The 128,002-nt window shown below is 36.3% G+C and overlaps 5 protein-coding genes and 1 long non-coding RNA gene across 6 annotated transcripts; 5 read left to right on the plus strand and 1 right to left on the minus strand.

The window, feature by feature from the left end:
- The first annotated feature begins 6,737 nt into the window (after positions 1–6,737).
- Positions 6,738–81,726, plus strand: LOC123559993 (intraflagellar transport protein 46 homolog). The gene is given in 13 exon segments (XM_053516682.1): positions 6,738–6,868; positions 20,768–20,870; positions 21,860–21,988; positions 38,931–38,954; positions 38,957–38,972; positions 39,575–39,649; positions 40,610–40,703; positions 41,479–41,613; positions 42,525–42,637; positions 43,599–43,665; positions 44,247–44,307; positions 48,747–48,850; positions 81,042–81,726. Coding segments are annotated over 13 exon segments (1,044 nt in total). The 5' UTR covers positions 6,738–6,838; the 3' UTR covers positions 81,135–81,726.
- A 2,774-nt stretch (positions 81,727–84,500) lies between these two features.
- LOC123559994 (uncharacterized) lies at positions 84,501–94,024 on the plus strand. Its single transcript, XM_045352187.2, has 3 exons — positions 84,501–84,911; positions 91,181–91,363; positions 93,217–94,024. The coding sequence occupies exons 1-3, from the start codon at positions 84,509–84,511 to the stop codon at positions 93,873–93,875; spliced, it is 1,245 nt and encodes a 414-aa protein (XP_045208122.2). The 5' UTR covers positions 84,501–84,508; the 3' UTR covers positions 93,876–94,024.
- Positions 94,025–97,193: 3,169 nt separating this feature from the next.
- On the plus strand, positions 97,194–98,760 carry LOC123560575 (uncharacterized). Its single transcript, XR_006688273.2, has 2 exons — positions 97,194–97,782; positions 98,182–98,760. It is a non-coding gene; the product is annotated as an uncharacterized LOC123560575 (long non-coding RNA).
- A 9,915-nt stretch (positions 98,761–108,675) lies between these two features.
- On the minus strand, positions 108,676–112,399 carry LOC123560576 (uncharacterized). Its single transcript, XM_045352742.2, has 3 exons — positions 111,748–112,399; positions 110,588–110,781; positions 108,676–109,154 (listed from the first exon to the last, which is right to left on the minus strand). The coding sequence occupies exons 1-3, from the start codon at positions 112,212–112,214 to the stop codon at positions 108,907–108,909; spliced, it is 909 nt and encodes a 302-aa protein (XP_045208677.2). The 5' UTR covers positions 112,215–112,399; the 3' UTR covers positions 108,676–108,906.
- Positions 112,400–115,924: 3,525 nt separating this feature from the next.
- On the plus strand, positions 115,925–118,737 carry LOC128546288 (uncharacterized). Its single transcript, XM_053516683.1, has 3 exons — positions 115,925–116,071; positions 117,559–117,949; positions 118,637–118,737. The coding sequence occupies exons 1-3, from the start codon at positions 115,925–115,927 to the stop codon at positions 118,735–118,737; spliced, it is 639 nt and encodes a 212-aa protein (XP_053372658.1).
- Positions 118,738–124,019: 5,282 nt separating this feature from the next.
- LOC123560577 (otolin-1-like) lies at positions 124,020–126,371 on the plus strand. Its single transcript, XM_053552234.1, has 4 exons — positions 124,020–124,177; positions 124,530–124,825; positions 125,769–125,851; positions 125,993–126,371. Exons 1-4 carry the CDS (start codon positions 124,020–124,022, stop codon positions 126,326–126,328), a joined length of 873 nt encoding a protein of 290 aa, XP_053408209.1. The 3' UTR covers positions 126,329–126,371.
- The last annotated feature ends 1,631 nt before the right edge of the window (positions 126,372–128,002 follow it).

The raw sequence follows: 128,002 nt of genomic DNA on the forward strand, positions 1-128,002 counted from the left end.
GGTAAGGTCTTATGGCCAAACACATTTTGTTCACGTTTGGTGAAGATCGGATGAGAAATTTCGACTTTTAGAGGGACAAGATAAACAGACGGATTTTTTGGTAATTCAAGGCCCGTAACTCTAAAATGCCTGGACCGATTAGGCCCATTTATCGAACTGGCCGAGGTCTCATGGTCAAACCCCTTTTGTTCAAGTTTGGTGAAGATCGGATGAGAAATTTCGACTTAGAGTGCGGACAAGAGTAAAATGGCCGATTTTTCGATAATTCAAGGGCCGTAACTCCAAAATGCCTGGACCGATTTGGCTAGTTATCGAACTTGGGGCCCAGTCTCATGGTCAACAATTTTGTTTAAGTTTGGTGAAGATTGAATGAGAAATATTCGAATTAGAGTGCGGACAAGAGTAAAAAGACCGATTTCTGGTAATTCAAGGGCCATAACTCCAAGACACCTGGACCGATTGGGTTAGTTATCGAAATTGGCCGAGATCTCATGGTCAAACACATTTTGTTTAAGTTTGGTGAAAATCGGGTGAGAAATGTTCGACTTAAGAGTGCGGACAAGCTTTGTGACACACACACACACACACACACACACACACACACACACACACACACACACACACACACACAGACTGGAGTAAATCAATATGTCTCCCACACCACTGTGTGGTGGGAGACATAACAACCTAGTGGTGGTTTTGCCGCTGACCGTTCCGAGGCGGTGCCCCACAGTGTTCCTTTATTTGTTCGTTTTGTCTTTGTGTGTTTGCTTTATATATGAGTGTGTATGATCGTCATGTGCACTTCCGCGTGCTGGATTAAGGTTTGGAGATACCAGGCAGTGCAAAAATAAATCATAAAAGATCCAGTTTTGATGATTTTAAAAGGAATAGTATGGAGAATGTCTTGCAGTTGTGGCTGACACTGAAAGTCGTATGTAATTTTCAGTCTGTCAAATATAAACGATAAATTCTATAAGAGGATCCTTGCACCCAAGTGAAATAATAGCAGACTTGGCTTGACTGAGTCTGTTCACGAAAGCATAAAAACATTTTAAAAATATATCAGGTTAAACGACAATATCTTTGAATTTTTATCTGGACCTAGTTACTTTCCTGAGCAGTGTTTTGACATCTTGATCTCAGTTGTTAACATGAATTTGGACAACAGGACCTGTTAGACGGTGTAATTTGTATGACTCTGTCTAGAGCATCGTCACAAATGAGTGATGAACAAGGACTTTTCCAGGTGAACAAATAGTGCAGAGTTCAAAATAGATAAAAGGCCACATATCCCGTGCTAATGGAAGGTGTGACCAACCTTAACTTGAAGGCGGCCGGTGGCTGCTTGAAAGGAAGAGTGCTTTCATACATTAGTTTTGCAGACTGGAAATAAAATCTGTAAAAAGATCCTTTGGAAACATAGAATGCAACCAAGCAAAATAATAGCAGACTCGATTGGGAATTACACGCTAGTGTATCATTGAATGTTCCATGTGCACTGCCGTATGAACACATTGCGGATGTCACTAAATTGTTTGTGTGGCATTGGTCTGCTGATGCGTCAAGTGTGGTGTGCTGTGTGTTGTATGCTTGTCACCTTCCGCTTTCAGCCTCCACCGCTGGCTAGCCTTCTGGTGAACAAGGAGCCGAGTGCGTAAGTCTTCTCTGCCAGTACATAGCCTCTCTGCAGACAAGCCCTTTTGCAGTGCCTCCCAGTTGGCACCACACGGTAACTGAGCATCTTGCGGCCTCAGGCAGAACTGTAGCGGACTCGGAGGAGGTCTGCCCCCAGACATGTGGCATGCCAGGCCCACCGGTGTGTGGACACGCCCTGATGCCTATGAACAGACCCCCAGCTATGGGACAAATAGCCCCTGTGTTCCCAGGTAGGGTATGAACTCGGAACTAAGGGTGAGGTAACCCCGACAGAAACCTAGAGAGTTGAAGACAGAGGTGCTGGGCCATTGGCACTCTCTTAACGAACCATAGCACCATGCAATATCGTTATGACTACACAGCTATCCGGTATTCAACAATGTGGTGCTGAATCTCTGAGGTCCCTCCAGGGGGATTCAGTGCCGGGCTCTGAGCCTCGACAGAGTCCACCCACAGCTACTGGGGTCCCTCCTTCAATCCACATCATGCAAAGAGAAGAAGGAGGAACATACCAAGGAGAAGAACCAATCCGCATCAGCCTTTCAGGTTGATGCATTGGAATGCGGAGGGTGTCATCAACAAGAAAGCTGAACTTGAGCATATCCTCCATGAGAAAGACATCAATGTCTGTTGCATTCAGGAAACTCACCTACAGCCAGAGAAATCCTTCAAAGTCAGAGGATACCAGTGTTTTCGCTTTGACAGAATTGGCAGACGAAAAGGAGGCATCATGACATTGGTCAGGAACAACATCAGCGCTGTCCAGACCAACACGCATATGGATGACTCCGAGTTCCAAGTTCTGAGCCTCAGAAAGAACGAGTTCAACTTGAAACTTGTGAATATATATTCTCCAAATGACAAAGCTCTGTCCCTTGACAAAGTTACAACTGATGAAACCAGGTTCATCATTGTAGGAGACTTTAACAGTCACTCACAAAGCTGGGGATATGACCACCTGGATAAACGTGGAGAGGAAGTGGAGACCTGGTAAGATGATAACAAGCTAAAACTCATCAACAAGCCAGATGATCCCCCATCTTTTTACTCCAGAAGCTGGCGAACAATATCAACCCCTGATCTTGCTTTATGTACTGGTGACACACATGGACATGTCAAGCGGGAAGTCGATGAACAGCTAGGATGTAGCGACCATCGCCCAGTCCATCTTACTATGAACCGTATAGCCTCTACTTCACCTAACATCTCCAGATGGAACTACAAGAAGTTCAAATGGACCTTTTACCAAAGTCTGAGTGATGAGCTCTGTAAAGACATCAGGGTGGAAGGTAGAGACATCAACCGGGTTGTCAAAGACTTCAACGCCAGTATACTAAAGGCTGCTTACAGCGCCATTACAAGGGGAGCAAGAAAGGACTATAAGCCCTACTGGAGTGATGAGTTGGAGAATCTTCCGGCAAAGTTATCAGAAGCCAGGGAGGAAGCAGAAAACTACCCCTCACAAGGAAGTAACCTCTCTCTACAGCGAGCCAAGGCCAAATTCCTCAGGCACAAACAGGAAGCACAGAAGAAGAGCTGGAGAAACAAAACAGCCTCGCTCAACCTAGAGCGAGATGGCCAAAAGCTGTGGAGATTGACGAGACAGCTGAACGATGAAGATACAGGAAGAGGCTCAGTAACTTTGGAAGAGAATGGTGAACTGTTGACGGGTAAACAAGCGGCAAACACTTTTGCCTCTTACTACAAAGATGTTTCCAACATCCCCATCAACAGGGAACGGCAAAGGGAAGCCCGAAGAGAAAAAGGGAAAGGCAGACAAGCCAAGACACCAGAATGCATGAAGCAGAGTCTTAAACTGCATGAGCTACAGACAGCTCTTAGGCAGTTCAAGACAAAGAAGTCTCCTTGACCAGATGGAGTCACAAATGAAATGCTGACCCATCTAGGCACTGCAGCAATTTGAAAACTCCTGGAAATTTACAACTACAGCTGGACACAAGGACTGCTTCCACAGATATGGAAAGAGGCAGTCATGATCCCCATCCACAAGAAAGGGAAGGATCCAAATAAGGCTGCAAGCTATCGCCCAATCAGCCTAACCAGCTCAGCTGTGTTGGAAAGACCATGGAGAGGATTGTGAATGCAGCCTGAAGTGGTACATGGAGACTAACAACCTATTTGCAACGCAACAAGCTGGCTTCAAACAATTCCGCTCCACTGAGGACCAGACCACTTATCTATCGCAAGAGATAGAGGACGCCTTCCAAGAGCAGAAAGTCGTGCTTACAGCATGGATTGATCTGCAGAGAGCGTTTAACAAAGTCTGGACTGATGGACTCCTCGTCAAACTGATGACGAGTGGAGTAGGAGGTCACATGCTGAGGTGGATTAAGTCATACCTCTACAACATGAGAGCAAGAGTCAGTTTAGAACATGCCAACAGTGGGAAGTTCCTGTTGTGTCATGGTGTCCCACATTGCGGAGTCTTATCCCCTACACTCTTCCTGCTTTTCAGTGACCTGGTGTCTGAACTACCGAAAGGAGTTAAGGCTGCACTCTACCCTAACGAACTGGTGTTATGGTGTAAGGAAGAACATGCCACTACAGCCACATACAGGATGCAAGAAGCCATCAACAAGCGTTCAGCTTGGGCTGAAGATTGGTGTGTATTGATCAATACAGAGAAATTTTCCACCACACTATTCTCCCTGTCGTCAAAGCAGAGGGCGGGTAAAATCAAGATGGAAACTACTTCGCTGACTGAAGCAGACTAGGCAAAATACCTTGGAGTGACCTTTGACAAACGGCAAACCTTGAAGCCCCACATCAGTCAAGCGGAAGGTAAGGCCCGTAGGAATCTTGCCATGATGCGCAAACTTGCTGGAACAACGTGGGGAGCAAATGAGCAAATACTGAAGACAGTATATCAGGGAACAGTGAGACCCCATTTAGAGTATAGCTCAACTGCCTGATCCACTACTGCCAAAACTAACCAACAGGCTCTTGACAAGGTTCAGAACCAAGCATTGCGGATCATGACAGGTGCTACAAAGTCTACACCATTCTCCTTCATGGAGAAGCTAACAGGCACACAGCCATTACAAGACAGGAGACATGCAAAGGTTTTGCTTCAAGCAGAGAAGTTCAGGTCTTTTCAAGACCATCCCATGAAAGCCAAGCTAGATGGCTACACCAAAAATCGCCTCAAACATAGCAGCTTCGTTCATGAGGCAAAGAAACTCAACCGGGAGTTCAAAACTGAGCTGAACATACCAACGACTCCCGTAGGTAGTGAAAACATTATAAACCCGCTAGCGAATGATCTGTCCTCAGTGACTGTGAGACTTGCTGTTCCTCGTCTTGACTGCCGGAAGCAAGAGGATGAAGGTATTCGGAAGAGCCTCACATTTGCTATGATCAATGAAGACTATCCTCCTGAATCATGGACTCATATCTACACAGACGGATCAGCTACATGCGCTGTCAAAGATGGAGGAGCAGGAGTTTTCATTCAATACCCATCTGGCAAGAGAGAAACACTAAATGCAGCCACAGGAAAACACTGTAGCAATTACAAGGCAGAGACTGAAGCACTCATAAAGGCCGTCTCAATGATTGAAGACTCTGCAGAAGAAAGCTCCTCAGTCGTCTTTCTCACAGATGCACTGTCTGTCATGGAAGCTCTGATCAACAATAAAGCTCCGCAGCTAGCCAGGAAATGCAGAGACTGAGTATAACCTAAAGCTAGGAGCTCAGTCAGAACAACCAACAAAACCTGTGAGTTACAAGGAGCATCATCGCCAACTTGACCATGTGGTGAGGAAGATCAGACTGCGGAGCATATACCTCAGAGATGTAAAAGGCATGACCAGGAGCGAGCTGCGACTTGGCCGATAGATACCTCAATCCACCAGAAACTGTATGGAGGATTTGCGGCAAACCACAAGTTTCAACCCGGGAAGAACACCTGTGAAAACATACCTGAATTGCTTATTTAGGGTGTTTGCTTTTCCAATAATTTTTGAGTTTAAGGTACCGTTTATCTGAAATTTTAGTTGGGAAATACCTTGGTTTTCTTATCTATCTAATATAGTTTTTACATTAAATTTAATCAGTGTTACGTGTATTGAACATGATGCTCTTTATGCTGATAGCATGCATTTACACTACCGTCCATGAATAGGTTCAATCAAACCGAGCCTGCAACATTTTCGTTTTTGTCCTGTTGAGCGACCTGTGGAGTTTCCACTTTTTATATTTTATACAGTGACTCGTAGTTTGTCTATAATTCATTTTAAAATTGAATATCTATATTTTTTATAATTCATTTTCTTTTTTATTGATGAATGGTGGTCAGCACGTGATGTCCTTAGATAACAAGTCGCAGTAACTGTCAGCTGATTATCACTGAAGTTATCAATGGAAATTTGTCTCACAAATTTGTGAGACACTGAAAGCCAACTTTCACCAGTCCCTATGTCCGGAGCCAGGGGCAATAAAAATGTCAATATAGAAACAACCTGCTGGGTTACTTCCACTGTTAATGAAGAAAACTTATTATGAGAAATATGACAGAACAAACATAGGGACGGGAGCCAGTCTATATTAATACCTACGACTAAGGTAAAGGTAAATTTAAAGGTAAATTTTATTTACCGTCGCTTTGTGAAATAATTAATATAAGCTCTGTAGAGCTTTTGAGCGACACTATTTTAAGAACAGTTAAAACCAATTATACCTTACCCCCAGCAATTTGCTGGTACCCATTCACAGCTGGGTCGACTGCGGCAATCGTGATAAACTGCCTTGCCCAAGCACACACCGCAATGGGAGTAGCCAGGATTCGAACCAGGGGCCTTCACCTCTGTAGGAAAGCGTCTTAGCCCTCCCGACCAATGCGTCCACTTAAAGGAATTAAAGATACTGCAGAACGTGTAAAACTTCCCAAATCTACCGTTTCAAAATACTTTGTATAATTATTATATAATATATTGTCTCAACATTTACTTTCATGTTATAATTATAATGAATAAAAGTATATGATAGAAATAATAACAACTACGAAATATATTTCTAAAAATAGACAGCGGTTTCCGTACTTTTCAGATAACCGGGGATGTACGGTACGGGGATTAGGAACAACCGTGTAGAACATCTTCCACTTCTGATTTGTCGCAAAATAACAATCAAACTTACCATTGGCATTCCAGGAATACAAATGGATGATTCCGACGAAGAAAGAACCAACGTAATTTTTGTTTTTATATGGTATCAAATATGTATAATATGGAAAGAAAATAAATTGATATAATGCATTCTAAACTGTTTTAAAGTTTTAGGCAATTTCATGACGGCTTTCAGTCAGCAATGGCGGAATAATGACCGTTACCAATGTCAACAAATTTGAGTTTTTTTTATGAGAAACGAATTTTAAGTAAATGAACATGTAAAAGTTAGTAAGATCATTTGGGACATTTATCATGTTTATAGGGAAGTTTATTACTCTTATGCGATTGATAAAAGGTGCAAGAATAATAGAAAAAAGGAAATGCCATGATAGTTGTGATGATTATTTTTCTTATTTGTACGACCACAGGAGCCTGAAATTCTATCCAAAAGCCATGAAAAGTCTGTATATGAAAAAGACCCCCTTCTATATAATAAAAAAACACCAGGAATGAAACGCATTCACACCCCACCCACCACGAAAAAACAAGAAAATTTCAAAGTAAGCAGTGCGAGTGTTCTCGAGTGGCGTAATTATCTAAAGGCAACTATAATATATGCGGGACTGTGCTTACTGGTCGCTTCACCGTATTAACTAACACGAAATCCACTATATAAAATACAGCTGAACATGTCGCGTTAGCGGCACCGAGAAGTGAATTTTCTCCATTGCCATAATAGAAAAATGGTCATATGTTATCTTTTTTAGTTTTTAAGATATCTTCATGAAATTTGGAATAGTTACAGATCTAACCCTGTAGCATTAAATGCTTTATTTAAAATCATAATATATGTGAATAAGATACAGAAACAACACAACAAATGTTGGCAATATACAATGGATTTTAATAAAATGGACGAGGTATCTGGTAATAAATACATCTTATTAAAACATGATAAAATGACACTCTATATTTGACCACAGATCATCTATGACTCATCTCAAACTGTTTAACAACAATTTCCTAGCAATATATACAAGACAAATGAAGAAAATATATAAGGCCTAAAAAAAAAATATGTTTGTTTTCTGTAACCCGATCGACCGTAAGTCTTTACCGCCGACCGCAATTTTTTTATGGGCTGAAATTCGAGATTCTGATCATATCTTTATTGATTATAGGGATAATTTAGTTGCACCCGACCTCGTCGCGCATAGTCACGAACGTTCCTGGTTCTGTCGACATGAAACAACATGGTGAAAAGCCTGTTTGTCGGTAGACTCGGGGTTCCGGGTTTTCACCTGCGAAAATCGAGAAGTTTTCTTTGATGCATATCGAGTTCAAAAGTTCTGCCCATAGTCAATCAAAATCTCGGTGAATTTCAATACTGTTCGCGGCCACAAGCGGAAGTATGGCAGTAGGCGGAGCGTCATATACTAATTAGCTACTGACAGATGTCAGTCACGCCACGCGCCGACTAACACGTGGTTATCTCGCGGTTTGTATTTAGTACTTCATTATGAAAGGTGTTTATTGATCAAGGTGTAAACGTTAATTGATAAACAATTCGTAGAAGAGCAGTCTATTATCATGTTTGTACCACTTGTTCAGGGGTCACGCTGTCGGTTGCACTTGAGCCATTTGCGACAAAAGATTAATTGTGGCCCCGAAAATCTCTAATTGGCAAAAACGGCCCGAAGCTATGTCTGTCTGCAAAACTATGAACTTTGCCTGTTACACAATGTTTACTGAACGAAAGGAATCACTGTAGAAAAAAAACTTGTATGAACAACATCTGTTATTTAAAGTTGGGAGCAAATTTTCAACAATTTTATTTGATTAGTAATTTAATTTATACAGGCCTCGATCTTAGCGGTGGACCGTTGGACCGACGCAACCAAAATCGGCAGGTCCACTATCAAAAGTTGGGTAGACCGACTGTCAACCAATTTTCAGTCACGGTCTGCAAATAAAATAAAACCCTTAAAAGTGGAAAATAGGGGTGATGGGGGGTGGGGGATCGTACCCATATCGGCGAATTCACAAAACGAAAGTTGATTTTGCCTTAGTACGGCATTCTACAGTTATAAGCATTGGCGAGTTTATGGGCTATATTCATAGACAAAACTCCAACACCACTCATTGAGTATACTCAAATAAATTGCCGAACGGTCACGTCTTCACTCAGGAAAGATTCCATTTGTATTCATAAAGGTGAGTGACAGTCGAGTCAACTCCCAAGAGTGAGTGACTGTTAAGGGAGGTCCTGGGGACCCTTGAGTGTTTCTCAAGGTCTCATAATGTAAGTTTAGATGATAAATTTACAATATTTAATTAATTTGAAGGTAAGATAACAGTGTCATTTAAAAGCGAAAGTTCATATTTGTGCAAGGTATTTTGGAAAAAATATATTTAGTTCTTTTTTAGCTCATCTGATTTTTTGAAAAAAAATGATGAGTTATTGTCATCACTTGAGCGGTTGTCGGCGTCTGCGTCGGCGTTGCCTGGTTAAGTTTTATGTTTAGGTCAGCTTTTCTCCTAAACTATCAAAGCTATTGCTTTGAAACTTGGAATACTTGTTCACCATCATAAGCTGACCCTGTATAGCAAGAAACATAACTCCATCTTGCTTTTTGCAAGATTTATGGCCCCTTTTGGACTTAGAAAATATCAGATTTCTTGGTTAAGTTTTATGTTTAGGTCAACTTTCCTCCTTAACTATCAAAGCTATTGCTTTGAAACTTGGAATACTTGTTCACCATCATAAGCAGACCCTGTACATCAAGAAACATAACTCCATCTTGCTTTTTGCAAGATTTATTGCCCCTTTTGGACTTAGAAAATCAGTTTTCTTGGTTAAGTTTTATGTTTAGGTCAGCTTTTATCCTAAACTATCAAAGCTATTGCTTTAAAACTTGCAACACTTGTTCACCATCATAAGTTGACCCTGTGCAGCAAGAAACATAACTCCATCCTGCTTTTTGCAAGATTTATGGCCCTTTTTGGACTTAGAAAATATCAGATTTCTTGGTTAAGTTTTATGTTTAGGTCAACTTTTTCTCTTAAACTATCAAAGCTATTGCTTTGAAACTTGCAACACTTGTTGACCATCATAAGCTGACCCTGTACAGCAAGCAACATAACTCCATCCTGCTTTTTGCAATAATTATTGCCCCTTTTGGACTTAGAAAATCATTTTCTTGGTTGAGTATTATGTTTAAGTCAACTTTTCTCATAAACTATCAAAGCTATTGCTTTAAAACTTGCAACAGTTTTTCACCATCATAAGTGGACACTGAACATCAAGAAACATAACTCTATCCTGCTTTTTGCAAGAATGATGGCCCTTTTTAGACTTAGAAAATCATGGGTAGGACAATATTTCTATTACACAAAAAAAATCAGATGAGCGTCAGCACCCGCAAGGCGGTGCTCTTGTTTAAATACATGTTGTTGAGGACGACGAAAACGTAAAATTACCCAACAAATTAAAAGACTGTTGAATTAATAAAAACGGTTAAAGATAGATACAGGAAATCAAATATACATCTACTAAACCTAATCTGACGGGGCTCATCAGTCACTCTCAGAAACACACATCTTATTAACTAATATTTACATTTCACAACCCTAGATATCAGTTATTTTTTCTTCCTCGATAATTCATACTGAAAAAATATAACAATTTAATGTCATGAAGAACCCATCATTACGGAAACATTTATTTTATAAAAGAAATGAGCCGTGCCATGAGAAAACCAACATAGTACGTTTGCTGTCTGGTCAGGATCTATGCTGAGAATAGAGAAACTATTAGCGAACCGCATGGATCATGACCTGACTGCGCCGATGCGCAGGCTGGTCTGGATCCATGCTGGTGGCAAATTCATCAGTCAATCCAAAAAAAACACACGTCCTAGTAACAAATATTTACAAGCCTAGATATCTGAAAATTCATACTGAAAAATATAAATATTTCCCTCCGACTTAATGTGTCATTAAAAAAAACAATATTCACCAAATCTCATTCGAAAACATTTATTTCACAAATAATATATATATGTAATGATTGGAATTTACGTGAAATGGCTTTCGGAAACACCAACAGTTAAAGGCACGAGTATTATTCAGTTGTAATAAAATCTCAATACAGCGGGAAAAAAACTCATGTATTTTTAAGTATAAATTTTATTCTACTAACATGACTAATAATACTAATATTAATACGTTATATAAAACAAATAGACGGACGGACGGACGAACATTCAGACAGGCAATAAAACGACAACTTCCGACTTGGCAAATAGATCTGCAAAAATAACGATTAACACTTTTGCATACCTTTGATGTTATTGTCATATATACCGTTATAATCCTATAAATATATTGTGTACAATGAAACCAATACTTGAGTTACCCTTCCGAAAGTTAAGATTGAGTGGGATTTATGAATATGACATTCGACTTCCACTCACACTCCCGCAAGGTCTACTCGAGGCCTACTTGAGTGATACTTACCCAACACTGATGCTGATTGTGTCCATATTTTGGGACACTTTTCAAAATAATTATTTTTCGGGATAACAGATTGCTACAGTCTTCCATTTTTGATTATTTAGAAATAAGTCCTGTTTCTTTGAGTCATATGAAGTTATGACGTCTACAGCATCACAATTTATGAGATAGAATTGGAGGTCCACTAAAGTCTGAGCAGGTCTACTAGATTTTAGCAGTTGGTGAACCTGCTGGCAACTGCTGAAGAAAGTTAAGGTTGAGGCCTGGCAGTTAATTGGCGATGATAAGGTTACTAAACACTGAAATGTTCTGACACCTACTAAAAAAAGAATTAAAAAAAAAAAAATTCTCTACCTACCGACCCCCATTTTTTTCAGCATGTTACAGGAAACAAACATATTTTTTTTATGCCTAAAACCTATAACAAATTTTCACAATTAAATTATTTTTAATTTTTGACCGTCGAGTTGATTTTAATAAATCTACACATTCAAATAAATGTTTATACACTATCAAACATTAACAGACACTACACTGATAAGCATGTCAATTTGTGGCTCAAACAGATTCATTTTATGTACTCAAGTACAGTATTCAGAAAAAAACACTGGAATATTTCTTAAAGACACTGTCAATGGAGTTAAACAATGCCTCTTTGATTTTCCACATACGTCCGGAATTCATACAGTCTGGTATGAAACTGGTTGACAGAACAAAACGTTTCTCAACAATCTGAATGTCTTCACGGCCAGGCCAGCTGAAACAGCAAGGCTTACGGGTTGGTGTCATGAACTTAACAACAAAATTTTCATTGTCTTTCACTTTCACAACAATTCCTGGGTACCATGCATCCTGATATGCGATTGCAACATAGTCATTTTCTGACACAGTTTGGTTTGTTGGAAGTATCTCTAACAGTCTTGCTTCCTCCTCTGTATCAGAATATGTTTCGTTATCTTCATATTGAAGTTTATATCGGTTAATCTCGCCAGCCCCCCTGACCCTATTTACTGAAATACCGGAAGACGGGATTTATCCTATAATGTCGATATGGTCAATGCTGATTAGTTAGACTCACTACTGATAAATGCAGTGCCGATCTAATTTGCCAGTGTACAATATACTGACAAAAGCTAACATCCTTATCCACATGGTGGATGTTTCAGTAGCATTTCTATTTTTAGCTTAAAGTATATTCATAATTTTAACATGTCCAAAACATTGCGGAATGATACTACCGGTAATTTCACCTGGGTATTGATTACATTTTACTCGGACTTTGTCATAGACTCCCTGTGTAAAATCTAAAACTTTTAACTAAAATAAAGGTATTAAATTGATATAATATTTCAATAAATCTTCAAAGTTTTGTTGTTTGTAGCATCATCTGGGGCATATGCAGCGAAAAATCTTAATTTGATATCTAAAATAGTGTGATATTTATTTCTAAAGTCACTATATATGTTCATTGTAAATATACTTCGTTATACCCAAGTGAAAACTGGCAGGTACTCGGAAATGCAGCTCTCTGATTGGTCAGTTAGAACCCCTAATGTCCTAGAGAAAGACCCGAGAAAAAACACCAGAAAACATGATAAAAATCATGACATACAAGCCTGGTTATTGGAAAATTTTAAGAATTTTAGTGAAAAAGTTTTTGTTTTTTAACTTTTAATAAAAAGTAAGCAACACTGTGTTTCAGCATAAATCCTTGATTTTAAAATGATGTCAAACAAGAACTATCTTTAATAAAAGATAAATTGATAGTTAATGCACATTTTCATGTTTTTTTATGTAGAAAATATTTTACAGAACACATATTTTACATCATAATTATATTAATCACAATCTAGGAAAATTTGACCAAAAAAAAGACTAAAAAGGAGGGGCCGAAAAGTGTGGAGATGGGGGCAAAATGACCTTTTTTTAAATCATCAAGGGATACAAAATGACAAAAGTAGGGATGAGTTGGCTGTAAATCGTTTATGGGAGATCACTCTGTATCAGAACTCTGCCACAGGGGATTCAGGTTACAAGATATTTCCACAGGAGCCTTGCAACGGATTATACTGCCTAACAATACAGCTCAGAGCACCTGCACACCCCTTAAGAAAATATTATCAATTCCATTCGGAAACCTGTGGAATTTTTCATCCACCAATCAAAATGTACATGTAGTTCTAATCAGCTGTTATATGACCTTCAACCCAGATATAAATAGTTAAGTAAAATGGATACAGAATTATTTTCTCAGTGATGGGTTTAACTTTAAATGTTTTATCTCATTTTGGCTGGGAATTAATTTAATAACATGGTAAAAGTTTAGACACAGTCCTTGCAACATCCACAAAGTATTGCGAAATTGGAATCAAAAGAAAAGTCTTGACATGACCGTTGGGGACATTGGCGGTTCATTAATAAAATATACAGTTAAGCACTGCAAGGCTCACAGAAAAACACATTCTGACATGTGGAGTATTTTCAAGTCTTAGTAAAGAGAGTCCTTGCCAGCAATATAAATTCAGACAGCTTGACATTATTTACTCAGTGACAGTACAGCCTTGTGTTGATAACTGTTATGAGTAAAGGCATTTTTTCCTCCATTTTCTTTCAAAAATGTATTGAATTTTTGCATAAAAATACACTCATTTCTCCATTTAATTAAAGGCCAATATGATAGGAGTTTAGAAGTGATCCCAAACCAAAATCGCAAGCTTATTTTTTAGCTTGCGGCAAGCTTGCTGCAATGCGTGCAGGTGAAGCTTGCCGCAAGCTCAGAATTGGAACCTCGCAGCAAGCTTGCAGTTCATTTCATTTTGCAAGCTTGCGCAAGCTTATGCTCATGAACCTTGCTGCAAGCTTAGAATTTGAACCTTGTTGCAAGCTTGCGCAAGCTTGCAGGCCCTTGTATTTGATTTCAATTTGCAAGCTTGCCGTAAGCTTGCGCAAGCTTGCAGAAATTGAAAGTTCCTAATTTTTTTTCCTGCAATTAGGTCTGCATATGAAAGAGCATTAAAAGAAAATTAAAACACAATAAAAGACAAGTAAAAATAAACCCTTAATTTACAAAAAAAAAAAAAAATCTAAGAACTGACTATCATTTTTGACTGATACGGATTTATGGACAGACAGAAAAGTGATCACAAATCTAAATGTAAGGTACCTCAATAAAAATGAAACAATAAATGTAGATAAACCTTTTATTTTGATTGTTCTTAAATCAGTCAGCATTTTAACTAATTTAGAACAATAACAATATTATTTAGGTCTTTAAATAACTATGTTTTTCAATGCCAAAAGTCTATAATATAACAAAAATGCTTATGAATTTTGAACTAGGTGATGTATAATAGTACAAACAATAGTGTTAAAATGTCAGTTTCACTCTTATTGTAGTATATCGATGTTTTCCACTGATAGCCATAAGGTTTTTTATTAAATAATTTTCGCAATTACATCTTCAATACAGTGTAAAATATGTCATTATTTTCAACTTAATGTCACTGCTGGTCCAGAAATTTTCTGTCAGTGTTTGCCACCACCAATGTAGATTGCCACAGTTTTTCACTAACCACCACAAAGCCATCATTTGCCACCATTTGTTCCACTGCTATGACCTGTTGAAATAATGAATCAATAGATATTAAACCATTAAAGCAGTTTCTTCATTAGTATTGTCCATAGTTCATAGTTTCAAAATAAAACTAGAAAATGCTTTTGTAAAAAAGCGCATGTCTCCCCCAATGCAAAGTCCTATAGGCAAGAAGTCAATAGGGGTCAGGAGCAAAAGTCAAAGAGACACTGATGGTTGGCTGCAATAGGGATCATCTACTTGGCATGTCCAATCATCCCGCTAAATTTCAACACTCTTGGCCTAGTGGTTCTCAAGTCACTGTTCAGGCTTCTGTGACCTTGACCTTTGATCAAGTGACCTCAAAATAAATAGGGGTCATCTACTCTGCAAGTCCAATCATCCTATTAAGTTTCAACATTGTAGCTCAAGTGGTTCTCAAGTTATTTCCAAAAAATGATTTTACATGAACAGGCCACTGTGGCCTTGACCTTTAATAGACTGACTCCAAAATCAATAGGGGTCATCTACTCTGCATGTTCAATCATCCTATGAAGTTTCAACATTCTGGGTCAAGTGGTTCTCAAGTTATTGATCGGAACTGGTTATCAATGTTCAGGCCCCTGTGACCTTGACCTTTAACGGAGTGACCCCAAAAACAATAGGGGTCGTCTACTCTGCATGTACAATCATCCAATGAAGTTTCAACATTCTGGGTCGAGAGGTTCTCAAGTTATTGATCGGAACTGGTTATCAATGTTCAGGCCCCTGTGACCTTGACCTTTAACAGAGTGACCCCAAAATCATTAGGGGTCATTTACTCTGCATGAACAATCATCATATGAAGTTTCAACATTCTGGGTCGAGAGGTTCTCAAGTTATTGATCGGAAATGGTTTTCCATGTTCAGGCTCCTGTGGCCTTGACCTTTAACAGAGTGACCCTAAAATCATTAGGGGTCATCTACTCTGTATGACCAATCATCCTATGAAATTTCATCATTCTGGGTCAAGTGGTTCTCAAGTTACTGACCGGAAATGGTTTTCAATGTTCAGGCCCCTGTGACCTTGACCTTTCACAGAGTGACCCCAAAATCGTTAGGGGTCATCTACTCTGCATGACCAATCATCCTATTAAGTCTCAACATTCTGGGTCATGTGGGTCTCAAGTTACTGACCCGAAATGGTTTTCAATGTTCAGGCCCCTGTGACCTTGACCTTTAATGGAGTGACCCCAAAATCAATAGGGGTCATCTACTCTGCATGTACAATCATCCTATGAAGTTTCAACATTCTGGGTCAAGTGGTTCTCTAGTTATTGATCGGATATGGTTTTCCATGTTCAGGCCCCTGTGACCTTGACCTTTGACAGAGTGACCCCAAAATCAATAGGGGTCATCTACTCTGCATGACTAATCATCCTATGAAGTTTCAACATTCTGGGTCAAGTGGTTCTCTAGTTATTGATCGGAAATGGTTTTCCATGTTCAGGCCCCTGTGACCTTGACCTTTAACAGAGTGACCCCAAAATCAATAGGGGTCATCTACTCTTCATGACCAATCATCCTATGAAGTTTCAACATTCTGGGTCAAGTGGTTCTCAAGTTACTGACCGGAAATGGTTTTCAATGTTCGGGCCCCTGTGACCTTGACCTTTAATGGAGTGACCCCAAAATCGATAGGGGTCATCTACTTTGCATGTACAATCATCCTATGAAGTTTCAACATTCTAGGTAAAGTGGTTCTCTAGTTATTGATCGGAAATGGTTTTCAATGTTCGGGCCCCTGTGACCTTGACCTTTGACGGAGTGACCCCAAAAACAATAGGGGTCGTCTACTCCAGCAGCCCTACAACCCTATGAAGTTTGAAGGTTCTAGGTCAAATGGTTCTCCAGTTATTGCTCGGAAATGAAGTGTGACGTACGGACGGACGGACAGACGGACGGACGGACGTACAGGGCAAAAACAATATGTCTCCTGGGGGAGACATAATTAATATCTTACATGGTATTCAAAGTAGTCCATCTCTATGATACAGGCAACACTGCAGATTTAAGCAAGTAATAACATTACTTGTTGCATTTTCACGAAGCTTTATTTCTCAGTTTGATTTCAAATGTTGGTAGAATAAGGTTCCAATGAAGGCAGACAGATATTTTCAATGTTTTGGGTTAGTGATTAATAGGTTGGACTTATGCATAAATAGTAACAAGTTTGATTTCTACCAGTTACCTGCACTAACATCCCAAGTTGTGTTGACTGCCAAGCGATTACTTAATTTGGTACTTTTAAACCATTATATATAATAATATTGGTCTGAACTCGATACAAGGGGGATAATTATAAAACCTGCTATAATGCCAGTATACTTACATGTCTTTTAACTGTTGGATGGAATCTTTGAACACAATACATTGGATCACTAAACATGTCTCAATTCATTCATGTGTGCTGATACTTTATATACACATATGATGCTATACCTGAAAAATAGATTTAATTTAACACTTAGATGTCCATAATTTTTTTTTAGTTATTTATTGGGTATATGTCAATGATCTAAAACTGAAACTGTACATTGATGAATAATGAGGCCAAAAAATGTCTCTGATGCATTCATCAGTTGACAGTACTGTTTATACTTTTAAAATTATAAATTATGAATAATATATGCATTATTCACTGCACCTCTCAATAAAAGAAAAAGTTTCTTGAAAGTAAATAAAATGTGCCTTTGCAAAGTTCGTAATAAAAATGATGTGTATATGTATTAGCCTTTTAATCAATGTCATGGAAAGTTTGATATATTTTCCATAAGTATGATAGGTAAAATAATCTCCCTGAACATGCCAAATATATATGTCAATATTCTGTAAGACTCCTCTAAAGGGAAACCCTAAATCTTCACATTTAACCTTGAACATGGAAATTTTATTTACTTGTACATTCCAGTTTATTGTGTTGAAATGGGAAAATATTAGACAAATTTAAGACTATCATAAGTAGGTTGACTATACTAGACTAGCCGCAGGACTGATAATAAAGAACTTGTCACAAAATAAAAAAAATGTGATTTTTTAAAAGTATGTTATTGTGACAAATGCCAGTCTAATTTACAGATTTTAATATTATCATATGATACTGGACCTTAGATATAGACTGGCTATATTCACAATTCTAAAAAGATATAATAGTCTTGGACTAGACATGCAATTCCCATTATTAAAGATGCTACTTTTTTTTTTGAAAATTTGAAAATCATATTAATTGAAAAGAATTAGACTAAGTGATAAATCGTCATGTCAGTGCAGTAACTCAATAAGTGTATATGTATTATATAAGCACTTATTGAGTTATTGCGCTGACATGACGAAATGTAGTAAAGATATCAGAATTAACAAAAGAAGAAGTATAAAAGTACCTATAAATAACAAAAAGCTGCTTAATATGTGTGTTTTTGCTAAATTTTCGATATAATTGTTCTGCTGTTTCAATGAAGGGTATAATTATCTATAATAATAACAATTAAAATTATCCATAAACATTTCTTTCTGTTAAAAGATAATTTTCATATAATAACAGGTTAAAAACATTGATTTAAACCAAATACTCCCTGAATACTGTGTAATATTGTAGTCAGCAGACTGGTAGCATTGTTTACTCAGCAGTGCCACCTGTGGAGATAACTCTACTGGCCTTATTTTTTTTGTTCCATTTGATATTTTCATTTAAACAGAATATCCAATTTTTCCTTCTAATAAATTAAAAGCATGATAAATTAGAAATTGCAGCTGCATAATAGTTGCAGTGGAACAAAATGACATGAAATAAAAATCATTTGTTGCATAATTTACACAGTGAAAACTAAACCACCTGCTTCCTGTTAGAATCCATTGTTCTAGTTTTGACATTGTTAAAGGTAATATAGATTACTGTTTGAAAATAAATAAATTTTATGAACTCACCTGGTGCATTCTGTTAATTATTGTTAACTTCCAAGATGAAATAAGCTGCACACAGTAAAATATTTAGGGAAACACTCTCCCAAATATTTACTCTATTCTGCTCTCTGTCAAAGAACTTCCTGTGTAGATTTGAAATTTTGATATTCTTGAGCAAATGTGCCATTTACAGTCAGCTAATGAAGGTAATGATACATCTATGATGTTAAAATATTTTTGTACTAAAGGAAGATTTTATTCCATTCTATCACATACTCATAAATTTTGAAGATTACTCTGATATAAAACAGAAAAAGCTATGGATTACTTTTTGTGGTACAGCCCCTAGAAGTAGTTTACTGACTTTATTTTCATTGGTTGATCTCTTGAGTTTCTAAATATAACCCATGCCAGATCTTATCAGTCTGCATGAGATAATCTCCTGTAGTGAGACAAGCAGTATACATACACTGCAGTAGATTAATAGACCCAAATGATTTATCACTTATCTAGGAATCCCTTTGCCAGGTAACTATTAATGAATTGGTGAAAAGAATTGTGCTATTTCATGCAATTACTGTTGCTGCTGTTGTTTTCTAGGAGAAAAAAAGCATGATATTTCAATAAATTTTAATATTAGTTTACAATTTCAAGGATGTGATTTTTCCTTTTTCAGCTGATTTCCTCTTTCTGGACAGAAAAATTTGAAGAAAAAAAATTGTCAGATTATATATAACTAGCCCCATCCTCTAAAAATGGCAGCTTTGCTACTGAGTAAAAGTTAAGAGAATATCACCTGTATATCATATATTATTCCATATGACTTATATACTTACATGTATACTTGTACAGTTTTCTCTGTATAATCGATTCAGACATTCTCAACATAAAATGTATAAAAAAGTGTTAAAGATCTTTTTTTGTCATATTTTATTGTCTTAATTATATTATGCATGCAAAAGACAAATTTATAGTTTTGTTTTTTAGTGTGACATGCCCTTATATAGACATATATAGAAAAATAAATGTTTACCTGATATTTAGATTCTTTGTTTCATGACATTTAATTTGAATACCAATATGTTAGAATAAAAATCAATCATCATCAAATAATGATTTTTATAAATTTTTTCCATGTTTTCGACTTGGAATTTTTTACTGCTTCCCACCTTACAACTGGCATGAAATTTTCTAAGTCCAGCATTAACAGAAAAAGCTTGCAACTAAAAAAGCATGCGCAAGCTTGCAAAGCTATCGCAAGCTTGCAGAATTCTGTATGTAAATACACGCAAGCTTGCGTGAGCTTTCTGCAAGCTTGCAATAGTCATGATCAGCCTTTACAAGCTTGTCACAAGCTTGCTGCAAGCTTGCCGCAAGCTTGCGGCAAGCATTCATTATGGTTTGGGATATAATAGAGTCCCCTGGCCTGGAGTGACTCAAAGCAAAATAACTGACTTACTGTGATAAACTGTGTAAAAAATGCTAGTGTCATCTTCAAGGCAACTGTTATATTAGTCAGTACAGGATAGTCATTTTTACTAGATTGTTATTGTCATGTATGTGTTTGACTGTTCATAATAATGTTGTATGATACCAGTTAGTCATTATTGAAAAAACTATGAGACATATTATAATAAAAAGTTACTGTTTGCTATTTCCTTTTGTATTTATGTAATGTAAAATGATGATGAATATGGTAATGAGGATGATGCTGGTGGTTGTGTTGATGAATTTTACAGAAATTATCCCTGACAAACCCCCACAATTTCTACACCTCCGTTAAGTGGTCACTTGCCTTAAGTAGCCACTTTGACCACTTCCCTTCGGTGGCTGCGTAAGACAGGTTGGATTGTTTTATTAATTTCATTGATGAATGGAATGATGTCGGCCCTTCACTGGAAAGCAGTGTTGTGTTGGTAGTACACACTGTAAATAACTCCTGTTGTTATTGTAGGCTCAGGTACATCAGAATCAGCCTTACGACGAATCTCTTGACGTCCCAGACGAGGAAGAAATTGCTAGCGTATACTCACCAACACCTCGTGTCACACAAACAGGTGAGTAAAGGAGAATGTTTGAGAAAACGTGTTTGTGAATTCTTGTGTTATTCAGTTGTCATATTATCATACTTACTATGAAATAAATTTGGAAGTCCTGTTCCAATTTCTCATACAATACGAAGTAACTTGGCTGGTACAAAGCTTGACAAGTTACAAAAGAACGATGACCATGGCTTACTTTCCTCATCTAAGAAAACAGGCTTTGTCTCAGAGATATGAAAAATATTTGAGCCGCGCCGTGGGAAAACCAACATAGTGGGTATGCGACCAGCATGGATCCAGACCAGCCTGCGCATCCGCGCAGTCTGGTCAGGATCCATGCTGTTCGCTTTCAAAGCCTATTACAATTAGAAAAACCGTCAGCGAACAGCATGGATCCTGACCAGACTGCGCGGATGCGCAGGCTGGTCTGGATCCTTGCTGGTCGCATACCCACTATGTTGGTTTTCTCACGGCGCGGCTCATTTAAAGGGACATGCCTCCAGGAGAACATCAAAATTTCCATTTTTTTTTAAGCGGAAATCATTAGATGTTACTTGCCGAAAAAAGATAAATGAGCACTGTTTTATTAAATAATAAAAAATACAGCAAAATTCCTTCTGTTTTATATCAAATTTCAGTAGTGTGACTAACACTACACATTTCATTGCCTGAAAGTGTATATTTATAGGTTAAAAATTCCTAAAATGTACAGATTCACTTTAAAATGTCTTTCTCTGTTAAGTATTTCCTAAATTTATTTTTTTCCCACCAATTTGGAGGTGTGCAGCTTTAAAAGTATCATGTGAGTTTCTTACTGTCATTTCAAGTGACTAGTTTTAACTTTGCATTATCTAAATTAGTCAGAAATAAAGCTTTTTGTGTCATTTAAATGGTTATCTCCCCTTAATTTGATTTATACAGGTATTGAGTCATTGGTGGGATTATCTCCCCTTTGACAGGTAGAATGTAGACATCTTTTTAATCATGACTTTTTTCATCATCAGGGGCTCGCCTGGGTGTACCAGGTCGAGGGAGGCCGCAAGGTAATATACATGCACGCACAATACTATTCTGTTGTTATGCATGCTTAGACATTTTGTTCATTTCATCATATCATAATAACTTGAATCTATTTTTATGATCGTTGGATGTCCATCGTCCGTCCATTGTCCACCCATTGTCCACGATTTCTTTAAAGAGTATCCTGTAAACCACAAAGCCATTTACAACCAAACTTCACAGGAATGTTCCTTGGGTGGTAACCTTGCAGATTCCTTCAAATCTAGGTCATCCATTAAGAATTCTGGTTGCCATGGATACCAAAAGGAAAATCTTTAAAAATACTCTCCTTGGAAACTGCTGGCCTGACTTTGAAATAATATTATCAAGTTTAAATCATTTTGTTTCATTAAAAATCATAAGTGGTGGAGGGTGGGGGCCTTTGAATTCTTCTTCCTTGAAATGCCTGGCTCATTTTCAAAATTATTTCAAAGCAGGGTTCCTTAAGGGACTCTCTGATCATTCTGTTTCATTTTAAAAAAAAGAATGGCCTCCAGGAGGTGGGTCCAGTTTTCCCCTTTGTGGCTTTATGGGGAAGTTTGAAAGTCTTCTTTTCTCAAACTTCTGGCCCAGTTTTAAAATATTTTCACAGCATTGTATTTTAAGACACGATATCAAATTCCTTAAGGATAACATGGGTAATCCCATTTTTCATTCTGGTAATGGAGGGTAATATTTAAATAAAATTTAGTCACTTTTTATAAAGACATTCAAAACTAAAAACGTTTTTCACCAAAGAGTTTTTTTCAAATTTTATCTTTTTTTTGGGGGATAATCGGTTTGAATTTAAGTTGACCCAAAAGGAAATATAAAATTTTCTTTGATTATAGCATCAGAGTTTGAGTTTTAAAAAAATATTGCGGTAGAAATTCTGCTACTTTATATGATTCGATACAAATTCAAAAAAAAAATCAAAAAACCCCATGGGGAAAAGGAAAAATTATTGGTTCTAGTTTCGGGAGATAACTCATAAAAAAAAAAATTCTGAGGGAATAATCAAAGAAAATTTTTGAGAACTTCTGTCACTATATAATTTTAAATTGCCCCTTTATTTCTATTGTTTACATTTTCAAAGTTACTTTATCAATTTTTGTTGTACCTTTTGGAAAATTTGAGGCCTTTAGGGGTTGTCACCCTTTAAGGTAAATTTGTTTCGCAAATCATGGCTGCCAGTGAGGGGGGGCAGTCTTTTTAAAATTGCTATTTGATGATTTTAAAGTTTCTGCTCTGAAACTGCTGGTCAGTTTCAGAAAAATTTTGCAGTTTTAGTTCCTTATTAAATTTAAAGTGTACCAAACCCCTTTAAAAGGTTCAATCACTTTTAAATCAACTTTTAATGACATTTTTTACTTTTTGTATTTCTGATAGAGAATTTTTTAAAGGAACAAAAAGACTGATTCATAAGTTAGATTCCATTTGAAATGTATATTTTTTTTTTTTTAAAAAATTTTTTGAAATTTACTCCCTTTAATATGAAAGAAAAAAAGCTGGGTATTTCTTTTTTTTTCGAACAATTCTTTTTACATTTGCATTTGATAGACAATCAATATTGAAAAATTGAACCAAAATGCAATTTTTAAAAGCTGTGGTAGCTTCTGAATTCATTTATTTCCAATCATCTGTTGCCAACCAAGATGGGCGAAGGGAGATAAAAAATAATTTTTCAAACTTGCTTTTTCTAATGAATTCTATCTAAATACAAAATTTTTTAATGCAAATTTTTTTACAAATAATTACAATAGTCTAATTTTTTATACATTTCCTTAGGCAAAGTATTTTTTTATAAAATTTTATACTTATGACAAAATAACTCTATTTTGGGTTGGGAAACCAGGATAGGAAAATGAAATTTTAAAAAAATACCTCCAGTAAAACTAATTTTTTTAAAGTGTTAATGAACATAAATGAGTGAAAATGATCAGATGCTAAAGTTTCGAACAAATGTTACATTGCCAAAACTGTTTATCCCCCTTTAAATCTTCATTTTTTGATAGGAAACAAGTACAAGGTGCTAGTTTTCCCTGTAGGCCTAATGGAAATTTTTTGAAATCCCTTTTTTCTCAAATTGTGGGGGAAATTTGTAAAACAGTTCCCCTGCAATTTCCCTTTAAAATGACCTACAAGATTATTGGGGCATTCTGATTTGTTGCAAAACATGGGGGCCAGGGGGGGGGGCTAGTTTTCTCTTTTGCTTTATGAAAATTTTGGAAAAATGTCTCTTTTCAAAATGCTACTCACTTCAACAAATAATTTCACACAAATGTTTCTTAAAACCCTCTATCAAATTCCTTCCTACATACACTACCCCCATATATTTTGTGAGACTGTCTGGAAACACAGGCCTTAAACAAAATAACCTTACAGAATTTTCCTTACATGCCCAGTGTTTTTTCCCCCTAATTTGGGAGGGGGGCCGGGGCCCTTTACAGGGGAAAAATGCATCAAAAAAATGCCAAAATTTTGGTTTTGTTAAAAGCATATTTTAAAAAAAAAAAGTCACATTAAAAAAAAAAATTGCCATAATTTATCATTAGCATTAAGTTAGCAAACTTCTTGTCTTTCAAATGTTTAAGGTTTTTTTTGTTTGAAAAAATGAAAAAGACAGAAATTTTTTACTTGGAATTTACTTTAAAAATTGGGAAAAAAACTATATTTGTCATTTGGGTTTGGGGCCCAATTAGGCCCAGATTGGTCAAAGAAAAACACTGATGTCACTAATGATCAGAAATCTGGAAAGTCAGTGAGCATCTGGGCCATGGGCTGTCTTGTTAAGGGAATATTCTTGAAAAGTAGACATATTTTTTACACTTTATTCAAGTCTGATGTACAATTCTAATTTTTGTTGGATCTATTTTGTGCTTAGGAAAAAATTAACAAAGGAAGGGATAACGATTTCTTACAGATTAATTTTTTTTTTTTTTTTAAGACTTACTATAAAAAATTTCGGGGTAATATAATACAAAAGTGTAGTTTTTTTTTACTGGACCCATTTTTTTTTTTTTTTTTGTTACCATATATATCTTTTTGTAATATTTAAACCCAATTAGAATTTTCCTCACCCCTTTATTTGTGGAAAAAATTCATTATCACAGGAAACCCCGGGTACTAAAATGATCTTAGCCTAAAACATTTTGGTGGCGGGGACAGAAAACTGGATAATTTCTCTTTGTTTAATACCAGTTACGATAGTTTTCTGTTTACCCACAAACAGAGTTTGATGTTAGGGCTTTTATGGGTATGAATAAATGCCTCTTAAAATAGGAAACAAAGTTAGAATGTTAGAAAAAGACGTCAGTGCTGTTTGATTGTAGTAAAGTCTTGCGTTGAAAATATATATATGGATCTGAAATTCTCCAAAAGAGAAGTAAATGACTATAGTAATAAAACTAGAACTGCATGTGACAACAAAAACTTTTGGGGATATTGTTTTGTGATTAGAAAGCAGGGCAGGGTATTAGATAACCCACCATGAGAAACCAACATAGTGCTTTTTGCGACCACATGATTCAGCCCACCCCTGCGCCCCCGGCAGCTTGGGTCAGGATCCATGCTTTTCGTAACTTTCTCTAATTGCAAAGGCTTTTGGGAAAACAGCAGGGATCCTGGACAGACTGCTGGATGCGCAGGCGGTCTGGATCCATGCTGGCCAACGCACAATTTGGGTTTTAAAAGGGTTTTTCTCATTGCCCCAAAATTATTTTTATGCAAAATGTCTAATGCTTATAAATGTTGCTTATTTTAGTTTTACTCATCTTTCATTGGTAATTCCAGGTATCAACATAACTTTTTTTTATGCCCCCCCCTCAAAAAGAAAGGGGGGATATGCTAATTGCACCGTAGGTTGCTTCTTTGGTCGGTCCATAGAGTAAAGGGGTTTCTGCCCAAAAAAAGGACATCCACTTGATCCAGAACCTTCAATTTTTGGTAGATGATTGGGCTTATAAAGTAGATGAACCCAAATTTTTTTTTGGGCATTATCAAAGGTCAAGGTCAAAAGGGTTTGTACCTTGAAAATGGTTTCCCCCCCAATACCGGGAGAACCACTTGACCAAAACCTTCAAAAAACCCCCTGACTTTTGGGTCAGGGGGGTCAAAGGTAAATAACGGGGCTGAGCCTTGAAAAGGGTGGAGAACCACCTGACCCGGGAACTTAAAAATTTAGTAGCATGCTTGGCTTATGAAATAGATTACTGAAATGGTTTGGGGTCATAGGTCAAAGGTAAAGGTCACAGTGGCTAAACCCCTTGTAAACTTTTCTCCCAAAATTTTTAAACCATTTGACTTAGGACTTAAAACATGGTAGCTCAGTTATCTTTAAGTAGATGCCCCCATTGTTTTTTGGGGTCAGTAGGTAAAAGGTCGAGGTAAAAGATGCCTGAATCTTGAAAGGGGTTTCCGCCCAATAATTTGGGGCCACTCCACCCAAAACCCTTTAAAATTTTGTAGCATAAATTGACTTATGAAAGTAGATGCCCCCTATTTTTTGGGGGGTTATAGTCAAAGGTCAAGTTATAGTGACACAGGACTGAAAAGGGGCCAACCCATCATGGGAGCATACATCTCTTGTTCTCTCTTTCATTTTTTTACTGGCATCTGGAATAGCAACAGAGTTTTTTAAAGCACGTGCTTTCACTGGTTGATCAGAAAACACACTGTTTTTAAGCACTGCTTATAAAATACCACAACTACCAGGTTGGGATCTCGGGAACAAAGTGGCAAAATTTGATTTTTCACACATTTATTAGATGTACCACAGTTAAAATTGTAGTACTTAATATAAATGTTTTAGCGAAACACGTGTTAAAGTAAAAATTTTCCTGAATTTAAAAGGGTGGTTTAAATTTTTCTATTTTTTTTTTATTTTTTGGATTTTTTAACATTTGTTACCTTTAATATCTCGAAAAAAGTTCACCCCAGGGCCCATTTTAAAGTGGTATAGTCACAACAAGACTGTTGCATCGTCATTTCTACAAAAGTGACAATTGTTTTTTCATCCTTGGAAAAAAATAACAAATTTGTTTTTTTGTTTGTTTTTGGATGGTTTTAAAAAATCAAACTTTAAACGGGGTAAAACGAGTTGAAAATTCACAATATTTTAAAAGAATTCATGCTATATCATTCGTACCTAAACTATAAAAAAAAACAGTGTTTTGATTCTTAAAAAAAAGGTCTGTTTGCATTATTTTTAAAAATGATTAATTTTGAAAACCCTTATTACCCCCCCTTATAACACCTTAACCACAGCCAAAATTTGGGCATTTACATTTTCTTATTCTGAAGTTATTTCTCTTAGAAAAAAATTTGTTGAAATTTTCCGGAAATCAAACGGTATAAAAAGTAAATGCAGCTGCTTATGACTTGTATTATTTATAACATTTGAAAATACGAGATTTTTATATTTTATATTTCAATGTTTTGTAAAAGTTTTATTTGAAACAGCTATGGGTAGGTTTGTACTTAACTTCATGCTCAAATACATTTAAAAGAATGCAAAATATTTTAAAGTTGTATACCCAAAATTATATTAACATTAATTTTTTTTTGTTTTTGATTTTTTTAAATTTAAAGCATAATTTTTGGGTGTAAAAACGTACTAGTTTTTTCCCTAAACATGCATACGAATATTAAAATTTTCCCAACTTATTTCACGTAATATTGTTTTTTTTAATTTTGGTTATCAACTCCTATGTAATAATGTTAAACCTATAAACACATAACAAAGGGATAGTGTGTTTTAATTTTCCCCTATGGAAAAAAAAATACCCAAAGCTACAAAAAAAGTTGAATTGTAAATCTATACCCCAAAAAAGGAATGAATTTGAGCATCTTTTTTTTAGCCCCCGACCCAAAAGGGGCTCATGGGGTTTTTTGTGCCCGCTCAATGCTGTCGTGCGATTTTGGGGCCCCGTCCCGTAAACTTTTTCTAAAAAAATTTCTTCTTAACCACTGGCAAAATTACACCAAACTTCACAGGAATATCCTTAGTGGCCCCCTTTAAAAATTGTTAAAATTTGAATTCCATGCAGAACTCTGGTTGCCAGGGCAAGGGGAAGGGAAAAAACTTAAAAATTTTCTGTCCAAAACCACAGGGCCTAGGGTTTTTGTTTTCGGTGTGTGATCATCAAAGGGGTCCTCTCCCAAAATTTTTAAATTATCCCCCCTAGGGCAAATTTCCCCCCGCCTGGGGGGTCACAGGGTTTAATAGACTTAAAGGGAAAACTTTAAAATCTTCTTGTACAAAACCCAGGGCCTGGGGCTTTGATTTTTGGTGTGTAGCACTCTAGTGGTCCTCTACCAAGTTGTTAAAATTTACCCCCCTAGGGTCAAATAGGGCCCCCACCCCAGGGGTCCGGGTTTTATATAGACTTATATGGGAAAAACTTTGAAAATTTTCCCCCTTGTAAAAACCACAGCCTAGAGCTTTGTATTTGGTATGGCATCATTAGGGTCCTCTACAAAGGTTTTTCAAATTACCCCCTGGGGCAAATATGGCCCCCCGCCCGGGGATCCTAATTTTACAAGATTTATATGGGAATAAAGTTTTAAAATCTTCTTGTCTAAAACCCAAAACATTTTAATTTTGTTTTTGGTATATGCTTGTCTAGTAGTCCTTACCAAAATTTTTCAAATTATCCCCGGGTTTAAAAAGGGGCCCCCCTGGGGTCCTTAGTTATCATGTGAGTTATTAAAAAATACTTAAAAAATCATCTGACCCTTTTTTTCAAGACTTTTTTAATTAAAATTTCCCATGACCCGAAGTAAATATGTCACTTGACTGTGACCTTGACCTACGACAAATTTTTTTGTTTTTTAAGTACACCTTGAAATTTTGATGACATACCAAGTTTTGCACAAAAATCGTTAAACTGAATTTCTTTGACCAGAATGTGACCTATGACTTTCTTATATTTATCATCAGTTTGACCTTTGAAACAGTGCTCAATTACTCGGGTAGCGATCCAGGGTCAATGCCCCTTTTTTTAAAAATCTTTTTTTTGCGATCCAATCCCTTTTTCCAATTGAACAAGTATATGTGAGAAGTTGAGAATAAAACATTTGCTTTTATTTTAAAACTTTTATAAAGTAAATTTACATATTAGAGCCTAGGTTTTAAAACAGTGCTTTTTTTTAACCGATAATGAATATAAAAACAATGTTAAATTAGTATTGGCAAAGATAAAAATTTTGGGTAAAATCTAGTCCCTGGATTAGTAATTTTAAAAACCAGTGGCTCAGCAAAGATAAAAGTTTTGAAACCAGATAAAATTTCTAAAATCTTGTGACTAGCTAAGAATGTGAAATTTTTGTAAAACTAGTGACCACTAAGGATATTTTTAAAAAACTAGTCCCGGGCAAGATAAATATTTAAAATCTAGTCCTGTGGCGGCTATTATTTCCCTTTTAGATTGAAATTTTGTTATATTGAAGGTCCGGGTCGCAGCCAGGATAAATCCTCCTGACCCGGGGGATGTCCGATCCATCGATGATGGTTTGGTGACAAATAAACCCGCCTGACAAGGTAAGTGTTGTGGAAATCCATCAGCGATTCTCAGATTGTTTTGTTTATTTTTACCTGTGTCAACTGGTGCAAAAATAACAGTAATGATTTGGCATGAAATTATAAAAATAATAATTTAGTTATTTTTTCCCAGTAATTTATTGTGCTATATAAATGGGGACTCATTAGTCTCTGGGTGGAACACAAAAATCTACCGGGGGATCATGAGGTTAAGTTCGGGTATAATTAAGACAACAATATGTTTGAGCCATTTGTAAAACCATCAGAATTGTTGGGAAAAACTGTCTGAGCTGTGGGGGGGGTTTTTTGCTGAGCTCTGACCAGTGAAAAAAATTTTGGGAGAGTTGGGGAGAAAAAGTGAATATTTTTTGGGAATTCAGGGCCCTGGTTACTTTGAAAACCCAATGTTTTCGTTAAAGTAAATTCTTTAATGTAATAATGACTTCAGACAAACTTACACACAAACGGTCTGGCACAAGAGAAAAACAAACGCAATTTTTTAACAAGCCCAGTTATTTGTTGCCAGGAACAGTGCCACGGGCTTTTATTTTATCCACCTCTATTTATCCCATTCACAATTTCCACTATTTCACGCAACTTTATTCCTGAAGTTTTTGTTTATTCAAATTTTCATAGATGTTTATTGTTTTAAAAGGGGTTTGGGGAGTTTCAAATTTTTGTGTAGAACGTTATATAGGGATAACTCATGCTTTTCCCATTTTGAAATCAGCAGAATCCCTGGGGATTTTCCATGCCCGAACCCGTAGGCCACGGGGAAAAAGCTTCCAAAAGGGGGATTTTGCTGAATTAAAAACAAACCTGTTTTAAATGCTGTTCTACAAAAAACATATAAAAAGCTGAAACTGAATACAATTATATTGTCCATTAAATGTACAGGGTTGAAATACTTTTTCCCTTTATGCCAGTGGCCATGGAATCACTTTAAAAAAAATTTTGTTAACAACACAAAAGCAAGAATCTCTTGTAAACAGCATTTACTTTAAAAAAAAAACAAAACAACTGAAAACCAAAAACTGAAGTTTTTTGCTAGAATTTTTCTTATTGCATGATTTAATTTTTTTTGTTTGTTTCTTAGCATGTTTTAATCTTCCTTAATTTGGCATGTTGAAGTTACTCCCTTTGATTTTTATTTATTTGAATAAAGTAGTTCTTTTTGTTGACATTTTCAAGTAATTTCCAAAAACCTTTAGTGCTTACAACGTTCAAAATATTATTTGGTGTATCAGTGAATTTAAAAATGGGATTTTGTCACTAATGTTTAAACCTTTAGCCTCGGTGGCAAGTAATTTGCCTTTCCGAGGGCCCGGCAGACCAAGATCGTTTTCAAAGCCTGCTGGGGATCATGGTTCCTGTTTGCTATTCAGTAAAGAAAAAATTTTAGTGAACACCCCCCTTTAAAATAAATGATAAAAGCCCCAAATGGAAGATGGACCCGTCCATTTTTTTGAATTTAAAGGATGAGGTTACTAGAAATATGGGGTTTTTTTTCTCACAGATTACTGAAATCCCGGTAGCGCGATATATGGCATATATAGCCGTGCCATGAGAAAACCAAAATAGTGGGTGGGCGACCAGCATGGACCAGACCCGCCTGCGCAACCCCCAGTCCCGGTCAATCCATGCTGTTCGATTTAAAAGCCTATTGGAATTGGAGAAATGTTAGCGAACAGCATGGGGTTCCCCACCAAAGGGCGGATGCGCAGGGGGTCGGGGTCCTGTGGTCGCCACCCACTTGTTGGTTTTCCCCTGGCACGGCTCAATTATTCCCGGCAGTAACATCCCCCATTCCCACATTCGCAGCGTAGGTAGTTGTTTTCTGTGTGGGAGTTGTGTGCTGATTTAATTAGGTGTCAAAATCATTAATAAATCATCCATATTGATTGTCAAAGGGAAATTTTCTTTTTTAACAAATTTAGAAGTCCGATTAGAGCCTTTAAAGTAAGCTAAAATTGTTATGCAACTGTTTATCCAACTTTCCCCCCAAAACCATTATTTGTAAATTAAAATAGTAAACTGGAAATATGATCAAACCTTGGGCTTTGCGATCCCAAAAAAATATTTGAACCTTTTTGGTTTTAGTTTTGACATCGTTCAATGTTATAACAGTTTTTACATGTAAATTTATAAAGCAATGATCAAGTATTTTTAATGAAAAAGGGCCCTTTGAAAGGGGATCCTCATAAAACATTTTCCCCAAAGTTTTTGGCCCTTTAAAAAAATTTCAGATACAATGTACTCATGTTTTTGTCCGAAATGGCAGACGCTTAATAAAACAAACGGTTCTTGTCTGAAATGGCTGACATTTTTAAACAAAATTTTTTTTTTTTGAATTGGAAGCTCCCAATAGCCCTAATTGAAGGGGTTTTCTCGGAGTAAAAAAAATGATTATCGCGGGGGAAAATACATGAACTCAGAAATGAAATTTCAAATACACATTTTCAACTCCGGGAGAGCAACATGCCTGTACAAAATATTTCCAGCCCAAATCCCCAGGGGACATTTTAGAATTTACAAAAAATATTTTTAGTTCTGAAAGTACACTGCCAAAATTAGGGTTAGGGTTAAAATGCCAAAGTGATGGTATTAGTGATTTTAAAGGGGAAAAACTATTTTTTAGTACTCAGAAAGGCTACAAGGGAAAAATCTTCGCAGTATTAATCGAATGCTATGCAGCGGAACAAAAATTTTAAAAATTGTAGGGGTGACGATGACGACAAGAGAGAGACGAAGATGAGACGATGAAGAGATACGATGATCCCACTTAATCAAGGGGGGGACAAAACTTGTTACTAAAAATAAATCACCCTGCTTTTACATGACCTTCCCCCCTTTTAGTTTGACACAAATGCGTATTAACGCTTGGTACGGGGAAATTTGGGAATTTCTCCTTTTTATAGAAGAGTGGGGGTTTTTTAAAGGGGGGAATTTTGGAGTCATTAAACAATAACCCCAGTTTTTTTATTTTGTAGGAAGAATACTTTTTTGTGGAAGTCAAAAATTTGTTTTTAAAAGAAATTTTAGTGTCTTAAAGCATTTAGAAGAAATTTTATGCCAAAAAAAAATGTATTGGAAATTATTACCGACTACAAAACTTTCCTGCTATTTTAAATTGGTATCAAAGGACTCGAATGCCAGATTGGGAACCGGAAAAAAAGCATTCTGGACAATTTGCAGAAAAAAATACTCCATATCAATTTCCCCCCTTAAGGGGAAATTTTCAGTTCCTTGTGGAAACAAGTTAGTCCTGCAGGAATCCAATTACTGGTTGTTAAAAAAAGGGCTTTTTCATACTGGGGTTTTTTGGAAATTTTGGGATTAAAAGAAAATTAAAACAAGTGAAAAATTTTTAGGTCCACAATTACATTCCTCTTGGCTATATTATTAGATTCTTTCGAAAACCCTTAAAACCTTTCTTTTTCCTAGCTATGAAAAATTAATAAAGAAAACCCAAAACTAAAACAGCTTTTAGTTTTTGTTTTTTTAGGAAGGGCTAAAACGGGAGTAAAACTCCGTATAAAACAACATTTATCTGTTTTTGCTGCGTCCATACCCCGTAAAAATCGACTGGGTTTTGCGATCGAAATTTTTTTTTCGCCACTGTCGTTAGCGTTAATTTGCATATCCTCATGTTAATCATGAGCTAAACACTTTTTGTTCAAAGGGTTTACCATCACATGTAAGTGGCAAATTAGAGAACAGAGATTGATCAAAAAGGTTCTGAAGCAAAAACAGCATGCAAACGCTGGTGATATGCTTTAAATTTTTATAATTAACTCAGCTCACTTCCCTGAAGAAATATTTTACCCCAAACCCTTTAAACCCTTTTTCAAAGGGGCCGATTTTTGTTTTGGGTTTGAATTAAAAAAAATGGAAAATAACAAAAGCTCACTTTTCTTTAAAATTTTTAAAGCCATAATTATAATTATTGTTTATAATTCAGATTTCTACTACAGAAAAAACATTCTTCTTGAACGAGGAATGTTTCAACGAAATTTTTGTTTTTAAACCCAAAAATTAATTTAATAACTTTAAAAATTTTTAAAAAGATGGTTTTAAAAATACAATGTTTTAAAATTTAAAAAAACAATTTTTTTTTTTTAAAAGGGCCACAACGAAATTACATTTTGTATTCCCAACTTTAGATTAAACTGCAGAAAATCACTAGGTTTAACACCATTTAAAAGGTGAAGACAGGCAATATCAAAACAAAAATTTTCAGGGAAAAGTTTACAGTTTTTACTTGCATTTTCTTAAAATGTCCTAATTTTTTTTGTTTAAAACTCTAATCAAAAAGGCAAATATCTGTAAAAAACGACATTTTTTTCTGGGGGAAACAATCCCTTTTGTTTGCCATTTTCACAGGGGGAAAAGTAAATTAATGTGAAATTTCCATTAAAAACAGATGCAGGCATTATTTCATGGAGAACTTTTGTTTTAACAAAAAAAACAACAAATGCTTTTCCCCCATTTTCACTGAAAAGGAAGAGTTTAAATTAAGGGTAAGTGTTTAAGTAATACAGAATAACCTACGGGATACCCTCGATTGACGACACATAAATAAATAATTGCCGGTTTTTCCCGTCCCCGGATCAGTTTTTTTCCAGGTTTTTTTAAAGTTTTCTAATTGTTATATTTTCTGAACCAGGGAAAAAGTTTTTTCTCACTGTGATAAAACTTAAAATTTAAGAATCTTTATATCATATTAACTCCTTAATACCTGCGCCATTCGGCTTAAATTTCTGGGATCAATTTTTGATACATTTCCCGAGCCCCTTATCAAATTTCTCTTTTTATGCCCGGGGTTTTCATGATAATCAATAATCAAAACTAGACATCCTTTGATCAAAATTAGGGACAAAATCGTTTTTTAACAGAAAAAAAAAATGAAATTTTTACAACTGATACTACAAATAAAGATCTATTCAATAATTTAAAATTACATTATTTTAATTTTTCAAAATTTTTTTACAGGCCCAAATGAAGTAAAATGAATACGGAAAAATGCAATATTAAAAAAAATTGGGCATAGAAAAAAAGCCCTTATTTTATAATACTATATTTATTTTAAAAAATCTAATTGCAAAAATTTTAAAAAAAATACAAGAAAAAAAAAAAAAAAATTAAACTTTATCTAAAAAAAATTTTAAAAAAACTGAATCAAAAAAAAAGACCTGTAGCATAAACAGGAAATTTCCTAAAAATAAATTTTTAATTCCGATATTTAGTGATGATATATTTAAAATACATGTTAAATAAAAATATGTTTGATTGTTTTGATCACTTCCGGGTTTTTTTAAAGCTTTAGAAAAAAAATTTTCTTTGGTTGACTTTTACACTGCAACGTTGGATCTTACAAAAATAAAATCACTCACGCACATACGAACATCAGGGAGATAACGCATTTTGCATCCTCACAACACGCCTTTACTTTCGACGGATAAATACGCAGCGGGACCGAAAAGTTTAAAAACGCATAAATGTGATCTGCGCCTTAAAGTTAAAAGGGGATGATTTTGGCCCTTCAGTTTGTAATGTTTTAAAATATGTTCTAATAAATACCTTAAAATAAGTTGTTCTGTTAGTGATTTTACAACTTGGTTGAAAGCAAAGTTCTGAAATGAAAGGGAAAAAAATTTCATAATATTTTTTCTTTTGGAAATGAAAATACCAATTTAGTCAACCAGTCCCCGTGTTGCAATAAAATTTCAATTTTTTTACATATTTTACCCCAACAACCCAAAGGGGGGGGGCATATCGAACCAAGGGGGAGAAACTGTAACCAAGGTAGACAATTATGTGTAACCCAAATTGGGACATAACTCAAGATAAGGACATTTTGTGTAACAAAGGGTTGGACATTCTCCCAACCCAAAGGGGGGGACATACCTGTAAAACAGAGTAGGGAAATATCTGTAACCAAAAAGAAAAACTGTAACCAAAGGTGGGACATAACTGTAACCAAGAGTAGGAAAAATCTTAACCCAAAGGGGGGGACTATCTGTAACCAAGGGGCGGGGACAATCTGTAATCAAGGGTGGGGCATATCGACCAAGGGGGGAATACTGAACCAAGGTTTGGGCATATCTGAACCCCGGGGGAACATATTTTTTAACCAAAGGGTTGGGGGCATATCTCTACACAAGATAAGGACATTATTTAACAAAGGGGGGAATATCTCCAACCAAGGGTGGAAATACCTGTAATCATGAAAGGAAATATCTGTAACCAAGAGTAGGAAATATCTGTAACCAAAGGGGGACATATCGAAAAAAGGGCGGGCATACTGTAACCAAGGGTGGGACATACCTGTACCAAGGGTGGGACATACTGTAACCAGGATGGGGCATACTGTTCCAAGGGGGACAATCTTAACCAAAATAGGAAAATCTGTAACCAAAAGTGGGGCATATCTGTATCCAAGGTGGGACAATCGTAACCAAGGGTGGGGCAATTTTGTATCCAAGGTGGGGCATATCTGTACCAAAGTAGGAATTCTGTAACCAAGGTGGGACATATCGTAAACCCAAGGTGGGACATATCTGTATCCAAGGGTGGGGGCATTCGTAACCAAGGAGGAAATATCGTAACCAAGGTGAACATATCGAACCAAGGTGGGATATCTGAACCAAATTTTTACATATCTGTAACCAAAGATGGGACTTACCTGTAACCAAAAGTTGGACATATCTGTAACTAAAGGGACGTTTTTGTAACCAAAGGGAGGACTTATCTGTAACCAAGGGGTTTAACAATCTTAACCAAAGGGTGGGGCATTCTTAAACAAGGGTGGGGCATATCTCTAAAAAAAGATAGGGACATTTCATAACAAAGGGTGAGACATTTCCAACCTCTAACAAGGGTGGGATATATCTTCAACCAAAGGTGAGACAACCCGTAAAACCCAAGAGTAAGATATCTGTAAGCACGTTTGGGCATATCCTTTAAAAAAGGGTGAGACATACCCGTAACAAAGGCCGGGCATATCAGATACAAAAATGGAACATGTCTGTAAACCCAGTGGGATTTCTCCTCCAAACTAAAAGGCCCGGTAGATTTATTTTTCTTGACATTCACTTTTAATGTTTATGGGCCCAAAATTTTTTAGGCATCCTGTGAGTATTTGCAATTGAAAAAATGATGTGTCAGAAAAAGTTTGTAGCACAGGGATTTTTTTGTAAAAGTCTTTTTGTCAGAAGGCTAAATTTTCTTTCAGAGGTTTCAGCCATTTATGCTTGTTTTCTTCGCAGAAAAGTTTTTTGGTGTTTTTTTTGCAGACATTTGTTCTTTATTTAATTTTTGTACCCTGGGGCTTTAGGGGTTTTGTAAATGTTCAAACTTTTGGTATGTTTCATTGGGCACATAGCCCACCATTCTATTTTTTGCTCATCAATTTTTTTTAAAAAAAATGATGAGTTTTTGTCATCCTTGGCGGTTGTCGCGTCGGCGTCGGGGCGCGTCGGCGTTGCCTGGTTTAAATTTTATTTAGGTCGCTTTTTTTCCTAAAATATCAAGCATTGCTTTGAAACTTGGGAATACTTGTTCACCATCAAACGACCCGTATAGCAAAAAAACAAACCCATCTTCTTTTTGCAAAATTTAAGGCCCTTTTTTACTTAAAAAATCAGTTTCTTGGTTAAGTTTTTTTGTTTAGGTCAAATTTTTTTCCTAAAAATCAAAGCTATTGCTTTGAAACTTGGAAAAACTTGTTTACCATCATAAACAGACCCGTACATCAAAACATAACTCCATCTTTCTTTTTGCAAGATTTATTGCCCCTTTGGACTTTGAAAATCATTTTCTGGGTTTTGTTTTATGTTTAGGTCGCTTTTATCCTAAACTACAAAGCATTGCTTTAAAACTTGCAAAACTTGTTCACCACATAAGTTGACCCTTTTCAGCAAGAAACTAACTCCATCGTTTTTGCAAAATTTATGGCCCCTTTTGGGCTTGAAAATATCAGATTTCTTGGGTTTAAATTTTATGTTTAGGTCAATTTTTTTTTCTTAAACACAAAGCTATTGCTTTGAAAATTGCAACACTTTTTGGGCCATCATAAGCTACCCTGTACAGCAAGCAAAAAATCCACCGCTTTTTCAAAAAATTATTTCCCCTTTTGGGCTTTGAAAATCTTTTTCTTTGGTTTAGTTTATGTTTTTAAATCAACTTTTCTCATAAAATACAAACTATTGCTTTAAAACTTAAATAAGTGGACACGAACATCAAGAAACAAACTATCCTGCTTTTTTCAAGAATGATGGCCCTTTTTGACTTAGAAAATCATGGGTAGACAATATTTTATTACACCAAAAAAACAGATGACGTCAGCACCGCAGCGTTTCCGGTTGAAATAAGACCCCGATTACAACCTTTTTATACTACGATTATTAAGGAAAAATTGATGTGTTAATGGGAAATTTAACAGAAAGAAAACCCGGGAATGATACCCAAAAATTTTAAAGAATTTAGGAAATGAAAAAAAATAATAAAAAAAACAGTTGAATTAGAAGCATAAAATTTTTACATGTATGACTTTTTTGAACATTCCAGGCCCGCACATGTAATTTAAATGGGTTTTAAAGCGTTAAGTGTGTAAATTCTGTAACAAAATGTGTGCAAATATGAAATAAAATCACCAAGTTTTTCTCTTTTTTGTTGAAACGTGATTTAGAATAAAAAATTTTGTTGAAAATGACCCTTGGCTGTTATTTCAGGTTGGGAAAACTCCAAACAGCATTTTCAATTTAGCCTTTATCTCGTTTCCTTTTACGTTTTTTTTAGTTTTGTTGTTTTAAAATTGCTGAATTATAAATTTTGAAAAACTGGTTTTTAAAATTTTCCTAAATTCTAACTATAATTCCTTTTTTGCAAAACCCTTTTCTGTAAACTGCAAGGGGGGGGGGGTTAACATGTAATTTTTTTTTAGGCCCTTTTTTTTTTTTATTGTGGTTTATTTATTAATTGTGTCTTTAAATTTAAATACATTTTTTCCTTTTTTTCTTCTCCTTTCAGACGATTTTCATTTATTTGATTTTTTTTTGTTATTTTGATTCCGTTTATTTTTTGAAAAGCTTTTTAATTAAAATTAATTTTAACCCCTTTTAAAGGGGAATGATTAATTCGCCTTTTCGCCCGTTAAAAGATAAACCTACACATCCCTGCAGTGACAAAATCTCACTGTTTGCCATTCGTCAATATTTTTTGGCAAGCCCCCCTTTTTTTTGTTAAAAGGGACTGCCAAGTTGAAAGATGGGGTTCATTGTAGAAATTTCGGGAATGGTTCGTTGTTCTTCTGACGATTTCTTGTAAGTAATTTGTTTGGTAATTTTTTATTTTCAAATTGCACCTTTTAGCCCTCAGCAGTGCAGATGCCTCGGCAGTGATTCAAAAAAAGGGCTGGTGTGGCAGAGAATTGGGGAACACGGGACATTTAACCGGAAAAATGTGAGGACGAGATTGGTTCTGTGTGAAGAGATGAGATGATGATGACGACGATGGAGAAGATCTGTTGCTTTGGAAGGGTAAATTCTGATATTTGATAATTTGAATAACCCCAAAGGGGTTTTAGTTTTTTTAGGATGTTCCTTTAATAATTTGTCATAAGAATTTTGTGTGAGGGTGTGACTTTTGTAGCAAAACTCTTGACCTTTATTGCTATGGGTTCCAAACCTTGCTGGTATTGTAGAATGCCTTCATGTGAGAAAGCCTGGTTTGTGGAAGGTCTGTGATTCTTTCCAGGTTCCCACCCATGCTGGAAATAAAGCCCAAAGAGGTCTTTCATTTACAATGTACTATCAAAAGCTGAAAAGTTGTCATGTGACCTGTAATTGTTCCTATATTAATTTTGTTATCTCTACTTGAAACATAACAGAAAACAGATTATGTTAGAAAGTTGTCATTTCTACTTAACACTAACAATGTTGTAATGTGCTCTGTAAATGATTCAGTTTGTCCAAAAAATTGCTCTTGAATGTTTTGACATTTCAGTGCACCTACCTACTCCTTCAGAAACTATTTTTAGTTAGAAGAAGAATCAACAACTTGCATATCTGTATTGTACTAGTATTTAATAATTGTGTCCAAGACTATAAAAATTTAAGTTTTCATTGATTACATGTTTCAGAGCTTATGATCCAGCAGATTATGAGAACCTGCCTGTATCTCCAGAAATAAAGGAATTGTTCCAGTATATAACAAGGTATAGTTAAATTGTTGTCTTATATTTCAAATTGTTGTGATCATGCCAAAACATTTGCACACAGATGAAGAAATACTGTCTAACTGGCATTGTTTTGCAATCTGAATCTTTTGAAAATCTAGAATATGGTGCTCACAAGTGAAAGATACTTCAAACCTAACGTAAAATGAAGAAATTTTCTTTGTATACTATTTCATTTCTTTCCAATACTTTTAACCAAACTATACTAGTTCCACCAGTACAATATTACAGGCATTTTGAAGAATCTAAAATAAAAGCATGACATCAAGTTAAAATGTGAATCTTCGAGATTGCATTTAGATTTAGTTGATTTTGCCAGGCCAGATCACACAAGGCACACAAGCATAGGCAAAATCAATGAGAGCTGAATAGAATACCGCAAGTCAAGCTACTGTTATAATGACCATTTCATTATATACCTCCACCTTTTGATTGTTTCTTAGCAAAACATGACTAATTGCTTCTATGAAACAAATATCGATCAATTCATCTGAAATGTACTCAAGCTGGACTACAATACTGTAAGCATTTGTATGTTTCTCAGCCTTTAAAGTCTGTCTGCTGTGCTTGACCATAGCGATTCGGAATATTATTATTAAAAGAATAAGTGTCAGAAAATACACACTGTAAACATATTTGGAATTTGAAACATTCTTAATTTTAAACATACAAATCTTTTGTACTTAGTCATTTATTAGAGACCAGTTAACATCAAACAAAATCTTCTGGGTTTATAGATATTAAAATAGAACTGAATGGGTTTTTTGTGGGGGCTATTTATAGAATTGGGTCAGGTCGTGAATATGTAGTATGGCCACAATGTCATGCAGGATTTACAGTACAATACGGAATTTGTTTTCTGCCTGTTTGTATTTACTTGTGAAATACAAGCCATATTTTTTACAGGATTTATGTTGGTATTAAATGATATATTTATAGGTACACACCACAGTCAATTGAACTTGAACACAAATTAAAGCCTTTTATCCCAGACTTTATACCTGCAGTTGGTGATATTGATGCTTTCATTAAGGTAAGATAATAGAGGATCATTCACTGAATTTAGAAATTTGGTAACTTAAACTCTTTTCAGATAAATTGTAGCTGAACTTCAGACTAGAGCTGATATAATTTAGGACTGCCTTATTAGCCTAGTGTTAGAGCGCCTTCTTTAAGTGCGGGAGGTCATGGGTTCACTCTCTGCCCACATCATACCAAAGACATGAAAAATGGTCCTTCCTTGCCTGGTGCTCATCATTAAGAAAGTAGTTCTAGAACTGGTCAGCTCTGTGTCAGTATAATTTGACAGGGTGGAGTATCATGTCATGTGTCTACGGCGTGATATTTTAGAGAGTCAGCACTATAAAGGCTGGCATTGTACTCACTACTGTTAGTAGAAACCCTTGTTTATATGACTGAAAAGTTATTGAAAAAGACGGGTAAACCTGAACACACACGCACACACTATGATTATACCCTCTTATTTTAGTTTCAGTCAACTCAGTTACTGAGTTATGGCTAAAGAACTCCATACATTTCTGAAAAAAAGGTATTCCTTGAAAATTAGCAGTAAATGTTTTTGTAGTGGTCATATAGTGATATTAAGGTCATAACGGACATAACATGTTGTTAAACTAGCAACCATAGTAATGGATTGTGTTAATCTGTTTAGTCAAAACAGATCTCTTTATATCCTATGGAAGTCTTGGCTGGCTTTTTATTGATAAAAGTTTTATTATTGAGTGTAAAACAGAATACATTATCAAAAGATCTTCAATGTTTATGTGTGGTATTGTATGTGTATACAGATAAACCGTCCAGACCAGAAGCCAGACACACTTGGTTTGACAGTGTTAGATGAACCGTGTGCCAAGCAGTCAGATCCAGTTGTCCTCGACCTACAGCTGAGAGCCATCTCAAAACAGACTACAGACAAAAAACTGGTAAATATTGTTATATATTTATTAACTGTATATTTCTTTTGATTTCTAAGTGAACGAGTGTTGAGATAAGCCTAGTTATTCAGTTACAAGAAGTACATAATTCAAAAATGCCACAATGTATGCTATTATCTCGTAGAATGACGAGACTTCTGTGGGCAGGTGGTTATATTCGTTAGCCCAGAACGAAGGGACTGCTCTGGGCAAGTGGTTAAGGTCGTTAATTCAGAATAAAGGGACCTCATTGGGCAACTGGTTATGGTCGTATACTTAGAATAACATGCTTCTCACTGCTTTGGGTTTGAAACATCTATTTTGTCTTGCAAACATAAGGGAAAACATTTTAATTTATTTTTGGTCCATTCATTTTTCCTTCTGTCAGTTACAAAACTCTGCCTGCTGTATATCTTTCTACCCTTTGAATGATTACACAAAAACTTCCTCTACCATCAAAAGTTTGGGGAAAAAACATGAGATCAAAACTAAATTTAATACAAAAAGCAGAGATAGCTTTCACAGGTATCAATTTATAGATTTAATAGAATCCAGCTGCAGGAAACAGAGGTGTTTTATAATTTTACAGTAGTTTGCTATATCACACTGTGAATTTTACTGCAGCTCTAGTTTCATCATTAAGCTTGAGGTGGAGAAATTTACAGACTAAAAAGTTACAAACTGTTGCTAATTGTCATACCAGTCCCAGTGTGTTGTACTGTATGTGCTGGTTTATAAATAAGCTATCATTTGTGAATGTGACATTGGTAGTGTAATATGCCAGTCGGACTGTATAGCTAGGTGCAAGGCAGTATTTGGACACTAACCTTGTTGCTGAGTGTTTTTCTTAATTAGTACAATGTGCTATAGAATAAACTAAGTGTTTATGTGTTTTTGTAAATGAATGCTATTAAATACAGATAGTGAAAAGTTTATCTGAGGCGGAGAAGAATCCCAAGCAGATAGACGGTTGGATTGAAAGTATCCGAGAATTACACAGAGTGAAACCTCCACCTAACGTCCATTATCTCAAGTAAGTTCCTAGAGACAGTTGGATTCAAAGTACAGGTGAAACTCGGTATCTCAAATTCCAAGGGAACGAGCATTTTACTTAGAGATAACCGAATTTTGACTTAAAATGGTATTTCATGCATGTGTTAATGGAACGAACTGGAAAATGTCTTCAAGATAGCTGGAATTTTGAATAAATGAGTTTGAGATCCAGTTTCAGATGTATTTATATGAGATGTGCCATGAGAAAACAACATAGTGAGTTTGCGACCAGCATGGATCCAGACTAGCCTGCGCATCCGCCAGTCTGGTCAGGATCCATGCTGTTCTCTGACGGTTTCTCTAATTGCAATAGGCTTTGAAAGCAAACAGCATGGATCCTGACCAGACTGCGCAAATGCGCAGGCTAGTCTGGATCCATGCTGGTCGCAAACGCACTATGTTGTTTTCTCATGGCACGTCTCATATAAATAACTAGTTTTAGTAGGTGCTGATATGAGGAGAAGATTTAATAAGTGTCTTTGACAGACAAAAGTGTTGAAATTCTGCCTGTATCTGTATCTTTCATGGAGTAGCGGATCTTAGTCTCCATGTACATTCACACGAAAGCTGAAGACTTGTGTCCTCGATCATTTGTAAAAATAGCAAGCATTTCAGCTACTTAATTAATCAAGATAAATTTTTTATTGGGGGATGTATTGTTTGAATATGCATTGATTATAAAATGAGCCGGGCCATGAGAAAACCAACATAGTGCGTTTGCGACCAGCATGGATCCAGACCAGCCTGCGCATCCGCGCAGTCTGGTCAGGATCCATGCTGTTCGCTCACAGTTTCTCTAATTGCTATAGGCTTTGACAGCGAACAGCATGGATCCTGACCAGACTGTGCGGATGCGCAGGCTGGTCTGGATCCATGCTGGTCGCAAAGCCACAATGTTAGTTTTCCCATGGCACGGCTCAAATAGTGTGTATTATTTGCAGAAACATGCCAGACATAGATACATTGATGCAGGAATGGCCACCAGAATTTGAAGAAATGTTGAAAGAGGTAAATGTTGAAATGTATCCTCTTTCATCTTAGATCTACCATAAGCAGTATTTTTATCTTTGCAAATTCAAGAAATAATACCTTTACAGCTTATTTACCCACTCCTGTCACCCTCAATTCAGACTTATGCCCCCGAAATTTGGGATGGATGGAGGTGGGGGAGCACTTAGATTTGCCCATGTCTGTCTGTCAGACTGTCCAAATTTGTGTTGTGCATATCTCAAAAAGTACTTGACCTAGAGTCATCCAACCTTACAGGATTGTTATTTGGCATGTGGAGTTGTGCATCTGCTGTTTTAATTAGGATTTCACACAGCCAAACCAGAGTTATAGCCCTTGACATAATTAAAAAATATGCATACAGTGCCAGGAGTTGGGGCACCAGTATCATATGGACACACATCTAGTTCATTTTTCATTTGATATAAGATTTTGCATTGAATTTCCTGAAATTTTTGGCCTCTTAAAGTTATAAGAAGCTACATAAAAGGACATAAAAGTAATTGGACAAAATTACAAATGAAGTATTGGTATGTTCCTTATAGTGTTGAAGACGACCTACAATATTGTATATATTTCAGGTTGGTTTACCTACAGCAGACTTAGATTGTGATTTGGGAGAGTACGTAGAGCTGATCTGTGGTACGTGCTTACTCATAATTACATGCTTTCACATAGAGAAGAAAAGCCTGCCCGCTTAGCTCAGTAGGGAGAGCGCAAATCTACCAAACATGAGGTCGTGAATTTGATCCCTGGGCGAGGCGTAAGGGTGTAACGATACACTGTATCATAATATCATTTTTATATAAAAGATGTATTAGAATCTATAACATATAGCAGAATCATAGATTTACATGATTAAATATATTTAAACATGGTTCTGCTGTATTTTTATGCCCCCAGCATCTTCTGATGCGGGAGGCATAAAGTGATTGTCCTGTCCGTTCGTCCGTCTGTACGAGGTTAACCAAATGGGACTGTTCCGTCTAGCATCAATACCCCATACTACAATGACTTGATACTAATGCAGATGTAACCTGTGACCATTCCTCATCTTTAGACATCACCTGACCTCAGTTTGACCTTGACCTCATTTTGGACTTAGGTTGCTTTATATGGGCCATCTCTTGGTTAACCAAATGGGACCGTTTCGTCTAGCATCAATACCCCTTACAAGAATGAATTGATACTGTGAACCAGATTGATTGTAAACTGTGACCATTCCTCATCTTCAAACATCACCTGACCTCAGTTTGACCTTGACCTTGTTTTGGACTTAGGTGCAAAATCTATCGACAAGGATGCCACTGGGGGCATCAAGCATTTATTGAACGCAGCTCCTTGTTCTTTTTTTAGCTCACCTGTCACAAAGTGACAAGGTGAGCTTTTGTGATCGCGCGGGGTCCGTCGTCCGTCCGTCCGTGTGTGCGTCCGTCCGTCCGTCCGTAAACTTTTGCTTGTGACCACTCTAGAGGTCACATTTTTCATGGGATCTTTATGAAAGTTGGTCAGAATGTTCATCTTGATGATATCTAGGTCAAGTTCGAAACTGGGTCACATGCCTTCAAAAACTAGGTCAGTAGGTCTAAAGATAGAAAAAACCTTGTGACCTTTCTAGAGGTCATATATTTTCACAAGATCTTCATGAAAATTGGTCAGTATGTTCACCTTGATGATATCTAGGTCAAGTTTGAAAACTGGGTCACGTGCCATCAAAAACTAGGTCAGTAGGTCTAAAAATAGAAAACCCTTGTGACCTCTCTAGAGGCCATATATTTCACAAGATCTTCATGAAAATTGGTCAGAACGTTCACCTTGATGATATCTAGGTCAAGTTTGAAACTGGGTCACGTGCCTTCAAAACTAGTCAGTAGGTCAAATAATAGAAAAACCTTGTGACCTCTCTAAAGGCCATATTTTTCATGGGATCTGTATGAAAGTTGGTCTGAATGTTCATCTTGATGATATCTAGGTCAAGTTTTAAACTGGTCACGTGCGATCAAAAACTAGGTCAGTAGGTCTAAAAATAGAAAAACCTTGTGACCTCTCTAGAGGCCATTTATTTTCATCAGATCTTCATGAAAATTGGTCAGAACGTTCACCTTGATGATATCTAGGTCAAGTTCGAAACTGGGTCACGTGCCTTCAAAAACTAGGTCAGTAGGTCAAATAATAGAAAAACCTTGTGACCTCTCTAAAGGCCATATTTTTCATGGGATCTGTATGAAAGTTGGTCTGATTGTTCATCTTGATGATATCTAGGTCAAGTTCGAAACTGGGTCACATGCCATCAAAAACTAGGTCAGTAGGTCAAATAATAGAAAAACCTTGTGACCTCTCTAGAGGCCATATTTTTCATGGGATCTGTATGAAAATTGGTCTGAATGTTCATCTTGATGATATCTAGGTCAAGTTCGAAACAGGGTCATGTGCGGTCAAAAACTAGGTCAGTAGGTCTAAAAATAGAAAAACATTGTGACCTCTCTAGAGGCCATACTTGTGAATGGATCTCCATAAAAATTGGTCAGAATGTTCACCTTGATGATATCTAGGTCAAGTTTGAAACTGGGTCATGTGCCTTAAAAAACTAGGTCAGTAGGTCAAATAATGAAAAAACCTTGTGACCCCTCTAGAGGCCATACTTTTCATGGGATCTGTATGAAAGTTGGTCTGAATGTTCATCTTGATGATATCTAGGTCAAGTTTGAAACTGGGTCAACTGCGGTCAAAAACTAGGTCAGTAGGTCTAAAATTATTAAAATCTTTTGACCTCTCTAGAGGCCATATTTTTCTATGGATTTTCATGAAAATTTATCTGAATGTTGACCTTGATGATATCTAGATCAGTTTCGAAACTGGGTCACGTGTGGTCAAAAACTAGGCCAGTAGGTATAAAAATAGAAAAACCTTGTGACCTCTCTAGAGGCCATATTTTTCATGAGATCTTCATGAAAATTAGTGAGAATGTTCACCTTGATGATATCTAGGTAAAGTTCAAAACAGGGTCACGTACCTTCGAAAACTAGGTCAATAGGTCAAATAATAGAAAAACCTTGTGACCTCTCTAGAGACCATATTTATCAATGGATCTTCATGAAAATTGGTCAGAATTTTATCTTGATAATATCTAGGTCAAGATCAAAACTGGGTCACATGAGCTCAAAAACTAGGTCACTATGTCAAATAATAGAAAAAACGACGTCATACTCAAAACTGGGTCATGTGGGAAGAGGTGAGCGATTCAGGACCATCATGGTCCTCTTGTTTAATTAAGTTATGGTTATCCACTAAGAAATATTTTTAGCTCGACTATTCGAAGAATAGTCTAGCTATTCTACTCACCCTGGCGTCGGCGTCGGCGTCGGCGTCACACCTTGGTTAAGTTTTTGCATGCAAGTACATACAGCCATCAATGAAAGGCATATAGCTTTTAAACTTATTTCTTCTTTTTCTGGGTCAATTACCAACCTCTCTGGGTCAAGTCCCATAACTCTGACATGTATTTTGAGCAAATTATGCCCCCTTTTGGACTTAGAAAATTTTGGTTAAAGTTTTACATGCAAGTTACTATCTCCAAAACTAATGCAGATATTGATTTGAAACTTCACATGTGTCTTCGGGGTTATAAAGCTGGTTGATAGCAGCAAGTCCCATAACTCTGACTTCCATTTTGGCCAAATTATGCCCCCTTTTGGACTTAGAAAATTCTGGTTAAAGTTTTGCGTGCAAGTACATACAACTATTTCTAAAAGGCATATAGATTTGAAACTTATTTTTTCTTTTTCTAGATCAATTACCAACCTCACTGGGTCAAGACCCATAACTCTGACATGTATTTTGAGCAAATTATGCCCCTTTTTAGACTTAGAAAATTTTGGTTAAAGTTTTACATGCAAGTTACTATCTCCAAAACTAATGCAGATATTGAATTGAAACTTCACATGTGTCTTCGGGGTTATAAAACTAGTTGATAGCAGCAAGTCCCATAACTCTGACTTTCATTTTGGCCAAATTATGCCCCCTTTTGGACTTAGAAAATTCTGGTTAAAGTTTTGCGTGCAAGTACATACAACTATTTTTAAAAGGCATATAGATTTAAAACTTATTTTTTCTTTTTCTAGATCAATTACCAACCTCACTGGGTCAAGTCCCATAACTCTGACATGTTTTTTGAGCAAGTTATGCCCCCTTTTAGACTTAGAAAATTTTGGTTAAAGTTTTACATGCAAGTTATTATCTCCAAAACTAATGCAGATATTGATTTGAAACTTCACATGTGTCTTCGGGGTTATAAAACTAGTTGATAGGATCAAGTCCCATAACTCTTACCTTCAGTTTGGCCAAATTATGCCCCCTTTTGGACTTAGCAAATTTTGGTTAAAGTTTTCCGTGCAAGTACATACAGCTATTACTAAAAGGCATATAGATTTGAAACTTATTTTTTTTTTCTAGATCAATTACTAACCTCACTGGATCAAGTCCCATAACTCTGGCATGTATTTTGGGCAAATTATGCCCCCTTTGGACTTGGAAAATTCTGGTTAAAGTTTTACATGCAAGTTTCTATCTCCAAAACTAATGCAGATATTGAATTGAAACTTCTCATGTGCTTTCGGGGTTATAAAACTAGTTGATAGCAGCAAGTCCCATAACTGATATGCATTTTGGTCAAATTATTCCCCCTTTTGAACTTAAAACTCTTTTGATATTTAACTTTTTTGGGTAATATTTTCCTGCTTCTGGGTCAATATTTCGAATAGTCGAGCTTGGCTGTCTTACGGACAGCTCTTGTTATTTTTATGTTAATAAACAGTAATATGTGATATTTTAGTCACTAATTTATCTGTCATTTTTGGGAGGGATAAATTCTAACATCGTAATAACTTGTAGCTCAACCCATTTTCTTTTGTTATCTATAATGTATATGTGCAGTGTGCTAACATGTGGTCTGAAGCAAAACGATATGATTTTAAAATAAAACTCTGTTTATGATGTATTTGTTTATGATGTAATACAAGCCTTGGATTATAATTGTCACAATGTATGTGTACATTGTATAATTTGAACTATTTAACTTTCAGCTATATTAGACATTCCTATTTACAAGAATACAAACCACCACAATGAGAAGGTTCAAGCGTTACATGTATTGTTTACACTGTACTCAGAGTTCAAAAATTCACAGGTAAATATATCTCAGAAAAAACCTTGTCCATCCAAATTTATGTGGTGCATATATCAACATATATTTGAGCTCGAGTCGTCAAACCTCACAGGGTTGTTATATATCATGTGAAAAATATTTGACCTATAGCCATGAAACAATGTAGTAACATTATCCAACATGTGAATTTGTGTTTTTTTGTATTTCACTCAACAAGACCAGAGTTATGGCCCTTGACTTAATCAAAAATATGCATTAAGGGCATTAAAATTTCGTGTCACGTGTATCCCAAAAAGTATTTGACCTAGAGTCATAAAACATTAGAGGATTTTTATGTATCAAAGTTATGTTAAGTTGTACTCCTGCTGTTCTGTTTGCAATTACACTCGGCCAGACCAGAGTTATGGTCCTTGATTTGGTGAAAAGTACACATATAGTACTTAATAGTTTGTGTTGCATGTATGTTAAAAATATTTCGCTTAGAGTCATGAAACCATGTGCAATGACAAAGTGGAAGCACCAGTGTCCTATGAACACACATCTAGTTTTGTATGGCTTAAAACACTAAAGATGGCCTCTTATATAGGCCATATTTCTTGAAGTCTGAACTGTAACCACCATTTTTAGCTCAACTATTCGAAGAATAAGTAGAGCTATCCTATTCACCACGGGGTCGGCGTCGGCGTCACACCTTGGTTAAGTTTTTCGTACCAGTCCACATTTTTGACAAAGTCTTTTGAGATAAAGCTTTGAAACTTTCAAAACTTTTAAATGTAAAAAAAGGGAAAAAATGTCATATGAAATTTTAAAGACATTCAAATTAATAAATAAACCACAATAACTAACAAAGCCTAACAAAAATTATCATGTTAATCATGCAGTTATACAGCATAGTCTTTGCAAAAAAACGTAATTATAGTTAGAAGTTAGGTAATGTTAAAAACCATGTTTTTCACAAATTTATAATCTCAGCAAAGTTATAACAATCAAAACTGTAAAAAACGTGAAGGAACGAGATAAAGTGCTCAATGTGACAATACATGTTCTGGAGTTTCCCAACCTGAAATAACAGCCAAGGTCATCTTCAACAGAAATATTCTATTCTAAATCACTGTTTCAACAAATAAGAGAAAAACATTGGTGATGTATTTCATATTCTGCACACATTTTGTTACAGAATTTACACACATTATACAGCATTAAAATCCATTTAAATTACACTGTGCAGGCCTGGAATGTTCAACAAGTACATACATGTACAAATGTTATGCATGTCTTAATTCATACTGCTTTTTTATTACTTATTTTCATTTCCTGAATTCTTTTAAATTATTGGTATCATTACCGGTATTCATTCATGTTAAATTTACCATATAACACATCAATTCATTCCTTATATAATCTGTAGCTATCATAAGGCTTGTATATCGAGGTCTTATTTCAAAAATAGAATGGTGGGCTATGTGTCCAAGTGAAACACTACCAAAAGTTTGAACATTTACAAACACCCCTCAAGCTCCAGCGTGCATACAAAAGTTAATACAAGAACAAAATGTCTGCAATAAAACACACACAAACAGTTCTGCTGAAGATAATACAAGGCACTAAATGGCTGAAACCTCTGAAAGACAATTTAGCACTTTCTGACAATAAAAGACTTTTACAAATAAAATACCTGTGCTACATAACTTTATCTGACACAGGTCACCTTTTTTTCAAATATGCAAATACTCACAGGATGCACTAATAAATTTGTGCCATAAAACATTAAAGTGAATGTCAAGAAAATAAATCTACCAGGCCTATTTAGTTCTGGATGAGAAAATCCCACTCGGTTACAGACATGTTCCACTCTTGGTATCTGATATGTCTCAGCCTTTGTTACAGGTATGTCTCAGCCTTTGTTAGAGATATGTCCAACGATGCTTACAGATATATCTTACTCTTGGTTACAGGTATGTCTCACCTTTGGTTGAAGATATATCCCACCCTTAGTTAGAGGTTGGATATATGTCTCACCCTTTGTTACTGATAATGTCCCTATCTTGTTTAGAGATATGTCCCACCCTTGTTTAGAGATATGTCCCACCCTTGGTTATGTTCAACCCTTGGTTACAGATATGTCCTACCCTTGGTTACAGAAACGTCCCACCCTTAGTTACAGATATGTCCAACTTTTGGTTACAGGTAAGTCCAATCTTTGGTTACAGATATGTCAAACTCTTGGTTACAGATAAGTCCCACCCTTGGTTACAGATATGTCCCACCCTTGGTAACAGATATGTCCCACCTTTGGTTACAGATATTTCCTACTCTTGGTTACAGATATGTCCTACTCTTGGTTACAGATATGTCCCACCCTTGTTTACAGATATGTCTCACCTTTGGTTACAGATATTTCCTACTCTTGGTTACAGATATGCCCCACCCTTGGATACAGATATGTCCCACCCTTGGTTACAGATATGTCCCACCCTTGGTTACAGATATGTCCCACCTTTGGTTACAGATATTTCCTACTCTTGGTTACAGATATGTCCCACCCTTGGATACAGATATGTCCCACCCTTGGTTACAGATATGTCCCACCCTTGGATACAGATATGTCCCACTTTTGGTTACAGATATTTCCTACTCTTGGTTACAGATATGTCCCACCCTTGGATACAGATATGTCCCATCCTTGGTTACAGATATGTCCCACCCTTGGATACAGGTATGTCCCACCCTTGGTTACAGATATGTCCCGCCCTTGGTTACAGATATTTCCTACTCTTGGTTACAGATATTTCCTACTCATGATTACAGGTATGTCCCACCCTTGGTTGGAGATATGTCCAACCCTTTGTTACACATAATGTCCTTATCTTGTGTAGAGATATGTCCCAACCTTGGTTACACATAATATGTCTCACCCTTGGTTACAGATATGTCCAACCCTTGGATACAGATATGTCCCACCCTTGATTACAGATATGTCCCGCCCTTGGTTACAGATATGTCCCACCTTTGGTTACAGATATTTCCTACTCTTGGTTACAGTTATGTCCCACCTTTGGTTACAGATATTTTCTACTCTTGGTTACAGATATTTCCTACTCATGATTACAGGTATGTCCCACCCTTGGTTGGAGATATGTCCAACCCTTTGTTACACATAATGTCCTTATCTTGAGATATGTCCCAACCTTGGTTACACATAATATGTCTCACCCTTGGTTACAGATATGTCTCACCCTTGGTTACAGATATGTCCCACCCTTGGTTGCTATGGGTAAAATATGTCCAAAAATTGTAAACTTATCTGCAACACATGGGACTGGTTGACTGAATTGGTATTTTCATTTCCAAAAGAAACAATATTATGAAATCTCTTTTCATTTCATTTCAGAACTTTGCTTTCAACCAAGATTGTACAATATCACTAACAGAACAACTTAATTACTTAAGGTATTTACTTAGAACTATACTTTAAACATTACAAACTCGAATGGCAAAAATCATCTCTCTTAACTTATTAAGGACGCAGATCGCATTTATGCGTTCATTTGAACTCTTATCGAGTACCGCATGTCGTATTTATCCGTCAAAAGATAACAGGCGTGTATGCTGAGGATCGCATAAATGCGTTATCTGCCTGATAGTTCTGTATGCTGCGTGACGTGATTTTACGTTTGTAAGAGTACCAACGATTGCACTGCTGTCAAAGTCAACCAATGAAAATATTTTATTCTAAAGCTTTATAAAACCCGGAAGTGATCGAAACAATCAAACTATATATTATTTAAGCATGTATTTTCAATATACTCATCACTAAATATCGGAATTAGAAAGTTATTTTTAGGTAATTCCTGTTTTATGCTACAGAGTCTTTCTTTTTGATTCAGTTATTTTAATTTTATTAGATAAAGTATAATTTTGTTCTTTCATAATGTCATTTGCTTTAAAATTTAGCAATAGATGATATTTGAATAAATATAGTATTATCAAATAACGGCTGTTTTTCTATGTCCAATCTTTTTTTAATATTGCAGTTTTCCGTATTCATGTTACTTCAGTTGGCCTGTAAAACAATTTTGCAAATTAAAATAATAGTAAATTTTAAATTATTGAATAGATCATAATTTGTAGTATCAGTTGTGAAAATTTCAGTTTTATTTTTCTGTTATAAACAGATGTTTGTCCCTAATATTGATCAAAGGATGTCTAGATCTTATCGATTATTGATTATCAGTGAAAACCCACAGGCATAAAAAGCAGATAATTTGATAAGTGGCTCAGGAATGTATCGGAAAATTGATACCAGTAATTAAGCGGCGATATGGCTGCAGGTATTAATGAGTTAATATGATATAAAGATTCTTCAATTTTAAGTTTTATCACAGTTGAGAAAAGAACTCTTTCCTGGTTACAGAACAATATAACAATTAGCAACATATAAAACCTGGAACAACTGATACGGGGACTGGAAACCGGCAATTATCTTATCTTATGCTGTCGTCCAATCGAAGCGTATGCCGTAGGTTATTCTGCTATTACTTAAACACTTACGCCTTACAGTTTAACTCGTCCTTTCAGTGAAAATCTGGGAAAGCATTTGTTGAATTTTTTGTTGAAAACAAAAGTTCTGCCATGAAATTACTGCCTGCATCTGTTTTTAAATGGAACATATCTACATTAATGTTACTTTTCGCCCTGTGAAAATGGCTAAATCTAGACTTGTCTTACCCAGAGAGAAAAATGTCGTTTTTTACATGATATTTGCCTTGTTGATTCAGAGTATTTAGAACAAAAAAATTAGGACATATTTTAATGAAAATAGCAAGTCAAAACTGTAAACTGTTGCCTGAAAATATTTGTTTATGATATTGCTCTGCTCTTCACCTTTTAAATGCGTGTTAAACCTAGATGATTTTCTGCAGTTTAATCTAAAAGTTCGGAATACTAAATGTAACTTCGTTGTTGGCCTTTTAAAAAAAAAAAAATTGTTATTTTAATTTAAATACATTGTATTTTTCACACATCAGTTTTAAGATTAAGTTATTAAATTAAATTTTTTGGAGTTTAAACAACAATTTCGTTTGAAACATTCCCTACGTTCAAGAAGAATGTTTGTTTCTGTATGTAGAAATCTGACATTATAAACAATAATTATAATTATGGCTTTACAATATTAAGAAAAGTGTCAGCTTTCTGTTATTTTCCATTTTTTTAATTCAAATCCAACAAAAATCGGCCCTTTGATAAAGGTTTGAAGTTATGTGGTAAAATATTTCTTCAGGGAAGTGAGCTAGAGTTAATTCATAATAATTAAGCATATCACCACATGCAGTTGCATGCTGTTTTTGCTTCAGAATCCCTTTAGATCAATGTCTGATCATCTAATTATCGCCACTTAACATGTGACTGGTAAACCCTTTGAACAATAAGTGTTATAGCTCCATGATTAACATGAGGTAATATGCTAATTACACGCTAATCGACAGTGGCGAAAACAAAATATCGATCGCTAACGACTGGTCGATATTTACAGGTATGGACGACAGCAAAATACAGATAAATGTATGATTTATACGGAGTTTCTACTCCCCGTATTAGACCTTCCTGATAAAACTAAACTAAAAGCTGTTAGAAGTCTTGGTTACAACTGATTAAATTTTCATAGCTAGGAAAAGCAAGGAGTTCAGAGGATTTCTGCAAGACTATCTAATAATATAGCCAAGAGGAACAGTAATTGTGGACCTAATAATTTCACTTGTATGTAATATACGTTTTAATGCCAAATTCAACAATATTCCAGTATGTAAAAGCACCATTTTAACCTAACCAGTAATCCTGGATTCTCTGCAGGTACTAACTTGTTCTCCACAAGGAACTGACAATTTCCCTACAAGGTGGAAATTGATATCGGATGTATTTTCTTCTGTCAAATTGTCCTAGAATGCATTTTCCTGGATTCCAACTCTTGGCATTCGAGTCCTTTTGATACCAACTTAAATAGCAGGCAAGATTTGTAGTCGGTAATAATTTTCCAACATACATTTTTTTTGGCATAAAATTGTCTTCTAAATGCAATTTAAGACACTAAAATTTCTCTTAAACTAAATCTTTGACTTCCACTAAAAGTACTTCTTCCTACAAAAATAAAACAACTCAAGGGTTATTGTTTAATGCACTCCAAATTGCACCCCTTTAACCACCACTCTTCTATCAAAAGGAGAAATTCCCACAATTCCCTGTACCAAGCGTAATACGCAGTCTGTGTCAAACTAAAAGAGTGGAAGGTACATGTATAAAGCAGGGTGAGTTATTTTTAGTAACAACGTTTTGTACCCCGCCTTGATTAAGTGGTGCATCATCGTCATCATCTTCATCGTCATCATCATCGTCGTCATCATCATCGTCGTCATCGTCATCCCTAGCAATGTTAAAATTTTGTTCCTGCTGCATACGCATTCGATTCACATACTGCAGATAGAATATTACCCTTGTAGCACTTTCTGAGTACTAACAAATAGTTCTTCCCTTAATCACTAATACCATCCACTTTGGCATGTTAACCCTAACCCTAACTTTGGCATGTCGTACTTTCAGACAACATACAAATAGTTTTCTGTAAATTCTAAAATGTCTACCTGGTGACTTGGCTGGAAAATATCTGTACAGGGCATGTTGCTCTACCGGAGTTGAAAATGTGTACATGTGACAAGTTTCACTTTCTGAGTCTCATAGTAGTTTCCCGCGTATAATGCATTTTTTTTACTCTCAGAGAGAACCCCTCAAATTAGGTGCATATTAGACGAGCTTCCAACTTCAGAAAAATGTATGTTTACAACTGTCAGCCATTTCAGACAAGAACCGTTTGTTTATATACAGCTGTCTGCCATTTCGGACAAGAACATGAGTACATTGTATCTGTAATTTTTTAAATGGCCAAAAACTTTGCGGGAAATGTATTATGAGGTATCACACTTTCTAAGGCCTAGTTTGTCAATATAAAAATAGCTTGATCATTGCTTTATCATATACATGTAGAAAACCTGTTATAACATTGAACTGATGTCAAAACTGAACCAAAAAGGTTCACATATTTCCTTTGGGATCGACATAAGACCAAGGATTGATCAATATTTCTCAGTTATACTACTTTAATTACAAATAATTGGTTTTGCAGGGAAAGTTGGATGAAACAGTTGCATAACACCAGTTTTAGCTTACTTTAAAGGCTCTAATCGGACTTCTAAATTTGTTAACAAAGTAAAGTTCCATTGACAATCACATCATGGATGATTTATTAATGATTCTCTGACATCCTAATTAATCAGCACACAACTACCACACAGTAGAAGCAACTACCTACGCATGCTGAATGTGTGGAATGAGTGGATGTTACTGCCGGAGATATAATTGAGCCGTGCCATGGGAAAACCAACATAGTGGGTGTGCGACCAGCATGGATCCAGACCAGCCTGCGCATCCGCCCAGTCTGGTCAGGATCCATGCTGTTCGCTAACAGTTTCTCCAATTCCAATAGGCTTTTAAATCGAACAGCATGGATCCTGACCAGACTGCGCGGATGCGCAGGCTGGTCTGGATCCATGCTGGTCGCACACCCACTATGTTGGTTTTCTCATGGCACGGCTCATATCATGCCATATATACGCGCTACCAGGATTCTCAGTAATCTGTGACTGAACAAACTATCCACCATATTTACATAGTAACCTTCATCCTGTTAAATTTCTAAAAATGGACTGGTCCATCTTCCAGTTTGGGCAGTATCATTTATTTTTCAAAGGGGTGTTCACTGAAAATTTACTTTACTGAATAGCAAACAGTGCAGACCATGATCAGCCAGCAGGCTATTGACAACAGATCTTGGTCTGCACTGGCCTCGGAAAGGCAAATTCACTTGCCACCAGCAGGCTAAAGGTTAACAGTTAGTGACTAAATGCCCATATTTAATTCACTGATACACCAAATAATACTTTGTAACTGTTGTAAGCACTAAAGGTTGCTTTGGAACATTACCTTGAAAATGTCAACTAAAGTAACTACGTTATTCAAATCAATGAAATCAAAAGGGAGATAACTTCAACATGCCAAATTAAGGAAGATCTATAAACATGCTAAGAAACAAACAAAACAATATAAGTCATGCAATAAGATAAATTCTAGCATAAAACTTCAGTTTGTCGTTTTCAGTTGTTGTTGTTTATTTTTAAAGTAAATGCATGTTTACACAGAGATTCTCGTGCTTGTGTGTTGTTAACAAACTTTTTAAATGTGCATTCCATGGCCACTGGCATAAAGGGAAAATGTATTACAACCCTGTACATTTCAGATGGACAATATACATTGTATTCAGTTTTCAGCTTTTTATATGTTTTATGCTAGAACAGCATTAACACAGGTTTGTTTTATAAGTTCAGCAAAATCCCTTTGGATATGCTTGTTCCCAGTGGCTCTACCGGGTTCGGGCACTGGAAAATCCCTAGGGATTCTGCTGATATTACAACATGGAAAAGCATGAGTTATCCCTATATAACGTTCTACACAAATATTTGAATCTCCACAAACCACTTTTAAAACAATAAACATCTATGAAAATTTAGAATAAACAAAACTTCAGGAATAAAGTTGCAGTGAAATAGTGGAACTTGTGAATGGGATAAATATGAGGTGGATAAAATCATGCCAGTGGTCAACTGTTACCCTGGCAACAAAATAACTGGTCTTGTTGTTAACAAATTGCGTTTGTTTATTCTCTTGTGCCAGACCTGATTTGTGTGTCAAGTTTGTCTGAAGTCACGTTATTCACATTAAAGAATTTACTTATATAACGAAACATTGGTCTGTCAATGTAACCAGTGCTCCTAAATTCCATAAAAGTATTCACTTGTTCTCCACAACTCTCCCACAAATTCTTCACTGGTCAGAGCTCAGACAACATCCCCACAAAGCTCAGACAGTTTTCCCAACAATTCAGATGGTGGACAAATGGCTTCAAACATATTGTCCTGTCTTAATTATCACCAGAACTTCAACCTCATGATCCCTCGGCTAGTATTCTTGTGTTCCACCTAGAGAGCTAACTGAGTGCCCCCATTTATATAGCACAATAAATTACTGGCAAAAAGCATAACTAAATTATTATATTATAATTTCATGCACAGAAGTCATTACTGTTATTATTTGCACCAGTCTGACACAGGTAAATAAACATACACAATCTGAGAATCAGTCTGACTGGATTCCACAACACTTACCTCCTGATCAGGCGGGTTTATCTTGTCACCAAACTCATCATCAGATGGATCGGACATCCTCGGGTCAGGAGGAGTTGATCCTCGGCTGCGACCTGGACCTGTCAATAATAACAAAATTCCGATCTAGAGGAAGTAATAGCCAGCCACTATGGCACTAGATTTCAAATACTGTTATCTTAGCCTGGCACTAGATTTTAAACATCATCCTTAGCTGGTCACTAGATTTTACAAATTATCATCATTCTTAGCTAGTCACAAGATTTTAGAAATTATTATCTGAGTTTCAAAAACTTTTATCTTTGCTGAGCCACTGGATTTAAACATTACCTAATCCAGGCACTAGATTTTACAAATTATTATCTTAGCCAATCACTAGATTTAACATTGTTATCTATATATCATTATACGGATTAAATAAAAGCACTGTTAAAACCTACGGCTCTGAATACTGTAAGTTCACTTCACTAATGTTAAGAATCAATAGCAATGTTTTATTCATCAACTTCTCACATACTACTTGTTCAAAATGGAAAGGTATTGGATCGCAATAAAAAGATTTTAACAAGAGGGTCATGATGACCCTGGATCGCTCACCTGAGTAATATGAGCTACATGTTTCAAATGTCAAACTGATGATAAAATATTAAGAGTCAGTAGGTCACATTCATGGTCAATGAAATTCAGTTTTACGATTTGTGTGCAAAACTGTGTATGTCATCAAAATTTCAAGGCTGTATCTTAAAAAACAATAAAGTAGGTCAGTAGGTCAAGGTCACAGTCAAGTGACATCATATTACTTCTGGCCATCAGGTAATTATAGTTAAACAGTCTTGAAAATAGTATCAGAAGATTTTTTAAGTATTTTTCCTATATAACTCACATGATAACTAAGTGACCCCAGGGCGGGGCCTCTTTTAAACCCAGGGGCATAATTTGAACAATTTTGGTAGAGGACTACTAGACAATGCATCATACCAAATATCAAAAGTCTAAGTGTTGTGGTTTCAGACAAGAAGATTTTTAAACTTTATTTCCTATATAAGTCTATGTAAAACTTAGGACTCCCAGGGCGGGGCCATGTTTGACCCTAGGGGGAAAATTTGAACAACCTTGGTGGAGGACCGCTAGATGATGCTACATACCAAATATCAAAGCCCTAGGCCATGTGGTTTTGTACAAGAAGATTTTCAAAGTTTTCCCTATATAAGTCTATATAAACCATGTGACCCCTGGGGTGGGGCCATATTTGACCCTAGGGGGATAATTTGAACAATCTTAGTAGAGGACCACTAGATGATGCTACACACCAAATATCAAAGCCCTAGGCCATGTGGTTTTGTACAAGAAGATTTTCAAAGTTTTCCCTATATAAGTCTATATAAACCATGTGACCCCTGAGGCGGGGCCATATTTGACCCTAGGGGGGATAATTTGAACAATTTTGGTAGAGGACCACTAGATGATGCTACACACCAGATATCAAAGCCCTAGGCCCTGTGGTTTTGGACAAGAAGATTTTTTAAGTTTTTCCTTCCAGTTGCCATGGCAACCAGAGTTCTGCATGGAATTCAATTCTTTGAACAATTTTGAAAGGGGGCCACATAAGGATCATTCCTGTGAAGTTTGGTGTAATTCTGCTCAGTGGTTTTCAAGAAGAAGATTTTTTTAGAAAATGTTGACGGACGGACGACACAAGTCGCACGACAGACATTGAGCGGTCACAAAAGCTCACCATGAGCCTTTGGCTCAGGTGAGCTAAAAACAGATGCTCAAATTCATTCCCTTTTTGGTGTATAGATTATACAATTCAACTTTATTTGTTGCTGGATATTTTATTATCCATAGGGAACATTAAGACAGCAGCTATCCTTATGTTATGTGTTTATAGGTTTAACATTATTACATAGTGAGTCTGATAACCAAAATTAACAAAAACAATACTTACGTGAAATAAGTTGGGAAATCAATATATCAGTACTGCATGTTGAGGGAAAAAACTAGTACGTTCTTACACCAAAATTATAGCTTTAAGTTAAAACATCAAAGCAAAAAATAATATAATGTATACATATAATGTAGGGATATACAACTATAAAATCATTTTGCATTCTTTTAAATGTATTTCGAGCATGAAGTATAAGTACAAAACCTACACCATAGCTGTTTCAAATAAAACTTATACAAAACATTGAAATATAAAATATAAAAATCTACGTATTATCAAATGATTATAAATCAATACAAGTCATTAATGCAGCTGCATTTACTTATTATATACCAGTTTAGCATTTCCTGATAAATTGCACACCACTGTTATTTTCTAAGAGAAATAACTTCAGAATAAGAAAATGTAAATGCTCAATTCTGGCTAGTGGTTAAGGTGTTATAAGGGGGGCATAATAAGGGTTGTCAAATTAATCATTTTAATAATAATGCAAACAGACACTTATTTTTAAGAATCAAACACTGTTGATTTTTCTATAGTTTAGGTATCGAATGATATAGACATGTAATTCTTGTAATATATTGTGTAATTTACAACTCAGTTCACCTCAGTTCAAAGTTTGATTTATTTAAGGCCATCAAAAACAAACAAACAAACTTTAGTTATTTTTTTCCAAGTGATGATAAACACTGGTCACTTTTGTAGAAATGATCTGATGCAATCACTGTCTTGTTGTGACTATACCACTCTTAGAAAATGGCCATGGTGTGCAACTTATTTCGAGATATTACAAGAGTATACTAATACGTTAAAAAATCTCAAAAACATAAAAAAATATAGACAAATAAGCCACCTTTGAAATTCAGGAAAATATTATCACATTTAACACAGTGTTTCGCTAAAACATTATATATTAAGTACTACAATTATATAACTGTGGTACATCTAATAAATGTGTGAAAAATCAATTATGACCATCTGTTGTTCCAGAGATCCTAACTCTAGTCAGTTGTGGTATTTTATAAGCAGTGCTTAAAAACAGTGTGTTTGCTCGACTCAACCAGTGAAAGCACGTGCTTTAAAGAACTCTGTTGCTATTCCTAGATGCCAGTAAAAGTGAAAGAGAGAACAAGAGAATGGTAAAACATGTATGCTCCCCATGATGGGTTGGCCCATTTTCAGTCCCGTGATCACTATGAACTTGACCTTTGACCTACTAACCCCCAACAGAATAGGGGGCATCTACTCTTCATAAGTCAAATCATGCTACCAAATTTGAAGGTTCTGGGTGCAGTGGTCCTCAAATTATTGGGCGGAAACCATTTTTAAGATTCAGGCATCTGTGACCTTGACCTTTGACCTACTGACCCCAAAAACAATAGGGGTCATCTACTTCACAAGACTAACTGAGCTACCATGTTTTAAGGTCCTAAGTCAAGTGGTTCTAAAGTTATTGGGCAGAACAGTTTACAAGGTTCACGCCACTGTGACCTTGACCTTTGACCTACTGACCCCAAACCCATTTCAGTAATCTATTTCATAAGCCAAGTCATGCTACTAATTTTGAAGTTCCTGGGTCAGGTGGTTCTCCACCCATTTTCAAGGCTCAGACCCCTGTTACCTTGACCTTTGACCTCCTGACCCCAAAAGCTACAGGGTTTATCTACTGAAGGTTATGGGTCAAGTGGTTCTCCAGGTATTGGGCAGAAACCATTTTCAAGGTACAAGCCTTGTGACCTTGACCTTTGACCTAATGACCCAAAAAACTATTGGGTTCATCTACTTCATAAGCCCAATCATGCTACCAAGATTGAAGGTTCTGGATCAAGTGGATGTCCATTTATTGGGCAGAAACCTTCACTCTATGGACCGACCAAAAGAAGCAACCTACAGGTGCAATTAGCAATATACCCCCGTTTCTTCTGAGGTGGGGCATAAAAACAGTTATGTCTGACTACCTGGAATTACCATATGAAAGATGAGTAAAACTAAAATAAGCAGACATTTATAAGCATTAAGACATTTTGCACTAAACATAATTGAGCAGCATCATGAGAAAACCATTTAAACCAACTTAGTGCGTTTGCGACCAGCATGGATCCAGACCAGCCTGCGCATCCACGCAGTCTGGTCAGGATCCATGCTGTTCACTTTCAAAGCCTATTGCAATTAGAGAAACAGTTAACGAACAGCATGGATCCTGACCAGACTGCGCGGATGCGCAGGCTGGTCTGAATCCATGCTGGTCGCAAACGCACTATGTTGGTTTTCTCATGGTGCGGTTCATACAATAACTACCCTGCCATGCTTTCTAATCACAAAACAATATCCCAGAATGTTTTCTGTTGCTACACATGCAGTTCTAGTTTTATTACTATAGTCATTTACTCCTCTTTTGAAGAATTTCAGATCCATATATATATTTTTAACGCAAGACTTTACTAGTAACTGTCAATCAAACAACACTGACATCTTTTTCTAACGTTCTAACTTTGTTTCCTATTTTAAAGAGGCATTTATTCATACCTATAAGAGCCCTAACATCAAATTTCTGTTTGTGGGCTAAACAGAAAACTATCGTAACTGGTATTAAACGAAGGAGAAGTTACCACAGTTTTCTGTCCAGCCACCAAAATGTTTTAGGCTAAGATCATTTGAGTACCAAGGTGAGTTTCCTGTCGATACATGATATATATTCCACAAATAAAGGACTGAGGACAAATTCTAATTGGTTCTAAATATTACAAAAAGATATATATGGTAACAAAAAAAGAAAGAAAAAAAATGGGTCCAGTAAAAACAAACTACACTTTTGTATTATATTACCTGAAATTATTTATAGTATAGTCTTAAGAAAAAAAAAAAAATTAATCTGTAAGAAATCGTTATCCCTTCCTTTGTTACATTTTTTCATAAGCACACAAAATAGATCCAACATAAAATTAGAATTGTACATCAGACTTGAATAAAGTCGTGAATAAAATATGTCTACTACAAGAACTATTCCTTAACAAGACAGCCAGCATGGCCCTAGATCGCTCACTGACTTTCACAGATTACATGATCATTAGTGACATCAGTGTTTTTCTTCTGACCAATCTGGGGCCAGAATTGGGCCCCAATCCCAATGACAAATAGTATGTTTTTTTCCCAATTTCAAAGCTAAAATTCCCAAAGTAAAATTTACTGTCTTTTTTCATCTTTTTCAAACAAGAATAAAACCTTAAACATTTGAAAGACAAGACAGTTTGCTAACTTAATGCATAATGATAAATTATGGCAATTTTTTTCTTAAATGTGACATTTTTATATAAAATATGACTTTTAACAATACCAAATTTAGGCATTTTATGATGCATTTTTCCCAATTGTAAAGGCCCTGGCCCCACTCCCAAATTAGTGGGGAAAAAACACTGGACATGTAAGGAAAATATCTGTAAGGTTATTTTGTTATAAGGCCTGTGTTTCCAGACGAGTCCTCACAAAATAAGTATGGACGGGTAGTGTCCATGTATGGAAGGAATTTGATAGAGGGTCTCTCAAGAAACATTTGTGTGAAATTATTTGTTGAAGTCGAGTCAGCATTTTGAAAAGAGACATTTCCTAAAATTTTCCATAAAGACATATAGAGAAAACTAGCCCCACCCCCTGGCCGCCATGTTTTGCAACAAATCAGAATGACCTCAATAAATCTTGTAGGTCATTTAAGGAACATTGCAGAGGAACTGTTTTACAATTCCACCAGCAATTTGAGAAAAGAGGTATTTCAAAAATTTCCATTAGGCCATACAGGGAAAACTAGCACCTTGTACTATGTTTCCTATCAAATATGAAGATTTAAAGGAATTTGGTACACTTAACTAAGGAACTAATACTGTCAAATTATTCTGAAACTGAGCCAGCAGTTTCAGAGCAGAAAACTTCAAAGTTCATCAAATAGCAATTTTAAGAAGACTAGCCCCGCTCACTGGCAGCCATGTATTTGACGAAACAAATTTACCTTAAGGATGACAACCCGTAATAGGCCTCAATTTCACCAAAAGCGTACATACAACTTGATAATGTAAGCTTTGAAAATGTCAAACAATAGAAATAAGGTGCATATTGGCAAGTTATATAGTGACAGAAGTTCTCAAAAATTTCCTTTAGATTACCTTCCCTCATAATTTTGTTTTTTCATGAGTTATCTCCCCTGAAAACTAGAAACAAATAATTTTCTCTTTTTCCCTATGGGGTATTTTAGATTTCTTTTTGATATTTGTATCAGAATCATATAATGTAGCAGAATTTCTACCGCAATATTTTTTCAAAACTCAAGCTCTGATGCTCATAATCAAAGAAATTATATATTTCCTTAGGCATCAACGTTAACTTCAATACCGATTATCTCCCCAAAAAATGATAAAATTCGAAAAATCTCTTGGTGAAAAACGTTTTTAGTTTTGAATGTCTTTATAAATAGTGACTAAATTTCATTTAAATATTACCATCCAGTTACAAGATATGAAATATGGCTATTACACCATGTTATCCTTAAGGAATTTGATACTGCGTGTCTTGAAGTACAATGCTGTGAAAATATTTTAAAACTGGGCCAGGAGTTTGAGAAAAGAAGACTTTCAAACTTCCTTATAAAGCCACAAAGGGGAAAACTGGACCCACCTCCTGGAGGCCATTCTTTTTTTTAACAAGAGCTGTCCGTAAGACAGCCAAGCTCGACTATTCGAAATATTGTCACAGAAGCAGGAAATTATTACCCAAAATGTTAAATATCAAAAGAGTTTTAAGTTCGAAACGGGACATAATTTGACCAAAATGCATATCAGAGTTATGGGACTTGATGCTATCAACTAGTTTAATAACCCCGAAGAAACATGTTAAGTTTCAATTCCATATCTGCATTAGTTTTGGAGATAGTAACTTGCATGTAAAACTTTAACCAGAATTTTCTAAGTCCAAAAGGGGGCATAATTTGCTCAAAATACATGTTAAGAGTTATGGAACTTGACCCAGTGAGTTTGGTAACTGACCTAGAAAAAGAATAAATAAGTTTCAAAGCTATATGCCTTTTGGTAATAGCTGTATGTACTTGCACGCAAAACTTTAACCAGGATTTTCTAAGTCCAAAAGGGGGCATAATTTGCCCAAAATACATGTCAGAGTTATGGGACTTGATTCTATCAACTAGTTTTATAACCCCGAAGACACATGTGAAGTTTCAATTTAATATCTGCATTAGTTTTGGAGATAGTAACTTGCATGTAAAACTTTAACCTGGATTTTCAAAATATCAAAAGAGTTTTAAGTTCGAAACGGGACATAATTTGACCAAAATGCATATCAGAGTTATGGGACTTGATGCTATCAACTAGTTTAATAACCCCGAAGAAACATGTTAAGTTTCAATTCCATATCTGCATTAGTTTTGGAGATAGTAACTTGCATGTAAAACTTTAACCAGAATTTTCTAAGTCCAAAAGGGGGCATAATTTGCTCAAAATACATGTCAGAGTTATGGGACTTGGCCCAGTGAGGTAGGTAATTGATCTAGAAAAAGAAAAAATAAGTTTCAAATCAATATGCCTTTTAGTAATAGCTGTATGTACTTGCACGCAAAACTTTAACCAGAATTTTCTAAGTCCAAAAGGGGGCATAATTTGGCCAAAATGAAGGTCAGAGTTATGGGACTTGACCCAGTGAGGTAGGTAATTGATGTAGAAAAAGAAAAAATAAGTTTCAAATCTATATGCCTTTTAGTAATAGCTGTATGTACTTGCACGCAAAACTTTAACCAAAATTTTCTAAGTACAAAAGGGGGCATAATTTGGCCAAAATGAAGGTCAGAGTTATGGGACTTGGTGCTATCAACTAGTTTTATAACCCCGAAGACACATGTGAAGTTTCAATTCAATATCTGCATTAGTTTTGGAGATAGTAACTTGCATATAAAACTTTAACCAGAATTTTCTAAGTCCAAAAGGGGGCATAATTTGCTCAAAATACATGTTAGAGTTATGGAACTTGACCCAGTGAGGTTGGTAATTGACCTAGAAAAAGAATAAATAAGTTTCAAAGCTATATGCCTTTAAATGATAGCTGTATGTACTTGCATGCAAAAACTTAACCAAGGTGTGACGCCGACGCCAGGGTGAGTAGAATAGCTAGACTATTCTTTGAATAGTCGAGCTAAAAATGAAACTGAATGATCTGAGAGTCCCTTAAGGAACCCTGCTTTGAAATTATTTTGAAAATGAGCCAGGCATTTCAAGGAAGAAGAATTCAAAGGCCCCCACCCCCCACCACTCATGATTTTTAATGAAACAAAATGATTTAAACTTGATGATATTATTTCAAAGTCAGGCCAGCAGTTTCCAAGGAGGGTATTTTTAAAGATTTTCCTTTTGGTATCCATGGCAACCAGAATTCTTAATGGATGACCTAGATTTGAAGGAATCTGCAAGGTTACCACCCAAGGAACATTCCTGTGAAGTTTGGTTGTAAATGGCTTTGTGGTTTACAGGATACTCTTTAAAGAAATCGTGGACAATGGGTGGACAATGGACGGACGATGGACATCCAACGATCATAAAAATAGATTCAAGTTATTATGATATGATGACTTGAACAAAATGTCTACGCATGCATAACAACAGAATAGTATTGTGCGTGCATGTATATTACCTTGCGGCCTCCCTCGACCTGGTACACCCAGGCGAGCCCCTGATGATGGAAAAAGTCATGATTAAAAAGATGTCTACCTTCTACCTGTCAAAGGGGAGATAATCCCACCAATGACTCAATACCTGTATAAATCAAATTAAGGGGAGATAACCATTTAAATGACACAAAAAGCTTTATTTCTGACTAATTTAGATAATGCAAAGTTAAAACTAGTCACTTGAAATGACAGTAAGAAACTCACATGATACTTTTAAAGCTGCACACCTCCAAATTGATGGGAAAAAAATAAATTTAGGAAATACTTAATTAACAGAGAAAGACATTTTAAAGTGAATCTGTGCATTTTAGGAATTTTTAATCTATAAATATACACTTTCAGGCAATGAAATGTGTAGTGTTAGTCACACTACTGAAATTTGATATAAAACAGACTGAAGGAATTTTGCTGTATTTTTTATTATTTGATAAAACAGTGCTCATTTATCTTTTTTCAGCAAGTAACATCTAATGATTTCCGCTTAAAAAATGGAAATTTTGTTGTTCTCCTGGAGGTATGTCCCTTTAAATATTTTTCATATCTCTGCAGGGCTTCCATTAAGTGGCGTCCCGGCGTAAAATACGCCAAAAATTGTAATCCGTACGCCAATACACAAAGTCAGAGGCGTACCAAGGACTTCCGATATTTTCAAAGGACGACAAAATCAATACACCGTGACGTAACTTCACTTGAATGACGTGATTAGCTCCGCCCCGACGAAACTAATCAAAGCGGTTTAAATAACTCTTTGATTGACAGCCTCGTATAAACTGCTGGCAGTGTTTGAAGTGTGAGACTAGTGTGAAAGCATCGTGTTTGATAGAGACCGTCTGTAAATGTAAACCGTTATCCAGATCAGTTGACATATTTAGAAGACGCTAATTGCCGACAATAAAACATTACATGCATTTGGCTCGGATTAAATTGGTGAAACAAGCTCCGAAGTCGGAAGACAAAGTAACTAATTGTGGAAAATATATCGATAATTTCCGCACAAAACACCTCAGCAAGTCACTATTTTCTTCTAGCAAATGACATTTCACATCCAGTTTAAATTAAAACATTTTTTTCGATCGGTAATAAATTTGCTACTTACTTTGGATTTTCGTGAATGATAAATCCTATTTTTATAGTATTTTTTGGAGAAAAAACAAAACAAAACAAAACATTAAATTTTCCTCCTTAAGAACTGAAATCTTTGACTCAATTTGATGACACCAGCACGTGGCTTCAAAGGGAGGTGTCGGCAAAATTTTCCTTTATTGATTTTCTTTAATGTGGGATGAAAGTTAACTGGTCGAGTATTGCCAGGTGAATGACGTAATTTGACATAATTCTACTCCAAGTAAAATGTACTTAGGATTTTTTAAAGTGGATTTTCGTTATGTAGCTGAACAACAGTAAGTCTGTTTATTTTAATAAAATGCTGACTGTTGATATAGGACAATAATAAATAATAAAACAATAAAATATTTTTTGTTAAATAAAATGTTTTCTGATCATTCTAGTAGTCCTTTTATTCTGTTACTTTAGATATGATGATGATAGTAATGATGATGATGATGATGATGATATTGAAAGTCATTGTACTAAGTGATACTACGTAGGACTCCAAGAAAGTATAAGAGGGACTCCAAAATCTGAATGTTAGGCAGTCCTGACTCCATGAAATTGAATCCTAATGGAAGCCCTGTCTCTGAGACAAAGCCTGTTTTCTTAGATGAGGAAAGTAAGCCATGGTCATCGTTCTTTTGTAACTTGTCAAGCTTTGTACCAGCAAAGTTACTTCATACTGTATGAGAAATTGGAACAGGACTTCCAAATTTCATAGTAATTATGATAATATGACAACTGAATAACACAAGTATTAACAAATATATTTTCACAAACATTCTCCTTTACTCACCTGTTTGTGTGACACGAGGTGTTGGTGAGTATACGCTAGCAATTTCTTCCTCGTCTGGGACGTCGAGAGATTCGTCGTAAGGCTGATTCTGATGTACCTGAGCCTACAATAACAACAGGAGTTTTTTTACAGTGTGAACCATTACATAACATTACTACCAACACAACACTGCTTTCCAGTGAAGGGCCAACATCATTCCAATCATCAATGAAATTAATAAAACAATCCAACCTGTCTTACACAGCCACTGAAGGGAAGTGGTCAAATTGGCTGCTTAAGGCAACTGACCACTTAATGGAGGTTAGAAATTGTGGGGGGTTTTCAGGGCTATTTTCTGTAAAATTCATCAACACAACCACCAGCATCATCCTCATTACCATATTCATCATCGTTTTACATTACATAAATACAAAAGGAAATAGAAAACAGTAACTTTTTATTATATTTTGTCTCATAGTTTTTTCAATAATGACTCTAACTGGTATCATACAACATTATTATGTACAGTCAAACACATACATGACAATAACAATCTAGTAAAAACGACTATCCTGTACTGGCTAATATAAGAGTTGCCTTGAAGATGACACTAGCATTTTTTACACAGTTAATCACAGTAAGTCAGTTATTTTGCTTTGATTCACTCCAGGCCAGGGGACTCTATTATATCACTTCAAATCTCCTATCAGATTGGCCTCTAATTAAATGGAGAAATGAGTGTATTTTTTATGCTAAAATTCAATACATTTTTGAAAGAAAATTGAGAAAAAAATGCCTTTACTCATAAGTTATTAACACAAGGCTGTACAGAGTAAATAATGTCAAGCTGGCTGAATTTATAATGCTGGCAAGGACTCTCTTCACTAAGAAAGACTTGAAAAGTCCATTTCCACAGAAAGGAGGAAATTACCCCCCATGAATGTGTTTATCCGTTAGCCTTGCAGTGCTTAATTGTATATTTTATTAATGAACCGCCAATGTCCCCAGCGGTCATGTCAAGACTTTTCTTTTGATTCCAATTTCGCAATACTTTGTGGATGTTGCAAGGACTGTGTCTAAACTTTTACCATGTTATTGAATTAATTCCCAGCCAAAATGAGATAAAACATTTAAACCCATCACTGAGAAAATAATTCTGTATCCATTTTACTTAACTGTTTATATCTCGGTTGAAGGTCATATAACAGGGTGGCCACCAAAAATCTGAAGTAAATTTCCCTGATAATTCCCTGAATTTTCCCTGACAGGATAGTCAGTTTCTCTGATACTTTGTTCGGCGTAGCAACAATTGTGAATAAAATGTAGTATTATTATGCCCTCTATCTTCCCCTTCTAGCCTACCTTCTCCACCAATAAACTTGTTTATTTTACATCTATTCTATATATATATATACATATGAAATTATATTCATTATTTATTTTATTTTCAGACTCCTGTTTTAATAATCAATTATATAGGTACCTTAAGATCTCATTGAGCAACTTCAGTAAGAGTAGTAAGCATGGTAACAACTCAAAACAGCTCAAAAAAGAAAACTTCAATACTTCAGCAGCAATTACTTACATTTCACATACATGTAAATACCATTATTTATTTTGTAACTTGTTGTGATACTAATTCCACTGTCTTTTATTGCCTATCACATTGATTATTCAAATTAACAATGTGATTACAGCTTTAATCAGTTATCATGTTTTAATGCAAATGAACTGAACCTGATTTTTAACATTCTCCTTTACAATGCCACAAACTACAATCTTCATAATCATACTGCACATTAAAGCAGAAGGTTACAAATAAGCCTTTAAGCATTACAAATATATAACTTTCTAAACATTATCAATGTTCTACATCACAATCATTCTAGCCATTCAGGTTTCTAACAAGCTATACTCACAAAACTACCAGTAACTGCAGTTTTCACTTTGAATTTAAAACACTATTAATGTTAGTACAATTTTGTAAATCAAAACAGGATGTTACACAAACAATCCAGCACTTTAGTTTCTTATATGGAGCAGTGGGAAATCACTTTTCCTGCAGTTTTAACTTTGAACTTAAAAAGATCAAGAGCTGTCACTAATGGTGACAAATGCCCCCGCAGCACCTTGACCTTTGACCTGGTGACCCCAAGTCAGTAGGGGTGGTGTACTCAATAAGTACTATCAGCATGTGAAGTTTGAAGGTCCTGGGTGAAGTGGTTCGCGAGTAAAGTGCCTTCATGCAAAAAGTTAACATTGATCCCTGTGACCTTGACCTTTGACCTGGTGGCCCCAAAGTCAGTAGGGGTGGTGTACTCAATAAGTACTATCAGCATGTGAAGTTTGAAGGTCATGGGTGCAGTGGTTTGCGAGTAAAGTGCCTTCATGCAAAAAGTTAATGTTGTGACTAACAAACTAACTAACAGACGGACAGTTGAAAACTAATATGCCTCCCTTCGGGGGCATAAAAATATTAAATCTAGACAAATGGTCTTCAAGATTTGACATAAAAGTTTCTTCGAAAATGAATTAGTCCAATAAATTAGCATACAAAAGTTACTGTCAACACCTCCTTGCATTCGTAACAACATTTTCATCTTTCTGGTAAACAGTTTAAAACTCAAGTCATGACATGTGACACCAGCATAATGACTTTGTGGCCAGTATGGATTAAAAAAGCCTGTACTCTGATCAGGAACTATCCTGTTCATTCTTAGCTCGACTATTCATAGAATAGTAGAGCTACTGAACTCACCCATGCGTCGGCGTCCTGATTTGGTTAAGGTTTTGTATGTAAGCTGGTATCTCAGTAACCACTTGTGGGAATGGATTGAAACTTCACACACTTATTCACTGTGATAAACTGACCTACACTGCATAGGTTCCATAACTCTATTTTGCTTTTTTATGAAATTATGCCCCTTTTTCGACATAGAAATTCTTGGTTAAGGTTTTGTATGTAAGCTGCTATCTCAGTAACCACTTGCAGGAATGGATTGAAACTTCACAAACTTGTTCACTGTCATGATCTGACATGCACTGTATAGGTCCCATAACTCTACTTTGCAAATTTTTCAAAATTATGCCCCTTTTTCGACTTAGAAGGTTTTGGTTAAGTTTTTGTATCTAAGCTGGTATTTCATTATCCACTTATGGGAAAGGATTGAAACTTCACGCACTTGTTCACTTTATGAGCTGATAAGCACTGTGAAGGTTCCATAACCCTTTTCCCTATTTTTACAAAATTATGCCCCTTTTTCGACTTTTGTATCCATTCAGTTGACAAGGCTGTTGAATAGTCGAGCGTTGCTGTCCTCCGACAGCTCTTGTTCTTTATACAGTTAATGTGCACAAACAACATGGATCCTGATCAGACTACACAGAATGTACAGGCTAGTCTTGATTCCATTACTGGTTTCAAAGCCAAAGAGTCTTCTCATGAAGTTGCTAATTTTATGGTTTTGAAAATACATTTCATAATTATGCTTTTCAAGACTAATGTTAATGTTTATTAATAACTGGCAAAAGTCTAACAAGTAACTACTACCAATACACAGGCACTTCTAATGCCTGATTCAAATGTTGGTATACATTTTGTTAATGTCAGTAATGTACTGTCACTCAATTTTAGTTGAGTAACAACTTCTGCTTGCTTTGCAACCTCTTTCTTGTCCCTTATCAGGTAATGCCACTGATTGACCTGGCAGACTAAAATCATGCTTCTTCAAAGAGTCTTAGAATCATCAAACAGTGAGTGCATTTGCTAAGTATAGTATTCTGTATTATATAAAATAAATGTTACTATTCTGAAGAAGAGAAACCACCAGTAGCCAAGACATAATTATACAGCCTTTTAAATTTTTTCTTTCAATTTTTGAAAAATTCCCTGATAATTCCCTGATTTTTTCAAAATTTTCAAATTCCCTGAATTTTCCATGCAGGGAATTTTTTTTAGCCTTTTTCCCTGTTTCCCCTGTTTTCCAGAGTCGGTGGCCACCCTGTATAACAGCTGATTAAAACTACATGTACATTTTGATTGGTGGATGAAAAATTCCACAGGTTTCCGAATGGAACTGATATTTTCTTAAGGGGTGTGCAGGTGCTCTGAGCTGTATTGTTAGACAGTATAATCCGTTGCAAACTGTGGAAATATCTTGTAAAACGTCATAAACCTGAATCCCCTGTGACAGAGTTCTGATACAGAGTGATCTCCCATAAACGATTTACAGCCAACTCATCCCTACTTTTGTCATTTTGTATCCCTTGATGATTTCAAAAATGGTCATTTTGCTCCTATCTCCACACTTTTCGGCCCCTCCTTTTTAGTCTTTTTTTGGTCAAAGTTTCCTAGATTGTGATTAATATAATTATGATGTAAAATATGTGTTCTGTAAAATATTTTCTACATAAAAAAACATGAAAATGTGCATTGACTATCAACTTATCTTTTTTTAAAGATACTTCTTGTTTGACATCATTTTAAAATCAAGGATTTATGCTTAAACACAGTGTTGCTTACCTTTTATTAAAAGTTAAAAAACAAAAACTTTTTCACTAAAATTCTTAAAATTTCACAATAACCAGGCTTGTATCATGATTTTTATCATGTTTTCTGGTGTGTTTTTTCTCGGATCTTTTTCTAGGACATTAGGGGTTCTAACTGACCAATCAGAGAGCTGCATTTTCGAGTACCTGCCAGTTTTCACTTGGGTATAACGAAGTATATTTACAATGAACATATAGTGACTTTAGAAATAAATATCACACTATTTTAGATATCAAATTAAGATTTTTCGCTGCACATGCCCCAGATGATGCTACAAACAACTTTGAAGATTTATTGGAATATTATATCAATTAAATACCTTTATTTTAGTTAAAAGTTTTAGATTTTACACAGGGAGTCTATGATAAAGTCTGAGTAAAATGTAATCAATACCCAAGTGAAATTAGTATCATTCCGCAATGTTTTGTACATGTTAAAATTATGAATATACTAGTTAAAAATAGAACTGCTACTGAAACATCCACCATGTGGATAAGGATGTTAGCTTTTGTCAGTATAATGTACACTGGCATACTGCCTATAGTCAAATTAGATCGGCACTGCATTTATCAGTAGTGAGTCTAACTAATTGACCATATCAACATTATATGATAAATCCCATCTTTCGGCATTTCCGTAAATAGGTTCAGGGGGCTGGCGAGATTAACCGATATAAAGACCGTGTACAATATTAGCGATTATATTTGCCAGAAGATAAGGATTTATGAAAGTTCTTACTTTCTGACAATGAAACCTCGGCAACAAAATTTTTGCAAAAATAATTTGTTAGCCTTAAAAAATGCGAAAAGTTTCGCACCTTCGGTGTCGAGCCATGGAAGCGGCAGTATAGAATGAAAGACAGAATTTCAAAAATAAAGTAAACTTTGATATTTTTACTACATCTTAATTACAACAATGTTTTAACTTTTATGATTATCTGCAATACTTTTTTCATTCATTTTCTTTGTTTAAACCTTGAAAAAGTATAATCTTAAACACTACCCCTATATAGCGGTATGGCCGGAACTGGTGTTTATTGGTGGTTTATACCGGAAAACAGGATTTAGCCTATAATGTCGATATCGAGAATGACGTTGTACAAATAAGAAAAATACAGTAGTTTCGGCTAATTCGGCGCGTCGGGTAATTCTGCGCACCTTCATTTGCATATTCACGTAAACAATCTCTGACGTCACTATGCGTTTGCAGATGCGTTTATCCGGCATTTTTACTGTAATTTACATTGTTTAAGGGTAAATGAAGATTTTCCAGTATGAGGTAAGTATTTTTCAAAGCATAACTGATCAAAATCGACAAAAGATTCTGCCTTTCTGAATGTAAATTTGTAAAATCCAACTTACTTTCATTTTGCTTGACAGCTTTGACAGCTGTAGCTATCAATTTATGGATTTAATAGAATCCAGCTGCAGGAAACAGAGGTGTTTTATAATTTTACAGTAGCTTACTATATCACTCTGTGAATTTTACTGCAGCTCTAGTTTCATCATTAAGCTTGAGGTGGAGAAATTTGCACACTTAAAAGTTACAAACTGTTGCTAATTGTCATACCAGTCCCAATGTGTTGTACTGTATGTGCCGGTATATAAGCTATCATTTGTGAATATGACATTGGTAGTGTAAGTTTGCAAAGTTTGGATTGTATAGCTAAGCACCTTGCAGTATTTGGACACTAACCTTGTTGCCGAGTGTTTTACTTAATTAGTACAATGTGCTATAGAATAAACTAAGTGTTTATGTGTTTTTGTAAATGAATGCTGTTAAATACAGATTGTGAAAAGTTTATCCGAGGCGGAGAAGAATCCCAAGCAGATAGATGGTTGGATTGAAAGTATCCGAGAATTACACAGAGTGAAACCTCCGCCTAACGTCCATTACCTCAAGTAAGTTCCAAGAGACAGTTGGATACAAAGTACAGGTGAAACTCGGTATCTCAAATTCCAAGGGAATGAGCGTTTTACGTCAAGATAACCGAAATTAATGTTAATGGAACAAACTGGAAAATGTCTTCGAGATAGCTGGAATTTTGATATAAGTGAGTTTGAGGTATCCAGTTCCAGCTGTATTTACATGAGACGCGCCATGAGAAAACCAACATAGTGCGTTTGCGGCCAGCATGGATCCAGACCAGCCTGCGCATCCGCGCAGTCTGGTCAGGATCCATGCTGTTCGCTGACGGTTTCTCTAATTGCAATAGGCTTTGAAAGCGAACAGTATGGATCCTGACCAGACTGCGCGGATGTGCAGGCTGGTCTGGATCCATGCTGGTTGCAAATGCACTATGTTGGTTTTCTCATGGTGCTGCTCATATTCCTATTGGACATTGTTGAAGTAAAATGATGTTAAAAAAGAATGTATCGTTTCAGGTTTGAAAAGTTTTAACTACTTTTAGTAGGTGCTGATATGAGGGGAGGATTTAAGTGTCTCTGACAGACAAAAGTGTTGAAATCCTGCCTGTATCTTAATGGAGTAGCAGATCTTACTCTCCATGTACATACACATGAAAACTGAAGACTTGTGTATTCGATCATTTGTAAAAATAGCAAGCATTTCAGCTACTTAATTAATCAAGATAATAGGGTTATTATAACGGTAGCTTGATCTGGGTTGCATTATTCGGCTCGAGTGGATTTTGCCAGATCGGATTTCACAAGGCGTGCAAGCGCCGAGTGTGATCCGACCTTGCAAAATCCGCGAGAGCCGAATACAAAGTCCCAGATCTAGCTACTGTTATAATGACTCTTTTATTATATATCTTTACCATTTTGATTCTTGTTTTGTTCTTGAACGAAATCTTCAATGTTTATTGATATTAAATGGAACTTAGTGAAGTTTTATGTGCGCTATTTATAGAAATGTGTCGGGTCATGCATATTAAGTAAAGTAGTCCGGCAGCATACAATACGGAAGGTACAATACGGAATTTAAAAGGCATAATACGGAATTTTTGTCTGTCTGTTCATATTTAATTGTGAAATACAAGCCGATTTTTTGCAGAATTTATCTAGGTATGTAATAAAAAATTTTATTGGGGGATGCATTGTTTGAATATGGATTGATAATAAAATAGTATGTATTATTTACAGAAACATGCCAGACATAGATACATTGATGCAGGAATGGCCACCAGAATTTGAAGAAATGCTGAAAGAGGTAAATGTTGAAATGTATCCTCTTTCATCTTAGATCTACCATAAGCAGTATTTTTATGCCCCCGGCATCTACTGATGCAGGAGGCATATAGTGATCGTCCATCCGTCCGTTCGTTCGTCCGTCCGTCCATACGAGGTTAACCAAATGGGACCGTTTCGTCTAGCATCAATACCCCTTACTAGGATGACTTGATACTAATGCAGATGTAACCTGTGACCATTCCTCATTTTCAGACATCACCTGACCTCCGTTTGACTTTGACCTCATTTTGGACTTAGGTTGCTTTATATGGGCCATCTCTTGGTTAACCAAATGGGACCGTTTCGTCTAGCATCAATACCCCTTACTAGAATGACTTGATACTAATGCAGATGTAACCTGTGACCATTCCTCATCTTCAGACATCACCTGACCTCCGTTTGACTTTGACCTCATTTTGGACTTAGGTTGCTTTATATGGGCCATCTCTTGGTTAACCAAATGGGACCGTTTCGTCTAGCATCAATACCCCTTACTAGAATGACTTGATACTAATGCAGATGTAACCTGTGACCATTCCTCATCTTCAGACATCACCTTACCTCAGTTTGACCTTGAACTTGACCTCATTTTGGACTTAGGTTGCTTTATATGGGACATCTCTTGGTTAACCAAATAGGACCGTTTCATCCAGCATCAGTACCCCTTACTAGAATGACTTGATACTAATGCAGATGTAACCTGTGACCATTCCTCATCTTCAGACATCACCTGACCTCCATTTGACCTTGACCTCATTTTGGTCTTGGGTTGCTTTATATGGGCCATCTCTTGGTTAACCAAATGGGACCGTTTCGTCTAGCATCAATACCCCTTACTAGAATGACTTGATACTAATGCAGATGTAACCTGTGACTATTCCTCATCTTCAGACATCACCTGACCTCAGTTTGACCTTGAACTTGACCTCATTTTGGACTTAGGTTGCTTTATATGGGACATCTCTTGGTTAACCAAATAGGACCGTTTCGTCTAGCATCAATACCCCTTACTAGAATGACTTTATACTAATGCAGATGTAACCTGTGACCATTTCTCATCTTCAAACATCACCTGACCTCAGTTTGACCTTGAACTCGTTTTGGACTTAGGTTGCTTTTTATCGACAAGGATGCCACCGGGGGCATCAAGCGTTTGTTGAACGCAGCTCCTTGTTATCTTTGAAAATTCAAGAAATAATACCTTTACAGCTTATTGTCCCACTCCTCTAACCCTCAATTCAGACTTATGCCCCCGAAATTTGGGATGGCTGGGGGGGGGGGACACTTAGATTTGGCCATGTCTGTCTGTCAGTCCGTCCAAATTTGTGTTGTGCATATCTCAAAAAGTACTTGACCTAGAGTCATCCAACCTTACAGGATTGTTACTTGGCATGTTGAGTTGTGCATCTGCTGTTTTAATTGGGATGTCACACAGCCAAACCAGAGTTATAGCCCTTGACATAATCGAAAATATGCATGCAGTGCCATGAGTTGGGGCACCAGTATCCTATGGACACATATCTAGTTCATTTTTCATTTGATATAAGGTTTTGCATTGAATTTCCTGAAATTTGCCTCTTGAAGTTTTAAGAGGCTACATAGAAGGATTAAAAAGTAATTTCACAAAACTGCAAATGAAGTATTGGTATTTCTTTCTAGTAATGAAGCCAACCTACAGTATTGTATATATTTTAGGTTGGTTTACCTACAGCAGACTTAGACTGTGATCTGGGAGAGTACGTAGAGCTGATCTGTGGTAGGTATCTACTCATAATTACATGCTTTCACAAAGAGAAAAAAAGCCTGCCCGCTAAGCTCAGTAGAGAGAGCGCAGATCTATCGAACATGGGGTCGTGAGTTTGATCCCTAGGCGAGGTGTATGTTTTCCGTGACAGCTTGATAAAGTTGTGTTTGAAATCATTCATCCTCCACCTCTGAGTCATGTGGGGAATTTGGCAGTTACTTGCAAAGAACAGGCTTGTACTGGTACAGAACTAAGGAACACTGTTTAGGTTAATTGTCAGCTGTTACATAACAGAAATACTGTTGAAAAATGGCATTAAGTCCGAAACGAACAAATAAATCACATATAAAAAGGACTGCTTGGTTACCTTGATATGTGGAGCATAAGACTTCTAATCAGAAAATAAAATCCTAAAATCCTGTAACTGTTATAAAACAAAATAATGTGGTTCACATGTATTTATCCTGTATATAATATTCTATTTAAATTGGAAAAATCCTTATTTTCATTAAAACACACCGATATTGACACTATTCCGACATTTTAGTTGGCACCATACAAGTGCCAAGGAAGAGTGCTACTCATACTTACTATTTTATATAAATCCCGATGCTTTTATACATTTTGTATTTTTAAAAAACAAAGTCAAGTTGCTGTCACATCAGCCACTTATTTGGGGCCATACATGCGCCAAGAAATAGTGCTTTCCTGTGTCTGTCATTTTTGGGAGGGATAAATTCTAACATTATAATAACTTGCAGCTAAACCCATTTTCTTTTGTTACCTAATATGATTTTGAAATCCAGACTCTGTTAATGATGTAATACATGCCTTGGATTGTCACAATGTATGTGTACATTGTATAATTTGAATTATTTAACTTTCAGCTATATTAGACATTCCTATATACAAGAATACAAACCACCACAATGAGAAGGTTCAAGCGTTACATGTATTGTTTACACTGTACTCAGAGTTTAAAAATTCCCAGGTAAATATATTTCAGAAAAAATTGTTTACACTCTACTTAGAGTTCAAAAATTCTCAGGTAAATATATTTCAGAAAAAATTGTTTACACTCTACTTAGAGTTCAAAAATTCACAGGTAAATATATCTCGGAAAAAATTGTTTACTCTATACTCAGAGTTCAAAAATTCTAAGGTAAATGTATTTCAGAAAAAATTGTTAACACTGTACTCAAGAGTTCAAAAATTCACAGGTAAATATATCCTGGGGTGTGAGTGGGGGGGAATTGTTTACACTCTGGTTGGGGAGTGGGGGGGACCTTGTCCGTCCACATTTGTGTGGTGCATATATCAAGTTGAACATGTATTTGAGCTCGAGTCATCAAACCTCACAGCATTGTTATATATCATATGAAAAATATTTTACCTATAGCCACGAAACAATGTAATAATATTATTCAGCATGTGAATTTGTGCAAATGAATTTTTTTTTTTTTTGATTTCACTCTACAAGACCAGAGTTATCGCCCTTGACTTAATCAAAAATATGCATTAAGGGCATTAAAATTTCATGTCGCGTGTATCTCAAAAAGTATTTGACCTAGAGTCATAAAACATTAGAGGATTGTTATGTATCATGTGAAGTTGTGCACCTGGTGTTCTGTTTGCGATTTCACTCAACCAGACCAGAGTTATGGTCTTTGATTTGGTGAAAAGTACACAGAAAGTGCTTAAGAGTTTGCACCTATGTTAAAAATATTCAACCTAGTCATGAAGCCATGTGCAATGACATGAACTGGAGGCAGCAGTGTCCTATGGACACACATCTAGTTTTGTATGGCTTAAAACACTAAAGATGGTCTGTTATATAGGCCATATTTCTTGAAGTCTGAACTGTAACCACCATTCTTTTTATCATGTTTTATCAAATTTTCAGCAAAGAGAGTTTTCATTATTATGCCCCCAAAGGGAGGCATATAGTTTTTGAACTGTCTGTCAGTCTGTCCGCAGTTTTCGTGTCCGGTCCATATTTTTGTCATCGATGGATGGATTTTCAAATAACTTGGCATGAATGTGAACCACAGTAAGAGGACATGTCGTGCGCAAGACCCAGGTCCGTTGCTCAAAGGTCAAGGTCACACTTAGACGTTAAAGGTCATTTTTCATGATAGTGCATTCGTGTCCGGTCCATATCTTTGTCATCCATGGATGGATTTTCAAATAACTTGGCATGAATGTGTACCACAGTAAGACGACGTGTCACGCGCAAGACCCAGGTCCGTAGCTCAAAGGTCAAGGTCACACAGACGTTAAAGGTCATATTTCATGATAGTGCATTGATGGGCGTGTTCGGTCCATATCTTTGTCATTCATGCATGGATTTTAAAATTATTGAGCATGAATGTGTACCACAGTAAGACGACGTGTCATGCGCAAGACCAGGTCCGTAGGTCAAAGGTTCTAAACTCTCACATCGGCCATAACTATTCATTCAAAGTGCCATCGGGGGCATGTGTCATCCTATGGAGACAGCTCTTGTTTTTTACTCACATTGATGACTCGAAAATTTTAGCTGTCAGATACTAATTAACGAATGAAATAGGAAAAGCCAAAGCAAACATGTGTTGTTGAAATATAAATCATGTATTACTAAGTATTTTGTACTAGGTACTGCCTTAGACAGTCATCTTGTCAAAAATGGATAAAAAAAAATGACACTGTATTTTCTGTTCCAATTTGTCCTTGTTTAATATGTTATTTGTACATTATTTATTTTAATGAATACGTATGGAAGAAATTTCAGGCAGACGTAGTAATAATTTTTGCCCCTTGAACATGGAATGTGATTGTCTGAAAATATTGCAAGACTAGATGGTCTAAACAGCTAGCACAGAACTGATGTAAATAGCACAGAAATTATAATTGTCTTATATTTATCTTTCAGCATTTCAAAGCACTTGCTGAGGACAATAAACTGGACAATGCATTGAAGACAGATTATCATGAGGATCAAGGTCCAGACAGATTTGTGCTGTGAAGGAGTAATTTATTGTAGATCTCAGTGTTTAATTAACATTGTAAAAACTCGACGAATTAAATCCCAGAACAGATATTTTTCATATCTGCGAAAACAAAGGTGGCTTTATAAATTAGTATCACTATTATTCTGTTATCAGATGTCACTTTTCTCAACTTTTTCTCAGTTGACTAATATGTGAATCTGGATATTCTACTGTAGGTTTTCATCTATTAAAGATAAAGCAAAATCTTGTTCATATCATTCTGGTAACAGTTTAAAAATTACTTATATGATTATCATTTATTTTTTTACCATGCTTTTTTTATGTTACAAGACTTGCGGAAACTTTAAAAAAGTGTAAAATGTGTAAGAATAAAGCACCCTGAGGTGTCACACTAATAAACACATATTGGAATTATTGCCCATGTATATACTTTTATAATTATTTATTACATTCTGTATATGTAACAAGGTGCAGAAATAAAATATTTTAAGCATTCGTACTTTTTGATCTACACTGAACTGTGTAGACACCTTCATAAGATTAAGAACATTGTTACATATGTCTTGAATTTTGAAAGTGAAATAAATGATCTTATTATAAAACCGATGTATTTTCTCTCTGAAATACAGCTTTATTTTTCAATTAACCTTTATCCTGCTGAATTTCTAAAAGGACTGGTCAATCATTCAATTTGAGCAATACCTTTTATTATTCAAAGGGGTGTTTTCTAAAAATTTACTGACTGAATAGCGAACAGTGCAGACCATGATCAGCCTGCACGGATGAGCAGGCTGATCATGGTCTGCACTGTTCATAAATACAGAATCATATGCAGCCAGCAGGCTAAAGGTTAAATACAAAATTCTGTATTCAACACCTAACAGGTACAGAAAAATATTTAGCCCTTCGACTACTTAAGTCGTAACATCAAATAGGACGTCGGAAATGGCATGATTGTGAAAAATGCAACATAGCTGAAGTGGATACAATGAATTTAGAACTTCCAGATGTTTTTCACAGGGTTAAGAATACAAAATACCCAAGAAAGAGAATAGAAGTATCAAAAGATGAAGTTCCTTAAAATCATTTATATTTAACCGTAACTGCAACGAAATTCTTGAATGATTCATAGAATTATTCTTTCTAAACTGAATTGCCTTTACGTTTCACACAGTTTCCTGTTGGGTACCAAAACAATTACAGATTTAAGATATGAAAAGAAACCACTAAAAAACCCTTTATAAAAGAAAATTTTAACTAGAGATTGTTTTTCACGAAAAGTGTATGTCTCCCACCACTCACCATGCAGACAATGTAAAATACTACAAATTAATGACCATAACTCCAGGGTATCACTGAACCATGACATTCCAGTGATATACACAACTATTATTGGCAGTGGAAACTCCTGTGAAAATCATTTAGTCAGAACATGATGATAATATGCACAATTACGTTTCACTCTAATCAGTTGTGAGGTTTGGTGAAAATCGGCCTAAGTGTATACAGCAAGTTGTGTAAACACTATCAAGTTGGACGAATCAAGGGTAATAACTCTGCTGAAGATCAATGAACCAGAACGTGCCCATGATAAGTATAGCTAGGCTTTGTATTGATAACTCGTGTAAGATTTGGTGGAATTCTGCTTAATTGTGTAAGTGAAGTTGCCAAATTATCAGTAAAGTGCAGTAACGCTTGAAAATAACTATACCGGAACAAGTTGATAATATGCACAAAAAGACTTTGCACTGATCACTCCAGTAAGGTTTGGTGAAGTCAGACCTATTATATATAAAAAGCAGCTAAAACGTCATTAAATGTGACAAATCAAGGGCCTTAACTCTGCTGAAATCACTGAACCCGAATCTGAAGAATATGCACAACTAGACTTGGCAATGGACACTTCTATGAAGTTTGATGTAATTCCTCTTGATGGTATCGGAGTTGTTGCCTGTACAAGGTAGAATACAAAAAATGAAGGGCCATAACTCCATTGAAATGGAACAGTGAACCTTGGCACTGATCACTCCTGTATGGTTTGTTGGAAATTCTCTAATTTGTATCGGAGAAGTGGCCAAAACATGATCTAGTTTGAAGAATCAAGGGCCATAACTCCACTGAAAATCATCCAACTGGAAAATGCCAATAATATGAAAAATGGGGATTGGCACTTATTTCTTGTGTCAGGTTTGGTGAAAACCCGCCCAAAATAAAGAAGTGGCAAATACATGAAACAAGGGCCAAAACTCCGCTGAAAATTATCATACTATTTGTAAGCACAACTAGGTTTGGCAGTCATTCTCGTGAAGTTTGATGTTGAATGGGTTTGTGTGGACAAACTTTGTAACAGACAGATAAACAAAGTAAGAGACACGGAAGCACTAAATCAATGTGTCTCCGCCATTACGTGTTATAATTAAATATCAGAGGAGTTTGATGGAACCCAAAGTTAAGCAATTGTGCAGCAAATCTCTGATAACAACAATAAGGTTTTTGTTGAAACTATATTCTATGGTTGTTCAAAATCCAGTACTTGTATTTGAAAACTAACCTGTACCTGGGTTAGTAGTTGAAAAATTAAGATAAGCCTGCTTCCAAAGGATCTCTTCACAGATTATATTGATATATTATATATATCCAAATGCCATGACCCTGCAACAAAGTTCTCCACCTCTGGGAACAGGAGGCGAAGTTCCAAATCACACTGCAAACCGTCTTTACACTGGAGTTGAATGGCTTGAGGTTGGTCTTTCTGTGGATATTTTGGTTTTTCCAAAATGACTTCCAAGTATGTTGTATATAGGCATGGCGTGCTTTAGCAGTTCTTACCTTTACATCCTCATCTATCCCTCCTTTCTGGCTGCCGACACTGCCAAGGTCAACTTGAATTCTTTAGTCGATTTTATATTCTGATTGTGTTGTTCAATGCTTCTTGTTCTGGCTGATAGCACTCCTTTCTCCACAATTTCTTAATAGTCTCCTCATACACCTAGCTCTTTCATTTCCTTTTTGTGTACTCCTGTTTTTCATGACAGGCAGTCTTTAATGTTTCCTTGATTTGCTCACAGTTATCTTCAATCAAGTCTTCCTCAAGCTCAACAGGGGCCTGTTGGAAACAGTGACTGAAAAGTGTTCTATTATGCAGTGTCCAGTGTAAAGGTGTCAGAGTGATGGGTTTTCTTCACTCTAGCAATTTTCGCCTAAAGTTTGGCATAGTAACATTTCTTGGTCTGACCCAATGTCTGCTCCACTATAAACTCGCTGGAAAATATCTAAATAAGGTAAAGTAATGGAGTTCATGCTGGATTTAGTGGTGCTCAACCTATAAACTGCGTCAGTACGGAATTAGATCGGCCTGAACCGGGTTTTAGAGCCATATACGCGCAAAATGGCCGAATGTGCAAGGAAACGTAAACGTGACAAAATTTTAGAAGTCAGTGAAGAATTCGATCCAATTTTTAGATCATTCTTGGCAAAGCAGGACAAAAAAGATGAGCTTGAACAGGCTTTGATTGCAGTGAAAAGGGGAATATGGGCATTAAATCTCGCCTCATTACATATCGACGACTGCAATGCTCGTTCAAATACATATTTCTCGTCGGCAACATTATCTACTACTCCAATTAAATGGGAAAACGACGGGAGCCAAGCAAAAGGGGTCGCTTTTGGAGAAACTTTTCAAGTTGGTGTTGATGTGTTGGAAAATTTTTTGAGTGAATCGCCTAAAATACCAGCAGATAAACAGAAGCGAACTGCTCTGCAGAAACTTATAAAGTTTCTGATTGAAAACGGTAAGAAAGGTGCTCCCCCTTCCCCTTGCTCTGTCTGGACAGGGACTTTCAACCAGCATTATTTGGAAAAAAAATGTTAAGTCTTAGTAGAAGCAAAGGACCGAAATAAAACAATATAGGAAGTGTCTAGGGGTACGGATCCGTACCTCTAGACAAGCCTGTTAGGGGTTTTCTAGGGGTACGGACCTCCTTTTTCTAGAGATTTAGGGTTAATTATATCTTAAATTTTGTTGAAAATGAAATTACAACTAAGTCTTAACCAGTCTTCACTTAAAACTTGGATCTAATTGGTTTACAGATACCAGCGTTCATCCGATTGTTTACCTTCTCTTTCAAAACCTAAATAACCGAGGAACTCCAAATGAATACACTGTTTTGTGCCGATAGGAATTAGTTTGTTGTCAAATAAACTGTTGATAACAGCTAGATTAATTAATGAATCTATCCCTTAAGTGAGTTCTATTTGAAATTCAGCAAATAAATAAATAAATAGCACCAATTTATTTTGTTATTTAACAAGGTACATTGTTGTATAATGATAATCGACACGGAACTGATTGTTTAGTAATCAATTAAGCAACATTAAGTAAAAGAAACTGTTTGTGAAAACGTCCCATGTATCTTGTAACGGCTACCAAATGTGCGAAAAACATAAATACACTGAGGGCTAATTATCAGTTAAAAATAGTTTCTTCCCCAACATACTTAAAATTATTTTGTTTAATCTTTATATCTTTTTTTTCTGCCAGTTCGAAACTTCGTGATTTATTTGGTGTCCCTCGGTTATTTACGTTCCGAAAGAAAATGTAACAAATCGGATTAATGTTGTTATCTGTAAACCATTTAGATCCAAGTTGAAGGTGAATTCTGATGAAATGTTATTTGTTATTTCATTTTCAACAAAATTTGAAAATATAATGTAAATGACCCTTAATCTCTAGACAAACGGAGGTCCGTACCCCTAGAAAACCCCAAACAGGCTTGTCTAGAGGTACGGATCCGTACGTCTAGAATCAGATTCTAGAGGTACGGATCCATACCCCTAGACACTTCCAACAATATAACCTAGTCCAAATAATTTGACGTCTGAACTGATTCTTAGATATTTTCGTGATAGGGTAGATCCCTCTCTTTACGTCAAAACCAGTAAAGACCTTTTCCATGGTGTAAATAGATTTAGGTAAAAACACGATCAGGCAATATACTTAAATGATGAAATCGTAAAATAAAACAAAACTGAATCATTTTTTGGTTTAAACATAAAAGTAAAACAGGTTAATAAAGCGTGTTTCATTTGGCTACCTCGCTGTATTTACATGTCCCAGTCAGCCGTTACACTCAGCTGACAGTGCGGTTATCAATCATGTGACACAAAGTTGAGCCGTGTAAAATGTGTGTAAACTTTAAGGTGCGTTGTTAATAAAACTGACAAACATGTGTTTGGACGTTTATTCACATAAACGTCATAGACATCAATTGAATTGAAGGAAAAAATGGATATTCTTTCCAGGTATCTTAAAGTTTCACTAAATATTTTTGTGTTTTAATAGTTAAAATGTGATTTAAAAATCGCCGCGTAGAAATCATGGAGGAAGGATCACCTCAGGAAAGGTCCTTCCTGTGTTGTAGGTGGAGGAGAGGTTTTGACATATGCAAATATTATCGCAATATCGCAAGTCACGTACAATTATTTGGACTAAATATTACCCTACATGCAAAGTTTAAATTTAGTGTTGGAAGTGGCTAGTGGATTTTACAAAGCTAAAGGTTACTTTGAAAAAAATCACTGTGTCAACAAATGAAACAATCAGATGCACCAGCTTATTCTGTTTACTGATGCCATCTGATTTCAAAATGGTAGTGGCATGGACCTCTAGACCCAGATCAGTACAGTTAGTGTTGTATCCAGAGTGATTTAGAATGGCAGGGTGCCCCGCCCTTTTTTCTTGCTCACTACAGTATACATGTATTCTTATGCACTTTATTACCAGTGTATAAGGTAATTGATGGTAAAAGTTAATATCAGTTGTCATAGAGTTGTCATTAATTCATTATTACGGTTATTTTGTAAAATCTTCCATTTTTAGCTCGACTATTCGAAGAATAAGTAGAGCTATCCTACTCACCACGGCGTCGGCGTCACACCCTGGTGAAGTTTTTCGTACCAGTCCACATTTGGACAAAGTCTTTTGAGATAAAGTTTTGAAACTTTCAACACTTGTTTACCATCACCATGTGCAGTTGTGGGCAAGAGTACATAACTCTGTCAAGCATTTTGACTGAATTATTGCCCCTTTTGACTTAGAAATCTTGGTTAAGTTTTTCATACCAGTTCATATTTTGACAGTCTTTTGAGATAAAGCTTTTAAACTTTCAACACTTGTTTACCATCACCATGTCCAGTTGTAGGCAAGAGTACATAACTCCATCAAGCATTTTGGTTGAATTATTGCCCCTTTTTGACTTAGAAATCTTGGTTAAATTTTTCGTACCAGTTTATATTTTGTGTAAAGTGTTTGACATATGGCTTTGAAACTTTTATATCTTGTTCAGTTTTATAGTCTCTATCAATAGGCAAGAGTGAAATCTGTTTTGGCTGAATTATGGCCCTTTTTGAACTTGGAAATATGTTCTGTTTTCGTATATGTCCATGTTTTGTCAAGACTATTTGACAATGGCTTTTAAACTTTAAACACTTGTTTATCATTATGATTTCCATCTGTAGGCAAGAGTACATAACTCTGACAACTATTTTGGCTGAATTATGGCCCTTTTTGGACTTTGAAATTTTTGTCAAAACTATTTGAACTGTGGATTTGAAACTTTTAACACTAGTATATCAACATGATTTCCCATCTGTAGGCAAGTGTACATAACTCTGTCAACTATTTTGACTGAATTATGACCCTTTTTGGACTTAGAAATTAGTTAAATTTTTTATACAAGTCCATATTTTGCCTAACATATGGGTAACCATGCCTTTTAGCTTCAAAATATCTGTTTACTATAGTTTGTGCTTTTAATATGCACTTGTTTCATTAGATATATGTATTGTGAATGAAATGAAATCATATAATAAATAAAAAGGGTGAAAATTCATTAAAAAATAGTCATTTTTGCAAATGCACCCCTGGTACAATTTAACGGATTTTCAGTAATAGGGGTGGGCAAATGAAATCGCTATTTTTCCGTAACTGTTGGTGAAATTCTTTTAATATTTCACATACAATCCTGTATTTGCATATAGATTTTAAAAATGTTATGATATAGAGAATCTGGAGAACAGTCCATTAGGATCCCACTACACATTGCCATTTAGTGCAAGACTAATGGAAATCCACAAATACAGGAACATTTTTTGTTAAATCCATTTTTTTCTTTTGTCTGAAAATCTATGGAAATATTTTGACCCCATTCTTCAATCAATTCTTCGAATAGTCGAGCGCCGATCATCCGACAGCTCTTGTTTAATAAGCTCTCACTCTAGTTCAAGGCATATTAAATATGAAATTTTAACAGTGATTTCGGGTAGTCACTGTTATTTATTTACTCAAGCAGTAAAACAAATTAAACAATTCATGAGAACAGTATCTTAAGTACTAAAGAAAGCATGTAGTTTATTATTCTAATTCATCAGTCCCAAAAAAACAACAACAAGAATTTGATAAAAGCTTCAGATTACAGTGAACAAATTGCTATTTATTAGTCCCCTTACTGGTTCAAAACCAGTTTTGGGGACTATAGGAATGCACTTTTCCATCCATCATTCTGTCCATCCACAATTTCGTGTCCAGTCCATAACTCTGTCATTCATGAAGGGATTTTAATATTATTTGGCACAAATGTTCCCCATGATGAGATGAAAACCGGGATCCTTGGCTCAAAGGTCAAGGGCACAATTGGGAGGTCAAAGGTCTACAGGGCTTTTTTTCCTGTCCGGTCCATAACTCTGCCATCCATGAAGGGATTTTAATATTATTTGGCTCAAATATACATATACCTCATATAAGACGATGTGTCATGCACAACTTTCAGACCCTGTCTCAAAGGTCAAGGTCACACTTGGCAGTCAAATGTTTACATGGCATGAACAGGGTCTGTTTCGTGTCTGGTCCATAACTCTGTCATTCATTAAGGGATTTTAATATTACTTGACACAAATATTCTCCATGATGAGACAACATGTCATGCGCAAAACTCAGAGCCCTAGCTCAAAGGTCAAGATCACAATTGGAGGTCAAAGGTCAACAGGGTTTTTTCCTGTCCGGTCCATAACTCCGTCCATCCATGAAGGGATTACAATATTACTTGGCATAAATGTTCCCCATGATGAGGTGACTTGTCATGCGCAACACCCAGAACCCTAGAATAAAGGTCAAGGTCACACTTGGTGATCAAAGGTCAATAGGATTTTTTTCCTGTCGGGTGTATAATTTTGTCATGTAAAACAGGATTTAAATATCAGTTGACCCAAATATTCCTCTGGATGAAACAACGTGTCATGTGCAATACCTGGGCGCTTAGCTGAAAGGTCAAGGTCACACTTGGAAGTTAAAGGCCAAAAGGGCTTTTTTCCTGTCCAGTCTGTAACTAACAATCTGTGAAGGGATTTTAATATTACTTGGAACAAATGTTCACCACCATGAGGCGGAGTGTCATGCGCAAGAACCAGGTCCCTAGGTCTAATGTCAAGGTCACACTTAGAGGCCAAAGATCAGATACAAGAATAACTTTGTCCGGAGCATTTCTTCTTCATGCATGGAGGGATTTTGATGTAACTTGGCACAAGTGTTCACCACCATAAGATGGATTGTCATATGCGAAATAGATTATAGAGCCAGGGCCCCCTATTCAAACAAAAGAAATGGCACCCTCCTTCATTTCGGTGGGACGTCCATCTGTCGTCCATCCACAATTTCTTGTGAACACGATAGAGACCACATTTTGCAATTGATTTTAATCAAACTTGCACACAACTTTTATTGACATAATATCTCAGTTCCAAACTGGCCAGATCCCTTCATGGGTTCCAGAGTTCTGGCCACTTAAAGGGCAAAAACTTTGCTATTTTTGGCTTGTGAACACGATAGAGACCACATTTTACAATCAACTTTAATCAAACTTGCACACAACTTGTATTGGCATAATATCTCAGTTACTTTCAAAAACTGGCCAGATCCTATCATGGGTTCCAGAGTTATGGCCCCTTAAAAGGCAAAAATTTGCTACTTGCTTTTGCAGCCTTATACTGTCTATAATAGAGATTTCATTTATGGTTTGATTTGATAAAAACTTGGAAAATGTCTTTAACAACAATAAACCATGGATTCCATGATGAATCTGTCAGATCCAATTATAGGTTCCGGAGTTACGGTCCCTGAGTCCTGAAAGAGCCAAATTTGTTTAATTTTTACCTTGTGAACACAATAGAAACTTGTGACATTTTATATTTGATTTTAACCACACTTACACACAATTTAAGTCCCAATAAGATCTTGGTTCCTTTTGAAAACCGGCTAGATTTCTTCATGGGTTCTAGAGTTATTGCCCCTAAAAGGGACAAAATTTTCTATTTTGGCCCTTTCAGCCATACAGAGGTTTCATTTATGCTTTAATTTGATACAGACTTGCACAGGATGATTATCTTGATGATCTCTAGGCCTGGATGGAAACTGGGTCATGTCGGGTCAAAAACTAGGTCATCGGGTCAAATCAAAGGAAAAGCTTGTTAACAACCTAGAGGTCACATTTATGACCCTATCTTCATGAAACTTGGTCAGAATGTTTATCTTGATGATTCTTAGGCTAAGTTCGAAACTGGGTCATATGGGGTCAAAAACTAGGTCATCCGGTCAAATCAAAGGAAAAGCTTGTTAACACTCTTGTTCATTTGATGTGCATGAAACTTGGTCAGAATGTTTGTCTGCATGAAATATCAGATGAATTGTTATCTGGGTCATGTAGGATTAAAAACTAGGTCACCAGGTCAAATCAAAGAATAAGCTTGTTTACACTCAAGAGGCCACGTTTTTTGGTCCAACCTTAATGAAAATTTGTCAGAATATTTGTCTCCATGAAATCAGTAGGTAAAACTTGTTTACACTATTATTGTATGTTACTCAGGTGAGCGACCTAGGGCCATCTTGGCCCTTTTGTTAAAGATAAAATATAGTCTCCTTTTTGTAAATACCATTCTAAGTATTCATATTGATTACCAGATCCCTAACTACTGCCTTTAAAGATAGCTTGTTTCTGTTATTTATTTGCAGATCATCAATCTTTGTTTGAGAAGCAGAACAGTGAGGCAAACTGGTGTGTGACAGTTGCGCAGCATCTGTTGTCCGAACTTGCAGTTAATAGCACCTATACCGTTTCTGCTCACCCCAATCCACGCCGGTGTCCATGTGGACAGGAAGATGTTTTAGTTGGTATAGTAGGAGATACTAGCTTTGGTAAGTACAGGTTATTCAGGGAAAATATATATTGGAAGAGCACTTGTCACAAATTGTGTCCTTTCCTGTATATTTCAGGGGTTTCAAGAAGGGCTGGAAGGCTGCACTGGTCTGAAGCCCTGGCTACTTTTCTGTATATCAGAGGGACTCTCCCTTTCAACATCTCCAGACCACTCTCTGTTATTTCCCTGTTTACTTCAATTAACATCCATGGTTAAAGGATTGAATGTTATGTCTCCCCCATAGGTTTTTGCCTTCGCCATCTGTCTGTCCGTCCGTCTGCATTAAGCTTGTCCGGTTTTCACAGGTCAAACTGCTGTGCATGCCGCCGGCACGTCCGCTTTGCTGCACAAAATGGCCACAAAAGCTAGAAATAGAAAAATCTTGTCCTGTTTCACAGGTCAAACTGCTGGCCAGATTTTGGCGAAACTTCACAGGAGTGATCAGTACTAACCTTAGTTATGCATATCGCTGGCACGTTCCGCTTCGCTGCATAAAATAGCCACCAGAGCTAAAAATAGAAAAAACTTGTCCGACTTTCACTGGTCAAACTGCTGGACAGATTTCAACGAAACTCCACAGGAGTGATCAGTACCAAGCATATTGCCGACACGTCCTGCTTCGCGGCACAAAATGGCTGCCAGAGCTAAAGGTATATATAGGGGGAGACATGTTTTTGTGACAAAAACACCAAGTTTTTTTGTATGTTTATATGGGTATAAACCACACTAGTACCTTTGGCAAATCCATGAATGGCTTTAGTAATTCTTAGATGATGTACCAGAAGACTCAGTGGGGTTTATAGTCATATTATAAACATGAAAAAATAAGGTTCAGTCCTTAATTGTCCCCTGTTAGTGTTTCACTGGAGGGGACGTATGGTTTCCAGCTCAGTCAGTTATTGAGATTTTCTTTTTATGCCGCTAAAATGGGGGGTGGGGCATATAGTGTTACCCCTGTCCATGTTTGTGTGTTCGGGAAGGGTGATGTTCGTGTCCGGTCCATAACTTTGACATGCATGGTCTGATTTCAAAATAATTTGACACAAATATTAAGCATGGATAGACGATGTGTCATGGGCAAAACCAGGTCCCTAGCTCAAATGTCAAGGTCACAGTCCTTGGTTGAACTTAGCCAATTGTGTGTGTTTGGGTAGGGTGATGTTCGTGTCCAGTCCATAACTTTGACATGCATGGTCTGATTTCAAAATAATTTGACACAAATAATAAGCATGGATAGATGATATGTCATGCGCAAAACCAGGTCCCTAGCTCAAAGGTCAAGGTCACAGTCCTTGGTTGAACTTAGCCAATTTTCATTACATATATACTGATATTGTGGTCTTCGTGTCCGGTCCATAACTTTGACATGCATGGTCAGATTTCAAAATAATTTGACACAAATAATAAGCATGAATAGACAATGTGTCAGACGCAAAAACCAGGTCCCTAGGTCTAAGGTCAAGGTCACAGAGGCCAAAAGTCACATACAAGAATGACTTTGTCTTGAGCATTTCTTCTTCATGCATGGAGGGATTTTGATATAAGTTGGCTCAGTTGTATACCCTCATGAGACAAAATGTCATGTGCAGGAACCAGGTCCCTAGTTAAGAATTACTCCCCTTTGGTGTTACTATAAATAGCTTATACTGTAACTTTTTTATTACTGGCCCTAGGAAAAAACAAGACCACTTTTCTGTAGTACAACATGCATGTTACATCCAGTTTTGAGAAGTATTTTAACCTATCCATACCAGGTAAGGATTTTTGTGTGGACTATTTTACTTTTGATTCAATTAAACTTGTCATGGACAGGTTGTTTATATGTAACCCTGATCTTGTGTTTCTTTGAAGGTTGTAGGAAAGGATGGCATGGACAGACAGACATTATTATGGAGGAAGGCCTGCCCATCTCAGTGATTCAAAATAGTTCATATGGAGAACAGCTGGATGACCTAACAGTTAATGAATTTGACGATAGTGCATCTGAGGACATATCTTTTTCCTCATTTGAAAATAAAGCGAGACCAGATTTCCGTGAAAAAGATACAATGAAGATTATGGCTGAGACCATTGTATTTTCGTTTTTGCAGCAGAAATTAAACAAAGGAATTTTGAAAAATACTTTAATACCAGGAATAGGAATCTCTGGTCAGAGTTTACTGCTAATTTTTTATGACTCGGTCAATGATGTACTAATCTCAAGTAAGCCAAAGCAACTTTTCCACCAAAACACCATTAATTGTTTATCAGTTTTAGCTCTTTGGCTTACACTCAACTATAGACTCTTCTGTACAGGAGTTACAGAAAGAATGAAAAAGTATAAAGCAGACTTCTTCAGAAGGGTTGATGGCCGTCTGGGAGAATACACTGATGAAGTAGAAAGACCGCTTCTCTTGCAACCAAATACACAAGACGATCTGTTTCCATGGTCACCGGCTGCAAGAGCTTATGAAACATCTGAAACTGATGTAAATTATTTGTTGTTAGAGCCAGATTCTCCAAAGTCATAGAAGCCAGACAGCAGTTAGATCATAGTATCTTAATTTGTCATAATAAAAACAACAACCATTGGTAAAAAGCATAGCTTTTTGTGATTTAGTTGTAAATATTAAATGCCGTTGAAGTCATTTTAGTTAAATAAAGAAAAGATAATGAATTACATTGTGTTTTGAAGTAGAAAAATAATGGTATTCCGCAGCATGTGTAAAAAATGAACTTAATGAAAACTTAAAATATATATGTCTTACAATTGATACAATAGTATGTTGAAATCTGTGAACTTAATACAGCAGAATGGTAAAGTGTTCTATGCTCTTTCAAATATGGGCAAAATAAAGTTCAATGAAAATGAGATAACTGTTTCACTATGAATGAATCAAGTTCAGTTCATTCGACCAGGGAATAATCATGTTTGATTCACATATTCCTTGTACCCTATCTTTTGTTTGCTCCCCTGAACCAAACATTCAGGTTGAGCTATTGGTATAGGTGGATGGTCCAGCGTCTGTCACCCACATGTTCACTTAAACATTTTCTCCTCTGAAACAACTGGTCTGTATTACACCAAACTTGGTCAGTAGCATCCTGGCATGGCCGCCTATCAAATTGTTCAAATGATTCACCCCGCCAGAGCTTAAAAATAGAAAAAAGACTTTTAAAAAACTTCTTCTCATGAACCATCTGATGTGTTTTCATCAAACTTGGTCTGTAGCATCATTATAATAGTAAAGGCCATTTATGGCCAAAATGCCAAATAAAGGAAAAAACTCGCAAAGAATTGATTTTTTGTGTTAGTATTATACAAGATGTATGTAACAACATATAAAAAGTATAGAAAAGTATCATGATGCAAAATGTCTATTTTTGGGGTAAAATGTTAAAAATATGAATGGAACTGTGGATTTCTGGAATCAACCAACAACAACAGACTTATGCATCTAAAGAGGTCCAAATTTGACCCAACATTAGATTACTATATTAAGCAAAATGTAAACTAATTAGAAATTAAGAAAAAACAAAATGGCGTCCTAAATCCAATAGGCCCCCATAAAAACAACATTTAAACCAGAATTATCGTGGAGTTTATGTCAAATTGTCTCATATCTTTTACATATAATAAGCTGGTTATTGTACGTAAAAGTATGCAGTTTACCTAAGATGAAAAACAATTCAATACGGGGCAATAGTGAAGTATACGGACAAAATTGCCGAGTCATTCAGCGGTAGAAATTGTCGTGAAGCAGCGATAACTTCCTTATTTATTAACAAAACATATGCGTATGAGATCATTTTTTCTAAGTTTGATCAGTTCCCATCTGATAATCATGGTTTTGAGGCAAAATTACATTAAAGGTGTTTTCAGTTTTATTTCTTTTCCAGTAAACAGGAAAATGGTGCAAAAAAATGGTATTTTCAAATAGTCCTCAGTTATTTTTTTATTTTTTATTTTTTGCTCTGTAGAGTTATTTTCATTGCAATTATTTTGCTGAAGTGACATGAAATATCTATGCTTGGCATGTAGGTAGCATTTTCACAATGAAATAATAACATGACAGAATTTGTCATGGAAACTTAGATCATACACCACCACTACAATTTGGGGTCTCATTTTTAGCTGATCTTGCAGTAGTTTGACTGAAGATATTTTTCTTGCATTAAACATGGCCCCCACTTTTCGTTTAATTTTTATTAGCTCTGATAATATTCTTCGGGAAAATGTAAGTTAAAGATATTTTAAATTGGTCTTGACGTTTGCTGCAGCCACTGGAAATTTGTCATTTTTAGCTCACCTGAGCACGAAGTGCTCAAAGGTGAGCTTTAGTGATCACCCTGTGTCCGGCGTCCGTCGTCGTCCGTCGTCCGTCCGTCCGTCCGTCCGTCCGTCGTCAACAATTTGATTGTTAACACTCTAGAGGTCACATTTTTGGCCCAATCTTAATGAAACTTAGTCAGAATGTTGCCCTCGATAAAATCTTGGACGAGTTCGATATTGGGTCATCTGGGGTCAAAAACTAGGTCACCAGGTCAAATCAAAGGAAAAGCTTGTTAACACTCTAGAGGTCACAATTTTGGCCCAATCTTAATGAAACTTGGTCAGAATGTTACCCTCAATAAAATCTTGGACGAGTTTGATATTGGGTCATCTGGGGTCAAAATCTAGGTCACCAGGTCAAATCAAAGGAAAAACTTGTTAACACTCTAGAGGTCACAATTTTGACCCAATCTTAATGAAACTTGGTCAGAATGTTATCCTTAATAAAGTCTTGGACGAGTTTGATATTGGGTCATCTGGGGTCAAAAACTAGGTCACCCGGTCAAATCAAAGGAAAAGCTTTTTAACACTGTAGAGGCCGCATTTATGGCTATATCTTCATGAAACTTGGTCAGAATGTTAAACTTGATGATCCTAAGGTCAATTTCGAATCTGGGTCATGTAGGATCAAAAACTAGGTCACCTGGTCAAATCAAAGGAAAAGCTAATTAACACTGTAGAGGCCACATTTATGACCGTATCTTAATGAAACTTGGTCAGAATGTTTATCTTGGTGATCTTTAGGTCAAGATTAAATCTGGGTCAGCTGGGATCAAAAACTAGGTCACTAGGTCAAATCAAAGGAAAAGCTTGCTAACACTCTAGAGGCCACATTTATGACTGTATCTTCATGAAACTTAGTCAGAATGTTAAACTTGATGATCTTTAGGTCAAATTCGAATCTGGGTCATGGTGGGTCAAAAACTAGGTCACGGGGTCAAATCAAAGGAAAAGCTTGTTAACTCTCTATAGGCCACATTTATGACTATATCTTCATGAAACTTAGTCAGAATGTTAAACTTGATGATCTTTAGGTCAGTTTCGAATCTGGGTCATGTTGGGTCAAAGACTAGGTCACGGGATCAAATCAAAGGAAAAGCTTGTTAACACTCTAGAGGCCACATTTATGACTGTATCTTCATGAAACTTTGTCAGAATGTTAAACTTGATGATCTTCAGGTCAAGTTCGAATCTGGTTCATGTTGGGTCAAAAACTAGGTCACGGGGTCAAATCAAAGGAAAAGCTTGTTAACACTCTAGAGGCCACATTTATGACTGTATCTTCATGAAACTTAGTCAGAATGTTAATCTTGATGATCTTTAGGTCAAGTTCGAATCTGGGACATGTCGGGTCAAAAACTAGGTCACGGGGTCAAATCAAAGGAATAGCTAGTTAACACTTTAGAGGCCACATTTATGACCATATCTTAATGAAACTTGTCAGAATGTTAATCTTGTTGATCTTTAGGTCAATAGGTCAGGTGAGCGATACAGGGCCTTCATGGCCCTCTTGTTATATAAAATAAAGAAGAACAGCTATTTAGTGTGTTGTAACCTTATGGATGATTGGGTTAATAATGTTCAGCGATAGCTGGATCTCAGCATCACATATTATGTTTTTTACATAATTTGTGCAACACGTTTAAATAAAATGATTTTGAACAATTCTCGGCGTAATATTAATGTTTTTTGACATGTATGAATTGTGTTTTCGCGGGTGGAATATCGAAAAGACAATGGCAGAATTAATGTTTTCTGTCGTCACTTTCAAAATAGAACTTGTAGAGAAAAGTTTGAAGTATTGTTGATCTATTACTTTATTATTGATAATGCCTGGAAATAAACGTAAATCAGGGAGTGGGACTGTTAAATATGAACTATTTCAAGAAGCTCCAGAAGGAGAAACAGTGACTCAGTAATAGAGGAGACAGTGAGATGTGAAAAGCGAGACGAATCTGTGAATGACATTCTTCCTGGACAGGTACCCCTGAGAAAACGGTCACAAATTCAGAATCCCACCCAGCCATGCTGGATGGCCAAAGGAAATCAGGCATTGATCCAAAATGGAAACAAGCGTTTCCCTGGATGACAGTCTCAAGAGAACGGTAATTTAAATCATTTTTAAGTAATCCCAAAAATACTGAACGGTCTATTGAAAGTTTCATATCATATGTATCAAGCGATCGGTGAACGTATTTAAAAAAAAGTGCAAACTATCAGTTGTTAAACAAATTGTAAGAAGACCACATTTTATATTTCAAATCTGATTCCTTTGGGGGAAAAATATTAGACATGCACTTAGAAAATAGGGAGGAAGAGTTGATGACTAATTAGAAATTAAGTTGTCCTGGCTTTACACACAGGGCTAGAGTATGTTTTATGTGTTTGTGTCTTTTTTTACATATAAGTTCCTGAAATTCATTAAAAAAACATTTAGATTTATCATAGCAGTGACGGATATCTTTGGCTTTGTAAAGAACAAAATTGTTTTAAATTTACTTCAGGCCAAGGTATGTTGTGTTCAGTTTGTGTAAAGCACCAGAGAAGGCCAAAGAAGTGTGTTCCTGATAGAGCCTTGTGGGTTAACTTGACATTCAATGTTCTTCAATCAGGCAATCATCTTTAATAAATAATAAAGACTCAGACTCACACAAGAAAGCATTGGTATTTGATGTTGCGGAAGCAAAAACAGGTGGTGGGATCGAGGCTTGTTTTGTGAGGGGTGAACCGTGAGGCAATGACAGCATCTATGACACTGCTTTACTTTCCGTGTAAGGAGGAAATTCCCCACACCACCAAATACAAAGCTTTAGTTGATGTAGCTAAGACATTAGGAGTGGATGTTCTAAATAGTTGGAGAAGGGGGATAACGCCAAGTACACAAAATTGATAAGTTTACGTTGTCATTCAGCAAATAAATTCCACAGGAATAGAAGACTGAAACTTTAATGTGCAGTGCTAAAATTGTGTTGTTTTAAATTATGTAAAATAAATAGTGGACATTTTCAGAAACTTACATAACTGGATAAGTTTACATTGTCATTCAGCAAATAAACTCCAGAGAAATTTTTTATGACACATTATCTCTGTTTGTTCTTGTTGAGCATGTAAATGATGCTTATTAAACATTGAAAATAACACTGTGTTTTTCACTCTGAAATGCACCAAAATGAGTTGTAGTAATACAAAATTTTCTGGGGGTGACCCCCCATCACCCCAGCACCCACCCCTTTGTCTACGCTCTTTTCAAAAAATACCCTTCATGCCTTCAAAAAATCCCGGCTAGAACCCTGTTACCTGCTATGCAGGATAACACAGTCCTGCATCTAACAGTCCTGAAATTGTTTTCTTTGATTTTCTCATATTTCTAGATATTTTTCCCATACTTTGATGCATATACATGTATATGGGAAGCAGAGGTCATTCTCTTTTCAGCAATAGCTTTTTCAACATATTCACGGCCTGTAAACAGTGGCTCCCTCTCTTTATGGAGGTAAGTTGAAAAAGAGCCAGTGATACTTCCGAGGCGGCACTAATGACCGGAACTATACAAGAAATGTGAACAAAGAAAGAGAGGGAGTTTACTTTTTACTTTCTGTAACAAATTTCAGACCTTATTTCAAAAAAGGGGAAATGTAGTTCCATTCAGAAATGGTTACACTTTTTAACTCCACTATTTGGAGAATAGGGGTGCTATTCTACTCGCCCCGGCATCGGCATCAGCATGAGCTTTTTAGCTCACCTGAGCACAAAGTGCTCAAGGTGAGCTTTTTGTGATCGCCCTGTGTACGTCGTCGTCTGTCGGCGTCAGTCGTCCGTTATCGTCAACAATTTGACTGTTAACACCCTAGAGGTCACAATTTTAGCCCAATATTAATGAAACTTGGTGATAATGTTACCCTCAATAAAATCTTGGACTTGTTCGATATTGGGTCATCTGGGGTAAAAAACTAGGTCACTAGGTCAAATCAAAGGAAAAACTTGTTAACACTCTGGAGGTCACAATTTTAGCCCAATCTTAAAGAAACTTGGTCAGAATGTTACCCTCAGTAAAGTCTTGGACAAGTTTAATATTGGGTCATGTTGGGTCAAAAACTAGGTCACTAGGTCAAATCAAAGGAAAAGCTTGTTAACACTCTAGAGGTCACAATTTTGGCCCAATCTTAATGAAAGTTGGTCAGAATGTTACCCTCAATAAAATCTTGGACGAGTTTGATATTGGGTCATCTGGGATCAAAAACTAAGTTACCAGGTCAAATCAAAGGAAAACCTTGTTAACACTCTAGAGGCCACATTTATGACTATATTATCACACAACTTGGTCAGAGTGTTAATCTTGATGATCTTTAGGTCAAGTTTAAATCTGGGTTAGGTTGGATCAAAAACTAGGTCACCAGGTCAAATCAAATGAAAAGCTAGTCAACACTCTATAAGCCACATTTATCACTGCATCTTAATGAAAGTTGGTCAGAATGTCAATCTTGGTGATCTTTAGGTCAGTTTTGAATCTGGGTTGGGTGGGGTCAAAAACTAGGTCACCGGGTCAAATCAAACGAGAAGCTTGTTAACACTCTAGAAGCCACATTTGTGATTGTTTCTACATAAAAGTTGGTCAGAATGTTAACCTTGATGATCTTTAGGTCAAATTTAAATCTGGGTCAGGTGGGTTCAAAAGCTAGGTCACCAGGTTAAATCAAAGGAAAACTCTAGCGGTCACATTTATAACCATATCTTAATGAAACTTGGTCAGAATGTTATTCTTGAAGATCTTTAGGTCAGATCTTCAGTGGGGTCAAAAACTAGGTCACCAGGTCAAATGAAAGGTTAAGCTTGTTAATAGACCTAATTTTAAATTTGAAACTCATGGGAATTGATAAGATTGTTTGTCTTGATGACCTCTAGGTCAGGTTCGAATCTGGGTCATGTTGGGGTCAAAAACTAGGTCACCCGGTCAGATCAAAGGTAAAGCTTGTTAACAATCTAGAGGTCACATTTATTACTGTATCTTAATGAAACTTGGTCAGAATGTTAATCTTGATGGTCTTTAGGCCCGGTTTGAATCTGGGTCATGTGGTGTGAAAAACTAAATCACCAGGTCAAATCAAATGTAAAACTAGTTAACACTTTATAAGCCACATTTATGACTGTATGTTTATGAAATTTGGTCAGAATGTTAATCCTGATGATTTTTAGGTCAAGTTGAAATCTGCATCAGGTGGAGTCAAAAACTAGGTCTCCAGGTCAAGTCAAAGGAAAAGCTTGTTATCACTCAAGAGGCCACATTTATGACTGTATCTTTATAAAACTTGGTCAGAATGTTAATCTTGATGATCTTTAGGTCCGCTTTAAATCTGGGTCAAGAGGGGTCAAAAACTAGGTCACAAGGTCAAATCAAAAGTAAAGCTTGTTAACACTCTAGAAGTCACATTTATGATATATCTTCATGAAAGTTGGTCAGAATGTTAATCTCGATGATCTTTAGGCCAAGTTCAAATCTGGGTTATGTGGCACCAAAAACTAGGTCACTAGGTCATATTAAAGGAAAAACTAGTTAACACTCTAGAGGCCACATTTATGACCATATCTTAATGAAACTTGGTCGGAATGTTAATATTGATGATCTTTAGGTCAATAGGTCAGGTGAGCAATACAGGGCCTTCATGGCCCTCTTGTTTGGTTGAAGTTTTTTGGCAACCTTTTTTTTCTTTGTTACTATTACTTTTATCTTACTGTAACTTCACATTAACATTGTTAAGCATGCAAACAAAGTATGTGCAGGGGATGGGCCCATTATACCCTAGGTCAAGGTAACCAAGGTGTTATACTTGGGTTATTTTTAAGGTTAAAGTTTTCGGCAACCTTTGTTTTTCTGTCATATCTTTGTTTCTATTGCCTATATATCTTACTGTAACTTCACATAAACATTGTCCAGTATACAAAGTATGTGCAGGAGCTGAGCCCATTATACCCAAGGTCAAGGTCACCAAGTTGTTATACTTGGAATTATTTTCATGTTAAGTTCTTTTCGAAAGCTTTGTTTATAGACATATCTTTGGTACTTTAAAAGATAATGACTTGAAATTAAAGATATTTCTTTATAATCATCATCTGCATGTGTGATTACAATCCCCATAACTCTAATTGTATTTCTGACAGAATCATGCCCCTTTCATACTTAAAGTTTTTTGGCAATCTTTGCTTGAAACCGAAAATGTATCTTTATCATCATCATCTGCATATGTGGTAACAATGACCATAACTCTGATTTGTATTTTTGACCAAATTATGCCCTTTTCATACTTAAATTTTTTGACAAACTTCGTTTTCTGGACATAACTTTGGTACAATATATAAGATAATGACTTGAAACCCAAAATATATCTTGGTGTATCCATAAATGTTTATATCTTGGTGTATCCATAAATTCATTTTACTGTCAAATCGCCGAATAGTGGAGCGCGCTGTCCTGTTATGTATGCAGGTCGATCTGCAGAGCAAAGGCATTTCTTGACTTGAGAACTTATGAAAGTTGTGAAAGAAGACTGATTCAAAATTAAAAGTGGACATACGTCTATATATTTTGCCTTATTTACACAAGTCCAAGATTTCAAAGACATCGTATGGATCTTGTTGAAAAGAATGTCTTATTACTGTTTTGGTGCGCCGTAAAACCCAATAAATAAATAAATGAATAAGTAAGTCGGCAGGTTTCACCCACGTGTGCATTTATGACAAAGAGGAGCAGCCAGCGCCACAGAGGAGGCGCTATGAACCAGAGTGGGAGCCAATGCTCTTTTAAGCTATCAGCAAGCTATTCATTTCCCTTGACGGGTGTTCTTACCTTTATTTTTACATGTCTAATAGATCTAGCCCTCGAACATAGGGTCATTAGTTGTATATTTCACAACAGTTATCATAGCCAATGACTTTTGAAATTGAACTGAATGGTGTAAACTATGCGGCAATGGTTTTGTTTACAATGGACTTGGTACGGCTTTCTGTACAAAATGGCCTAAAATAATGAGTTCAAAATTCTAAAACATTAAATTAAACATTTTGATAGATAAATAACGCTATTAAATCAAACAAGTATTTGAACGTCATGGTAAAAAAATAACGTTACTAGCATTTCTAGTTGTGGCGTCACTGACGATGTCATTTATATGTGAAATGTATAACGCTAGAAAAAACCGTGGCTTTTGCTATAAAATCAAGATATAAAAAATATTCACAATGGATAAACTTTTCATAACCAGTATTTACATTTGAATGTGGAAGGAAGGGGTACCTCTGGCACCTAACAAAATTTGTAAAGTTTACCGCTTGCAGATGCTGCATATTTTTCGAAGATCTGACATGTTGTCAAATTTAAACAGTCTTGTGTTCATTTAACCACAACATTTTGAAGTATGGAGATACGAAAGCTATATTGACAATTTCTTTATTAAATATTAAGAAGAAACAAGTGTTTTATCCAATAGGCCTAGACCCTACAGATTCGTAAAATGATTAGTACCACAAGGTTTGGCGCTAAGAAGTATTTTGGAGGAGTAAAATTTAATTCAACATTTTGAACGTAACTTAGTCAAAATTGAAATATGTTTTAAGTAATAATGTACTGTACTTGTCATGTGTCGCTTTCAGATCAACATTTATTAATAATGCCGATGTTCACGAAACATGTTCATACATTTAATACCAACTAATTTCAATGAAACGGCGTAAATTTCAAGTTAGTATATTCTTTCAACATAATACAGGTTTACATAATTTTGATAAATACCCATTTGAGTGAATTATCTGAAAGGAAAATGTTGACAATCTTGAATTTTACGCATGTTGGTGAAATACATAGAGGATCTTACAAATTGAGTGTGTTTTCTTACCGAATTTAATTCAACGAGTTAATTAACATAATAAAACGAGCGTTTTATCATTATTTTTTTAATAAATTTAAGGCAAGTGTTCCTTTCTCGTTCTTATAAGTGAATCTGTGTTATAGAATTTCCAGCATGTCATTTTTGTATTAAATGAAATTTACAAAACGACTCTGGAAAAACAGAACACAACCAGACTTAATTTGATTGAGTCTATGTTCATGATTTCTGATTTTTTTTTTTAAGTCTACTGTCATACGATTCATGAAATAAGGGTAAAAATCGTAATAAAAAATTCCTGAAAGAAAGGGAAAAGACAATATAAAGACAAAAGAAAGTGAAAGACATATAGTACAACACAAAAACCATAAAACCATAAAAATACCTATCACTTAGTAAGTGGGGTAACATATCTTTTATGACTCGCCTTGAAACAACACTGACCGGATATTATTTACCCCATAGGCAATATTGTAATACACAATAAAAGTCAAAGGGTAATTTTAAGATATTTGTTACAATTAAATCATTTTATGCTTAATGTGATTGTGTGCAATCTTGAATACAGGTGTAATTTCGAGAATAAACAAAATTTGTAATCGTTTTCACTACTCAGTTAAAGTTCGTTGGTCATGATCGGAAAGTCCCAAATTTATACAACTAATGTCACTATGTTCGAGCGCCATTACACATGTAACAATACAGACAAGAGGAGCAAATAAATCTCAATACTGTTCAAGGAAAACAGAACGTTTGCTAATAACTTAGATGGGTGTTACCCGTTAACAAATCACATAAGTTATATAGTAATAACATCCGTACGATGACTTTGAAATCTCTAACTTTTGTAAATAAGGGCGAAATATATAGACAGTGTCCACCTGTGGCAACGTTAAATGTCCAACGCCGCTAAATGTCGCAACCACCATTAAATGTCGCAAGGTTGACGTTAAATGTCGCAACCACCGTTAAATGTCGCAAAATCGTTTGCCGCTAAATGTCGCACCTTTAACGTTAAATGTCGCAAAAATTTGCCAACCGTTATGTCGCAACACCAACGCTAAATGTCGCACTTCCTATTTGACACTATGACTATCAATTCCTTGTGTATATTTACTTTTTTGAGGGAAGAAAAATTAACAGGTTTATGTAATACAAATAATTACCTTAATGATAAGTGCTGTTACATATAGCAACAAGAGGGCCTTGTTGGTCCTAGATCGCTCACCTGAGTTCCACACCTTGCTTTAACAGTCACGCAAGAAAAATATTTGTGAAATTATTTTGTAATAGGGCCAGTGTTTTAGGACAGAAATATTCTGAGGTTTATTCTAACTAAATACGATTTGGTAATAGTGTTGTATGGGTGGGGAACGGGGTGAATAACGACACAGAAATCTAAGACACAAACACACAGCACCAAGACAATTAATAGAAAATATAAATATTTTCATTTTTCAAGAGGGGGGGGGGGGGGGGGGGGGGGGAAGGGTTATGTGTGGGTAGGCGGAAAAGTAGGATAATGAGGGGAATGAGACTAAACCAAACAATTTTAAGAGACTAAAAGTAAAATAATATAAAAATTCCCGCTTTACCTGAAAGAATGTACAGAGGGCCACATAGGATCTTTCTCCGCCATTGAAGCTTAATAGTTACCTTATGACTTTAAATGTAAACCTCCAAACAAAGAAATAGAACCCATGGCTGATTAATAGAAAATCTTCGTTTTCTACAGCTGGTACAAAACACAGTCTTCGTGTCGCGTAGTTGAACATCCTGTTGTGTAACAGGCCTAGATTGTTGCCCGAGCCGATTCCCCCAACCCCAAACCCCACCCTTGTTGGCTTACTAGTGACTTATACTCATCAAAGTTGCACCCAACTATTTTGGAAATAATATTTTCTCAAAATGTAGACCCAAAACGCCCCAGAGGCGAACATTTTATATATTTCAAAATTCCTCATCAGGGGGAAGAACCCTTGACCCCTTAAAATGGGGGGAGTACCCCTCGAGTACCTTAAAATTAAGAGAAAAAAAATGCGCCAGAGGCAACCATTTTATACCTGATTTTCAACCTTTCCCATGGAGAGACCCTGAGCCCTCGAAAATGACAGGGATAACCCCTCCCATACACCGAAATTATGAACAGAAAATGCAATAAAAGTCCAGCATTCCATACTTGTATTTCAAAGTTGTCAATGGGAAAAGACCCTTACCACGTAAAATAAGGGAAGTGCCCCTCTAGTAAGTACCTAAAAAATAGACAAAAATGCACCACAGGCCAACATTTCATACCTGTATATAAAAAACTTTCCCACAAATACGGACAGAGGAACCCTACCGCACGTCGCCGGTGACGCTTATTTTAAACTGGTGCCACCCTCCCCACCTCCCATCCTCCATCAACAATTTCTGGCCCCGGCCTATTGTGTAACGAAATTCATGTCGACTAAAGACATGCGATACAACGCGCGACAATAGGGAGCGCGAGCTTAATGTCTCATGAGCTAAACAGGACTCCATAGAATTACATAGTTCAGACCTGAAATAAATTTAGTACTGTGGCGAGTACCACGTTAGTGCTCAAACCTTTAGATATGAAATATATAACGTATGTATGGTGCGGAACCACTGAAAAGCAAACGTGCAGATTAGAGTGAAAGGTCAATTCAGCCCTTCCCAAATCAAGCAATCATTACCCAGTCTTATCTCTAAGTTGTAAAGACTGTTTAACTTACCTTATTTTGCTGTGCGACATTTAGCGTTGGTGTTGCGACATAATATTATAACGGTGGGCAAATTTTTGCGACATTTAACGTTGAAGGTGCGACATTTAGCGGCAGACGATTTTGTGACATTTAGCGGTGGTTGCGACATTTAACGTCAACCTTGCGACATTTAACGGTGGTTGCGACATTTAGTGGTGTTGCGACATTTAATCGTTGCCACATCCACCTTCTGTTTAAACCGACCCAATTTAACAACTTTAAAAGTTCTAACGTCAAGAAATGCCATCGCTCTGCAGCTCGATCTGTATACATAAAAAGTATAACCATTTCTGAGTGGAACTACATTTTTTGAAAAAAGGTATTAGATGTGTTACAGAAAGTAAACAAGAGGGCCACGATGGCCCTATATCGCTCACCTGTTATCATTGCACTAGAGGACAAGAAGGTCCTCAGAAAAAAAAACAACAAAGGAAAGAAATTTAACCAAAAAGAAAGAAAAAATTCTTACAAGGTACAGATATTTCAAAATACACCTAAAAATTGGAGGTACCATCCATGTTGTATCACAGAAAAGTGGTCTCGATTTTTCCCTACGGCCAATAATAAAAAAGTTACTAAAATAAGCTATTTATAGTTAGGTAAAGGGAAGTAATTAAAAAGAAAATTATCGTAAGTGAACAAAAGAAGGATCTGCCAAATAAATCTGTTGACATAAATGAAATTTCAGATCAGTATCTTCATTAGTTACGGAGATATACCCATTTTAATTTGAAATAAAGGGAGGTAATTTGACATAAATTTCAAATAAGTCCTATAAGTACTTGTTAAACTGATATAAATCCATTTTGACTACTATCAGGAGAGGTAATCAGATATAAAATAACTGGAACCTACGATTGGATCTAATTTGTCATGGAATCCAAGATTTATTGTTGTTGAAGATATTTTGGAAGTTTGTATCAAATAAAACCATATATGAAGTCTCTGTATGCTGCAAAAGCCAAAATAGCCAATTTTGGACCTTTAAGGGGCCATAACTCTGGAACCCATGATGGAATCTGGCCAGTTCAAGAAAGGAACCAAGATCTTGCGGTGATACAAGTTGTGTGCAAGTTTGGTTAAAATCAAATCATAAATAAAATTGCTATTGTGCAGACAAGGTCAAAATAGCTAATTTTGGCCCTTTCAGGGGCCATAACTCTGGAACCCATGATGGAATCTGGCCAGTTCAAGAAAGGAACCAAGATCTTATGGTGATACAAGTTGTGTGCAAGTTTGGTTAAAATCAAATCATAAATGAAATTGCTAATGTGCAGACAAGGTCAAAATAGCTAATTTTGGCCCTTTCAGGGGCCATAACTCTGGAACCTACCATGGGTTCTGGCTAGTTCAAGAAAGGAACCAAGATCTTATGGTGATACAAGTTGTGTGCCAGTTTGGTAAAAATCAAATCATAAATGAAGCTGCTATTGTGCAGACAAGGTCAAAATAGCTGATTTTGGCCCTTTCAGGGGCCATAACTCTGGAACCCATAATGGGATCTGACCAGTTCAAGAAAGGAACCGAGATCTTATGGTGATACAAGTTGTGTGCCAGTTTAGTAAAATTCAAATCATAAATAAAGCTGATATTGTGCAGACAAGGTCAAAATAGCCGATTTTGGCCCTTTCAGGGGCCATAACTCTGGAACCCATAGTGGGATCTGGCCAGTTCAAGAAAGGAACCGAGATCTTATGGTGATACAAGTTGTGTGCAAGTTTGGTTAAAATAAAATCATAAATGAAACCACTATCATGCAGACAAAAAATTGTTGACTGACGCACGCACGCACGCACCATTCTCATCCATCAGATGTTCGTCAAAATCCCGAGACGAATATCCGGAGAACCACGGTAGATCTCTGGTATGCGAGAATGGCACGCACGGACGCACGCACGGACTGACGACGGACGATGGACGAAGGGTGATCACAAAAGCTCATCTTGTCACTATGTGACAGGTGAGCTAAAAATAAACTCACACTCTTTCTTTGTTTACTATTCTCATATAGTTCCGCTCGGAAGCATGACTGGCTCTTTTTTCAACTCACCTCCGTAAAGAGAAGGAGCCAATGTTTACAGGCCGTGATATTGTACCTTGTGAAATTCCGTGGGGGTTTTAACATTTTTAAAAAAATCGTCTGTTTAGGTGGTTCCAAAGTTTAATGACCTTCCTTTTTTTGAAAACTTTGTCAAGGGCATAACTCGGAACATTCCTTCTTGATAGTGTATATATGCTTTAAATTTATTTGATGACCCTTATCAAAGTCTGACAAGAGTATTGCCATGCTAATTTCAGACATATATGTATATAATATTACCCACAACTTCTTTTCACCTAAATTCATCAAGTATCAAGTCTACTGCTTTATTCTGCAATAGATTAATTCATTTTCAAATATTAAAGATACATGTTCTTTATTTTTTATATTCCCACCTCACAGGTACATTTTTCTTTAACACAACACCTTTGTGACTGAAAAGCCCCTTATGCTCCAGTTATTTCGGGGAGCATCCAGCACTAAGACAGTATGTTCTCTAAGAAAGCATGAAAACAGCTGATTAGTCAGTGTTATATATCTTTATTATGTTATCGTCTTGTTTGAATGCGATCTCTTTAAGCAGTGTATAACTAAGACAAGAACAATTAAAATGGTTAACCCAAATAACTGCTTGAAATGATGCACAAAAAATCGAATAAGGAGTGCGTCCCAGCCATGCCACGTTGAGTCATGGTGATGCTGCATGTAAGTTGCCACGTCGTTCTGTTCTAGAATCAGAAATTCATCTTGATACGGATAGTTGAGGTATCTGCCCCATAAATAAGTCGTTCCTGTAAGGTAAAATATCAAAGTATTTGAATGGATTTAAGGTGTCCGATCCACAAATATACATGTTCTATATAACACTGCTATTGAAATATATCAAATATTGATGCCTGGTAACATCAAATAATTTTGGTGTCATTTGAAAGTGTGATGCCTACTGAAAGGTAAATATAAATTGCATGACAAAATCTGGGCAGTTGTATTTGCCAATAATAAAATAACGCGTCCCTACCTACCAAATATTTTACCCATGCACCAATGAGTTTGGTTTGTTTGTTGGCCAATCATTTTACAAGTATGAATTCAATCCACTTGCCGATAATGTGTTAAACTGTCATTCGCCTTGAGATATATAGATGCTAAAATAAGTTTAAACCAAATGTACGTTGAATTAAATTTAAATTAATTTATAAAAGACGCCTGTTTCTTGTGGTTTTTTTTTCTCTCTTGATCCTGCCACTATATCTTAAATTTCGTGTTGTTTTTTTTTCGCTCCGCGCCCTTGCTTCGAAAACATCCCAGCATTTTTTTTTCTTTTTATAAATCTTGAATTTTCTGCTCCGCGACTCCGTCCAGCGAAAACACAATAACCAAACAGTTGCAATAGCGAGGTTGCACTGCGAAAACACGAAAATCAAATAGTTGCAATGGCGAGGCTTCACTGCGAAAACACGATAATTAGCGAAACAGTGCTGCGGAAAATTCAACGAGAAGAAAGAGTTAATAAGCGTCCTGCATCCTTACTGTTTAATCAAACTTTTAGTGAAATCGCTATCTACGCAGTTATCTCGTTTTACTAATTCCACTATGTCAGCTATCCAGGTAGTAGGGTGGCTGGTTTCTCCCATTCCATTATTTCGTTCTGTCTCAGCGAAACAACGACAAAGTTCTTTATGGCGCCAACATCAAGGGACGAACACTAACATTGTTGTACACCCATATGGGTAGGGGACTTCTGTATTGCTTCTGCAATACCCGCTCACTTGTTTCGACATACTTTCGGAGACATAACAGTCAATACGACAGTAACAATATTGACATTTGTACCTATTTATCTTACCTGTTGTAAGCACTGTATTTGGATACGGGAATATGAACCATCGATTTATCTTACCTGTTGTAAGCACTGTATTAGGATACGGGAATATGAACCATCTATTTATCTTACCTGTTGTAAGCACTGTATTTGGATACGGGAATATGAACCATCTATTTGTCTTACCTGTTGTAAGCACTGTATTAGGATACGGGAATATGAACCATCTATTTGTCTTACCTGTTGTAAGCACTGTATTTGGATACGGGAATATGAACCATCTATTTATCTTACCTGTTGTAAGCACTGTATTTGGATACGGGAATATGAACCATCGATTTATCTTACCTGTCGTAAGCACTGTATTTGGATACGGGAATATGAACTATCGATTTATCTTACCTGTCGTAAGCACTGTATTTGGATACGGGAATATGAACCATCGATTTGAGTTTGGCAGGTGATCTAGAACTGATTTTAAGAATTGATGTCTCGGAGTTACTCCAAAAAAATCATTGGATGTTCCAACTGGGAAGGTTAAATGTTGAACTACACTTTTATTCTGTCTAAATGCTCGCTCAGTAAGTTCATCCAAACTGAAATGGAGTTTTAAACATTTGTCTACTAATTCATCCTCGGCGAGATAATCAAATTACAATGGCAAATGAGATCAAATTAGTAAAATCAAGGATATTGATGAATTTTTATTCTTTCTTTTAATCAATAGTTTATAAAACAAAACTAATAACAAGAGATAACTATTCATGCAGTAGTTGATATAGGCCGTTTCGACATGCGCACATTTCGTTGTGTCGCTGTAGCGCGCATAACGAAATTTTTAGTTTTGTGCTTCGTTCTAGCGTTCGCGACATCAAAAATTAATGACGAACAGAAATGCTTTGTTGTTTCGCGTTTGCATGCGCGCCATTAACAAAAAAAATTTTTGGTATGTTGGCACGCGCAAGGACAACACAACGAAATTATTACATAAACGTGTGCGCGCCAAAACGACATAAAGAAGCTCGGCGTGCGCACCAACTCGCTAAAACGAAATATTTAGTAATAGCACACACGTCCCGTTCTGTGTTTCGTTACGTCGCGTTAGTGCGTGCCAAAAAGACACACAAAACTTTCAAATTCCGTTATGGCACGTTGTCAAGACGAAAAACAAAAACAACAACGAAATGTACTACAGATGCTGCGACACAAAGAAATGTCTTAAATCAGCCAACATCACTTCAAGTCCGAATAGATTAGCCCATCCGACCACACTGGCAGCTCAGTTGGTCAATGCAGCGGGTATAGCACATCTGGATTGTTTGGATCGTCACATTATCAAGGGAATGGTATCGCCATTTTACTGATATTAATACACATATATGATATTTTTATATTAAAAGCATTCAGTATACATACATAAAATATTAACTAAATGAAATATGAATATTCGTGTATTATAAAACGTCAGTCACATCAATAAGAAGACTTATAATTTCTTAATACAGTTCTTACATATGAGGGGCATGGAAGGAGCTTAAGATAAAAACAGACGAAATGCTTACTTGTGTTTGCATGTCACGTCCATGTCCGCATACCAGCCTCCGTAATGATACGTTGACAAATACTTGACAATATTTAGACGTCGAACCCAGTAGTCGTAACTATGATAAATAGGTTCTAAATGTGGATAATGTTCACGCATTAATTTCAAAATTGAAGTCTCATTCCAAAGATAATGGGTATAATTTTTGTGTGCGCGAATCCACGTGTCCCGTGCTTTTGTAAGTTCTACCGGTGGAGTTTTGCTCTTAAGAGGAAAATAAATTTGGTGTATAACGTTCGATATACGTTCTGTATTATGAAGTTTATTCTTGTGCCTCATGGAGCAAGTATCACATACTTCCACGTTGACATTAACATGAAGAGCAAACTCTTTTATAAGATATCCGAGGTTTCGAAATAAAAAAATAAAAACAAAAATTCCAGCTATACAGCCAATATAATATAGATTAACTCTAACAGTTTTCATTTTTCTCTTGCTACTGTGGCGGAATACGAATCTCAACAAGTCTGATCAATATTTCATAATATCCTAGGCTAGAGGGAAATTTCAATCTGTTTACCGTCACAGTAGGTGGAATTCAATATGACAAATCAGATACGTAAATATAAAATTACGGGTTGTCATAAAAGCTATATCACTGGTCAGTATTCAAGCCCATTCTTGATAATCTTTACACGCACGAAATATATTTTCTCTTTTCTATTCTATATGATAGTTCAGTTGGTACCTACCACTTTTACAAATATAAGAACTACAAATACATATGACGGTAACAATAACGTAAGCTAGTTATTGTAAAGATAAAGAAACTATAATTTAATGTATCAGTATTGAACGTTTGTCATTATCATAAATGATGATGATGATGATGATTCATTTGCAATATCCATGAAATATCTTAATCTGAGACAACACAATAAATACCGTTTACAGAACGGAAATATTTTGTTTTATTTTAATCGTTTAATGAAATATAAAAACTGAAAATGTCCCGAAACATACTCAGTTAGTCTTTGTATTTATACATTCATATTTATACAAAACAGAAGAAACTATAAATGTAATACTGGCCGTAATTTTTCATGCATTATATTTCTCCAATTATTGCAAACTTTGCTTTTAAGTGTTTGTGTATGTTTGCTAGCAACCAGTCACGTGGGCTCTCAGTCAAAGAGTGTTTGTTGAGCCATTAGGTTAATTTCGGATTCACTGCGAGCCAATTATCTGAATTTAGATAACATATTGATTATAACTAGCAAAAGAATTTATTGTGGAATGTAGAAAAATCCATTCGTTGTATGAGTAAACCAGATTAAGTTAAATTTTATAGTCAAAATATCGACATGGTAGTGTACACTTGATGAGTGAAACTCCCATTGAAAATCATTAAGCTGTCTTTTCAAGTATATATTTGTAAAATGAATGCCAACTTTTACATTAAAATTCAGTCGAAAGACCGATGAAATCTTTTTAAGGGAGGGGCAGCGGTCATGTTTTTTTTTTTTTTTTTTTTTTTTTTTTTTTTTTTTTTTGTTTTGTTTTTTTGACGGCTACTACATACAAGCAGTATTCTGACTAAAATATCTATTTCCAGCGACAGCGTGAGCATTCATTTTGCAAATAATTTAAATAATTTTGATGAAAAAGGCAAGATCAAGTCAATCATTTCAGATATGTTATATTTTCTTTAATTCTTTAAGTATTCGACTTGTATTTCACAAGTAAATACGAACAGGCAGAAAAAACCCGTATTGTACCGTTTACATTATATGTTACCGGACTACTTTCATTAATTAATTAATAATTATATAGGACCTGACACAGTTCTATGAATAGCGCAAAAAAGTTTTACTAAGTTCCATTTTAACGTTAATAAATATTAAAGATTTCGTTTAATAACAAAATTCCAAACAAAAAGGTTTAGGTTTTATTACTGATTACAAGAAGTCCAGTTAAATACATAGAGTATACAAGTCAAATGGTTTATCGCGGCCAGAAATTTGTACAAACCGGACAGAAGTTGCGAAATTGTCATTTGTGCAGGAAAGAAGCGTTTGTGCAGGAAAGAAGGACCCCCCCCCCCCCCCACCAATCCTGGAAATTTTGAAATTTAGCACTTCATTTTTTGCATTCTGGGGCAGTTTTATGGACTAACCTGTTAAATTTGGGAAAAATGATAAAATCAAGCTTTCTTGAAGGTAAAAGTTTCTTTTAGATAAATAATATGAATTATGTCGGGGTCGTAAGTAGCAGCAGCCGCATATACTTTACATGCAGTCCTAATGTTGCCTTTTTCGAAAAACATTTTCTTTCCTTCTTGTCTTCCTTCCTTTTTTAAAGATTTTCCAGAGGGGGTCCGGACCCCTGGTCCCCTCTGGATCCGCGCATGGTGACATATCACGCTTTCTGTTTATGCAGGTAAACTTGTGTTTGGTTAAATTTCAACAGAGCACAATTGTCTGAACAGTGTACAAACTCATTACTGTTTTTTCAGGCAAGGGTGGAAAAAAAGTGGTAGAAAATGAAAGCAGTAACATTTTTATTAAAAAAAAATAAACAATGAGACAAACATTTCCAACATCTTTGGACGGTTCAAAAATCCCATGTTAACATACGATAAAGCCCGAAACGCGTGAAAATGTTCCGAATGTAAATCGGGTGAAGTAAGCGCTCTAGATTGATTAAACTGGGCGAGTCTACTTACTTATTACTTGAGGATGAAAAAAAACGTGTTTTTTAAATGTTGCTCTTAAACAAGGGTGGTGGTTGAACTACTAAATGTACAACAACAGTTAATTCACAACAAATCGTACGGTATGTTTTATAATCAGTAGAAGCTAGTCGTATTTACGCTTATGAGACCTGTTTCACCCACAAGTAAAGAATTCACAGGTCCATCATGAAATATTTTCCCCAGCACGTATATACTTGTCCTATTCAAAATGATCGCGGCCTCATCGGCCGCGATCAATAAGCAGTAGCCATTAAATGGGTATTGTCACGTGATATTATACCAGCGTGTGTAGTAGCAGTTAAGGGGCAGGTAATCCAGACTACGAGTGGATTATTAGGACAGTGCATATCGGTGGCCTGGGCAGTTACACCAGGAAAGTTGTTGTTGTTGTTGTTTTTTTCGTAGATCTTAATACGTTGCTTGCACCCAAACAGTCTTGGTCAGACGTTTTATTACTGAATCGTGACGTTGTGCAGGAATTAGAGTGGTTGCTAGAGTCGGTTGATTACTGGAATTTACGTGTTCTATTCAAGCGTGCGTCCCATTTAGGCTATGGGGGTGTATACCAGGACAAGGTGGTGTCCGGCGATTGGAACAAGCGTGTGACGTGCCTGTCGTCAAACGAACGCGAATTAAGCTTTCGGGAAGCTGTTGAAACGATTAACAGTTCAGGTCCTCACAGACAATATTTCGTTTATGACAAACGTGAATCATATGGGGTGGGTGGGTGTCCGATCCCCTGGTTGTCCGATCTAGCGCGGGCTATATTGACCGAAGCGATAGAACATGGAATCTCATTTCGTTGCGCTCATATTGCAGGCAAAATGTTCGACAAACACCGACAACTGGAAGTTGCACCTTGCACTTTCCAGGTACATCGACAGATAATTCGGACCACAGATAGGTTCGCGTGTTGCCAGAACGCTCAGTTATTCCGATACAAAAGTTGGTATTGGGATCCTCGATGCGTTGGCGCAGGAGAATTGGTAATTCGAAAACAATTTTGTGAATCACCCGTTTTGCTTAATTCAACAGGTTTCTGCTGTGATAAAGACTCAGAAAGCTTACGCAACGATAATCGCGCCAATGTGGAAGGCTAAGACTTAATTTCGTCAACTCCGAAGTTTGATAATCAAACCACCTTTGATTATTCCGAACAGTGCAATCGTATTTCGAGCAATGGATCAGACACTGGAACCGTGCCGGAACCGGAAATGGCGGATTTATACCGGGAGAGTTTGTGGCGGAAAAATTTAAAGAGTAAAGGTTGGTCAGAAGATTCAGCGCGAAGAATGCAGTATTACTTAGCTAAGAGCAAAGACAGTTCCTATCACAAGGTGATAGGTCGTTACGCAGATTTTTGTAAGTCGTTAGGTTTTAAATTCCCTCAAAATTGCACTGCCGTTTTAGCCGAGTGCGTGAACCTTCAGATATTTCAAACATGCCTAACTCTTTGTTAAGGACTACATTAGCTGCTTTGGGTCGCCTCTATGACCTTACACGTATTAGTAGCATTGTAAAATGCCCTGAGATACGATTGCCTATGGTCAGACTTGTTACTAGTAAATCCGGTACTATTCCACCTATGGTGCGTTGAAAAGTCATGCCAATTCAGAAATTCCACGCATTATTTGAAAGTTGACCAGATATTGCAGAGCTTAGCTTGCGAAATTATTACGACATGAAAACTATTACGTTGTCAGCTCTCACGATCATGCTTCGGTCATCTGACTTCGCGCCTAACGCACAGGTCGCTGTACCTGATCATGTTGACCAGATTTGTTTCAGTAGAAACCAGGTAGAAATTCGTGAAAAGATGCTAAGTTTATATTCTTTGTTATTAAAGTAGCATGCCTCCAGATTTGGCTAAAAATAATCTTTCTTTCAAATTGAAGTTTGGTCATATTATGAACATTAGAATATGAATTTTTGTTTCTAAAATATTTTAAAAGTTCAAAATCAAGAATAATAAAAAGATGACCGCGTTGGGAATCGAACCCCGGCCGCCGCGGCAATGAAGATATTTTCCTGTCGTCGTAACTAATAGCGCTATAGCTGAAGTAGTGAATAAAGACTACAAAATATAGATATTTACAATCGAGACAGTTTACCTGGAGTAAAAGCGTGACAAACGCTTTGCGATTTTCATCGTAAAAAGTAGTAAAAACAGCAAATTCTCATGTGTTTCCGTAACATAAAGTAAAGTAATTAAGTTTTAAAGCCTTCGTAAGAAATATAGCATTTATAAATTTCAAGATATCTAAAAGATTTTTATTTTTTTGTTGTCGAACGATCTAGAGGCATGCTGCTTTAAGAACGATACAAGTCGTACAGGTTTCAAGGTTGTTCTACCACATGCAGACAATACACAATTAGCCCCTCTTTACGCTCTTGAACAATGTTGAATAATATTTTGATAGAACCAATGATAAACGATCCGAAAACGGAGCTGTATTCCTGTCTTAAATCTCCATCTGCCCATCCGAATCTCATCAGTGGCAAAAATTCTTCAGAAGTCTATCAAACATGAGGGTTTCAGGCCCGTAGCCAGAGGTAAAAACTAGAGAGATATTTTCTGGGGGGGGGGGTGGGGAGCATGCTCCCCCGGGAATTTGTTTTTCAGGGTGCCATTTCGTTTTTTTCCCGCATTTCAACATGTTTTTATATTTCGAAATAGCCAACTATATATGCTATCTAGGTCAGTAACACATGGTATATTTCGTCTTCTTACAATAGGTAATATTACATTTTTGAAATTCAGCAAAAAATATATGTCTATAGTTTGATAAATAGTGCGTATGACATGTCAGATCTAAAAGATCAAATGTTGTCGGAGCTATATATGAAACGCGTATGACACCAATGTATCCTGTCAAAAGCAAGTAACTTGGCTAACTTAGTATGCTATGGCCTTGACGTTTGACCAGTTAATCTCAAAACGTTAGACGAATGACACCCAATGCATTTTTAATAAGCTGAGGCTATTTCCAGTTAAGAGTTCGCTTTGACCTTGACCTTTGAAATACTGACACTCTCCACTCATCTCCCCTCTCCTAGGGACATAAAGATTATTAGGAAAATGACAATGTTATATGCTACGCATGCTTTTCTTTTTATTTTTTAAGGGAAAGCGAAAAGGAAATTTTCGTTCTCCGCGAAACTACAACTTTCCAGGAAGAACTGATAAAGAAACAGGAAATCAGGATAAACGACCAGGACGAACAGATAAACAATCAACAATTAAAGATAAACGCTTTAGTAGAAGAGGTCGCCGGTCTTAAAGTCGTCACTGGTAACAACAAGGATGACATTACGTCCAACAATCGGGAGATAAAAGGACTTGGAAGACAGATCTATATTGCAAATGAAAGGAATGACAAGAAGAAGAAAAAGCATTTGACAGAAAATAGAATAAGTTCATTTGCAAGAGGCAACAGTGGTATTTCGGGAAATTTTCACAGACGAAGTAAAAATTTAGTATATTTTCATTCTTGATATATAATTTATATTCAAATATCTGTAACTGAATTTGAGTAACATCTTTGTTAACGCCACAAGGATTCAATGGTAGCGTCCGCTTTCAGCGTGGGAGGTCGGGGTTCGATCCTTGGCCGCGTCATATAAAAAAAACGCCCTTGCTTGGCACTCGGTATACAAAGGGTTGTACCAGGAGGTAAAATAAATCCAGATAAGTGTGTTACATGGTACCTAGTTTGTTACACTAAAGCTCTGTGTTAAATGAAACTTAACTTTACCCTGTTACTATATTACGCTCAAGATTTTATTTGCATTGAAAGTAACTTTATGAATTGTATTACCGTACGTTCAACACTTAAGCTGCATTCAAAATTATATGCATCAGTTGAATTTAAGTGCGTTTAGGATATTAACTCATGAAGTGTACAGTATATTTAAGATTGTGTGACATTGATGAATTGTATTACAGTACGTTGAAACTTTTGATTTTATTCTTAATGATGAATCAATCCACAGTGCGTTCAAGATTCTAACTGCATTCAAAGCAACGTTCATGAATTATGAATTTTACTATATATTTAAGAATTTAGTTGTATTTAAAGTATCATTCATGTATTGGACTGCAGTATGTTCAACATTATAAATGTGAGACAAAGAAAACAACTTTGTTTTCTAGCAATGGGAGGTGGAATCGCATTTACGGCTTACTTGGACCACGATGGTGACTATGGAGATGGTCAAACAATTATATTTAATAGTGATGGGCAAATCGGTTAAATTTGCCAACCGATTAATCGGCATAATCGGACAAGCCAACCGATTCGATTAATCGGATATAATCGGATAATCGGTTACTATAATTGCATATCTATAAGTTACCTCAGAGTGTATGTTTTATGTCATTACTTAAGAAATGAACCACAAAAACATCAAATATCCTATTTCTATTGTATCCCTTCATAAACACGAGTAAGTTAACAGCATAAAAGTAAAATATTTGTGAAGATAGCAAACTTCAAATCAGGTACTCGTCTTAATTTCACCAGGGACTTATCCAGTGATATTGTGTTATTAAATTAAAATTATTTTGAGCAAAAAAGTATTAATGATTTATTAATTCTTAGATAACGACTGGAATGATTTCAATCCCACATAATAAAAAATTAAAATACCCTTGCTAATATGCTTGCCTAAGTCTTACGGCATGCTATGCATACTGCTATACTAATGTCAAGAGTTTAGGTTGATGGTTTTCCCGGCTTAATTTTGTAAAAGCCATATATTTTCCAAAATCTGGGTGATTACAGATGATCTCAATTTCTGTCGAGGGACTTTGGAGGAAGCCATTTTTACGTAGAGTAGTTTTCCTTGGCGTATTTGCCCCAAAGAATCGTAAATACCAGAAAGAAAAAGGTCAGAAACAACTAAATTATCCGTTTAGGGTGCCAAGTAATTAATCGGTCAGGGAAATGAGAAGTCGGCGATCGCGCTCATAAATGCAACGCCGACGATTATTCGATTGTCGCCGATTGTCGGCCCATCACTATTATTTTCGTTCTTGGTTTTACGACTACTTCGTCTCAAATATAGTCAAGTTTCTTTTCGTCCTTTATACAATAGATCTTCTGTGCTTGCCAAAAGAAATATTGATTTTTTTTCAAGTCGCATCGACATAGTTTAGGTCAAATGGCGACAGTCCATCCGCGCATTATTTTAGAACGGACGGACACCTTGCTAGGATACAACGGCTTTGCACAAAGCAGCTTGATGGTTTCTAGGCATGAAGTAATAATACATCTCTTTAAGGGTTCCAGACACCCAGCGGCGAGTGATTAAGTAATTCGAAGCCAGTGATCTTAACGATGCCCTTCTCATGAAATATGTATGTCTTTATTGTCTTTGGATAATTGTAGAACTTGGACAATAACAAAGTCAAACATCGGTATTTCATAATGAAACAGTACTGTTATAAAAAATCTGAAAGCGTCGGTTAAGAATCCCCCAAGTGCGGATATCCATTTACAAACAAAATACAAAATGAGTATTGTCCATTCACATCTTCGGGGTAACGTTTCATTATAACATATTAGTAGGACGCACACGCGCGCACGCACGCACGCACGCACACAGATTTTTCTAGCTGTGCATCCCTTCTCTGCATCTCCTATCTCACAATATTGTGGCACGAACTGTTTCTGCAATTCTAAATGGATTCCAATGATATTTCATCACTATGAAATTTAGATGTGTATATTTTGTCTGAGGTAGACAAAGGTAATGGGCACCGCTACCCAGTCGCCACCCCGCATTTCCCATTCTTTTGAAATCTACATGGAATGTTTATGTTTGTTACATATTTTATTGAGATTGGTCCAGTTTGCAAACTTCTATGCACCCATTACATTTCAATGTTGCAATGTGAGCTACTCCAACGATTTCAAATGGATTCCAACGAAACTTCATACACAATGATCACGATGAAGTGTAGATGTTTTTGACTAACTCTTTTCTATGATGAACAAAAGTTGCTTTCCCCAAGGAAAGCAGGAAAGCAAAATCATTACTTGTATTGTGTGACTTCGATGATTTAATTTCATTCGTCAGTGGTAGATTGACACTCGATAATGGTAACTTGAGATTCTACAGTTGTAAGTTGACACTCGGCAGTGGTAACTTGACACTCGCTATTTCAGTGCCGGGTGTCAAATTAACACTACCGAGTATCAAGTAAGATGTCAAGTTACCACTGCCAAGTAGCAAATTAAAACTGCCGAATGCCGTTGTACTACTGCCGAATGTCAAGTTCCCAATACCAAGTATCAAGTTACCACTGTCTATTACCCAGCTATTAGTAAGATTTTCTAGTTTTCATAGCCGAATTTCGAGTTGCTACTGCTAAGTGACAAGATGTCACTGCCGAATGTCAACATAAAAATTTAAGTTACCACCGCCGAGTGTCAAGTTACCACTGCCGAATGTTAAGTTGTCACTGCCGAGTGCCAAGCTACCACTACCGAGTATGAAATTCCCACTGCCTAGTGTTAAGTTAACACTGCCGAATGTCAAGTTGTCACTGCCGTGTGTCAAGTTATCACTGCGAATATCCAGGTACTCCTGCCGAATGTCAAGTTAGAATGTCAGGTTATCACTGCCGAATGGTGCCACTGTCGAGTGACAAGTTACATCGTAATTGCGTAATTTCAAGTTGGAATGTCAAGTTACCACTGACGAATGTCAAGCTGCCACTGCCAAATTCAAAGTGACTACTGTTGAGTGTCCAGTTACCACTGCCGAATGTCAAGTTACGATTGCGGAGTGTAAAGTACTGCCAGATGTCAAGTTGTAACAAACTGAAAACACTTTAGCCCTGACCGGGAATCGAACATGGGACCTCTCACACCTAAAGTGGACACTCTACCACGTCGCTGTAAAAGCTAGCTCAATAGCAAGGAAGTAAAATTGCACCCTTATACTCTACCTTTCTACAAAGTTACCAGTGTTGAATGACAAGTCAGCGCTACCGAATGTTAAGTTACCACTGCCGAATGTCAAGAACTGCCTAGTGTCAAGATGGACACTTGGCAATTGCAACTTGACATTCGGTAATGGTAACTTAAATCTTTTATTGTTATGTTTGGACGACCATTTTGCTTTTACCAAAAACCTGCCTAATATAATATAAGTTTGAACATACTTATTAAAGAAAAGTTTGGTAATAAAATTCACTGTTTCCCTTTCTCACTTTAATATTGGTACAGTTATCAGGTTGGCTGTCTTTCCAATAAACAATAACCGCTGTTTATTGGAGCAACACTGTTCAAGTAAATAACCCTCAACTGTTCTGATGAAGACAGAAATCCCTTGGCCCACAGCCAAGATCTATGCTTTTGATTGTTGGGCTGAAACCATTTTCTATGTAGATGTCAATGCGACGACCAAAAACATTAGCGATCATCTACTGACTACAAGGAATCATCCTATGAAGTGTCATAGCTGTAACCCAAATTATTCCTTAATTATGTAGTGGAAACCATTTTCTGTATCAATGTCACTTTGACCTTAACCTTTGAGCAACTGACACGCAAAACACTAGGAATCGTCTACTGACCACAGACGATCATCACAATGAAGCATGTAAATGCCCCGTAGAATACAGACCGCGAATATGTCCCTTTTCATGTTCTTAAATGGTGTTTTCATTGCCAAATAGGGATAAAGATTACCTCTCTGCAATTCCCAGAGAGTATTGTCCATATAGAAGAATTTTTTCGCCAATTTAGCGGCCAATGAGACCTGGACGAAGTGTAGTGGTTGTAGGTATATAAGACCACTTCCAACAGCCTTGCTGTTGTGTTAACCCTATAGCGACGTGGTTAGAGTGTCCGCCTACAGAGCACAAGGCCCGGGGTTTGATCCTCGGTAGAGACCGAGGTATTTTACTACAATGACGATGAGGATGTTTGACGGATTCATGCATTTGGATGAGGCTAAAAACTGATAGTAGGTTTAGTAGATGCCTCGGACTGGAAACAGACTTGAGTTTAGATGATGCCTGGTCCTTCAATATTAGAGAGGAGAGGAGTGTTAGTGGTTGTGGGTATATAGCCTAAGGCCACTTCCAACAGCCTTGCTGTTGGAGTAACTGTTTAGTGACGAGGTTGCTAGATGAAAGAGGGCCCCTACGATCAGCAGTAGACTACATGGGAATTAGGGTTTTATGCATTTTCCCTCCAATACTAGGAAAAACCCAAACATGAACAGGATTAGTTTGTAAACGCTTGTGACACCATAGTAGCCTAGCTGTCTGAGGCGAGTATGTAACTTTGTATGCTGTAACCTTGACCTTTGACCAGTTAAGTTCAAAACATTCGAAGGATGACAATCAAGGCGTTCTTAAATTATTGAGCTGAGGCCATATCCATTATAGAGTTCGCTTTGACCTTTGAAATACTGACCCCCTCTCCCCCTAAAAACAGGGGTCTTCTACTGACCACAAAGAAGCGATCTATGAAGTGTCATGGATGTTGGCCAAAGCATTCCTAAGTTAAGGAGCGGAAATCATTTTCTGTGTCAAGGTCACTTTGACCTTTGACCATCTGACCCTCAGAGCATCTGGGGTCACTTACTAACTACAGACGATCATCCTATCATCCTATGAAATTTGATCATTGTGATAGCAAGACTTAGTATTCTCTTTGATTGCGGGCCAAATGGTCTACCGACGGACGGACCGGCAGACCGGCACTGAGCAAAAGAACATCCCTCTATATCTTCAAAGCAGGGTGTTATAACTCGGTACGTATATCATAATAGTCGTATCGCACGCGTTTTCCAGTTTTGTTTTTTCGTAATTTATGTTTTTCATTATAAAAAGATCAAATATTGTCAAGAAAAAATCTATAAGAGGGGATGTATCAAAACAAACAAAAAATACAAACAAATGTGTAACGTCGACTATCAGCTTTTGATAGTGGAGTAAGACCCCATGTGCCCCTCTGGGCCAAACAATTTGTTTTATATGTGATTAATTTATAAAGCCGGTACAAATTCTAAACGTGATTTAAATATCCATAATGAGGAAGTACAAATCAATGACACAACCAAAAGCTTTTAAACATGGAATTTGTTTTTGTGGTCCTAGAGCACAGACAAGGCCGCCAACATGGTAAACTAAAGGGGCCCTACTACATGTATTTAAAACACTAAGTGCAAGTATGGAGACAATAAGGACATTGTTTTATCGATTATTCGTTCTTTTTATGATATCAGCGTACTAAACCCATTATTATCATTACTATCAACCATTCTTCGAGTAAGTACGATTGCTTCATCATATTACAGAAAATGCACCCCAAGCGAGGTTTCTATGGACAAATGATTTGGAGTCAGCGATCTTAGCAAAGACGATTGCTAGTACGGAATATTAATGAAAATTAATGTGTACCGTTATATGTTGATGTCTTGTGAAATAATCTTTCGAATTGAAAGTTTGAACTGAAAGGTCATGTTCGTCTTATCTATACATTACGATATGATTATATACTAGTATATAATCATATATGATTATTCTTAATACACGCTTTGTAAGATATACAAGGGCGTTAGTTATGTTCTTAATCGCCCTCATATTTTTAATCCCGCTTGTCACGGCTGATTCTACGCAGCCATCTCTACAAGATGTCATTGAACGACTAATGGTGGTTGAAAATAGGCTAAAGTGAGTTGTTTTTTTATATTACAATTGAGTATGCGTGTTTAACATTGTATACCTTTTTAAATTGCAGTTTCCTTGCACAATTGTAAAATGTTTACAAATATATAAATGCATGTATGTGTATTAATCATTCAAACATTTGGCAATCTTATTTCACCTAATCACAGTTGTAATAGTGTAGTTCGAAAACTCATTGTTTCAATGTAAAGAAAACATCAAATACTACTCGTGGATGATGCAAGACAGTAATGACTCTTTAAAAAAGTAATACTAGCTGACAAATATCAGGGACATGAAGGATATTGAAAAATGACAAATTTATATGCTTCGCGTTCTTTTCTATTCATCTTTTAAGGGAAAGCGAAGAGCTGATTAAGAAACAGGAAATAAGGATTAACAACCAGGACGTACAGATAAACAATCAACAACTTAAGATAAACGCTTTAGTGGAGGAAGTCGCCGGTCTTAAAGCCGTCATTGGTACCAACAGGATTAAACTCACTTCCAACAATCGAGAGATAAAAGGACTTCGGAGACAGGTCTATGTCGGAAATGAAAAGAATGGCAAGAAGAAGAAACATTTGACAGAAAGTAGAATAAATTCATTTGCAAGGGGCAACAGTGGTATTTCGGGAAAATTTCCAAGACAAAGTAAAATTTTACTATATTTACAGTTTTGATATATAATTTTATTTAATCACAATATTCATGATTAAATTTAAGTTAATATCTGTGTAACCGCCTCAATGACTCAGAGGTAGAGTTCGCTTTTAGCTTGGGAGGTCGGGGGTTCGATTCCTGGCCGACGTGAAAATTGTACCAGTAACTCCCTTTCGTGGTATTCAGTATTCAAAGGGTTATACCACGGGGTAAAGTTGACAGCTAAGTATCTGTTACTGGGTACATATTTTTTCGCAAAGGTTATATGCGAAGTTAAATGAAGCTTATCTTTACCGTTTTGATATAGCACATGTATTCAAAGTGGTAACATTCATGAATTGTTTCACAGTGCGTACAAGATCTAAGCTGTATTCAAAGCAACATTCATGAATTGTTTCACAGTGCGTACAAGATCTAAGCTGTATTCAAAGCAACATTCATGAATTGTTTCACAGTGCGTACAAGATCTAAGCTGTATTCAAAGCAACATTCATGAATTGTTTCACAGTGCGTACAAGATCTAAGCTGTATTCAAAGCAACATTCATGAATTGTTTCACAGTGCGTACAAGATCTAAGCTGTATTCAAAGCAACATTCATGAATTGTTTCACAGTGCGTGCAAGATCTAAGCTGTATTCAAAGCAACATTCATGAATTGTTTCACAGTGCGTACAAGATCTAAGCTGTATTCAAAGCAACATTCATGAATTGTTTCACAGTGCGTGCAAGATCTAAGCTGTATTCAAAGCAACATTCATGAATTGTTTCACAGTGCGTGCAAGATCTAAGCTGTATTCAAAGCAACATTCATGAATTGGTTACAGAATGTTTAAGAATTTTGCTGCATTCAAAATAATATTCACTTATTGTATTAGAGTACGTGAAAGATTATATCACTAGCTGTAACATAAAGAAAATAACTTTGTTTTCTAGCAGTTGGAGGCGGAATCGCATTCACAGCGTTCTTGGACCATGATGGTGATTATGGAGCTGGTCAAACCATTACATTTAACAAGGTAAAGATGGTTAACATGCCATCTATTGTTTTCTCATATATATTAGCTATTTAAAGATTCATTTCGTACAACATTTGAAAGATAAGAAATCTTGAAAAAGTATGTCAGCTAAATTTATTTTTATCTTTTACATTATGATAGATTATCACCAACGACGGAAACGGCTATAACACACATACCGGTGTATTCACCTGCCCCGAGGAAGGAATGTATTTATTTACTTTCTTTGTTGGTGAAAGAGGTGAAATGGATGGTGTCACACAAATCTGGGCAGACCTGGTAATAAACAGCAATAACGTAATTGACGCATTTGCAGAGACAAGACAATTTCAGGAGGATGCCCAAGGCGGCAATACCGTGGTCATCAGGTTAAAACTGGGTGATTCGGTTTGGGTAAGAAGCAGATTCGCCGGTCACCACATCGAGGGCGATCAAACACGCACTACTTCATTTACTGGTTTATACTTGTATCCGTGAAATCTGAATGGAGGAAAACTGAATTAAAAAGGGCGATTCAATATTTGTTGTTTTCTCATTATTTGGCGAATACTTAGCTCCAGATATATATTAATATATGAAGAACAAATTTAACATTTTAGCTTAATTTGTAACCTTGACCTTTGACCTACTAATTCGGTTGATGTTCTTTGCACGTCGTCGCATCGCCACCTACCTACATGCCAATTTTGAAGTCAATACCTGGCATGATTATTTAATAATGCGTCTGTCCTTTTTCTGTGCTCGGGAGCATCTGTATTTTCATGTATATGTACCAAGACACAAAATAACCTCTAATACTGGAATCCATGCTTTCCTCCATTGTTTACTTTTTTGCGATAACACGGTAGCGATAACACAGAGGTGATGACACGACAGTGCGATAGCACGATGTTGACGGAGCGATGGAGCGAAGGGTCGATGACGAAGACGCGAATGTACGATGACGAAGACGCGATACTACGATCCAGTAATTCCAGTATTCCACTGATCGAAAAGCATGGAATAAATACCGCTCGATGAAAGAGGGCCCCTACGATCAGCAGAAGACTACTTGGGAATTATTTTTTTGTACAATTTCCCCCTAATACTAGGAAAAACCCAAACATGAACAGGAGCTGTTTGTAAACGCGTATGACACCAGAGTAGACTGTCTGAGGCGAGTATGTAACTTTGTATGCTGTAACCTTGACCTTTGACCAGTTAAGTTTAAAACATTCGAAGGATGACAACCAAGGCGTTCTTTAATTATTGAGCTGAGGCCATATCCATTATAGAGTTCGCTTTTACCTTTGAAATACTGACCCCCTCTCCTCCTAAACACAGGGGTCTTCTACTGACCACAAAGAAGCAATCTATGAAGTGTCATGGATGTTGGTCAAAGCATTCCTAAGTTAAGGAGCGGAAATCATTTTCTGTGTCAAGGTCACTTTGGCCTTTGACCATCTGACCCTTAGAGCATCTGGGGTCACTTACTGACCACAGACGACCATCCTATGAAATTTGACCATTGTGATAGCAAGACTTAATATTCTCTTTGACTGCGGGCCAAATGGTCTACCGGCGGACGGACCGGCAGACCGGCACTGAGCAAAAGAACATCCCTCTATATCTTCAAAGCAGGGTGTTATAACTCGGTCGGTATATTATTCATAATATTCGCATCGCACGCGTTTTCCAGTTTTGTTTTTTCGTAATTTATGTTTTTCATTATAAAAAGATCAAATATTTTCAAGAAAAAATCTATAAGAGGGGATGTATCAAAACAAACAAAAAATACAAACAAATGTGTAACGTCGACTACCAGCTTTTGATAGTGGAGTAAGACCCCGTGTGCCCCTCTGGGCCAAACAACTTGTTTTATAAGTGATGAATTTATAAAGCCGGTACAAATTCTAAACGTGATTTAAATATCCATAATGAGGAAGTACAAATCAATGACACAACCAAAAGCTTTTAAACATGGAATTTGTTTTTGTGGTCCTAGAGCACAGACAAGGCCGCCAACATGATAAACTAAAGGGGCCCTACTACATGTATTTAAAACACTAAGTGCAAGTATGGAGACAATAAGGACATTGTTTTATCGATTATTCGTTCTTTTTATGATATCAGCGTACTAAACCCATTATTATCACTACTATCAACCATTCC

The sequence above is a fragment of the Mercenaria mercenaria genome, chromosome 10 (genome assembly GCF_021730395.1).
Source record: "Mercenaria mercenaria strain notata chromosome 10, MADL_Memer_1, whole genome shotgun sequence".
Taxonomy (NCBI): domain Eukaryota; kingdom Metazoa; phylum Mollusca; class Bivalvia; order Venerida; family Veneridae; genus Mercenaria; species Mercenaria mercenaria.

Coding starts and splice junctions, on each gene's coding strand:
- LOC123559994 (XM_045352187.2), top strand. CDS start 84,509: ATGGCCGAATGTGCAAGGAAACGTAAACGTGACAAAATTTTAGAAGTC. Junction 84,912..91,180: donor AAAGTTTCTGATTGAAAACG/GTAAGAAAGGTG, acceptor ATTTATTTGCAG/ATCATCAATCTTTGTTTGAG. Junction 91,364..93,216: donor AGTAGGAGATACTAGCTTTG/GTAAGTACAGGT, acceptor GTTTCTTTGAAG/GTTGTAGGAAAGGATGGCAT.
- LOC123560576 (XM_045352742.2), bottom strand. CDS start 112,214: ATGAAAACTGTTAGAGTTAATCTATATTATATTGGCTGTATAGCTGGA. Junction 110,782..111,747: donor GACGTGACATGCAAACACAA/GTAAGCATTTCG, acceptor ACTCCATTTCAG/TTTGGATGAACTTACTGAGC. Junction 109,155..110,587: donor AAATACAGTGCTTACGACAG/GTAAGATAAATC, acceptor TTTACCTTACAG/GAACGACTTATTTATGGGGC.
- LOC128546288 (XM_053516683.1), top strand. CDS start 115,925: ATGCCTAACTCTTTGTTAAGGACTACATTAGCTGCTTTGGGTCGCCTC. Junction 116,072..117,558: donor CCGGTACTATTCCACCTATG/GTGCGTTGAAAA, acceptor AAAGATTATTAG/GAAAATGACAATGTTATATG. Junction 117,950..118,636: donor GGGAAATTTTCACAGACGAA/GTAAAAATTTAG, acceptor TTTGTTTTCTAG/CAATGGGAGGTGGAATCGCA.
- LOC123560577 (XM_053552234.1), top strand. CDS start 124,020: ATGATTATTCTTAATACACGCTTTGTAAGATATACAAGGGCGTTAGTT. Junction 124,178..124,529: donor GTGGTTGAAAATAGGCTAAA/GTGAGTTGTTTT, acceptor TCATCTTTTAAG/GGAAAGCGAAGAGCTGATTA. Junction 124,826..125,768: donor GGGAAAATTTCCAAGACAAA/GTAAAATTTTAC, acceptor TTTGTTTTCTAG/CAGTTGGAGGCGGAATCGCA.